The following is a 144,179-nucleotide window of genomic DNA, read 5'->3' as shown; positions in this document are numbered from 1 at the left end:
ATTACAGGTGTTCAAATGCAACATATAGCTGCAGAATAGAAATATTAATACTTTATTCTTAGTATGATTACAGTTCACACAATTCTGCTTCTAAATACTGCAGCAAAATTTAGCCAAAATGTTGAATATTATGATACAGGCAGCAGAATTATATGTACACAACGAATAAGCAATAAAAGAAATATTGATTAAAGATTTTATTGTTTCATTTTTTAATTGGTATTTTAAATTGTCCTATATTTAAATCTATTGTCATTTTGTCAGTTTTGAGCCTGTATTCCAACACTAAGTGTACTGTTGAAATTATTTGTTTATATCTATATATAAAAAACAAATGTATCATGTAAGTATAACATTTTCAGGATTATTATATGGAATGCAATTTTGATATAACCTCCTTTGACATATATTTTGGTTTCATTACAATAGCAGGATTGCTAAAGATGTTTTGTACAGTGCTATATACAGTATAAAACTATTATTAATCTGAACAATGCCATTGCTATTATTACATGTTCAACATTTTCAGCCAGGATAATCTCACCAAATTCCTGGAAATTACTTGAATAAATGATGTCCAAATAAAGTCTTATTATGCTAACTGAAGGGTATCTGTTAAATGCGTAGGATTGCAATTATAATAATTACATTGATGGCACACAGCTCAAAGCCAAACTCATCATATAATGGAGACGATGACAACTCTAGCCGGGAGAAACAACCCATATTAAAAAGTTGGATCCACAGAATGCTATGCAACGTCAAAGATATCATTTCATATTTGAGCTTTCATTCAGCATCTCTCAGTTAATGGGAAACCAGTATGCGATGAAAAAGTTTGAGGGCAGAAAATGTTTAACATCAAACATTAAAAGAGATACATACCCACTTTCAAACAACTCTTGCATTTGTTTTTCTTTTTTAAATACAATAGGGGTGGATGGTGGTGTTGTGGTTGGAGTGGCTGCCTTTGGCTCCAAGTGTTGTTGGTTCAATCCCAGCCTCTGATTGTAGTGTTCTTGAGCAAGGTGCTTGCCCTTCAGTTCCTCCAGTACCTGTGCCTGGGTATCTAGTTGTGGCCCTGTGATGGACTGTTGTGCCCCCCTTGGCCTTGCACCAAATGTCTCTGGGAGAGGCTCCAGCTCACAGTAATTCCACTCAGGACAAGTGGTTACTGAAATTGCTTGGTTAAATATAATAAGGATACAGTCAGAAACATTAAGGACCACCCACAGCATACTCTGAAAGACTCTTTAAAACTACTTTGTTTCTTTAGGTGGCTCGATCCTGTCTTATTTTCCGCATTATCGTCATTTGGTTTAAAAAAGTATATCATTCCACTGCATTCTAATCATCTACAGCTCATTTTGCCTGTTAAAATGAAAAATCATCATCTTCAGGTTTGTCTACCAATGGCACCTTATGAAGTGAAGTGAGGCAATAATATCTTTCTATACATAACTTTATGCAGGGAATGTCTATGGAATGCAAACAGTATTTAGTTCACAATGGTAATAATTAATGTCGTATATTATGATGTGGGGGGTGCGGTGGCGCAGTGGGTTGGACCGCAGTCCTGCTCTCCGGTGGGTCTGGGGTTCAAGTCCCGCTTGGGGTGCCTTGCGGCGGACTGGCGTCCCATCCTGGGTGTGTCCCCTTCCCCCTCCGGCCTTACGCCCTGTGTTACCGGGTAGGCTCCGGTTCCCCGTGACCCCGTAAGGGACAAGCGGTTCTGAAAATGTGTGTGTGTGTGTGTGTGTGTGTGTGTGTGTATTATGATGTGTTATTCTGATACGGTAATATAGGGTTCAATGGCTATGCATCAGACCCATGTTAAAATGATTAAGACAATCTTCAGAGGTGCTTGCAAAACAACATGGAATGAAAAACTATGTAACTCGGATCTTTTCTTTCATACCGAAAGAGCAGGTTACTGATCTGAAGATGCATGTGAATACTAAATTGGAGCTGTTTCTTTTACGAACACTTTCTGCAGGTTGGTGTCTGTCAGCCTACTGACTGCTGTGGAGACGGAAACCGCAATGCAGAGTTAGCGATGCCTGCCAGCTACGAGGGCCTGCAGGAGAAACAGAGCACAGCAAGCTCACCGAATCTAAAACTCATCAGCAAACCAGGCCACCTTGTTCTTTGATTAATTACCACGTTGATCATCTGTAGTGGGCCACGGAGCCTTTGCCCTCCTACCTTTATTTTTCAGGATAAACTTAAGGTACTCTTACAGACTGAAGAAAAAAAAAGAAAAAACTTAGATAGGCCTGGAATCATAAGATGTTTTATTATTTTTTTGAGACCCTCTTTAAGGTATACATTTTCCTAAATGAAGGACTCGATATCTCAGAGTTCATTGGAAGTCGCTTTGGAGAAAAGCTTCTGTGAAATAAATAAAAAAATGGAATGTAAATACATTTTGCATATAATTTAAAAATATAAATAATTTTATGGGTTTAGGCTCAACATTACTGTATGTAGAAATGAAATGGTTACACATTGTATTTGTTGCTAGAGCATATGGAAAACTTCTCTGTGAAATCCATATTGCTACCAACAATAATGTTTTAACAATGTTAGGTGTTTTTATTTAAGGCTCTATCTTTCCACAGAAATAGTAAAAGTTATTATCTCATTGATCCAAATCATTTCAGCATTAGAGTTTAACTGTAAAACTGAAACTGAAGAAAAAAAAGGATTTTGCTTTAAAGAGACCGGTGTAAACGTGGCAAAACTTCCCATCACTATCTTATTTTGGTAAGGCAGGGGATTATAGAAGAACCCTAGTTTCATGCTGGATCCAGTCAAAACAATATGCAGAGCTGATGCATGTTTGTTGTGGTTATGAAACATAAATCTGTTCATCTGTGCATCCCTGGCTAAAAGCAGTGGGAGAGAAGGACTGCTGGGAGCTGGGGGTGTTGTCACAATGGGCCAAGGTGTGATGCCACAGTGCCTCTCTTCTGTCAATGCAGCTGGATTTGTCTCTGTGTGCCTGGGTGAAGCCTTGTTCCATAGCCTGTTTCTCAGTAATCCGGCTGGACTGGATGAGCTTCAGTGCTGCTGTGGAGATAAGTCTCTATATGTATCGAGTGTGTGTTTTCTGGGAGAAGAATATGGCAAATGATAGGCCACTTTGGGATTTCTGGGACCATTGGTTCCCTCTGGACAAAAGGGATGAGACAGAAACACACACAACCTACATACACAACCTACATGCACATCAAGTGGCACAGCAAGTAGTGCTGCTGTGTCACAACACCTGGGTGGTGCAAGAGGACATGGGTTCAATTCCTGTTCAGTCTGTGTGGAGTTTGCATGTTGTCCCTGTGTCTGTGTGGGTTTCCTCCCACAGTCCAAAGACATCCCGTTCAGGTTCACTGGTAGTGTGTGAGTGATGGAGAGAGTGTGTTCCACTGATGTATGAATGAGTGACCCAGTGTAAGTAGTGTATCTAGCAGTGTAAGTCACCTTGGTGAATAAGGTGTGTGGGCTAGTAACACTACATAGTGTCCATTGTAAGTTGCTTTGGAGAAAAGTGTCTACTAAATAAATAAATGTACATCCACAGACTTTAAATTGCATTATTCTAGACCAAAGAGTGGTGCAGTGGGTTTGGCTGGGTCCTGCTCTCTGGTGGGTCTGGGGTTCAAGTCCACCTTGGGGTGCCTTGTGATGGATTGGTGTCCCATCCTGGGTGTGTCACCTCCCCCTTCAGCCTTATGCCTAGCCTAGGCTCTGGTTCACCATGACCCCACATAGGACGAATAGTTTTACTCAATGTGTGTGTGTGTGTCTGGACCAATGGGTAGAGTTGTGGCATGAACTGTTTGAACCTTGCTTCTCTTGTAGTATTCTAAAGCAAGACACTTACCTTGAAGTGGTAGAATGAAAATTACTATATAAATAGGTATACACTTATTCGTGGCTCAAAATTACAACCTTACAAGACTCTAAGTTGCTTTGGAGAAAAACATAAGAAGGATGAATAAATTATAAATATTAAAGCTTTTCATGTGTAAACAAAGCACTTTGAGCTTTCTTCCCAAGTGAAAGCTTACATTTTCATTCACAGAATAATCATATTTACCGTTTTTTTTAACACTTTTTTGTGTACTGAAAGTAATAAAATGTTCTTATAGTCCTTTTTTACTTCAACAGTAAAAACAAGGCATGAATGGTTTTTAAATCCAGCATTCCAAGACACCAGTGGTAGTCCAGAAACATGGGGCTTCATTAAACTGAATATTATTGTAATTATTTTACTGTGTTTTGAATTGCATCCTACATTATAACTTTGTGATTTTGGGACTGGCTACATTAGGAGTACCATGCCTGAACCCATATTTTAAGAGTTATTTTAAAATCTTTTGACACCTTTTTTGGTGGTTTATATTTACATTTATTCATTCAGCAGGTGCTTTTCTCCAAAGCGACATACATCTCAGCGAAGATACAATTTGTGCATTACATTAAGAAAAAGAGACATAGCTGCAGACGTGTGATTCTTAAGTAAACCTAGTTTGTTACTTTCCACTTGATGCACTGATGTTCATCACTTGAGTAGATGCATGGTTATGTTTTGCTTGTGGTATTTTGTAATTGCTGGTCATTCTAGTCATTATGAGGTTGGCTTATCCAAAGTAAATGCTGTAGTGCAAAATCTGTTCTTTTGCCTACTACGTTGTATCCGATTTTTAAAATTTTATGTAATTTCATTTCACTCAGCTGACAGCATCTAGGAAGAAAATGCCTGACATTTATTTGGCTTGTTAACTGTGATTTACATTTACATTTACATTTATTCACTTAGCAGATGCTTTTGTCCAAAGCGACTTACAATGGATACTATGTAGTGTTACTAGCCCACACACCTTACTCACCAAGGTGACTACACTGCTAGATACACTGATTTAATGTATTTCTCTATATAACTTCAAGGACTGTTTTGATTATCCTTTCTATTGCAAAGATTAGCAATTTTTACTGTTTCCTGGATATTCTTGAATATTTTTAATATAATATTTTTAATTTTATTGTTTAGCAAATCAATGCATATGTCATGAAAAATGGATGTAAATTTCAGTATATAATTGACTTTCTTTATTGGATAAAAAAATACATGTGTAATGTATGAGTAACATGAGAAATATCAATTTAATAACATTATTTTAGAGCTATAAAGATAAAGGTAACAGCATTTTCTTAAAGGACTATAGGTTCCTCACACAAAGGTGACCGAAATGGTTTCATTATCATTATCTAGAGAATACAGAGACTGAGCATGTGTTACTGAAAGTGCTTCAGTGTTTACATGTGGTTGTCTCAGCAGAGTCCTGCTTTTAGATGCCATTGTGTGTATGTGAGACAGAGGAGAGGCAAAGACTATCTGCATCTGTTGAAGTCATGCTTCCTTTTGTGTGACTTTACGTGAAATGTAACATGTTGTCAAACTAGATTGAAGCCTTGCCCCCTACCACTGCAGACTTCATCTGGCTCTCCTTGGATGTCACCTCGATTTGTTCTGGCCACTCAATAGGGGACCTGAATGAGCATCCGGTGCCATTCTAAGTCTGCAACGTTGGGGATTTTACAACAAAAGTGGGAAAGAAACAGAGCATGTACTGTGTGCGAGAGACTGGCCAGTAAAACCATTCCCAGATGTGCAGAGTGAGGTCATTAATAAATCAGACTTTGCATGCTGTTGTAAATAATGTTACTTGTTCAATGATTTTTTTTTCTGTCCCTAGTGTTTTTTTTTTTTTTTTTGTGGATAATAAAGTCAGTGTACTATGCATACATATGCATGCATCCTCCATATGAGATAAGAATGAAAGTAAAACTCCCCTCAAAAGTGATCTTCCATCTCACAAGAGAGGGAGGTTCTTAGCTTCTGCCTTGTCTTCTTTTGCGCAACCTATTAATTCCTAATTGCTGAATCTCCACAAAATGTTAAAACATTTACAAACATGTGTCCATACTGTGAAAATCAAGACTTTTAAATGAGGGCTTTTTATTATTGTTTAATATTCTCTCTGGTAATAATGCATTACCGATTTTTAAAGATGAAAATACAGAGTTTTGTTATGGTCATGTAGATGTCTGCCCATTAAATAGAGCTTTTGAGAACAACAAATATTTGTCGTCAGGCTTTCCTCTTTGGCAGTACCTTTTGAATAGATCAGGATGTCTTTATCAGGAAGGTTTTCAATTGCAATGAAAAGTTCAGTAAAGGTAACCTTTTTTACCTTTCTTTTACAACACCATCAGCTATGTTCAGTACTGCAGTAGGTGTTGAGTCTGAGCCTGGGCTTAGTAAAGGTCCCACAACTGTTGAAAACATCTTGCTTGGTATCCCTCCCCAAAGAAAGATCTGTCGTCCAGTAACTTTGACTTCACATATGAAAAACTTTGAAAAGCTGGTCTTAGCATTCCTTAAACCCCTGGTCAAGACTGCAGTAGACACTGAGGCACTGTATGAGAAAGGACAAAGTAGCATCTTTGGTTCATGGTTCATATTCGTGGTACTCTGGTCCTTTGGAGCATGCAGATCAGTGTTGCAAATGTTCTCTCCATCAGTTGTGGCTGATGTGATCTTTTCTGCACTGGAATGCTGGGACAATAGCATTACTACAGGTAGTGCCCACAGGCAAGTTAAAAACCTTTTGATGACTTTTCATAAATGAGTAGTACTGAGCTTTCTCCATGCCATCTCAGTCCACCAAACATCAGCTCACTTCATCCTGCTCTCCCTTGTCTATAAATATGCTTGCTAATTTATTTATTTAGTAGCTTATCTATGTATCTCTTTAATCACTCTGTATACGAACATATGTGTCATGTGTTGTTTCATTCACTGATTTATCAAAGACTGGATTTATTTTATATAAATCATTGCAAAATATCTAAAATGGGATTCTTTGAAACAAAGCTATTCTGTAAATAAAGACATAAATCTAAAGATTAAAAAAAAAAATCTTAATCACTTAATCACTAGATCAGCCCCCTCAATTCAGCAGTTATTAATGTAAATTGTATGTGGAATATCATGAATGGTTAATATATCAAGGGGTAATTTTACTTACCCTTTGCAACATATTAGCTGTTGCATTAACAGATGCACTGCTGTCTAAGCTATATTGAAATGCCAGTTAGAAAGGGAACATTCATTCCATTACAACGCCTGCTAACAATGAATGAAAAAAACCTTCAGAAGCACACTGTCATAGGCAGCCACTTGAACTATGAAGTCTTTTTTGGTTGATGCACTGATACTTTACATCAACAATGATAACCATCAACATTTTTCTTTTTTTGATTTTAATAGCTGATATGATAAAAAAAAAAAAAAAATCTTTTTTTTTCAGCTGAGGTATATTCCACATTAGATTCCAGTCTATGTACGTACATCAGTTTTTATATAATAATATTTTTTTTAATACATTTAATGATGATATTTTTATTTCTGTGCTAAAAAAAAAATCCTCTCTTTCAATCCTTCCTTGTCTCTCTGTCTACAGTCATGGCAGGGCGAAGTTGAAATGCTCCACACATATTGATTTTCCACGTGTACTGTCTGGATTGTAACTGAATTTAGACTGACAACGGAGAAGCTTACCACCTGGGTGGTAATGGTTTGAAAGCAGAGGGTGTGGCTGGAAGCAGTGCAATAACTTCAGGGTCCAAGAGGTTTTAGTAATATTAAAGTAAATCTCAAAGGCTAAAAGACTTACAGATAACAAACACAGCAGGAACTGGTCAAGATAAGTTTTACGCAAAAGGCTGCAGAAAATCCAAACTATAATAATGGCTAAAAGCTGTATATATATACACTCTCATAAACACACAGGTATACATATTTGTGCGATATTTGGAACTGACAAAGACAAATACACATGACAATTCAAGATTATTTTTAATAATAAAACCTTCAAGATTATTCTAATAAACTGAAAAGAAAAAGCTGCTGCTTATCGTGATGTGCTTTGTATTACCTGAAGTATAGAGAAATTCAGACTCAAAATTCAGATTGAAACCCGAGTTTCATAAATGAATATGATCACAAAAAATAGCAAACCCAATAGTTCTGGACATTTTGAAAAAGAACAGGAACACTGTGACTCAGATTTATGTGTGCTTACCACAATTACATGGGGATGGACAAAGTAAAAAAGACATTCTACTGCTACAACATATTAAAGTAATATACACATTCACTTTTGGCTAGTTTTGCTCTAATGTTCCAATTTTTAAGCCAACTGTTTTTCAGCTATTTAACTTTTTATATAACTGCCGAATCTATAAGGGGTTAAAAATTGTCATAATGAAGATGTGTGTGACTTGGAAGATAGTTGATGGAGACTTTTAAATACCTAGGCTGGGATTCCATGAATGAGTCCTTGAAAGATTGTACCATTGAATATGATTTGGCAGCTATACCCTACTTCAAACTGAAGGTGTTATTTCTTAAATTTTGCAAACGTGAACCTAATAAGTAATAACAATAATATAAAAATGTGGCTTTGATGTGCAAAAGAAAACATATATTATTTGTCACTAAATTTAATTGTGCACTGTAAATGCTCATATGTTTACAAACCTAATAGAACTGAGCAAAACTGAACCAGTTATCACAAAGATGGTGCACAAAAAATGTTTTTCATGCAATTCATCATAAGGTGATCCATCTGCGTTATATAAAAACCACTCTCTCAAGATGAAAAAAGCAACTTAACTGCACTAAGCACGACTGTCAACGAGAAAAAGGGAACATAGTATAGACATTCATCTTATTCAGAATGTTAAGCCAGAGGTAATAATCTCAGAATGAATTGATTAGTATTGTTTTTGACTTACCTCTGAACGGGAGGAATGGCTTTGCAACGAAATCCTCCATGGCCCTCACCTGATTGTGAACACCATGTTTTTTTTTTTTTTTTTAAACATCTGCATCTTAATTAAATAAGCTTCCACTCTGGCTTCCCATAAGCAGTGAAAATGTATTATTATCGGAAAATGACAGATCAGAAAGAGGAATAGGAAAGCACATTGCGGTATATTTCTGTTGACTTGGATTGTCCTCCTCACACTGTGCATTTGAGTTTACCAGCTAAAAAGACTGTCACTCTGAAATTAAAGAACCATGCCTGCCACATCTGCCCATGATTTTTGAGGGGCAAGAAAGCTTCCTGCAGGCCACCTGAAGAATATGTCACACACGAAATTCTAGCAATTAAAAAGCAAATAAATACATTTTGTTGGCACACTCAAACTTTCTGACTTCCTGTATGAAATTGCTGAGCACATTTTCACCAGTGATGATCTGTGACTCAAATTTAAAAATGTCACCACTTGGTTCCTCTATTCTAGAAAAAGAGAAAGAAGAGAGGTTGTATAATACACACTGTACATATAGTACTGGTGGATTAGTGTATTTTTAAAGCAACCATTAACTGGATACCATGTGTTGGACAAGAGTGTCATAACAAGACACAAAAGCGATTGAATAGTCTTTTTAGTCCCATACAGTATGCTCAAGAACATACATAATGGCATGAATCATAGAGATACACTATAGAAGGCCACAGAACAATTTGTAAAACTTAAGCGCCATCCTGGCTGTAAAGATGTCAAGTACTATTTTCAAGTATTTCAGAATGACTCAGAGGAAGTTTGTTTTCTACTATTTAGCACCATTTCAACCAAAGGAAGCCTGTGCAGACTCCATTATAATTAGTAAATATTAATGCATTAGAGAAGATTGTGGGTTTTCATTTTCTTGAAATTCTTTAGACTATTTATTGCAACATTGTTTTAATGAATAATACTGTATGCATTCAGTTTCCCAAAAAGCAACTGAGTTCAATGCATTTTGTGAGGGTTATAAAAAATACTGTGTCACTAAATAACAGCTGCACTCAAACACTGACTTTACAAAATAAAAATGAAGCATCTTTATTTTTTTTGTAACTAGATAATTGCGTACCTTCATATCATATTCATCAGATCATATTAATGATGATTATTAATGGTTTGTCCTTATATTGAAGATATATGTAAAATTACAATTTGTTCAATTTCACTTTAACCTTAATCAATAGTCAGATTCATTCTGGAAGAGACTAGCTGACAGAAATAAATAAAAATACTTGGATGATGTGTTCAGAATAAAAAAACTTACACTGACTGACTATATACAAGTATAGTATTTCTTTGTCTAGATGCAAATTGATTAATGAATTATTAATTAATTTTATATGCCTAAATCTCACACACATCGACTGAAACCGCTTGTCCTGAGCAGGGTCGCGAGGAGCCGGAGCCTAAGTTGGCAACACAGGGTGCAAGGCTGTAGGGGGAGGGGACACACCCAGGACAGAACGGCAGTCCGTCGCAAGGCATCCCAAGCGGAACTCAAACCCGAGACCCACCAGAGAGCAGGCACAGGCCAAACCCACTGCACCACCATACCCCCTCTTACATATCTAAATATATTTTGTAAATTTACATTGGTTTCCTTTATGACTGTTAACCTGAGGTCTACATCGATATGTATATGACTTTCAGTTAAAGACAGTAAATTTCTCCAAATTTCCCTTTTTCATTTAAATACTGCATATTCTCTATAGTGCTAAGGACAGTGGTTCACTTTGGTGATAGTCGACTTAGTTTTTCTGTCTATCTATTAGATAGATAGATAGATAGATAGATAGATAGATAGATAGATAGATAGATAGATAGATGGGTCTGCCTCTGGCTTTGGCTCTTGCGAAAGGTAAAAGTCATGCTCTGGCACCGGGAAATCTCACAATCAAATGCAGCTGCAGGCACTTCACCTGATTGGATAGCTTATAAAAGTAAAGTGCCAACAACAGCCTCTGTTGGCTGACCAACTGGAATTTTCTTTTAGCTGTTCTTTGGCTGAATGCGATTCTCCAAAAAATAAACCTTTCTAGGGTTTTTTTATTTTTTATTTTAAGTGCTGTTGCTTCACACAGGGACTATGTGTCCTTTAGATGTGTTTTCCTTCAGGACTCAGACCTACAGGCCCTTCACAACTCAAGGACAATTCACCTTGTATTGAAAGAAATCTTGTATTTTGTGGATATCTTCTCAATGATGTAATGTGAGAAAACAGTGACAAACATTTACTCAGGTTGCCATCAAGTCTGTATTTTTACATATTTATATCTGCATTAGTATCTTTTTTTGTCTGTTTACAAAAGAAGAAAATCTGAATCTTCCATAACACACAGAGGGCAGAGAAATGGTTCATTTGGGAAAATTGTTGTGCGGATTGAAGTTAAGAAATAACTCTCAGTTGTGAGAACTGTTGCTATGATTAGCCATTCAGTGGCACACTGCCTCCTTCATACTTGATCTGTAATATACGCTACAATAAATAGTTCCCATCTTTATGCTTTAGGAGAATACTATGTGCTTTAGTCAAAAAAAAATTCTAAAATTAATTTCTACTGCATCCTAGAATACTATACCCCTCCCTGTAAAAATAACATTGTCATGCATGATACATGCACAGCATGTTTTATTGCATGTTTCTACATCTTTAGGAGGAGTGGCCTTTCTTGAATGCCTTATCAACCAATGAAGGACATTTATTTTCTTTTGTAATGAGATGGTCTCTATGGTAACATGGCGGGTTAAGCGACAGTCTTTTCCCAGCAAGTCACACAGGCACGAAAACACACTGCTGCCAGGTCTTATTGCTGATAATATTTTGAAGTGTATCTTTTCAATTCTGAAAATTACATTTTTCATGGTTTTTCTACGCTGGATCGGGGTTTTATGCTTAATGAGAATGTGTTGCCGAAACTGTTCAAAATGGCCAACATGACCATAATCACACCTGTTAATAATGGTCAGTCTTGCAAACTAAGCGCACCAGTTCCTTCATGTTACTGAACATGCTCACATAGATAGTTGGAGACAGACCTGTGATGTGTCAAGAATGTGAACTACTGACACATATGTTACAGATTGCCCAGTGTCTATATTTTTTATTTTTTTTTTTGTTTTTTTTTTTGGGAACTTTACTTGTAATTTTCTATTTGCAGTTTTCTCATACAGATTGAGAAATCTAAAGGGTGTTGTACTGTGCAAAACACAAAACATGTCCCCATTACCTGTGATCTTCTTTTCAGATTTATTCATTTAGATGACACTTTTCTCCAGAATGATTTATAGTGTTAAGCTACCTACCATAATCTATTTTTACAGCAGGGTAATTTTAACTGGAACAATATACAGTATGGTAAATATGTTGCTCAATGGGACTACAGCAGTAGACAGGATTCAAACTTGCAGCTTTCAGATCTGAAGGCAGCAGTTCTATCAACTACACTACCAACAGCAGCTGGTAGTGTTGGTTAAACCAGCTGACTTTGGACCCAACAGTTGTAGGTCTAAAGAGGTGTAATCCCACCTCTAAATGTAGTATCCTTGAACCAGGTACTCACCCTAAATTGCTCCAAAATTACACAACAGTATAAATAGGTAAGTAATTGTGAGTAGCATAACATTGCAAATTGCTTTGGAGAAAAGTGTCAGCAAAATGAAGAAATGTAAACTGCTCTTGGATAGCTAGGCCTATTAGCTAGACATACTCTGGAAGATAGATTAGATCTATATTTTGCTCAGTGTGATACATTTTCTGACTATTGAAGGGAACCTAGGTGACTATTGGGGTCATGGGGGGAGCAGAGACTTGATTTTTAAATTGCTCTTATTCTTTGTCTTGTATGACACAGATACAGAGTCATTGAAAATGTAACATGGCTTCCCACTAATCATTAAGCAGGGTGCCGATTACAACATGTCTACTGAATTAGTTACCACAAAGATCAGCGCGTTGCAGGAAAATCCATCACTAAATCCACAGCTTCAATTACGCATCCCACTTCAAATTTAAATTGACAGTCTTGAAGCCATACTACTCCAATCAGCCAAACTCCTCCAGACTAAGACAGTGGTCGGTCGACTTGAACCATTGAGCACAGAAGGTTGGTGGGCTTGAATGGGACTCATTATTGCTCCTCTTACAGGCCCTACCACACATATGTCAGCCCCCACAGTGGTTGTGTTCATTATGGAAGGCAGCGGGTGCCTGGTTCTTCCTGGAATTGGCTACACATTGCTTTATAGAAGTCTCCAAATTACAGTTTAAAATCTTTAAGATTTCGGTATAGAAAAACCTTGAGTCTCAATGATAGATGGAGACAATTTTGGCTGAAAAACATATGTGTGCAACTAAAAATAAAAAGGTTTTCTCGAATATTGTGAGCTGCAAATTGCCTTGTTTCTATGTTGGCTAATTGTAGACAGCTGCTAATAGCCAACTGACATGTCAGAAACTGAAGAGACTGATGAAGCAATCAGCTTTTGTTTTCATGGCATATTTATTACAAAGCAAAATTGTTTCTTAACAAGCCTAAAATGAGAAAACTTTAGAGTTCAAAAACATAGTTGATAAATACGTCCATTTAAACAGCTGGGTGACACAACTTTCGTAGAAACATTTTTAAGATAATATAAATATCTGCCGCACATTTGGGTAATTCCTTAATAAAGCATAAGACACATTTTTGAAGTAAGGCAGAACATTACTGAAAAGGCCAAGTATCAGTAGAAACCAAAAATAAGTTTTGAAAGAGTGAGTGAGCACTCTTGTAGTATTTAATATTGGGTTGGGCCTGCCTGACAGTAAATTCAAGCAAGATAAAAGCATCACAAGGAATGCATAGGAAACAAATATTGAAATAGCACTGGGATAAAACATGGATTGACAGTCCCTGCGTTCACTCTTTGACTCATTCTTTGACAACTCTAATTTAAGCTCCATCCTTCAAATTCTTAAAGTTATAGTGTCATATCTGTGTCTTTAATCTGGCAAATGTTTTAAATAATTATTTACAATACATGTGAGAGTGTGAATGGAGCTAAAAGAATTTCTAAAGACTGTGCTTTCATCGAACTTACTTGAATCCATATGTGAAATGTTCTATGAAACTGCTATGAAGAATTCCAAGAAACAGTAGTCCTTGATTTATAAACCTCTGATGTATAAACAAAGCACATGTTGAGATTTTAGGTCCTATGGGATATATCATTTCACATCAGACATCATGTGTTATTTTACTTCCTCTATAGCAAGCTTAAGGGCTACAGTGCTGTTGCTAATTAAAGCAGCACTGGTTTGCTGCTGCCTGAGAATTTGAATTAATATTACAAACTGATATAGACTGTCACAGTAATTAGCAGTTTAGATGCCATATTTTTAAATGTGATATTACTTATTATTCAAAGCCTTTTGCTTATAACTTAAAATCCTAGAGCTAGGATGACTAAAGCAGAGAATAGGAAATCTAAACCATCTCACAACAAAAATGACTGCCTTATTACTGGCACAACATAGCTTCAAGCAATTCACTACCCCTAGAACAGGAATTTTAATGAATTGTGTGCTTTGAATCATCCTAGAGAATCATTTTGCCAAGTGAAGCAAAGTAAAATATGTGAGAATCTCTGGATTCAAAAGATAACTACAAATAAACTCATTGTAAGGTTTTAATGGCTTTGAAAATTCTAATGGTTTTCTTGGTCTAATTCAGAGTACAGTCAGGTATTATGGAACTGGTAAGTATGACACTTGAGCATGTTCCTTACACTGAATATGACACTTGAACCCAGTATTATTGTTTGACTATTCAATCCAGAGACTGCAAAAAAAATGAGTCATTTCACACTAGCAGGTGATTCAGCACTCACTTTCTCCATAGTTTTAATTCAACAAGTTTTGTCAAGGAAAAACTGGTAACATGGGGCAGGAAAGGATTTGTTTATATATAAAATATATTTATTTAGCTAGGGGGTGCGGTGACGCAGTGGGTTGGACCGCAGTCCTGCTCTCCGGTGGGTCTGGGGTTCAAGTCCCGCTTGGGGTGCCTTGTGGTGGACTGGCATCCCATCCTGGGTGTGTCCCCTTCCCCCTCTGGTCTTACGCCCTGTGTTGCCGGGTAGGCTCCGTGACCCCGTAAGGGATGAGCGGTTCTGAAAATATGTGTGTATATTTATTTAGCTACATTTTCTAATTATTTTGTTTCTCTTTTATGGAAAATGTGTTATGGTGTTGCGTGCATGTACGAATAGAGTAGAGTAGAGTAGAATATGAGCAACAAACTAGGGGGTGCAGTGATGCAGCGGGCTTGGCTGAGTTCTGTTCTCTGGTGGCTCTGGGGTTCAAGTCCTGCTTGGGGTGCCTTGTGACAGCCTGGTGCCCCATCCCGGGTGTATCCCCCCCTCCAGCCCTATGCCCTGTGTTGCCAGGTTAGGCTCCGGCTCGCTGCAATCTGCTTGGGACAAGTGGCTTCAGCCAGCGTGTGTGTGTGTGTGTGTGTGTGTGTGTGTGTGAGTGAGTGAGATGAATGAGTGATTTTGCTGTAACGGTATGTTGACAGAAGCAGAGGTAGACAAATTTCTAGCTAGGATGTTTGTATATGCATAAACCTTTTCCAGTGGTGAAGGAGGGTTGTTTTCAGGCACAGAATGTAAATACATTAATGAATATTTGTGCCTATTATCAGTGATTAGTCTGTGACATAACCAGATCAAAATTTAACCTTTTTGGGCATTAGTATCCCAAATGTAAAAAGTCTTGCTTTATTGAGGGTAACCTGTCAACCATGGAGGAAGTTAATGATGCAAAATGGGAGCAGCCCAGAACATACTACATACCCATTTTTGTCCACAGTTTAAATGTGTTGGTTTGAGAAGTATCTAAAAGAATACTGAACAAATTTAACAGAGAGTAACTTAGTGCCCTTATGAAGGACAGGTAGGCTGAGATGGATGCTCAGAGGAAGTGGTGCAGGGTGGAGCAGCCTTTTGATGATGCATCAGGCTCTATTTCAGCTGAGCATCTCAAAGGGAGAGGTGAAGGTGCTGTTCTAGTAGGCAATCATTGAGCCACCCTTGACCATCCTGCAGCTGCATGGTGGGAGGCAGGCCTTCAGGGCTGCCCTTAGGCAAAGTGTGGAACACTGGAGTCTCTTGTAGTTCTGATCCCCTGTCCCATCTCTTGGACCCCTGGTTTCAAAGGTTTGGTCCCTGAACACGAAGCCAAAGTAACAAGTACTGGAGAAATGCCGTACTTCAGAAGGTGCTCTGTGATCTGACTTTTTTATGTCACTGAGTTTTGGGGGCAGCCATTTCAAAAAATGTTCAGTTTTTTTTGTTTTTTTTTTAATGTTTTTTTGGTGGTGGAGTTGGGGGAATTCACTGCTTACACTAAAGTTTTCCCATATGTAGATTATTTACTGTAGCAAATTGCTTTTTTTGTTCATATCAACCTTAACAATAAACTGCTTAATAAAACTTTACTGTACACTGAAACCCTTCCCCTGCCCTGCAATGTCTCAAGTCTTATTGTCGTTACTGAGTACCTGAAGTGGATGTGGTTATTCATGTAAAGTGGGGGCAATTTTGTTAAAGAGAAGCTTCTGTTAATATTTTTCTTACATTGCAGAAAAAATATTACTTGATCAGACTTACTTTTACATATACTAAAGATTGCATTGACTATACATTTTGATGACGCATTGCAAATGTCAAAATTTATTTTCAGAATCACAGACTAGCTCCTACAGTGTCTGCTTTTCTTGAGGCTATGTGTGTTTTTTCCATCAAGGTAAAAAACACATTATGCCCAAAGTGTATTTTTGTGTGTGACATTAGCTTCCAAATGAAAGTCTCTTTCACTGCAACAAGCAAACATATGTCAGCACTCCATTGCATCATATTGTTAATACGTCATGTGAGTAGCTTCAGGGTTTTGGGTTTGAACCAGTCTCAGGCTCTGTCTGTGTGGAGTTTACATAGCAATGTTTTCCACATGATTGCATGGAATTTTCCAGAGTGCTCTGGATTTGTCCAGTAGTTCAAAGGGAATCAGTTCAGTTTGATTTGGTGCCTCTAAATACCCATTAAATTGTGTATTAATATACGTCTGAATACCTCTTAGGATCGGCCTTCCATTTAGAATGCCCTAAGCTTTTATGGATAAGCTCTAAACTACCATGAATATGAGTGAAAAATGTATAACACATAACTGAAAATGAATCTGAAAGGAATGATTCTATGTAATATCATATCCATCTGTATTTTTAAACACTGGAGTTTCTGAAACTTTCACATGTTTTTACTGCATATATAATTTAAGCAGTATAAACAGTATAAACAGAACTATGATACCATATGTTTTTGATATTCAGATCAACTACCTTTTATAGCCTGCTTCATTAACAGATTATGCGTAACCAATCTAGGGTGGATGACATTGAAAGTATATGGTTATTACTACTGCATGCTGTAAGGTTGTAGCAGTAGCATTTAGTACCAGCTGAATAAGGCCATAACCTGTTATGGATATACTGAATCGGACAGTTTTTTCAACTTCAGCATAAATAAGGTGAATACTTGTGTGGTAATGCAAAGACATTTTGAAGTGTGGTTTAAAGAATTATTTTTAGTCAGTCATAACTACAGCTTATAAATTGCTTCTGATTGTTAGAAAAGGACCAGATAAGTCCTAAGTTCGAAAGGGCTTATCTAGACTTACGACAAAGCCTGTCAAGAGCTTGTTCAGGTCATAAAAGAAAGTTCAGACCCTAAAATTCTTATCTCAGTTTTAATATAATTAAAACATTGGGCATTTCTTATTGCCTTGGTTTTGATGTTGTTTTTGCTATTTGGCTTAATAAAAACTATTAGCTGTGTGCTATCTCTATAATGATGTTAAATCAACTTGATGCTATAAGCAACATTTCAGTGGCAGCAAATACAAATGGAATAAAATTAATTCAAAGAACAGATCCTTGTAAGACACCTTATTTAACACTGATAAACTGTTTTCTTTATGCTCTCAAAAAACGTACAAACTGCTCAGCAGTGATAAAAAGGACATAAAAGGTGTTTGCCAGAAAAGGGACTGAAAACCACTACATTTTAGTAAAGTCCTAGGATCTAATTTAGTTGGTATTTGAAGCAATTTCAGAGAGTAGTTTTGGAGGGAACACATTTTATTTCCGAGACAGTTGTCTTTGAAAGTGTCTCCAATACAGTCACATTTGAAAGGTTAGCTTGATTTTACATCTAATAATGAAACAATTCAATGGGTAGTGCTGGTACCTCACAGTACCTGGGCTTTTTCTTTTGGACCCAATTCTGAATCCAGCTTAGGGCATGCAGCATTTGCATGCTCCCCCTGTGTTCACAATCCAAATGCAGGTGCAATAAAAGGGACTGGCAAACTGGTGGGAGTGGCCTGTGTTACCAAGAAAACCACAAGGATGATCAGTATAACCTGAATTCGATTCAACCGCACTTACTCTCACCCTATATGCTATCACTTAGTCAATACCAGGTTTAGTAACAGGTTGTCTACCCCGAAAAATTTTTGTATTTTATCAGATGCTAGCAGGTACAAGAAAAGTGTTCCCTGGAGTTATTAAATATTCAGTTTTACAAAAAAATATATATACAATGACTTACTGAGAAGTGCTAGTAGTCCTACGATGTGTGTGTGTGTCAGAACCATGTGAGGGAACTAAATCTGTTAAATGTGTACCACTATTTGTTATTATGGCATTCTGAGATTATTTTTTTTTAAAAAAAAAAAAAAAAAACTTTGAAACCAATCAATATGCCTGAATCGTACACTTCTTAGCAATATTTTAGAACAGAACTGAACTTCCATAAGGATGCTGCAGTTCAGCAGATCTAAAAGTTGCTGCTATATCTATGTTAAAGCCTTAATGAGAATGGGGAAAAATGGCAGTGGCATTATGTTACTGAATGCATTTTTGTAGCACCATTAAATGGCCTAGCTGGAATATAATGGAGGTCATCAGGAGGAAAAAAATGTTGACCTGATATTTTCAAGCTGTCTCATATTAGAGAGACATAAACACCATAAAAAGCACAGTACAGAGGCAGTCTAAAACAATACTCATTAAAATGCACTGTTAGTTTCAAAAAAATCTCAAGAAATCACAAAAGTATTTGCAGAAAAATGTACTTCAGAAAAGTAAAAAAGCATGAGTCAAAAAACTTTGTTTTTTAATGTCTGAACCATGAGGAATGTGAACAACTTCAATATACTTTTTGTCCGTGAGCTGAACCTAAATCATAGTTGGGTTATGCAGCAATACATTGATCCGTAACATGAAAGCATGTCCACATCAGAATGGCTGAAAAGAAGAAAAATTAAAGTTTTGCAATGGCAGGGTGGCAAGACCCGAAAGGAGCCTCATGCTTGAAAACCTACTAATATTTTTGAATTAAAGGAGGTCTGCAATCAAAACATGACCATTCTGAAGAATAAACAAGAGAACGACATAGCAGAGCAGTGTCTACATCTATCTAAGTGAAACTTAGTTACTATCCACTGATAGGGGTGCAAATGCACTCTGAAGGCACAGATTCCAGTGGACAGTTGGTCATCCAAAACTTAGTTTGAATAGCATTGCAGGTGGGATGTTCAACAGGACACAAATGACCCCAGTCCCTGCTGTGCAGATGTGTGCAGATGATGAATCCGGATACATATCCTACCTGTGAATCAATGGACGAGTAGGAAGGGTGAGTGGGAGGCAGCCTGTCTAACCTCAACTTGGTTGTATATGAAAGTGTGGGTTCTCATTGAAACAGGATGTTGCCTTGAGTGCTGTTACACAGAGCATAAATTTTACAGGAGCAGCTGTATGAATATCATTATGAATGGCAAACATTCCGCAGTCCTTTTTTGCCAGAACTGTTACAATTAAAACATATCATTTTCACACTTCATCCACCTATAAAGTAGTATTTACAGAAGCATTTTAGGTTATGGCCATGGCCAGAGTTGCAGCCCAATGAAGAATTTCAGAGTGTCATCCAAGTACAGACCGGGTAATGAAATACCAAAATTAACTTGCTCTAGCTAAGTTATGCCACTCATATGGCTCAAGTCACTTGAGGTTGTTGGTGGTGACAGTGTATTTTTTCCGTCTGAATTCATTATTGAATAGCACCCGCTTCAATTTGCTTTGTTACATTTTTTAATTTAGGTGACACTCAAATACAATAATAGAAAATAATTTTAATATTCAGAATGACATGCAACAAATAGCATTTTTAATAATAATGCAAAGTTCAGGAATGAATGGAAAAGCTAGAAAGCAACAGAAGAGGGGAAACAAAACCCTTATAAGGAGACCAAAAAAACTCTGCATGTCCAAGGCCAACTGACTAACCACTTCTCATGAGCATGATAATATTAAATTGTTATATTTTTAGGAGTTTTATCTGTGTGAATGAAATGTATATGTATATAGTAACAGCACATGAAGCTCTCAATTTATTTTTGGAACAGAGTAATTCCATAAAAGAGGTCACAAATGTTTGAAAATGTTAAAGTGTTACATCCATACGATTTACAATATGTGTATGAAATCTCTCATTTTAAAGTTCAGCTGGCATTGAGAAGATTTTTGTATTATATCTGACAAGATGTCTGGTTCATAAAAGAACAGGGTTAACCAGAATGTCTTCCTTCTACCTTTCCCACATTGTTCAGTCATCCAAGGTGAGACTAATTGTTTAGAAGTAGGTCTTTATAGTTTGGACAGTTTTGTGACGAGTGGTAGGGAACCGACACAGCAAATGGATTAAGAAAACATGGAGCAAGAAAAGGACTCACTGAGACCTAATATTTTCAGCCTGGCTCCCTAGAGATTGTGACAGCTTCCTAATCTTCCCATAGTGTGACCAGGCATTTCTGTATTGAACTTATCAACAGCTATGAAGTATCGGTGATGAATGAAGAGGTTCGGTGGACAAAGCATGGGAAAAAACCAGAAGGCCACATTTTGCCGTAAATGAAGAAAAATAAAAAGGAGGAAAATAATGACAAAGAAATCAACTACTTTTCTTGTTCTGTTAACAAAGTTAGAAAATATCACAACTCATGAGACTGCATAACCTTTAAACACAAGAAGCAGATCATTACATAAACATGATCTGCCCTTTATTGTCCTTTATTATTATAATGAGAAAGTCCTTGAAATTATATAGAAACACTCAGTCCTGAATAGCACATGGTAGATCGAAGACAATTACTAATAACTTCTTTAATGGAAGTAATAATGTATTTTTTATGAGGGCATTATACTTTAGAGATTATCAAACTATTATTAATTATGGTTACACAGGGCCTATATTCAGATATATTTTATTCTGCCCTCTCTGTTGCTCATTGTCTTTATTTCCGGACACATTGGTTTATTGCTGTTATTTTGCCTGTAATCTCACCAGCTCTATCGGGGAGTGCTGAGTCCTATCATCATGCATGAATGTTCATCTTTCTAACCATAAATCTCAATAAAATTTTTACAATAAAGATTTAAACATTGCACATACCCAATGTCATTGTTATTATAAAGTGGCTTATGTTTAACCCATGCTATTTGTACACCTAATTTAACAGACTCTCATTAGCACCTTAACATTATTTTTTAAAAGTGGTATAATTTCTATTCTTGAACAGAAACTATTCTCTGAATAGAATGTACAGGAACATCTATGGTTATTAACCCAATACATTAAACTTATTTTGAAGAGCAGATATGTATCACAATTACAATTAAAACTAAGAGATAAGAAGCTTAAATGACCAATACATATGCACAAAAACTTCATAAACAAAAAAAAAAGAAAAAAAATCCATGTATGACAGCATCTTGCAGTCTTAGTGCTGAGCTTTTGCTAACATGTGTTCCCAGAGGCCAACAGCTGTGTCTTCACTGCTCTCTATTTCTTTACATTGTAATGATGGGATGTTGAGAGAGACACACCCATGCAGGAATCCAGCCCAAACAGGCATGTCTCAATTATCGTGTTTTTTTTTTTCCAATCCTGCTTTGTGAGGCTTGCAAATCCTGCAAGGGTTTCCAGTTTAACCAAGATAAGCCTCTTGCATGGGAGCATCCTGCCGTTGTGGGAAGAACACCTGCCTTGCCAATCCTCCCATCCCCCTTTTCTGTGGGAGGCTCGAAGAATGCAACACCAAATGTAACAGCCTGTGTTTCACTGGACATAAAAATCATATCATCCTGACAAAGCCACAAAGGAAAGAAAGTGATGCTATCTGAAAATGAATACCTATGACCTCAGCAAAGCTTCTTTTATTCTATTTTGACAGCCAATGAACAGAACAATTCTGCAGATCTATTACAATTATAAGATAATGCCATTATTATACATCTGCAATTATCTTTTGCATGTTGTACAATAATAAGACCATGAAAGAGATTACTCATAAATCTGAAAAAGGGAGAAATTATTACAATTATTACCTGTGGGAAAGTCACCACAATTTGTCCCTTAAAGGAGACATAATATGGATTAGGTGGGACCAGTAATCATTCATGTTTTTTCATGTTATGAGCACACACAAAATTTAGGATTTGATGTAACATTCTTTGTCATGGTTTTAGTTATGTGATTATATAAGTCTTGTCAAGGGCAGTAAGCTGGGTTATGATTTCATGGGGATTTTAAGAAACAGAGTTCCCAAAGAGGGAATCTAGTAATAAAAATAAATTGAAGTAAAAAAAATAAGGAAAAATAATGTTTCTAAAGGACAACCATAGTCTTCAGTTGTGCTCCAAATCTGGCTATATATGCTGAAAGGACAACAGAAATAAATGCAAGAAGAAACCATCCAATGGACCTCCACTTTATAAGACAGAGTGACCTTCATGGTTGGGAGCTGTCCATCAGCACCAGGACTAGGGAAAGAACAATGTAGCTGCTGGTGAAAATTTCCACCACTACTTCAGACATTCATACTGAATGCTGAATACAGCCCAAGACAAAACACGACAAAAGCAACAGTCACAGGGTCAGTTGAGAATGTAAGCCAAGAGTTGTGGTACTGGGAACAAAGAAGTAAACAGATAAAAGAATATACAATTAAAAGCAAGTATTAAAATTACATTACTGTATATTTCCTGACTCCATCCAAGTGATTCCTATTTCATTCTGTATATTGTAAATACATATATAAAATACATATGACAAACTCTGAATAAATATGGTACCACTCCAATAAAGATGAATGAGCAAGCAAAAGATTTCCAAAGGCAAAACATTTTGTTTTACCATCCTAAATTCTGGTTCCTATCCAAGATTGTAGTGTTTTGAGCAGAAGGTATATAGAAATATATAACAAAAACAGTGCACTGATAATGATGGCAGTTACAGTTGAATTTTAGCTCTCTAACTCAGTAATGAACCTGGAGTGAGAAGGCTGGGGTAACGTGTAACAGTCTGGCTCCATTAACTCAAGAATGTGATGATCCAGTTAAGAATAATTCTGGTGATTGAACAGACTCTTGTAGATCAAGTGTTTCTTTATCTTAACAGTGAATGTGCAAAAAATCTTGCCTTTGCCCACCGTCCTGGATGAACTTGTTGAGCTGAAGGCCTGCCCAAAATTATCAGAATTCAAACTGATGTGATTTTCAATCAACAGGCTGAAGTACAAGCAATGACCTTGTGGCTATGGTCTTTCATTGAATATGCATTACAACCTTGAGCAAGGGTTTCTTGAAACACTGCAAGGAAAAAATAAAATTGTAGAACTCAGGGCAATATGTGTGACCACAAAGCTGTTCTTAAACAAATAGCAGGAGCTGGCAGAGCTCTGTAAACTCTTCACAGAGGATGCCTCACTAACCCTCCTAGAGAAACAGAATCAGTACCATCATACTACACATATCCACACAGGTTGCATTGTCTTTCAGATGGATATCCTGCCCTGAGAAGCACAAAAATTAAAAGCTGCTCCAAGCATTTCTGGCAATCTAAGAAATTGACTAGAGTGCCGTAAATGAGTCAATTCAACTTACACACTTTGAAACACATGTGTCGATGCCAAGCATTATTCTACCTCAATGGACTATTTACAGAATTAAGCCCAAGAACTGGGGAGTAATTTTTCTTTTTTTACAAAAAGGAATAAACCAGTAATGTTATGATACTAGCAGAAAGCAGCTTATTATGCCAGCATGCATGATAAAGACATCAGGTACACAGCTAACCCATGATTATTTATATTAGCCCTATTAAATGTAATTTGAAAAGTGCACCATAAAAAGACATCTACAGAATGTCCATTTGGAATTCAAGAAAAGGTGAGCAGTGGACTTTTTATTTTAAATTTTATTTGCTGACTCAGGATGGTCATCCACAGAATACATGTCTTACAGAAACCATAGCCAAAGGCTACAGAGCAATGTGTACTGGAATTCTGTCTATACTTTATACAATATTTAAACATGAAGATAAGACTGAATCTCTCTTAAAAAAGCAAGAAAAATGTGCTCATTGGTTTATTAATCAATTTGCTGAAAAGTAAATGGATAGATAATCATTTATTTAAGGCAGTAACTATTCCTATAATTTGTTTCTGAACTTTGGAACCTCATTTTATGGTTCTGCAGTGTGGATATCTAACAGTCACACAGAAAACACACACTCACACATATCACACATACACATCTCTCTTGGATACAAGGTTTTGGGTTTTAAGGTATTCCTTCTTAAAATAGAAAGTCACTGAACCTTTATTCCCCAGAGGCAATGGCAAAGAGTTAGTGTTCAAACGCTAATTTAAAAGGAAAAAACATTGTTTACTTAACAGATACATTAATCTGAAGTGACTTCTTACGCACGTTGACCCAAACTACAGTAAACTTTCATGTGGCCCTACGGCAAGTACAGTATTATGCCAAAAGCTAGTCATTTCCTCTCAAGAAAAAAAAAATGTTAATACAGGCCTTTCCTTTGCATGCATAGATATATATAAGCATTATAAGTCAAAATACAATGAAATGAAAACCATTCCTTGTCATTTTTACATATTTCCATAGTGTTGAATATATAAGGAATTTGATATTTAAAGCTGTAGCCTGTAGCTGTACAAGTGAGGCATGGTTATAGTGTCATAGAAACAAGATGGAAATATTCCTCCATCTTCCATTATGCAACCAAAACATCCAAAATATATTTGTATTAGGTACAGTAAAAGCAAATAACACACCTTTACATTCATTTAGCTTTTCTTCAAAGCAGCTTACAATGTTAAGGTACCTGCAGTTATTTACTCATTTGTACAGCTGGGTAGTTTCTTTACTCTAGCAATTTATGGTAAGTACGTTGCTCAAGGGTACTACAGCTGGAGGTGAGCTTCAAACCTGCCACCTTGGGGTCTAAAAGCAGGAGCACTAAGCAGTATGCACTGTGCTACCAGCTTCCCCTTTAGACTGTGAAAGGACTTGAGAGACAGCTGGTTCCAGGTTATAGTGAGATGTTGTGGTGTGCCAGGAAGAAGAGGGCTACAATAAGAAGAAAAAGGGGAAAAGAAAAATTATCCTGCTTTGCTGTTAAGTTAGGGCCATCTAGAAAGAAACCATATGAAGCCACTCAAACTCCAGACACACACACACACACACACACACACACACACATACACACACACACAGTCTGAAACCTCTTGTCCCAAGCGGGGTCACAGCGAACCGGAGCCTAACTCGACAACACAGGGAGCAAGGCTGAAGGGGGAGGGGACAGTCCCAGGACGGGCATTCAAATTCCAGGTAGATCATAACCAAAGTTTGCATGCTTTGGCATGAGGTACTATCTACTATGTAATAATAATAATAATAATCATCATCATCATCATCATCATCATTATTGTTGCCATCACGTTTATCATGATTGTCATCATCATCACTTTCCACCATGATACCAAAAAGAAACTGAAAAAATCAAGTTTTCTTCTACTGATATGCAGAGTGCCAGTCATACTCTATTTACAGGTCTGTACCAGAATGTGGGCTCATTGTTCTACCTACACAGAAGCGCACCTGCAGAGGTGGGTATAGTGGGGTGCAGCCTCAATATCACATTTCTCTTAAATTACCCTATAGTTCATAAACAACAGCATTAAGCCACATAGTTTGCAATGAGCAAGAAATAAATTTAGAATAACAGTAAAGACCTCTCTGAAATTTGGACTTCATAAAATGAGCAATGGCATAGTCATAAATTAGGTTTTTTTGTGGTGGACAGCAGGACAATAGAGCGTTTTAATAGCTTGTGAAGCTTATGAAAAATGCATTAGTCTAGTAATGAGTATTGTTTGAACTAATGTTTTAGGTGTTATGTATAATAAGAAAAACAAGAATGACAAGTCATTTTGAAACTATCGAATTTGTGACCAATAACCAAGTTGGCATTAAATTTGCCTGGCAAATTATAAAAAAAAAATGGTGCTTGAATCTAACAATGAATAAGTATTTAAGCATCCTAGCATCACTGAACATCTGTGTTTTTAAAAAAGTGAGTGATAAAGCAAATATCCAACAGACATTCTGTTTGGCAAATACCTTGACACAGAAAACTCAAAGGGAAAAACCTGACCAAGTCTATCTCTAGGATAACACAGCAATGCATCTTTTAAGTCGAATGGCAAGAAATTCCATAGAGTTGACAATACTGTAGCACACTTTGCTCTGGATTCAGATGGAGTGAAGAAGGACGCTCATTGGAACAGCAGCACAGAGACAGAACTATCAACGCAGATATAAGGAAATAATGCTCTCGGTCCGAGGACCTCTTTTCCTCAAGGTCTTGCCCCTCAAGGCAGCCATCCCAGCCTGCTTAAAGCCCCTCAGGTTTTCCTCCTTTTTTTTCACTGGCCAACACATTCACCCCCTTATATTCCCCATGAGTTTCCACAGCGGTTGAACACAATTCCATTTTACCCACAATTCAACCATTTACAATAAACTCATATCCCGCTGAAACTCCTGGTAACGAGGGTCATTACAATACATTCATTTTTCAACAGGGTATATTCACAGTTGCAAGTCTGACATTATAAATGAACAATACAGTTGCATTTTTGAAGAATAGAAATTCCACATCATTTTCCATAATCTAGTTTTTCTGTAAATATGCAAATATGCCCTCATTAATAATAACATTTTTTCATTGTGTTATTTTGAAAAAATGTTTCTTCAATATCCTGGGAAAAAAGTTTCCTCAGCTCGTTGGCACTGAATGAGCCACCCAGTACATCACTAACCAGCCAACCAACCAATGTCAACAACCGCTCGTCCCGAGCAGGGTCACGGCGAGCCGGAGCCTATCAAGGAAACACAGGGTGCAAGGGGGAGGGGAAATACCCAGAACAGGACACCAGTCCATCACCCCAAAAAGGACTCGAACCCCTGTCACACCACACAGCCGGCCATCACTAACCAGCAACCCATAAATTATTTTTCAATCTTGACTACAAACGCCCTCTCCAGCACCATGTTATAAGCATAATAACGACCAAAATGTTTTCGATATATTTAATCAGTAGTTCAATCTAATTAGTGAAAAGTTAGAAAATTTGTTATAGAATAGAAGGATGAAAACTTACTTTAACATATTTTCAGATTTCATGTACACCGAAACTAACATCTTTTAGCAAACAAAGATGACAACATAGGTGTGAAGTGTGGGTGAATATGTAGTCAGTGTACCTTTTAGAGTTAAGATGTGTGTGGAAGCAGTATCCCTTTCAAGGCTGGCTAATCCACGCGTAATCAGACTGCTAATTCCAATGTCAATGAGAGGTAGTGGTGTACTGAAAAAAAACTATCCAGCTCCACTACTAAATTAGGACATTTTTTTCACAGTATCCTGAAGTTATATTCAACAAAATTAGATAAATGTCAAATAAATTCACAGATTTAGTAACATTTTTAATATAAACATCAGCCTCGGGCATTGGTCATAATACACCGGGTGCTGCCTTTTCAGTAAAGGACAATATATAAGAAAAGAAAATAAACTTTAAAAAACTACAGCTTCTCTTTCCTGCTATTGCTGGGCATTTATACTCCTTTTTTCAATACATGTACAATTAGCTTTTTATTTTGATTTATTAGTTTTTTATTGCATTTGTTATTTCTTTTAAGGGTAGATCTCAGGCTGTTGTTAAGCGAGCTGGTTAACATTAAGATGACCGTTGGGTAGCAGGCTGTACTGTATGAATAACTGATATTTTTGATTTTGTTAAAGAGCCATGTTGGCACAGTGTTCAGTGCTGTCTCACAGCTCCTGGGTTGTCTGGGCATAGGTTTGAATCTGGCTCCATGTAGAATTTCCCTGTTCTCCCTATATTTGTGACTGTGTGTGTGTGTGTGTGTGTGTGTGTGTGTGATCAACCACTGCGACCCGTAGTTAGGCAAGAGATTAAATAAAGTCAATGAGTGAGTAAATCAGTGAGTTTTGTCAGTTTCCCTTCAAATTTATTTACTTTTTCTGCTACTACATCTACAATATATCTGAGGCTACAGCATAATATTAGAAGCAAAAATATGTTATGCATGGCAATTTCATTGTACAAAATGTGTAGAAGAAAAAACATAGTTAAATGCTGTAAGGAAAGTAAGAAAAACACAGGAAATAAATCATGCACTACCAGGGACAGTGTTGTAAAAGTGATTGTTTAATATACCCACATTCAGCTATATTGGTTTTTAATGGAGTGTAGATGCCCCATGACAACGTGGAATGGCCATTTGCAAGTCAAATAGAGTGCCTCTGTTGTAAGGTAAGATGTTTTGTTATTTCTTGTCAAACATCATTATAGATGGACATTTAATTTTTTTTTTTTTGTTTCTGTCATTATTTTAATATTGCATTCCGTTGTTAGTTCCCTCTGCCTTCAGGTATGGATCAGTCTACACAATTCTGCTGCCATGGAGTGGCTATCATGCAGCCTCTATCATGAATATTCTGAATGCTACAAGATTTTAAATTTGTTGTTGTTTTACCATTAAATGTTTGAGGTCTGATGGACATTTTATGATACTGAATGACATTGCTGTCAAGTCCTGAACTGTGTTTCTGCTGATGGGGATGACAGCAGGGACTTGAAAAGGGTCCATCTCATGTTTAATATTCAAAGACCCTTTTCAGACATATTTTGTTGTATCACAAATGGCACACTAAAGTTTTATTGTCATAGACAACTTATTTAAAAACACTGAAACTCAATTATTTTAAGGTGGCTGTTTTTAAGAAAATACTTAAAATAAAAATACAAATGTTGTGTGCACTGAAAATTCACATAAGTTTTACATGTACAAAGAAATCATTCAGGTTACAATTCAAGATGATTAGCAGCACATTTCTGAAGTTTCTGGAGCTAAAGCAACATGTGTATTTTCAAAGCTGCATTGGTTTAAGCCATAGACAGAATGAATTATCTAAACTATTTTGAATTCAAGTTGACTGTAGCCCTTTGAAATGGTAGCAGATGTATTCCAGTTCTGAATGGACATTCCTAGCTAAACAAACACCTGCTCCATTTTGTCATAACTTCATTATAGTTGTATTGCCTACCAAGCTTCTGCTTTGGCTCTGCTCAGACAGTTAACTTTCATACTTCAGATTATCTCCAGAATTTGCTCTGCAGGTGGAAAAGCCCTACATGATGTTATGCTTATGCAGAAAAATCAGAACCCCTTTAACCCATATCAAAGTTAATGAGCAGGAATTTCTCATATCACATATGTAAATGGTGTGCCCCTGCCTTTGAATGTTTAATTTCTTCAAATTGCCACTTTAAGGCTTGTCTGCTTTTCTCCCATGGATCTCTGGAAGGAAAGTGGGGCAAGCCTACTGCCTGGGATTTTTCCAAGTTTTAATTTTTGTCCCCAAGCTTGTTCATAAGAACTCATAGACCATAGTAGTCTCAGAGTGATTGCATTGGGTGTTCATTGCTAGGAATAGGTAGGGATCTTTATATGCATCCGGCTGCTTAAAATGAGATTAAATCTCATCCCCATCAGAACCCTGCACAGCTGCTCTACATTCAAACCCAAGGATTCCCAAACTATTTCATGGTGAACCTTTCTTGATGTGAATCTGGCAGTGGATATATCATTCCGCAGAGTATTCACCCCAGCTGTTAGTCTATGGAACACACATCAGACCCTTTTTTAAAAACAATGAAGAATATTTTCTGAGAAGGCTAATTCAAGAACTGTCTGTGTGAGAGTGAAGGAGAATCAGTGCCCAGTTACACAAAACCTGTTCACTTCCAATAGTAACTTTAGGGGCAATAGTTTTCCAAATGGAATCAATATTTTCATGTAAAGAAAATCTGGGGGTAATACAAAATGACTTGACATAAAAATTGTACTGTCAGCATGAAGATGAAATAACATTCATTGCGATATTTGAACAATTAGATGTAGTTAGTATGATTATACAGTTCTCCTGTACATAACTGCACGACTGAGCACACAGAGGGGAAAGGAGCCCTGTCATGTATTTGAACGCTCAGTCCAGTATATCACATATGTGACTTTTTTGTTTTTAATCATTTTGATACAATATGAGTAAAATGTTCTATTTTAATAAATTGTGGTAATTTTGTTGTGTTTTTAGGGCTGTATACTTGCAAAACACAGAAAAATTAAATTTATTTTTTATTTACAGAAAAATGTCTCATAGCAACATAAAAACAGAAACAATGCATCACATATTCTGAAAATCAACTAAGTTATCAGTTAAAACGACTGGCAATTTTTCTAGAAAGTTAGGAAAGTTATACACTTTGGTCTACCCCATACTGCATTTCTAGAGGGACCATCTGGCATGAACTAGAACAACAAAATACCTTTCCTTTTGAGAGGGGGAAATAGCTGTAGTACCATGAGAAATTGGAACAAGCAAAAGTGATATCATATACAAGTATTAAAAGAACTAGACCAAACCTGGAGCATAATAAGAACTGCAGTGAAATTATTCCAACATTATTTTTTTTTTTTTTATTTTGCAAAAATATTCTGTAGACAAAAGGGGTGCGGTGGCGCAGTGGGTTGGACCGCAGTCCTGCTCTCCCGTGGGTCTGGGGTTCGAGTCCTGCTTGGGCTGCCTTGCGACGGACTGGCGTCCCGTCCTGGGTGTGTCCCCTCCCCCTCTGGCCTTACGCCCTGTGTTACCGGGTAGGCTCCGGTTCCCCGTGACCCCGTATGGGACAAGCGGTTCTGAAAATGTGTGTGTGTGTGTGTGTATTCTGTAGACTCTAAAAACATTTAAAAAGTCATTCAGTAAAACCAGATAAAAGCAACAGTGGAAACAGTTATGTCACCTGACAGGAGGAAGACCACCTCTATGTACAAATTTATGAATCTCAAACCTCTAAAATGTAATTCCATTCTTTGAAGCAGCCGGGTCTCTGTTCTCTGTTCTTTTTTCTTCAGTGTTTTTTTAATGCTGGAAAGCAATGTTAGAGAAAAAAAAAAAAAAAACACCAAAACCTGCTTCAGAATAGCAGAATGGCATGTATGTTTTTTAGGCTCCTCCTGAATAAATAGGTTTGTAGGCCCTCATTTCTAACTATTCTCTGAAGTCACGATTTCTTTTTGTATTGTTGCTCATCAGTGAAAGAAATACAAGGAATTTCTATTTTATCTATTTTTCCATCTCTTAATTCCAGAATACTGAGGTCGCTGCAGTTAATAGGTGCATGTACATTGCGTTCATTTCTTTTTTGAGTCAAAACTGAAAAACAAAATACGAATTACGATGCCTTCCTTCATTTTTTTATTTAATATTGAAAGCAGAAAAATTTGAAAAACAGCTTTTTTGTTTTTGAGCACACACACAAAAAGAAGATGACTTGTTTATTGATTTTCTCCTTTTGTTTAAAGATAAAAAGTGTACAAATCCAAATCTCACAATACCAAATACGATGAATGAAACGTACATCTCATCATTGTCTAGCCAGCTAGAACTTCACGGTGCTTTTAAAACCTGTGCTTCATTAGTAATAAGATTCTTTTGAAGAAGCACCTGAAAAATCCTGCCGATTTTCTCAGTGGACGTGTCTTCTTCTCTTACTGTCACTCTTTTGCTGCTTTTGAAAAGCACGTACTGATCCATATTAACTAATATTAATAACTCAGAGCGAAGCCAGCATGTTCGATGAAGCCACTGATGGATTAATTTATTTATTTATTGTATGATCAAAAACAGATCTTTCCCAACATATCGCAAGCTTTAAGCTGTATAACTGGCTTCACGTATCCAAAGTTTATTGTCGATATTCGTCAAATCCACTGGTGTGGGCGTGTACATGAGGCAGTGATCCAGCATATGTTTTGCAGTTTGTTGCTGCTCTCTGCATGGGCATCCAGGGCTGATGGATTATTCACGGTTTCAATTACTTTACATGCGGGTAATGAAATTTACACTTACACTTATTCATTTAGCAGACACTTTTCTCCCAAAGCGACGTACATCTCAGAGAATACAATTTGTGCATTAGCTTAGGAGAAAGAGGGAAATAGATGCAGACATGTGATTCTTTCCACCATATGCACCAATGTTCTTCCCTCGAGTAACTGTATAAAGAATAGACAAATCCTGCTCACCTTCCTACAGTTTTTATTTATTTATTTATTGAGGTACACAAACTTTTACGTACAATACAGGAGTAGCTAGTGGCTGTGTAAAGGTCTATCCGGGCATGATCATAAAGTTATGGTGCATGAACATTTAAACCTTACATGAGCTTAAAAGATCATGGGCGAAGTGAGTCTGGAAGAGACGAGTTTTCAGACCCTTTTTAAATATGGACAGAGTTTCAGCAGTTCTGAGTGAGAGGGGAAGGTTGTTCCACCATAACGGAGCCAGAACTGAGAACCTCTGTGCTTTACCTTTCGTGCGCTGGACCACCAAGTGGGCAGATATAGAAATAACTCAAAGTCAAAAAAGAAGATGGCAAGCAAATATAAATGAGACATTTTTTAAATATTTTACATTTTTAGTGAAATATGGTTTTTAAACATAGTCAATTTATAATTTGTTTTTCATTTTTAGAACAAAAAACGAATGAACGCAACATACACGAACCTTAATAACTCTGTATTGTCCCTTTTGGTGTTTCAAGACATGTTTAAAGAAATAATTTTTTGCAGCTGACAGCTTTAAGAGACTTAAGAGAAATGTAAAGGTATTTTAAGGTGTTTAGTCTAGTGAAGAGGTAATGCCGCACCAACAACGGGTGACATTGTGAATGCAGGAGAATTCAGAGAATTATTTCAAATTATTTTCCTCTAAGGGGGACACGGTGGCACAGCGGGTTTGGCTGGTGCCCACTGTGTGGTGGGTCTGGGGTTGAGCCCTGCTTGGGGTGCCTTGCGGCAGACTGGCGCCCCGTCCTGGGTCCCCTCCCCTCTTTGACGTTGTGCCCCGTGTTGTCAGGTAGACTCTGGCTTGCTATGACCCTGCTTGGGACTAGTGGTTGTAGATGTTGATTGGCTGGTGTGTAGGTGGTTTTAAATTAGTTGAAACATTTGACTATGCATGGAAATCAAGAACTAATAGTTGTAACCTGAAGATGTTTTTTCTTTTTAATGAAAATTACATGATTCTTTTTCTGCCTTACTGTGCTTCTCATGGAAGTGGTGGATGCCTAGGCCCTGGGGGTCAAGGTTCTTGCTTTGAAAACCTCTGCTTTAATCTAATTATATTGAACTTGCAATAATTTTCTCAGCTGTCTTGTCTTTAATTGTTTTCTAGAGGCAAAGACAGTAAATCACAGGGGTCAGTGACCATTAAAGCAACAGATTGTGTACAAAGATCAACCTGCAGCTGTTAAATAATTAATGATCCATTTTGTTAATATATTGATTTTAATGTCCTGTTTTAGTTGTTGGGAGTTTTTTCCACTTTGCGATGAGGTGTAAAATGTGCAAAAAGAGGGAACTCTTGATCTGCGAACATAAAACTGCTGTCATTTACATTTTAACACTACACCTAGAGGTGTCTGGATGCAAAGGAGCCAAAAGAAGGATCTACAAATCGAGTATTGTTTCTGAGGACCAGAAATGCCTCATGGTTGCTTGGAGAAGGATAACACTTTCATGAGACAGCAATAGTAAACTGTCTGCAATGTTTTGTGTTAATAGTATGTTCATTAGAAGCCCCTACAAGCCCTGTGTAATAGTGTAGATTTTAATCGCTACTGTCAGATGGCATAGTGTTAATTCAGACATACTGTAATTATGTGTAAAGGGTCCAAAAAGGCTTATTTTTAAAAGCTGTTTTTTTAATTTTTAATTTATTTTTTCTGTTTTATATTTCATGGTTCTGGGACTGTGGGATGTGTTGGTGCAGTGAGTTTGACCTGGTCCTGCTCTCTGAGGGGTCTGGGGTTTGAGTCCTGCTTGGGGTGCCTTGTGATGGTCTGGTATCCCATCCTGGGTATGCCCCCTCCCCCTCCAGCCTTGTGCCCTTTGCTGCCTGCTTAGGCTCCAGCTCCCTGTGAGCCCGCATGGGACAGCAGTTTCAGATGCTGTGGGACTGTGGAATTGCTCATACTTTATCTGGAAAAGTATTCATCAGATCCATGTCAACCTTGTAAGATTTAAAAGTGGTTTCTTGGCAAAAAAGAAGTGTTATTTATGTTTTTCAGGCATGGTCAAAGAACTGCAGGGGGAATGTGGTAAACCCTAGTGAGTGATGGAGTATAGAAAAACAACAGAATAAATTGAAATGAATTTATTTATTTATTTATTTATTTTCCCTAGAGTGGAAAAAAATATAATTGCCTAATTAGGATACTAATCCTATTTTTCTCTCAACAAGTGGGTTTGCCCCTTAAAGCCAAACTATTATAAAATATTCATGATGTGGACATATTCAAACACAGGACTTCCACTTCTTGTAAAAAAAAAAAAAAAAAAGAAAAAAGTCATTTTAATGACATGACAGTACAAGGATTTGCATTTTTGCTGCACATGGGATTGGTTAGTTCTCAGGAATCGCTTCTGAGACATTCAGGACAGAACACAAAATTGGTTTGGATCCACAAGCCCAGGACAGCTTGTCGCCCCATCTTGGTATGACAGCCAAGTATCTGTTTGGGAACACAGTCAAACACTTTTAAATGGCTTACTGCCCAGCACTGCACAAGGAAAATTAGATTGCACAAATAAGTGTTCAGAAAATTGCTGTGGCCTTAATCTGACCTGAAAAATACTGACCTGGGCAAATGTAAGTCAAAGTCACAAATTTATCCACACATAATAATACTTTATTAGACACCTAAGTAAGTGGATCTATATGCAATTTATTCTCTATGAAAGTGTAAACATTGAACTATTCCACATGGAATAACAAATTTACGCTGGAGCTGTGGTACTTCACTGTGATTCAGTACATGGGTCTTCCCTTTATAATTCTGTTTTCCAAGCTGCAGATGGGAACTGTCTAGTGTTTAACAGAGAACCTCCAAGTAATGGTACATGGAGACAGAGTCAGGGTATGTAATAGGTTATTATTATTATTATTATTATTATTATTATTATTATTATTATTATTATTATGTTAGAATTGATCTTGAAGTAAACTGCAACACAAAGAACTTTTGATTAAAAATCGTTATTTAAAAAATTGTGAAACAGGTTAGTAAAGGTATTTGTTCCAGACCTTTGCTTTTGTTACTTGACGAAAATGGAAATCCAAAACCAAAGCAATATCTGACAGCTTTAGTGGTTCTCACCCTAAATCAGCTGAGGAAGTACCAAGCTTGTTTGGATGTGACTAGGTGATAACTGTTGCATATTTGCTGGAGTAAACTTATGAAAACCCAAATGACATTTCAGAGATGGTGTTTCACAATAAACACAGCAGGTTAGTTATTCTTTAATTTATGGTTTACTGTTTAATTCACAACCGAGAAGCAACATTTTTACATGCTATTAAACCTCAGAGGAACATCATCTTCAATGTTTTATTTTAACCATTAATGTTTTATTTCAGAAAATGTTACTTACCTCTAAGAATGCCAGCTGATAATACAAAATGCATATTTTCATCTGCAAGAAATGAGGCAATCAGAGACAATAATATTCTGTATAAATGTATGATCTCCAAGGGCAACAACCTTTATCTACTTGAATAAATACATTATGGCAAAGAATAAAACGTTAGACTTCTGGAATCATTTAGTAAACTTTTTGTATATATAGTATGATGTCAAACTCATTTCCAGGCAGAGACCCCAGGATCTGTCAGATTGGAATCTCAGCTGATTTGAAAGTATCTCAGTATGCTCCAGAGGAGCTGGTCGTACTTTATTTCCCTACTTACAGACCAGGGAGTGACCCCCAACCAGGTAAATTCTTTGGATTGTGCATACAGTGCATGACAGGACCCTTGTGTTAAGCAAAAATTTACACGGAAAAGAAGAGGTCTGTCTACACTGCTTGTGTCTCCACTGCCTTACTCTGTACCACCTGCTGCTCTGAATAATAAGCTGGAAGAAACAATCACTGTGTAACCTATCACACTTTGATGCTTTATGAAATAGTACATAAGCTCATACAATAATTCTGTACTACGCATTCAATCCATGATAGAATCCTTTTATAAAACTTAATTATACAAGGATACTTATCTTCTTAGACACAAGTTCCCTCGCACATGTGGGTTGTACAATTTTTAGATGTTGGTGTGAAAAGATCAAGTTCACCCTACAGCTAGCCATTGCAGACGGTATCCAGAATATCAGGATCCAGAATAAATATTAATTAGTGGTAGGATTGAGTGAGTGAGTGAGTGAGTGAGTGAGTAATAAGAACTGAAAATAAAAATACATACTTTTGACAAACCCCACCTCAATACCATATGTAATGTTCCTCATATTCATCTCTGAGGAAGACTAGACATGCAGTGTAAATATTGGAGAAAGCCTCTCTTTTCTTTCCATTCTGTCTGAGTTTTGTTGCCAGTTAATAGCGGCAAGCGGAGATGCTGGGCTTTTTTTGCTCTGCAAGACGGTTTCAGAAAAACTGAAAATGTTGGAAAACAGAACTATGAAGACAACGTAATTAAAAAAAAAAAAAAAAAACTGGAAATGTTTAACAATATGCAGCTTGAACATTCATGACTTGATACCAGTGTATAGCACCTCTCTGGAAAAAAATGTGTTTTTTTGTAGTTCTCTTTGGAGAAAAAGATGGTATGGTAAGTCTGAAAAAGAATGATAACTGGTCAGATGGAACTGTATTTGTCATATGGATGTCATAGCAACACTTCCTCTTTTGCCATGTATGGTCACATGGATATCTTTTACAACTAGAGTCTGGACACAAGTCTGATTCCGGTCAGAACTTCTCTGCCAATTCAGTTTTTAACAAGTACAAGAGGATTTAGTTTGCATCAAGCCGCTTTGCATCTGATTTAATCTGACTGCTGTGGCATTTGCCCTCAGCGTTTGCTCGCACATTTAGTTCTTTGTGCTGTATGTTTTACTTTTTCAGTTCTAACACAACGACACATGGTTTTCTCGGAATTAAATCATGTCGAATGAAGTGCAAAAAATATGACATTTTCATGTCATAGTGAAAATGTTAAAGGCAAGTTAAAGGCAAACTTTGTCATTTTCTTCTCTCTCTTTAATCCTCTTCACTCCAGTCGGAGCATAAGGCCTTCACTGCATGTCTCCATCAGTCTCTGTCCTGGGCTGCCCGCTTTGCCTCTTCCCAGGACATCTTGATTTTCTGTTGTTCTGTCTGTAGGGTTCGTTTCCATGTGAGAAGTGACCTACCTCTTCTTCATTTAAACTTTGTCATTTTGAATAGATGAAATGCGTAGGAGTGATTCCCTACAACAAGTGAGTTTCCTGATTCATTGAACAAGGGATTCCTGTCTGCATATCCATCATATATTTCAATGACATGAAATATTATGATAAAATATAGATTCATGTTTTAGATCCTGGTGACAAAATTATAAAAAAACTGTTTCTAAACTGACCGCTCTGTGACTGTTTGATAAAGCAGAACGTTTGGAATTTAACATTTGGCAATTTAAGCAGAGTCAGAAAATTCTATTTATAAGGCAGGGGGCTTTAATTGCATTATCATCATGCAAGGACACTGTCGATCAGTGTCCCTACGACTCCATTCTCCATTTCATTCTACACGGTTCCATTAGTATTTAGTAGATTAATAAAGGTGTCCTTCTTTTCTGAAGTCAAATAATTTCTTTCCCAGGTCAGGGCATGAAGCTGCATTATTGCTTTACTTACAAACCTTGGAATTATTATGCTGTATTGTGGAACCAGGGGAATACATTAAATTTAATATTGACAATCTGGCAGCCTTCCATAAACACAGGAGACAAAAGAGGAAGTAAAGACGACGCAACCTGATGCCTTGCCAGGAGATTCAGGGGTAAAAGGTTGACCCCACCAGACATGAGTGGGTTTAAAGACCATTAATTAGATTTTACTGTCGCCAGGCTGAAACACCACAGCACACATTCCATTCCATTGAGTGTTGCTCTGCTAGTTAAAATTAATTCAGATTATTGCTATTTTTTCCTTGATTCTTTTTCTGTGTTGACATTTTAACTTTTGTTCTGAAATTGTTAGATGTAGCTTTGGTTCTGCAACTTTATAAAATCTTCTAGCTGCTGGGACGGTATATAGCACTTTTACATGAATTACAGGTTCTGAATGGTTCAAATAAAAGCTCAGCTGCATCTGTGTTGAAGACTTGTTGAAGAACAGTTAAAAACACTTGTATAAGCATGGATAAGCTTTGGATAAGCCTGTCTGGTAAAATCTTTCACTTTGAATTTACAGTGTAAAAAATGTATTTCTAATAATGCATACTTGGACTTTCATACTTGGTTGCTGATGTTCAAAACAGGATTATTTTGGATGAAATATGTATTGAAGGATTTCCCAGCATTTGTACTTCCGGCTTTCTGCATCCTTAGTTTATTGACCGAGCAGTAATATTCTGATGATAATTGTAGTTATTATTAAACTCTGAAATCACCAGCCTATATTTGACAAGAGATCAGAATGCTTCCGCACTGTGATGGTACATTTCTGAAGGGCACTGTGGACTTGGTGTGCTCTATACTCCCCTGATTATGTGCACCTCCCTGTTTGGCGCTGAAATGCTTTAGGGTAACTGATTACACTCTGACATGTCAATGTCACCGAGTTGTGACTTTGTGTTGCTGTAAGGGAGCTTTTCCCTCAGACTAAAAGCACCTTTTCAAATGGCAGCTAAAACCTGTCTTCACACTGACTCACTCTCCTCTCACCAGTCTAAACTGAAGAGAAGGTTGTGGGGTTGCATTTTGAAAAGAACATGAACAAAAAACTCAGTTTTCTAAGGTTATATTCAAATGGTGGCATAATTTCTTCTTCTTTTTTTTTTTTACTAACATTTTTAAATTTATAGGAGGCAAGTTTCTGTATCACTGAATACATGATGAAAAATGCTAAAAACTTGCTTACTTGCACAAATAAAAGAAAGAATCATTTGTATCTGGCATATTAGTTTTGAGTAAAAGTCACAGCTTGAGTCCTTTACTACTTTACTACTGTCAGCTGAAATTGTGTCTATAGAATAATTGTGCTGAAAAATCTTTAGCTCTTGCTGAATTTTACAGAACAGGTAGAACAAATAGCTTTTGCATCAGAATTTTCATGTTTTACCTTTATAATGTTCATACCGATCCTTTGCAGAATGAATCTTTTTTTTTTTTTAATATAGATTCCAACCCTTAGCTTTGCTGCAATCAAATTTCAATGCAATGAGATTTCAATGTATCTTTAGCAATAGCACCATCTTGGCCTTCTCCAAAGCAATTAATTCTCTGCTGAAATGATCTAGGCTTCTTTATAAAGGGAATCCATTACTAAAACAGCAAAAAGCTCACAGAGGACAATTTTGTACAGGTTACAGTTAATGGACAGTTGATTTACACTAATAAAACTGAAATGACATGTGGCATATATTATTAAAAGAAGACAGAGTATGAAAGCATATGCAATATCATTTTTGATGTACATTGCCAATAGGTGTGTATTTTTATTATTTTGAAGATTCTGTCTGTGTCCTTAATTTTAATGTCTTATTAGCAGTCTCATTCTAGTCTGCTTAATGAAATCATCAGTATTTCCTTTGCCAGGTTGTGTGCAAGTCAATGATCTTTTCTGATGGATTTAATGAAATCACCACATTGTAATATTAGGCGACCTATTCTGTTGTTTCAGGTGTAAGTCCAATTCTATTCTCAGACCTATACTATCATGGGGGCACTAGCAGGTACTGTAACATAAACAGCAACCATTGTCATTTTCTCTTAGGTCAAGAAGTGGCAGGTCCCTGTGGTTGGTTCTGCCATAGGGCAACACTTTCTTCACATTTTAACAGAGATTATTTTGAGGGGCAGAAGGTGACAACAAAGTTCAAAAGCCGATCTGCTAGTCTTTGCCCGAGCACCGTAATCACATCACAATGATTCTCCACGCCTGCTGGCAGGTTTTTAGGATTATTGCAAAATGTTACATCAACAGGCCGTAATTTATGCAAGGGGGATTTTCAGGGAAAATTGTCAATTCAAAGGAAAGATGGGGCAGCACAATAATCAACATTACTAGTGTGGCCAAAAAAGTTAATTTTGTTAAAAATATAAATATTACTTCTCAGATTTTCCTTTGTTTCTCACTGCCCTGTAGGAGAGGCTAATTTATGATCCTACAGCAGAGGCAAACATCTGGTCTTTGCTGAAGTTTGGAGCTGGCTGGTGTGAAGACAGGTTAAATTATCCATCCTGCTCATCCCCCAGCAGCGCTGAGCTGGTAATTACGTGTCTGCCATGGCACTGCAGATCGCGTGAGCACTTTCTGTAAATAGCCTTGTGCGAGAGAGACATACGCGGGGGGATTTTGGAGAGGGAAGTGGGGAGGGAGACAGGATGAGACAGAGGTGGAGGGCCAGCCAGATGATTGCAGAGGCCATATGCGGATGAACGACACTCGGAACACAACAGCATCTGCTGCAGCAGAGGGCCAGAGCAGATGTTGCTCCATCTTTGATTCACTAATACCAAGGACCTATGAGATGACATCACTGACGAGAAGGCAACTAGGAGATCCTCACTGGCAGTGGATACCCCTCATTTCTTTACATTTTAGTGTAAATGGCATCAGCTTAGGACAAACCGTTGGTGAATGTCTGTGGTGAACACAAGTCACTCCACAGCTGTTTATATTTTCTGTGATCTTTTGCACTCTAGTTGTCAGAAAATGTATAAAGCTGTTTTGCATTTGTTTTTGTTGAAGCACTGCTCTTTCAAATGAAGGGCATTTACAGTAAGCAAAGACAATGAAAATACAATTATAAAAAAATTATTTACTCATTTAGCTGATGTTTTTTCCCAAACCAGTTTAAAGTCATTTACCCATTGAAACAGCTGAATAGCTTTTACTGGAGTAATTGAGAGTGAGCACCTTGCTTAAGGGTACTACAGCAGGAGGTGAGATTTGAATCTGCGACCTTTGAATTCAAAGACAGCAGCACTAAGTGCTATGTCACCAGCTGTCTCAAGACAGTATTTCAGTGCATTGTCTAAGCATGTTCTATGCACAGCAGTCCATGACACCTTGGATGTCGATAGGTTCATTAGTAATATGACATACAGACAGAACATTGTATTGTGACTGACACACATTACAGCTGAAACCAGTTGAGATCCTTGTGAACACCCATATGGGATTTAAAGAGTTAATAATTAAATTGAGAAAAAAAAAAACAAAACACCTTAATGGGGAGAAAACAGCTGCCTTGAGACATTTCTCCTCTGACTCTTTTGGTCCATAGGCTCTATCTCCCTCTAGGCTCAACTTCTCTGCTCAGAAATAACCAGATCCCTCCTGGACCCGAGGTCAAACAGTCACAATCAGCCCCAGGTGACCTCGATTTTCCATGGGTCTTGACTCCTTTTCCTCCATGTAGGCTTGTCACACATTCTTTTCAAACTGTTTCTGTCCCCTAGCGATTTAATTATTTAGCCTGTTAGGCTGGTTTTTCAAAAAGTAATTAATATGTAAATGATATTTCAGGTGTCCTCGAACATAATATATACCAAAGCATTAACGACTACTTGGAAATTTTACACTGTTGCTGTCAATTAACTGATCACGTTAACTTTCATGATGGTATAATGTGTCACTGACATATTTTTCTCCATATTTAGAGGGGGTAGCGTGTTACTACTTTATGAGCTAACCAAAAATTTTACCATTTAAAATTTCCAAAGGGAACCTGCTATTGCATGAGATTTGTCTGACTTCATTGGGACTTTTCCATTTCTTTTTGTCTAGCAGTGTTCCAGCTAAAGCCTTTCAGTGTTGTGTAATGATGTCAACATTACCTTTAGATATTTTACAAACCAGTGCTGCCATTAGTTCCAGACCTGGCCAGTGCCTCTGAGCAGATTCAGTCGGGCTCTGATCCCATCAGTGGGGCATGAGCAGATGTTAGCAGAGGTCTGACTGAGGTAAACCCTCACATTCTGATGTGCCTCCCTTGAGTTACATCCCTGATTTGGAAGGGTCATTGTAACTTTCACACTGCCTCTCACCCCCATACGACACACTGGATCAGGAGGTCCTTGAACCAAGAGCTCCAGATAACTGATCTCAGACTCCCGGCCTTTTTCTAGTGAATGCATACAAAAGGCAAGAAGGAAAAAAAAGTGAAAAATGTATTCAGAGACAAAAGGCATAATTTCACAGTGACTACACACACTGGCTGAAACATCCTGTTCCAAGTCCGGTTGCGGTAAACTGGAGCCTAACCCAGCAACACAGGGTGTAGGGCTGGAAGGGGAGGGGACACACCGATGTGGGATGCTAGGCTGTCACAAGGCACCCCAAGTAGGACTCAAACCCCAGACCTGCCAGAGAGTGGGATCTTGCCCAACCCGCTGCGTCACTGCGCCCCCCAACAGTGACTACACTCAAGGTGAAATAAAGCATTTAGAAACCATATGGTGCAAAGTAATCTCATGTCTGCATTTCCTGCACATGGGGCTTCTACATAATAAGTTCAGAGTACCCATCTGCCTCTCACTGAACAGCTGGTGATGTCTTTATAACTATCACTTTATCGCCATTTTAAGTAATCAACGACTTAAATTCTAAGAGCAGTAAATAAAAATAATCTAATACTTGGGAAGCAGTTCAGGTTCCACTCCTTCCTGACGTGTGCAGCAGTATAGTTTGAAACCCATTCTATCTGCTCTCACGATATAGAAATAAATACGCCGACAAGTCTACCTGCTGTTGTACTCTTAAAGAGATAACCAGACATGAGTAGACATGACTGCACACCTCTTTAGATAAAAGCTATGTGCTAAAGAAAATAAAAGCAAACCATCATCATTTCTAACATGAATGTAATATGAACTGCCACCAATGAAGAAGTGAAGAAATTGTGAGGTAGTTGAAAATCCCCATGGAAAAACTTTCTGCATGTGTGACTTCTGCTTTGATTGCCCTCATTAGCATATGAGACAAAGTATTGCTGAGCAAAGCATAATAAATGATTACAGACCCTCCAAACGAGACAAAAGAGAAATCTAACAAAGCAGATTTTGTCTTAATGTGTATCTTCCAGTAGGGGGTGCGGTGGCGCTGTGGGTTGGACCACAGTCCTGCTCTCCGGTGGGTCTGGGGTTCGAGTCCTGCTTGGGGTGCCTTGTGACGGACTGGCGTCCCGTCCTCGGTGTGTCCTCTCCCCCTCCAGCCTTACGCCCTGAGTTGCCGGGTTAGGCTCCGGTTCCCCGTGACCCCGTATGGGACGAGCGGTTCTGAAAATGTGTGTGTGTGTGTGTGTGTGTGTATCTTCCATGATTTTGGCAGTTAAGGATGCAAGTGATAAGTAAAACAATCCAAATTAGCACAGGACACCCTCAACAAAGAGAGCACAAGACAAAGAAAAACCACAAACCCTGAGGGCAAAAATAGGAAAAAGTGGTATGTTTTCACGTAAGTTCCTGTGTTTCGGTTCTTTGGTTTGTGATGACTGATGGAATTAAGCAATTAGGTGGCCAAAATTTCTGACCTCAACTTTGGCATTGTTTTTTTTTTTTTTTACAAAATTCGGGATAATGTTAAGGCAAATCCATTATTGTTTAAAGGTTTACACTTGATAAAAGAGAAATCCTTTAAATTATGCTCTGCAACCATTATTTCATACTTTTTATCCATTCTCTAATATGCTGGGAATAAAGTGGAGGATATGCAAATTGATTTCTGTGACAAAAGTGAAATAACTCCCTTTTGGCAAATTTCAGTGAGCTATAATGTCTCCAAATAAGAACTGATGGACTTTAAGTGCATCTCTGTTCTTGAAAGATATGATAGCAAAATATGTAAATCTGTGTTACAGGTGAAAGCCTTTCAATTCCATTAACCGAATAGATCTTAGATGCTTGATTCTTCAGTGAATCCCTACACCTGTAAAAATCAATACCTCTTGAGTCTCATAGAGAGTTTAGAACTTTATTAGATAGGATACATTTTCTCAGGATTTTTAATTAAATTTTTTTTTTTTAAACATTAAGTAACAGTCTCAGAGTTTAGTTTTATTTCTCTATATTTTACAGAAAAACTGCATTTGGGGATATCACTAAATTAAATTATATAACCTTGGATAAAGATATAAAAACCATCAATTGAATGACCCAATCAATTGAACCAATATGAATTATGAACTGGGATCTGCTGGGTGGTGCAGCCTGGGGCAGGAGGTGGGATTTGCCAGACAGACGTCCCCCAATGACAGGCCCCTGCCCTTCTTAAAATAATGACAGCCACTTGAGGGGAATCATAAAGGTCTTTAAATCAGCTGGCATGAGGACTTCAGGTAGGGAGCTTTGGAGAGTGAGAAGTGTCCCCTAGACTGGACCCTGCTTTGAGTGGAATTAACTTTTTTTTACATTTACATTTACACTTATTCATTTAGCAGATGCTTTTGTTCAAAGTGACGTACAGCTCAGTAAGAGTACAACTTATGCATTACATTAAGAGAAAGAGACATAGTTGCAGACGTGTGACTCAAGTAAACCTAGTTGGTTGCCTACCATTTGCTGCACCAAGATTCATCGTTCGAGCAGGTGCATAAAAACACAGGATAGACAAATCCTGTTACCCTCCTATCAAAAGTTTTTTTTTTTGTTTTTTTTTTTTTTTTTCTCAATAAGATACACAAGCAAGCAAAAGCACTGCCAGAGTAGTGGCTGAATGAATGCTTTATCTTTATCTTTTTTTGTTGTGCTTTGCCTAATTTTCTATTTGAACAATAAACCCCATTTTTATGTTAGTTTAGTCTGCTTTCCAGCGCCTCTATCAAGATGTGACAACAGTGGTTTGTGAGACAAGAGGACACAGTCTCTGTTTCTACAGTTTACTTCTAACTTTATTGGAACCTAGCCTGGGTGACTTTTCAAGGATGGCATTAGAAATGTAGGCAGAGACCGACTCTTGAAGTCTCCAGTCCTTCTCCACCTCTTGCTCCTGTTGGAAAGAAGTTGTCTTCTGTGGACAGAAGGGACGGGAGTCAGGAGTACTCGTTTGTTAACCATAACTATGTATATGGGTCAGGGCGATTTGATGTTATGTGTTGTTTGCGCAGTTGTGTTGTGTGTATTTGTGCTGCTTTTCTGTATGTACTCCATCTGTTTCTCTGTATGTGTGTGTGAGTGTGTCTTCCATTTCTCTGTGTTTATTTCTGTGTACGCGTTCACCCCCGTGCCACACGCACACATTTGGGTGCTTTCACCCCGCAGCCAGCCATAGTACACAAACAAATAACATAGCGAGAAAAATATTCCTTTTACCTAAATGTTCATATTGTAACGACCCGCGTTACTGATTTAATGTAAATAGTTGCATTGTGGGAAATCTGTAAATAATGTCTGTAACCGCTGGGAAATGGTGGGTTGACTGTGTCTGCCACTGTGTAGAGGAGAGTCTAGGGGCGCTAAGGCAGACTAGGAAGGCTGGCTGTAAGCGCAGGTCCTGGAGGAAAAGGGGTCCTCGGACCGAGAGCATTATTTCCCTTGTGCTGGTGTTCGAATAAACCGTTCGTTATGAACGCTGCTTCCGCGTCCTTCTTCGCCCCATCCAAACCCACGGCGCTGCGCGCCACAATATTACAAGGAGAAAATAAATAAAACCAACTTAACACTATGACATTCTAATGCAGACCACAGTTTACCTAATTCAATATGTATTCTTTTATCGTCACCGTGTTAATTAGCATGGACTTAACAAAAGCAAAGCCATCATAGTAATGTCTCATCTATTCAATTTACTGCATAATATTTAATTAAATTTAAACTTAATTAAATTGGTCCCAAATATATGGGAAAAACATTTTGGACAATAGAGGCTGCTACTTTTCTTGTAGCAAGCTGTTCTTTTTTCCAGTTTATACTCATCAGTGTATTAGTGTGGCAGGTGGGAAAAGAGCACACACACATATAGTATATAATAATCAGAACGCAGCACAGGGCAGCACAGTGGTGCAGTAGGTAGTGCTGCCACTTCCAGCACCAGAGATATTTGGTTTGAATCCAGTTCTGTGCAGAGTTTGTATGTTCTTCCTGTATCTGCAGGAGTTTCCTCCCACAGTACAAAGACTTGCAATTCAGGTTAACTGGCAATACTAAATTACCCAGAGTGGGTGTTTGTGTGTGCATGTATTGCTACCATGTTATGGACTGGTGTCCAGTCAAGGAAGTACCCCCTCCAAGCCTTGCACTCAGTGATTCTGGGACAGGCTTTGGATTGCCACAACCCTGACCAGGAGAAGTGAATGCTATAATAATAATGACAGTGAACAAGAGCACAACACACAGAACACAAGAACAATCTATAGAGCATAACACATTACCATTTGTGGAACATCACATCAACACCTACAGTGCTGGTAACCATGCCACCCTAACAAGTTATCCATGCCATCTTAATAAACACCTAGTTGCAACGACTCCTAGTTAAGTTCCTTATTAGTGACAAGACTGGAGTGAGACAAGACCCAAAACCAATACTCTTCTGATTCCCTTCTCCAGCCCCCAAGCTCCAGAATAAAAACTACTGAATTAAGAAACCCTGAATTGGTGTCCACTTGCCCAGCAAACCAGGCTGTTTTCACAGCCTATGAAACAATTTCTATAGAATTATGGTAACCTTCCATGTCTCCTATTTTACTTGTTTAAGAAGCCAAGTCTTTACTAACATGTCAGTAAAAGTTTATTGTGTTGCTTAACTATATTCTTCCACATCATGGTATTTTTCTGAAGTTTTTATACCCTGTTACATTTTTTTCTCAAATTCTAGCTTAAAAATGTTGCTTCCTAAAAGTATTTCCATCTACAGAACATAATCTGTATTTTTCAAGTGGAAAAATGTGTAACTGAAATAAAAAGATCACATGAGTGAGTAAACAGTGTTGCAGTTACTATTAGGGTTAGATAGGCTTTGGCCTTGTGAACTGTATGCTTCCAATTTAATTTTACTCCTCCTGCTCTAAAAGTCTTGTTCAAGGTTCTTACCTGAATTGACTGAGTAACAATACCCTGCTGTATCAATGGAAAATTGTAAATTTTATTATCTAATGTAAATCACCTTGGACATTGGTGTCAGGTGTTTGCCAAAGAAATACAGACCAGCACAAGAAAAAACCTGAATATTTATAGGTCACATTCAACCCATTTGCACACCTACATGCAGTATCTTTTGAAAACACTATGCATAATCTTTCCAACCATGAATTTTTCCTGTGACATGCAATTTATTAACACAACTATACAAGTGTTTGTACAATCTGGTTATAGTGCTTTTCTTTTGTATATAGTCTGCATTTGGTTCAGAGCTGAGAGCTCAGTCAATGTATAAAGAGGTGCTCTCACAGTGAGAACAGCTCATTGTCTGTGGTCAGTGTTTGTTCATAGTCTGTACTCACATCTCTTTGTGATGTAAGGTGTTCTGACAGAGAACCAGTGTAAGAGTTCCTGTTCACTGTATGTAAGGCAATAGAGGTTCTTGGTTTTGGAAAAAAAAAACAGACCCTTGTGCTTCTGCATTGTGCAAGAGTTCTAAGATCTACCAAATTACTTCATCAGTATAATATAAAACCACAAAGCTACATATTTTAAAAACTATTGTTGTTTAACAACATCCATCTAGAGTGATTACACTAACCATAGTTTGAAAAAGAAAAAGAAAAAAAAAACTGGATCTCCACTTTATTCAGCTATAAACAGACTCATCTGGAGCAGTTGAGACTGTTACTGTTAATATTCCTCAAGAAAAGCTCTAACGTTGTCTTAATGAACTCTTTAAATTAAGCCATAAGTTCAGGTATTCAAGAAATTAAATGTCATAGAATCTCTCATGGACCCTAATGAAGTTTTCATTTGCGAGATCTGAAGTGGTACAGTGCAGATTTTGAGTCTGCTCTCAAAGCTGAGGAATGGAACCTAAACTGCTTCCCCACAGCTATTAGATGATTTTTCATTTTAATTTTTCCTTACAGTTTAAGTTGTTGGTTATAATTATCACTTTATTGCAGATTTAAGTAATGATATCAGTATAGAGGTTTCTTGAACAAGCAAAAGCATTTACAGGCATTAATTAAATATTACGTTTGTCACACTAACATTCCTCAGTGAGGGTGGTGTTGACAAATGAGCACTGGGTCCACTGATAGCAAAATTTGCAGACACCGCAGTATAAAGGCAATGAAAAGTTTTAATGTTATTGTGTAAAGTGCAGGCTATTTACTTGTGCAAACAGACACCATAACACATGGTACAACACAATGTACAGGGCCTGTATAACAACTTGTCTCCTACATCAGTGCCTCAGGGCCACCTTATATGCCACAAGCCCCACTCCTCTTAGACCATTCTATATGTAAAACAAGACTACATATCAACACTATCCAAAGCATAGAATAACATAAAATGCACAATTAAAAAAAAACACCACACTGTCCGAAACCACTTTGTCCTAAGTGGGTCACGGCGAACCGGAGCCCAAATTGGCAACACAGGGCGCAAGGCTGGGGGGTGGAGGGACACACCCAGGAAGGGACACCAGTCCATCGCAAGACACCCCAAGCGGGACCCAAGCCCCAGACCCACCAGAGAGCAGGACCCGGCCAAACCCACTGCACCACTGCACTCCCCCATACTTGCAGAGATTCATTTTACAAATGTAACGCAGCCGAAAACAGATATTATACATAAATATACATAACACACTACCAGTTGCTCTTAACAGTTTCAACATATTTCAGCACCCCTACCATAATGGTATATACCCCAAGGATGGTGGACACTACCCATGATGCACTATAAAGCCACTCCAAAGGGTTTGGTGTAAATAGGAAAATAGATATTTCAATAGAGCACTTTACTAAGGCAGTACAGGTTAAGTACCGTAAAGTACTACTGCAAGAATAATACTGCATGGCCTCTGCAATACATCTAAAATTTGAACAGATAACGAATACAGTTCGGGAAAAGATTATCATTGCTTTATCTATGTACAATATGATCTTTCCTAACAGTTTCTGGGTCATTGCTAAAGATTCTGTTTAGTGGCTCTGTAATGAGTTAAGTTTGTACAACCTAATTAACAGAACATATCTGACCAGATTTAATCTGATCACAAAATATCTTCCATATGAACAATACACCTAAGGCTTTTTTTAGTTGTCATCCTGATTCATCCAGATTTACTCCACATTAATTTATCTTTGTTTCCTTTAGAAGACAGAGTGCAACATCAGTCACCTTTTTTATGCATTTTAATATGCAAAAAGATAGATAAATAAATAGTGAAAGTATATAGATTTATATGTGGTACTAATGTTTCAGTATGACTTAATAAAACTAGCAGCTAAGAGTTTACATTTTCACATCTTCAGTTGTTCCTAATAAATCTTTCTCATTGACTTTTGTCAACCACTTTCCTGGTCAGGGTAGTCCAGAGATTATCCCAGAATCAAAGGGCACAAGGCTGGCAAGGGGTATACCCTAGATAGGGCATTAGTCCATTGCAGGGTAGTCTCACATTCACACACTAGGGGCAGCTAAGTGTCACCAGTACACCTCAACTATATGCTTTTGTCTGTGAGAGGAAACCCATGTTACCAAAGGGAGAACATGAAAACTCCACACTGACTGAGCCAGATTCAAACCTATACTGGAACAGTCCAGGCACTCTGAGGTGGTGGTAGATGGCATTGCTACCGGCTGCACAACTGTACTGCCCAAAAAGTTGATAACACACACACTCTTTGTACAATATTATTTTACCTTTAGTTAGGGTGCTGACATAATGTTCTCTTTATTCATTCCAATAGTTCATATAAATCATCAGTAATGTTTTCCAAACTTCTTAATGTTAGGACCTGTACAATTATATCAACATGCCGTGCAGAAGTCATGCTTCAGTGCTCCTGTGTTGTGGGTTTGGATTCATCTCTGTCTGTACAAAGTGTGAGTTATTTGTTTTGTATGGTTTTCTCCTATAGTCCAAAGACATGTGCTTCAGACAACTTGTTCTATCTAAAAATTGCCGCTTGTATTTATTGTCAACACCTTTTAATGAGCTGGTATCCAGTCCAAGGTATACGTGAGGCTTGCACCCTTGTTTTCCTGGGTTTGGATCTGGACAGGAGATAAACATCTATTTTATTTGCAACTGAAAGGAGAAAATTAAGTACAAATACAAATAAAACAGTTTAATAGAAATAATGTAAATTTTTAACTGTCATTCTTTAGAGTGTGGCTCTGCTTAACAAAGTGAGAGTGCGTTCGTGGTTGGCAAAACAGTGGGTGGAAAGGGATAATTATTGCATTAACTGTTGACTGTATTATGAAGATATGTACAGCAGTTTGTGACCAGTTGTGAGTGGTTGACTGTATATCTTGCAAAGTATGGAAAGAAATCTGTTTACATTCTTTGATTTTTTTGTCATTGCACATAAGACTTACTCTTCACTAGCATCAACAGACTGTCAATGAGCTTCAGTGCCAGGGGTCTGTGATTATGAAAACATATTCAAGCTTATCATACATTATGTATTAAATTGATATTATTATCCTCTTGACCAGCTTCTCATGCTGCCATACAGTTGTAGGCAGCATTCCAAATGCCTTTTCTATCCTTTTCTGCATATACTGAGTGACAATTTGCCAGAAGATACAAATTTATGGTTTTCTGCCTATGGCATTTTGGGAGGGGCACGCATGTAGTGCAGGATAATATGAACTATAATTTAATTATCTATTAGAATACATATCAACAGCACGATAACCTACGGTATATTCTTGAAAGATGATACTAAGTATTGGTGAATTAATGTACACAATGTTAATTTGTGTGATCTATGTTGCGTGTCTTAAACTGACATTAAAAAAGCTGGCACAGAGCAAGCACTATAAACTTCTTTTGCTTATTTTGTCTTGCCCTGTCTGTGTAAGCCATTCAGTGATTTCAATTAATTTACTGACCAGGAAGCACCAGTTGGTAGCAGGACAGGTATAGCTTTATGAAAGATGCTGCTTTTATCATAGGGATTTAGTGTCCTTAACCAGGACTAAACTGAGGGAATAACTTAATGATAGGGGTCTCGGGAGTTAGAACAAGAAAGGAAAAACACACACAGATCATGACAGTCAATGGTGTAAACAACCAGTCATACATTTCCCAGATAGCCTCACTACGGCATTTCTAATTCGTATCTTTCCACATTGTCTCATTATATTTTATTCTGCTTTTCTGTATTTGCAGTTTGCTCACCTCTTGATATCTAAATGTTTTTTGTCGCTTGTCATTATTTAAGATAATCATGGAGATCTGAAAAAGTAATATCAGGGAAAATGATTAGTCAGTCAGGTGACTCAATGTAGAGTGCTTTTGGATTCTATCTATAGGCCTTCACTTTTTCACATGGGTTTCTTCCAGATATTCAAACTTTCTCAGAATCCTCTACTTTACTACTTTAAAATTAAATTAATTGCAGTGGATATGAATGTTTTGTGGGGCATAGTGGTGTGCCAGGTTTGGCCGGTGCCCAGTTGCATGGCTGGTCTGAGGTTCGAGCCTTACTTGGGGTTCCTTGCGCTGGACTGGCGTCCCGTCCTGGGTGTATCCCCTCCCCCTTCAGCTTTACATCCTGTGTTGCCAGGTAAGGTAAGCAGTTGTTGACAATGGAATGGGATGGATGTATGTTTTGTACATAATGATCCTGTGACTGACTGGAATGATGTCTAGTGAGTACCCTGTGCTTTCTCAACTCCATATCCCCACAACAAATACTGCATGTGTGGTAATCCCAAATAATCAAACAGAAAACTCATGTTTGGGGGAGGCCTCAATTTTCTTTTAATTTTTTAACCCCATGTTTGTTTATGCATAGTTAATATTTTTCTGTTTTGCCTGAAATAGCTACATTACATACATTACATTTACATTTATTCATTAAGCAGACACTTCTCTCCAAAGCAACGTACATCTCATTGCTACCAAGTTTGTTTGCGAATGAAGTTTCAGAGATCAGTTAGTTGTGTGAGATGCATTAGTGTGCACAAGGAAAAAGGAGTGCAAGGGCCTGCCTGTGGAGTTCTCCGCTATGTTAACCACAGCTGTGCAGAGCTCTTGCAAAACAAATTACACCCGGCTCCACCCCCATGAAATCAAAAGCTGAGCATGCTAATTAGTATGATTTCAGTCTTATATAGATGCATGTTTGTAAATGTAACAGTAAACTAAGGTAAAGTAGATATTCTTTTTGGATCTGGAATTCAGAGTGAAGCTTACACAGAAACGAGATGGAAAAACTAGAGAGCCTGACTGAAAGAACTTACTGAAATATACTAATTATCATGGTACTGATTACTATTTTCTCTTGAGCCTCTTTAGTCTTCTAATGCATGATTTTATAAAGAGGAACCATAAGGTTAATTTTATTGCAAAATAAGCAATGATCTTTTCATCTGTTGTGTAAAAGCACATTTTAATGTCAAAGTTAAACATAAAACAAAGCATTTTATTAATCGTTCCTATTACTTAAAAAAAATTTATAGAAACTACTTCATGGTAACGCAGCCAGTAGTGCTGCTGTCTCGCAGTGCCTGGGTGATGCAAGTGGATGTGGGTTCAATGCCCACTCAGTTTGTGTGGAGTTTACATGTTCTCCCTGTGACTATGTTGGGTTTTCTTCAGGTGCTCTTGTTTCCTCCCACAGTCCAAAGACATGCTTTTCAGATTCTCTCATAGTGTGTGAATGACCCAGAGAGAGTGTGTTCCGCTAATGTATGGATGAGTGACCCATTGTAAGTAGTGTATCTAGCAGCGTAAGTCTCCTTGGTGAATAAGGTGTGTGGGCTGATAACACTACATAGAGTTGATTGAAAGTTGCTTTGGAGAAACATGTCTGCTAAATAAATGTAGCTTTCAGCAATAAATGCTTAAATTGATGTTAAAGATGTGGCTGTTTACATGGTAGCGGTGTCCATATCAGTAAGGTTAGGGACAGCAAGCTCGCTCCAAAAGATGTTTACTGCAAAGAACTAGGAAAGTATCCCTACAAACTTAGCACAAAGGAGTAAAAACATTTTAAACAAATGCTCACAACTTCAAGCCAATACAAAGTGACAATAAGTCCTATGCTCTCTGTCAGAACTTCTCCAGCTGCCCTAAATTCTTTAGCTTGATTGCCTTAATCATGATGGGGGTGTGGTGGTGCAGTGGGTTGGACTGCAGTCCTGCTGTCCGGTGGGTCTGGGGTTCGAGTCCCGCTTGGGGTACCTTGCGATGGCCTGGTGTCCTGTCCTGGGTGTGTCCCCTCCCCCTCTGGCCTTATGCCCTGTGTTGCCAGGTAGGCTCTGGTTCCCTGCAACCCTATATGGGATAAGTGGTTCTGAGAATGTGTGTGTGTGTTTGTCTTAATCAGCTGCTTGCCTTCCTTATGTAAAACTTCCTGTGGGGAGCTATCAATTTGCCCTGCCTCATGCCACAGCTCCCCCTCCTGCCAGATCAAAATTTCTCCAAGTAAATCATGTATTGAGTAGTAATTAAGTATTGCCATTGTGTGCTAGAACATCCTCCATATCCTAAAGCAATTTTAAAACTTGCATCCTACTGAGCACTGAACACGTCTGTATGTAGGAAAGTATGGCACGAAAGCCCAACTGTATTTCTCATCTCTGAAAAGAGGTTCTCCCGTGCGAAATCAATTAAATGTGCACATAAACAATTTTGGCTTACTTCAAAAGAAATAGCAAATTTGTCAGAGTATATGCAGCGCAGGGTGTTGGACATCCAAATGTTGCCAAAGAAGGATGACAGAGACATGGATTCAGCAAGGACCTGCTCTGAAAAGAGAAAAACTTAAATTAAAAATGCTGTTTGACAGTAAGGGAAAAACTGTCACTCATGCATACCCCTGCTTACATGCAGCAAGACTGAGGCCTAATAATGCCAAGAAAGATAAGTCCTCCCAGAAACCCCTCAGCAATACTTAATGTAAGATTTTGAAGTAAGATATTTAATGGAAGACCAATTCTGAATTGGTGTTTTTGTTTAATATAGAGGTCCAGCCAGTGCCCGCTGTGTGTTGGGTCTGGGGTTCGAGCCCTGCTCGGGTGCCTTGCAACAGACTGGTATCCCATCCAGGGTGTGTCCCCTCCCCCCCCCCTTGGCCTTGTGACCTGTGTTTCCAGGTAAGGCTCCGGGTCACTGCGATCCCCCTTGGGACAAGCAGTTGTTGATGATGGATGGATGGATTTCCAACGGTTATGTATGCTAAATTTAAGGTCACTCCTAGATTTGAGATATTTAAAATATGAACTGGAAATTTCTGTTGAAAGTAACTGTGCCATTAAAAAAAAACACTACATTTTCTAACTTCCATTAAAAGGAATTTTTTCTTAAGGACAAGTAAAATGCTGAATTTTTATTGTCTGGCTTGCCACAATCATGATTTTCGACTGGGTTAGACCTCATTGACACCGCACTATGTGACATGCCGAAGCATGTCCAGTTTGGAATTTAATCTGATGTCTCTGGAAGGCTGTTTTTAGAGGCAAAGATACAAAAGATTTTTTGAAAAAAAAACCCTTTCATGGAGCAGCATAATAAAGTATTTAAAAAGTTTTGGGTAAAAACACTCACACACACACACACGTGCGCGCGCGCACATATTTTGGGGGCAAAACACAAAAGAACACCTATTTTTAGACTAAAAAGCTCCAACTGAATGGACAAATAGTGGATGTCTGCTTTTCCTCTCTCAGCCCTACGGTGCTCCTTTTTACAGTCTGGTTGTTAGCACCTGAGCACGGCTGGTCTAATGCGCCCACACTAAGAGGTGTCAGCTTGAAGCCCACAGCCTCCGGTTCGGAGAGTAAACTGGCGACAGCACGTCCCGTGGACAGAGAGCCCGCTTTAGCACTCCCTGGGGTACGAGAAGAGGAGGTGCTTTAGTCTCCTCTATTGCCCTTTTGCTGAGAAGGAGACAGTGGTACTGCAGAACTTTTTTAAATAGCCGATAAACGCATCATCCCTTGTTAAAATTTTGTCTCCCCCTATAGGCAGAACAGCCGAGGCAGTAACTGCACTGGGGACAGGGGCTGTTACAGCGCCCTCTGTAGGCTGTGAGCTGGTGGCAGGAAATTCTGATCCCCTTGCAGGCTAGGAAGCAGAAGAAACACCCTGTGCTGTAAAGAAAACCAGTGGCAAAACCTCTGCATAGGCACCTGAAACATTTATTTAGCACAGGAGATTTGGCCCAGCTGGTCAAACATTTCAATGGCCTTTCAGTGCAGACTTTTTTTTTTCCCATTCAGTAGCTGAAATATTCAGTCTGAAAAAAGGAGCTAGGACACTAAGTTTCGCCAAACCGGTGAAGTTTCATACCCTCAGACATAGCAAATGAAAGCTATTATTAGAATTCCAAGCAGAGCAAACGTGAAGACATTAGTCTGTTTCCAGCATCTTTGGTGCACGGCTACCTATTTGTTTGATCATTTAAAGGCAACTTCTGCTTCCGGATCACATTATTTTTTTGTGGATTTTAAGGGTGTTGCAGTACTGCATATTTTGCACATCTATCCTTTGATGTCTTCACATTGTGTGGGTGTTTGTACATCAGGTGTGGCCCTTGCTTGCCAGCCCAGCTGAAGATGAACAACAGTGTTAAGTAGATAAACAGAAAAGGGGACCCGAGGCTTTAGTTTGTTTATTCAGGCAACAGGGCCCCCGCACACCCCTGTATCTTCATTTTGAAGCACGGACATCGCATCCGATTGCCCTGCAGATCACTCACACTTCTGAGATTCAATTAGCTTTGCGAGAGGAGCTGCCCTTGGGATCCAGGTTCTCTCTGTCTTAATTAGTACTCAAATCAAATCGGAAAACCACGTTGTGTTTACCCACTTGGAAGGACTTAACTGTTACAGCTCCTGAACATACTTCACAGATGTTAGATGAAGTAGAGCCAGAGAAAGAATTTCTTTTTTTTTTTTTCTGCTTGCACAGAACCAAACAGCAAATTAATCGAATTAAGAGAACAGACACCGTACCATAATAGTACACAATCCCCGAACATGGACCATGAACAAAAGTCATCTGTAGATGGCAGCTATGGTGAAAGGGAAAATCAGATAAATCACTAAATCTTTTTTAACCCAACATTCTCTAGATACCTGTTAGTTAGCATCATCAGTAACATGTAATTTCTCACCTACTTCATCATGGGGCAATAAAAACAGTAAAAAAAATGTGCACACAATTGATTTTGGTAACATATAAAGCAGTGTTTAAATAACAAGGTCAGATCCCATAGATAAAATGTTTGTCATATATTGTGTATCCAACCAACCGTTAATTTGAAACATTTTTGAAGGATGAGATTCATATGTTCATAAATACCAAAAACCAAAGTACATTAAAAACATTTTGTTTTGTGCAGAATACTAATACTTTCAACTGCACTTAAACTGTTTAAGATTAGGAAATATTATCGCTTTGAATTGCCGCTGTAGAATATACAGAATACATGTGTTCTGGCAGGGTCTCTTCCCTTATAAGTTCAAAGCACTGACAGCAAAATCATCAGACATGATACCTTAAACGTCAACTTCTATGTCCGTATTTTTGGAACATTTATTTGTGTATCCGTTTATCTGTGCATGTATACATGTAGTTATTTATTTATACTACTTTTATCTTTCCATAAAACATTCTACCAGAATTTGACTTTCTTATAACTTGCTTTCCATTAAATACTGTGTAATGTAAATGTTCCAGTGATGCACTGGCTAAATTTAACCTCTAATAATTCTTTGGTTAGTTACATTTCTTATCCAAAGCATTTTCCAGAATTTGTCCCATTTATACACCATGGTATTTTTACTGTATCAGTCCTGGGTAATAAACAGACTTCTACAACACCTGGGTGGATTGGGGCTTGAAACCATGACCTTCTTTGTCTATTAGCTGCTTTTAATACATTCTGTCTTTAGTCACAGTGTTTAGTATGTGCCTGTGTTGCAATCCCTTATTTTTTAAATGTTTAGGTCCATTTTGGGAAAAAACGCTAGCACTAGCACCACCACAGGAAAGCAGCTTTGCTACAGCCTTGGAAATTCATTTGTTTACTTGGAAACAAAACATTAATCACCCATTTGACAAATGTGAGTTGTTTTGCCATATTCAACAAACAATCTCTTTCATGTCTGAAGAAAACAAATTTTTTTCTTGATCACCACCACTTCTTGTTGTAATTGCAGTACAGAAACGTTCCATTTTACACACCCAGTTTTAAGTCAATGCTAGTCAAAGTACTAAAAAGCAGATTTTAACAAGATATCAGTTAACACAGGATTTATAAAGATGAGATCATTTTAAAGAATGAGATCAGTTGTGGCTTTTTAAAAAAATTATTTATTTTCCCAGGACACACCTAAAGATTCAGCTGATTCTCATTTCGGCCAACACTGTCATTAAAAGGGACTTGTTTTCAACAAATAGGCAGAGTGAATTTTTATTTTGCATAATTACTGTATTTGCAGACATAGCCACACACAGGTAAAATGCTGTGTTTTGCATCCTCAGGTGTAGTTACTGTGCTTGGTCAAAAATTGTATTTAACAGCCTTTTAGCAGAGCCTATAACTTAATTCAATATCCATTAAACAAAACATATTGCGAAGCTCTATTTTCAGCAGAGAGCTTTTGGATTCAGTATACTTCTCACCATGCGTGACAGGAAAAATATTGATATTTGCTCTTTTCATGTGTATTAACAAAACTGCAGTTTGGGGAGAAAAAACAACATAATAAAAGTTGCTTTATATATTTATGCACGTGGTACTTTAGAAATTGTTATACTGTGATTTGCATTTCCCTTGCTCAAGTAATCTGATAAATAAACTATTACTAGTATAATTATGTTTTTTATACAGTAATCTCTATTCTGCTGCTGAGGAAATTAAATTGCTTTTTGTTTTGCTAGTACCAAAATAATTGCTGTACAGTTAGAAGACTAGGACTCGCTTCCTTAAAGCAGTATTGTTAATAATACTTTCTTCACATAATTGATCTGTTCAATTTTTTTCCCTGCTGTGTGAATTTCTGTTTGCCTATATTAATTCTAATGCTTTTCAGAATATATAGGAATACCTGCAATATCTGGCTCTTTCTAATACAAGTTGTGCTGTTGATACTCATCCTGTTGGGTTTTAAGACCCTTCTTGAATGCAGGGAAAAATTCAGAAATTCTGAGGAAGGGAGGGATTTTTTTTTTTAATTACATTAGGCCTAAAACCCAGAAACATTTGAATTTAGTCTCCTCTTGTGAGGGGACCTTACATGCAAGAAGAAGTGGAGTATAATGCACATACTGGACTATAGGGAAAGATCAGGTCCTGTAAATAACAGGGTGCAGATCCTTTGACCATGTTTTAAGCCATAACTACGGTATTGAACTTGATACCGACAGCAAGCGGAGGCCGATGGAGAGAAATGGGAATGTTTTGGCAAGTCAAAAGTGACTCGTACCCTGGCTTATGGATCAGAGACTTGATAACAGAAACTGGAATATCAAAGGGAAGGGAGTTACAGTAGTGGACAAGGAGCTGGGTTCAGTGTGGTTTGTAGGACAGGCAGATTCTTCAGAAGCTGTAGAAGAAGTATCTGCAAGATTGTACAGTGGGCTGGAAGAAGTAGAGACTTGAGTTAGCTTTTTGACTGATGATGTGGATGAGATAAACAAGTTGCCCAGTTTGATAGAGCACTCTCCACAGGTGGATGAAACACCAGGGAAATGGAAGATGTCAGGCTTAGAGAGGTTGAAATCCAGATGGTGATCGATCATTCAGGCAGTGATGTCGGAGGGACATAATACAGTGCAAGAAGGTACACAGTGTTGGGTGAGGGAAAAGAGAGGAAGATATGTGTCATCTGCATAATGGAAAAGAAGGTCGCACTGAACATTTTCAGAATTTTTATGCTCATCCCAATACTTCAAAATAATCAAGACATTATTCAGCCTTTTTGTTTATTTAGAAATAGTCATAGTCGTATGTATTATTCCAAAGGGTACAAATTTTACAATAACAAGCAGGACAGTAGTTAGGTTACGATACAATACAGCTTTAATCCCAAAAGGCAATGGGAAAGGATACAGTATCATACATACAGTACTGTTTTACAACATAGTGAGAAAACATAATGACAGATAGTGAAATCATTCTGAGGTAAATATCACATTTATACAGGCATTTAAGAGTAAATAAACAAATAAAAATTAAAAATAATAAAGAGAATCCAATAACTCTTTGACAATGAGGTCACTATTTCAGGAGCTAGAGCTCATTCTAGTGTCTCAATGGCTGTTGGCAGGTATGACCACAAGTGGGGCCCTTTGGAACTAGACCAGTCTGTTGCTAAAGGAGCACCTGTGTTTAGCCAGGATAGAGTGCAGAGCGTGAGAGTCATTGTCCATGAATGCTGTGAGTTTTAGTGTCCTCTATAATACTTCCTCCAAATAGTCCATCCTACTCTGCAGGAGTGAAACAGCTGTCCTGATTAGTTTGTAGTTTCTTGACATCACTTGTAGAAAAACAATTTCCTTGTAATTTGAAGGATGCTACATTGAACCCAGTCCTTGCACTGTATTCTTGATCTAAACACTAACATTGAATATCTCCAGTAAGAATACCATGCATATGTATAAAATGCAGTATATATTTTCAATTAATCAATGAATTAATGAATTTCCAATGCATTGTCTTAAGCTACATTAATGAATGCTTTAATTTTAGTAAGTATTCTGTTTTTAGTTCTAGTGGAGGTTTTAGTAACACAATTTCAATAGTAAAGTTGCATTTAAAATAATTGGAAACTTCTGAATTCCTTAGGTAAGATTTTAAATTTTATGTGATTCTAGCTGAGCAAATTAATCAATTTAACAGATTGATCAAGACAAATTGAGAGATAAGCTGGAAAAGAAGCCACTTCACACCAGTGATCACCAATACCAGGGTAGTATTTGATTTAACAATATATTACCTTCCATAACCTCTACAGGGTTTTTTTTTTCAGCAACAGTTAGAATGGTACATCATCTTTTGTCAAGCTTATAAGAATTTTAACAAAAGGCAAAATCAAACAGCTTTCTGTTTGAAAACATTGTGTTGCCCAGGTACATTAATGTTTAGAAGTATCTCGATTATTGTTTGAAAGAGCTTTTAGACTTTTGGTCCCTGGTTGAAAAAAAATTGCAATCAAATGCAATGTTTAAAAACAAACAAATTCTATCAAATGGAACAGCAAATATTCTCATTAAAAAAAATCATGCTCTATCTGGGTAAAAGAATATGACACATTTCGTAGCCAAATCTTCTTACTTGTGGTCTGTGCAATAGCTTTTTTAATTGCGGTTGCATCATGCAGTTTTTACCCTGTACCTAACCAAGGACTTCAAGGTAACAAACAAGAGCAGATGTCTTTATAATCACATCATATCTGCTCCATCTCTCACAGTTAACAACATTAGAGTAAGCCTCACAACAGAAACACTGCACCCACAGAAAAAAATCCTTATTAAAGCCAATTAGTGTGTGAACATAAACCCTGGACTAATGCCACTGTATGGAAATCATTCTTTCGATTAGATGAAAACCCACCTATGAGCGGAGGTCGAACACTGAGCCAACACATGACAGGAACTAATCCCTGCGCATTAACCAAACGGAGCAGAGAGTTTGAGCATACATCCAGACGTGTGCCCGTGTTTCATCTGCAGCACACTGCCCCCGCGCCTTTCATTTTCTCTCGACCTTCCTAAGTCTGTCAGGTTCTTGCCAAGTTCTGAGAAATGCACTCCATCAGATCTATCTTCACCACTCCACCAGAGGCTAATGCCATTTATTATGCATGTGACTACCATTTTGCACTATTTTTCTTTTGGAGTAATTTACATGCAAACCATCTATCTGGTTTCTCATTGTGCACAAGATAGGGCCTCATAAAATGTAATCAGAAATGTAGTCATACTCTAAGGGAAAGTATTATAAACTTTCTATGTACATTATATTTCTCTGATTGATCAATATTTACACACCACATTCTGTATGTCTAATGTATATTCAAAATACTTATAATGAACAACAGACCTAAGTCGTAGCAGAAAACGTCTTAGTTCCATAACACTAACACTTTTAGCATTGACTTAGACAGGGCCACTTTACCACTTGGCAGACCTTTGGTTTTACAGCTTGTGTAAGTTGTATATTTAACATGCAATAATGAAGCAGTGAATATCTTTTGATTGAATGTTTTATGTGCAGTTTATATGGTCATAGATTATTTTCTCATTCAGTTTAGTGTTAATTGTAATGCTGGCATGGTAAATGCAGTAGCAAATTATTGTTTTGCTACCTTAACTGCTGCCTTTCCCAAAGTAACTTTCAATTTTATCCACTTGTTCTGGGGCCATTCAGGCTAAGTACCTTGCTCAAGTGTACTACAGCAGGGCCTCCTGCTGTGACTCAAACCAGGAGTCTCAAAGTTATATGGTGAGACAAGCCACGGTATATTTGGTCTGAGAGGTGGCAGATGGTGACTTTGTTATTATTCTTACAACATTCCAACCAAAATACATATAGGGAAAATTGACTGCTCTATTGGGTAAAAATTAACTGAAGTACGGCTTAGTAATGAGAAAATAAAAATCTCTTTTGTAATCACATCTAAAACTGGAAAACTACCCAAATCATCCATCACAACTCCTGCTGTCCAAAACTTAAAGACATTAAATAGATGGCAAGGACTTAATCATATCTGTATTAAAGGCCACTTGGACAGCTTTCATCTTTCTAATTTGTGAGTGCTAAAATTCAACCAAAAATATTGTTAGCACTCCGTAGGCAGAGATAATTTGGTTTCATTAGAGCAATGTTATTTACTGGATCTTATGAAATATGATGAATGAGTTGCAGTTTAATTACTCAACTTTAAAAGTTAGATATCATGCTAAGAAACATATTTATTTATTTCTTTATTTAGATTTATTACTGTGTGGAAACACATGTCCACTGAATTAATTATGGAGACATAATTGTATGTATTTATTATACCTGGTCTAACTGAAAAATGATTACATTCAGAGATATGGGAGGCATATCGCTTGAATAAACAGTACATAGACACACTGATAGATGTTGCCCTAATTCAGGAAAAACATACCTGTCAGAGAGTACCTTACTGTGACTGCTTTGATCACACTAACTCAAAGCAAGTATCAGAGCCCGGAGGTAGGACAGGATGTTTTTCCAGGGATTGAATTCAGACATGTACAGGTGAGAACAATAAAGAACATACCTGAGAGCTATTGCACTGTCAATATCTGAGATGCCAGGTGAGTTCCATAGCGGGCCAAAATATTGTGTCTGGGAGTCAGCTGACTCAACTATATGCAGCAGACCTGACTTCTGTAGTACTAAAATTAAGTTGTGTTAACAAACTATATTGTCTATGCATCATGCTTTGCATGGAAAGTGCTTACATTTTATACATTTTTTTGTGATTTTGTATGTTTGTTGAAGCTTAGATGCTTTCAATCTTTCCTAAACCATACACTCTGCATTTTGACCTTCACCTTCAGGTAAACAATGTATTGGTGCTGCATCCCTTGTTTGTCTGTTATCAGGCTGTTTTTCATGTACCTTTGGATTGTTGTGTTACCCAGTCATGCTTTGTCAATCACAATCACAAGGGATTTAACTTCCAAATGTTTCTCATACTAGATAGTATACACCTTTATCTCAGTAGTACTTAGATAAGCCTAGAATAAACAATGAAAAGTCTGGATATTAGATGCTTCTTAATAAGGGATACAGTTGTACAGACTACCATTCCCTTTGAGATACCTGCCGGTTCTTAATCATAACAGTATTTGCTGCCCTGAGTGTTTAATGAACCAATTCATATTTTTTTCATAATATTATGAATCCATTAATAATGCATTTTCCTCATTAAATTATCTTGAATGATCTTTATGAATTTGTGTTTTGGGGTGTACCACCAAAACATGTTTGTACTCCCTTATCTAAATTAACAGCAAATTAACCTCATTAGCAAATAAGTCAGATACAATAAAATGTTACATTAAAGAGCATTATGAAGGATTATTAAAAAGTGGATTTGGTTCACTAAGGGAGGAATATAATTCTTTTAATGTTCCTAGTCATTAATTCATAATTATTCCATATGACATGGCTAATACGAGAAGATCATGCATAATTGCTAAAGTAAGGCTCACTGGCATATTAGTTATGTCTCACTGTGACAATGATGTGAAGCCTTTATTTTTTCTAAATTTTATTCAGTTTTGTGTTCTTGAAGTTATGGTTTACGTGTCCATGTAGGTGGCTATATAAAACAACTACACATTGCACTATGCAACAGTCACCAACAAAATACAATAATTCCAAAATTTGGAGTTGTAGACAGAGTGTCTCCACATGGAACTGAATAAAACCATTCTGGGATAGTATAGTACAAAGAGAATTCTAGTAATGTCGAATGATTGTCCTGTTATTCACCGAGATTTGGTTATCTATAGGGGAATGCAATAATGATAATGTGTGTATTGGGATGTTTGCTGTGAACTGTAATGCAAATATTGAACTTATTCAGTGGAACAGCAATAAAATTGCACAAAATACACCCTAACTGTGATCTCTATGTAGAGATGGTCAAATAAATCAGAGATGGTTGAAAAAATCCAGGTTCCTTAACAGTACTGTATTTTTTCTAAACACACACTCACACATATACCAAGCAATGGAAACAAGAGTGAGCAGGGTTATATAGTCCACCAGCTGTGATAAGGGAAATCCTATCTTGCCCTGGCATATCAAAGGCACACAAAATAGGTTCTTCGGGGACCCTTTGTTGCTCCTTATCTATAAGCAAACGGTTCTTTAGCACAATTGAATAGCAATTCTTCCTCTCTGAAGGCATTACAGGGGCAACATACAGAAAGGAACAAAGCATCATATGGCAGGAAAATGCTTTAGGGGATTCAGTCTTGTGGCAAGTGAGTGGCTTCCTCAGAAATTGCTTTCTTTCTATTTCCTGTAACTTGAGTTGTGATGTATGTGCTGCAGTGAATGTATTATCTAGCTTATGCATGAACAACTATAGAAGTCAGACTTGTACAACTCAATGCAATTGATGTTCCTTCATTTTTTATCCATAACCGCTTGCCTAATGCAAGGTCATGACGAACCAGAGTCTTTTTTTGAATCATTAGGCACTGGCCAAGTAGGGTACACACTGAACAGGAAGCAAGTCCATAACACGGTAATCACTCTGTTACCAATTCACCTGAAACACCTTTGGACTATGAGAGGAAACTGTAGCAAAAACAGACTCCAGACTGAACAGGGATTCAATCGCGGATACTGAGGCATGGTGTTGTTCTTTAGGCACCGTGAGGAACCCATGCTACTCAGTATGCCACCTTGCTGCTGTGTGCAATATACACATTATTTTAATTAACTCTAATGTGAGTCTTTTAAAACCAGGGAGGCATCCTTAATTGTCTGCTGAACCTGTGTAACTCGTAAGTTAGTATTAATATGTCCCATTTAAGTAATAAAGAAATTTGTTTGTTCGTTCGTTCATTCAGTCATTCGTTCGTTCGTTCATTCATTCATTCTTTCATTGTCAGTAACCAACATGCAATTCCAGATCCTGGAATGCTAGGCAGGGTACATCCTAGATGGGATGGCAGTCCATTACAGTAATACATAAAGTGGCATTATCTGTAATACTGAAACATTTTGAAAATGTTTTTAACTCATATGACTGATCTCATCAGTCATAATGAGTAATCTATGTATACCTTTGAACCACATGAGTAACATTGCATTTAGCTGATATTCTTCTCCAAAGTAGCTTACAATATTGAGATAATTACAATTATTTAACCATTTGTACAGCTTGGTAATGTTACTGGAATAATTTACACCTTACGGTGGGATTTAAACCTGCAGCCTTTTGGGTTCAGAAGAAGTAGCACTAACCACTATGCGACCAGCTGCCCCATTAGATTTTCAATAGTCATTGTGGGGTTCATGCAAAGTTTTCATCCTCAAACATTTTGACATATTGTCTCCCCTAGTTTGTTTTTCATTTGCTGTTCTGTGATCATGACAAAATCTTGCATTACTCTCCTTTCAGAAATGCATTGCAGGAACCACTGAACTTAGAAAGACAAATGAACATTGTCTGAGATAAAGACAGGATTGATGAAAATGAATGACTGTCTGCTGTAGTTACAAGTGCAGCTCATCAGAAAGGAAATAATCTTTGTTTAGAAACTCTTTGGATATGTAGTCTGTTATACTGTAGTTGTCTCTCACTGGAACTGTTCATTTGTTATCCTAAAGCAGAAGCAGGAATTATTAAGTGTCATTAAGGGAGTTAATGTGCCATTCTCCCCAAAGCAAACAGACTTAATTTTTCATTAGTGATGTGTCAACATTTTGCTTTAAAAGAGGTCGTGTGTGACAGTGTAAACTTGAATAAAAGTTAAACAGAATAGTGCTGTACTGCAACAGAAAAAGTAACTTATTCCAAGATCCTCCTGTAAGATATGTGAACACAATATTTTAAGTCACTCTGGTTAAAAGAATTATCTTAAGAATATGAGTGGGAACAATGGAAATTTGTCAATTTTCACATTTCTTCATTTTTTTAATATTGTTCATTACTGTCCATTGATTGATGTATGGTAGTGTGTACAATAATAATAATAGTAATGATGATAACACGACAGTAAATAAAGCAGATATGTATCCAGAAAAATAGTTAGGAGAATAGCTCACTAAATTTGCATTACTCTGACCCAAATATGAGGTCTAACATGATTACAAAATACCACAATATAAATCCTGATGCTGGGGTGAGATACCAGTCATGTTTTCATTCATTATAAAAAGGTGGGAGGTGATTACAGATGCATTAAAAAAACAATGAACATGGCAACATCAGCATGAATATTGTAATTGGCTATTTCTATTACCAACATCCACTTCTGCATCCACTTGTTATACAGATACAGAGTTACATAGGGACAAGACATAGCAATGGCAATGAATTATAATTATATTTTTCTATTATATTTAACCACAGTATCTATTCTTGAACTTCACTATAATCAAAAATGTTTTCAGCAGAGTGTATGTAAGGCTCCAGTGGCATAAAATTTTAGCATTTAATCAATGGCTTATAAATAAAGAGGCTCAGAAAAACATGTGCTGGAGAGGTCTTGAGAGGTCAACATTGCATATGTCCATGGCCTTCATGAATTTACAATGATCATGTTATTTGTTATGCAACTAAGTTCTGACTAAGGATTTGGGTTAAGAACTCCACAAAAAGGCACAGCAATGTTTACAACCCCACACTGAACCCATGTTCCTCTGGTTTCCAAAGAAATGTACACTTAAAAAGGCATCACAAAAGGAACTGTCAAAGATATCAGAGAAAATAAAGGCCACAATCAGAGTATTATGCTTTTTTCATAATCTCTCATTTTTTTTTCTTCAGTTGCAAGACTCATTTAACTGATTATTTCACTGTTTCTGTGAAACAGACACCTTCGAGATCAAGGTTCAAGCATAAAATGTATGGTTAAAGTGGTGAAGAAGTATCTGACAATGAAAGCTGAAACCCTTCAGTAAGGCTTTAAGGCAAACCCATTCTCACCAAGGTCCTTTATCTCATTTTGTGAGATTGGGTCACAGCCACAGGACCATGTGAAGCCCATGCTTTCACTTCCTTCTAAATGGTTCACAAAAGAGCAGAAAGATTGTGATCCACCAGCAGCGCTACACTCCATTCCCCACAGAGGCAGAAATTGGCAAATGAGGAATAATGAGCTTTAGAAATATCTAAAGGTCACTGATTTCAAAAGTTCTAGCTACCATCCTGAAGTAATCCTCAATACTGCAGAGGTGGCTGAGAGAGAGAGTGCAACGTGAAAAAGGCACATTCACATTAATGCCGTGAGACTTAAAAAACTGGAAGCGTACCTCATCAAAATTATTTAAGTTCTGGATTGACAGAATGTGTAGCCATCAGACATGAGGAATAAAGTGTTGTGGGTGTAGCATTATTACCAATATGCCCTTAGAGTTGTGAAGGTAAGTGACAGTCAAATTAATCAGAACATCTTTAGGCATCTTAATGAAGGTGGCTTACTTTCAAAAGTACAGAACTTGGAAAGCTGCTAGAATTCCATGAAAGAAATATCGGAGCGAGAACTGGAAATGCCTAGACTCGAGTGTTTAAGGTGACAATGTAGCATCACACTGTTGCTCCTACTGTACCCCTATTACTCATTTATTCTGTTGTTTTATTGAGTTGGCTGATTGCTCCCTTGGATGGAGCTATCTGCGGATTTCAAAAGGCATTTCAATGTTTCTTGACTGTAATCTGGCTTGATTCTACTTACACAAATTCCCCATATAATGTTTTGATCCTGTAGCAAGTCTTTTGGGGTTACACCTGAGTAGCTGTTTCATACAGATAGACATTAAACAAAGTCCTTAAAGTCATTAAACAAAACATTATACATATGGTACAATGTTAATCTTGAATAAATTAAGTCCTTAAATTTCGATATAAGAGCTATTAGGACTCTGCCACTGAACTCGAGTCCTTTTTAGCAGAGACCATTTAAACATTTATACTTCTGTCTCCATCCCTATTAAGTGGATTATTATTTTTTCCTTTTAAATTTATATTGCTCTACTTGAGTTTAAATTAAGGAAAAAAAAAACAAGGACTTGACACTGTTCACTTAGTAGAATGAAGCTAGTGTACCTCTGATCATAACCACACCTTGTTCACTTAGTCTATGCAGGTGTACTTCACAGTACTGTAAATGCAATACTAAGTGCTTACACTACTCACACACACACACACACACACACACACACACACACACACACACACACACACATTTTCAGAACCGCTTGTCCCATACGGGGTCACGGGGAACCGGAGCCTACCCGGCAACTCAGGGCGTAAGGCTGGAGAGGGAGGGGACACACCCAGGACGGGACGCCAGTCCGTCGCAAGGCACCCCAAGCGGGACTTGAACCCCAGACCCACCGGAGAGCAGGACTGTGGTCCAACCCACTGCGCCACCGCGCCCCCTGCTTACACTACTCATACAGTGTAATTATACATTGTGTGCTCATTGTTCTTGAGCAGTGAAACAAAACGCTAAATTACTGGAGAAACAGCAAAGGGCATTGCTGTCACACTGAGGGTGTTTCACAAGAGGTCAACAGAATGCATAGTTTTTAAAAACTCCATGCATTGTAAGTATTGGAATTTTAGATTTTGTCACGCCCTCCACCTCAGTGCAATGAGGCGCACGTGTTCATCAGAGGATGAACATATAAAAGGAAAGCGCGGAGCAAACACAATCGCAGAACTTTGTTCAGCCTTGCCTCTCACTTGCACTTCTTGTTACCGATCTCCTGACCTCCCTGTTTCCTCGCCCTGCTCCTCGGTTATGACATCCTGGTTTGCCACGACTTCTCACCTGTTCTCCTAGACAACGACTTTCGGATTTGCCCTTCGGATTCTGTTCACAGATCGGTGACCCTTTTGCCTGTTTCCCTGACCATGTCTATTGGATCGCCCCTTCACTTCCTGTGCTCCGCACTTGGGTCCAACGCATCCACGCCGGGGGGGACATCATGACAGATTTGGTCATGGTGCACATTGAAAAGTTTAATACATTACCATAAAATGAGCTTTTCACCAAGGGTGATCTCAGCAGTAAAAGTCAATAACTCAAGCATGATGTCTTAAGTAGCAACTTGTGGAATCAATTTTGAAAGGACATAATGGGGTAGAAGTCCATAGAAGAAAAAATTTGGTGTGAAAGTGCAGTATATTGTCACTCCTTCTTCCAAGCATTGTTTTACCTTCAGTTAATCCTATCCTTTCTAACACAGCACACGCATCACGTTAAAAGCAAAGCCATCTCACAGCAACTTCAGAAGTACGGCAGACCATGGCCCATAGCATGCATGAGGTATGCTGTTCATGGATGCATTCGGCATCTTCCCGAGGCATTGCTATTTAGCAGTGACCTAACTAATAAGGTTAAGTGCTCTGACAGGGTGCAGTGATATTAATCACGTTTGAAAGAGACAGGGTACCAAGGGAGCCGGATAAACGAAATGAGTGACGGCTTCTTTCCAACTGCGCACAACTATTAACCAGCCTCTGCACTTTCATTCTTCTCTTGCCCTTTGCTAATTGAAAACCCACAGAAGGGCAAGTGCCTCAGTTTGCTACCATGTTCACTTGACATGCACTTCTGTAAAGCTAATCTTGACATTTTATTGACCAAGTTCAAAGTTAATGCTTTGTTCTTTGGTCATTCAAGACCTTTTTTTTTTTTGGAAATGCTTTCAGCAGTGGTCCTTTTTGGGTTGGATCACAAAGCTATTTCTTTTGCACTAATGAATATGCGAAAGGTGCCTCACACCAAGGTATTTTTCTGCTACACTAAGGAAGGCTAAGGTGTTCTCCTGTGGTGTGACCCATTCTGTCTCTAATCATCTCTCTCATTCCTGTTTCTGTACAGGTGGCCTGTTGTGACACTCCCCATGTCCCACCCCCACTTCCTGAATTTATACTTTGAACAAATTAGATTTTATACTAAACTCAAGTTAGGTCAGTGTGATAAAGCAAGTTTCTGTTGAACTTCTGCATTTTATTTTAATGTATAATGCAGTGCCTTTAACACCCAATTATGCAAAACTAATTAAAACAAAAAGCAGAAATACTAAAATAAGAACAAAGGCACCACTAGCCTTTTGACATATTAGCCTAAAAAAGAAACGAAATTCAATTTTTCTTCAGTTTTAAAGGGGCTACATACTAAAATGCACAAACATCCGTGTCATTAACTTGAGCATGTTTAAAGAGAGAACACCTCATCTTTCTCTAAGTATATAATGCTATAGTTTTTATTTTTGATTCTGCCAGATTCATCTTTCCCATGTTCCTCATGCATATAGCACTGAAACTTATCCAGCAAGGACTTTGCTTCCTTAATTTTCTGTCTCATCCCACATATGCATCAGTCTGTCAGCTGTGCTCTGACTCTTAAGGCTTGACTGAAACTAATAAATAAAATTCTGATTATCTGTGTTATTTCTTTGAAACAGTTTTATCCACTTATTTAGTGATTTATTTATTGGATCACCTTACTTTTAATACTTTGGTCAAGGATAGTACAGAAATACCTTTCCTGGTATATGAACGAGCATTTATAGGATACAAGTTTATGCTATGCTATCAAGTTTAGCAAATATTTTAAATTGGCATGACAGCAATGCATTAATCAAAAACAGATAAAAATTTAAAATATACACACACATTTTCTGAACTGCGTGTCCCATACGGGGTCACGGAGACTACCCGGCAACACAGGGCGTAAGGCTGGAGGGGGAGGGGACACACCCAGGACGGGACGCCAGTCCATCACAAGGCATCCCAAGCAGGACTTGAACCCCAGACCCACTGGAGAGCAGGACCTGGTCCACCCCACTGTGCCACCACACCCCCTAGAATATACCAGTATGTAATTTAATGCAGAGTTACTACATGTAATAGTAGATAACCATATGAATAACCACATACAGATGTGATCATGTTAAACAGGCAGTGTAACCTTAGTATTTCAGTGCTCAAATTGAGCTTAACGAGAGAGAAAGGAATAAACCTGGAAGCAGACAAGATGTGATCTTTGGCAAAATCAGATATTCTAAGGATCTGATCTATGATTAGACTAAAGTGGCTGAAGAGTTTGATTAGCTTTGAGTAAGACAGCGTTGTTTCTCTTGCAGATATTAAGGTTATTGATGCCACTATGGTGTTTTTCAGGGTATCTATTTTGGGAATATTTGGTTTACGTGCAATTAACTGCGTGTAAAGTTATATGATTGGTGATGTATGTGTCCAAAGGGGTGGATGACTTCATCTGCATATTAATTAAACCATGAAGAAAGATAAAGATAATGAATATGATGAATATGGCAAAAAGAGAACACCAACCTATATGGAAGCCCTGTAGACAAGACACAGTACAGAATAAAACGTTTTCCATAATGGGAGATATGTATCAGGCCAGCTCAGCTTCAAGTAGTGTATGTGGCTCCATGTTTGTCAAGGCAATATTATGTGCGACATTGTGAAATGCCACACATAGGTGAAAAAGAAAGGATAAAGTGATGAATGACCACACAGAGTTTAATGAGAGAATAATGGTCTACATCACACAAAACAAAATTTAACTTCGTATTTATTTTCATCCATTATTCTCTGGAGATCATCCTCTAAACCACTGTAGCATTTTAACTCACTGATTTTACCTGTGTCATCAGTTAAGAGTCTGGGAGTAACACTCAACTGAAATCTCTGCCATTATGCAGTCCTGCAGACAAGTCTTGCATAACCTGGGCAGGATCTGCTCTTATTTCACATTTGTCGACATTAACAATTATTTATTTAGCTGATGCTTTTCTCCAAAGTAAGATACATCTCACAGGAAAACACAAGTGCATTACTTCAACAGAAAGAGAGACTTAGATGCAGATGTGTGATTCTAAAACATAGATAATTTGTTACATTTCACCATATGAACCAATGTACATCACACGAGTGACTTTACTGGCAGAAGGTTTATATCGCAATTCCTGATTACACATTCCATTTACACATTACATGAAATGAATAGCTCATGGGAGATGTGAGTCTGGAAGAGATGAGTTTTAAGACCCTTCTTAAATGTAGATGGAGAATCAGCAGTTCTGAGTGAGAGAGGAAGTCCTTCCGCCACAACAACTCTACACGGCTTCTGGTCCAGGTCATGGTGATATCCTATTTGGACTCCTGCATCTTATTTTAATGTATAATACAGTACCTGTAACACCCAATTATGCAAAGGTAATTAAAACAAAAACAGAAATACTAAAGAATAAAGGTATCATTAACTTTTTGACAATAGCCTAAAAAAGAAATTAAATTAAATTTTTAAAGGGGCTGCGTATTAAATGTAAGCACATCTCTGCATCATTAGCTTGAGCTTATTAAAAGAGAAAACAGGACTACAGCTCCTGTCTGGCTTTCTGGTCTCCTTTATGAAACCTCTTCAACTGATAAAGAATGCTGCTGCACCAGTTGTTTGACTTACCAAACTGTTTCCATGTCTCTCCCTGTTTATCTCTTCATTGGCTGTATGTAGCTGCCCATATAAAGTTCAAAACTCTGATTACAGCCTACAAGACCAATGGATCAGCTCCCCAAAACCTACTAGACCCGAAAACTTGTTACTTTTAAGGCAGACTGCTATTCTCCTCCACCTCTATCTGCTTGGTGTTCCTATGCACAAAAAGTCCAAAATCATAAAGCCCAAAAGTCTCTGTTTCCAGCTTTAATGTCATGGAATGATCTCTCCCTCCCTGGAACACAATAAAAGCATATATTGACCAGTTAATCTGAGATATAATAGTGGCGTAAGTCAAAGTTGGGGGGTGTGGTGGCGGGGAGGGTTCGACCGGTGCCTCACTCCGTAGCAGGGCTGGGGTTTGAGTCCTGTGTTTGCCTCCCCCAACATGCAGAGGAAGGACCTGGCAACCCACCTCTGTTCCTCCCTTGTCTCGCCTTGAGGGCCATACGAGTGGTTGCTATGGGTCAGGTTTGACTTGGCACCTTGCATGCATACAGGTCAAGGTTATTTGTTCATTGTATCACTCTGTAATAAAACAAAGACCCCAAAACTTCTGTGGTCTAATCAAGTTGACATACTTTAAATTCATTAAATCGATTTGCACTTGACATGCAGAGAAAAACAAAAGAGAAAAGAATTCAAAATTAAGAGCACAACAGCATGTCTTCGCAGTCCTACTGTTGTGGAAAGTCTTACTCTGCTATGCATGCAACATGCTTGCTTTTGTACTGTATAACATCACTCTTCCAAATCCTTCTAACTCTACATTTCTGAAACTCATACTGAATGTAGTATTTAGCAAGTGTGCAAATACAGTGATGCATACATAAAACACAGCTCATTGAAAACAATTTTTAATAGTCTATGGAGAAAACCAGATGATTTACAATTACAAGTTTGCTTCATCTAAGCATCTCCTTTTAGATTACTTCTGAATTACAAGCAAATGTAATTTCTATTGTAAAAATCCATAACAAGCTATCAAATGAAACAAGAAGTGCTTCAAGAGAACAGAAATTTAAATTCAAAATGTGCACAAAGTGCCACCGGCTCCTTCTGCGCATGTGAGTTGTCAGATAGATGTGCCAGTTCGCAAGCATCCCTCTGAAAGCAAAAAAGTTTTAAAGACAGTGCAAAAAGTTGAAAAGCTAAAGCAAAATGTAAAAAGTGAAATCTTGAAATCTCACAAATTCATATAATTCTCTCAAAAGGCATTTTCATTATGAATGAAATGTGAAATACGTGATTCCATTTACTATTCTTTTATTGGAAACACTACTTGCAAATAAATCAGATATATATCAGTGCAGTCAAAGGCTACAAATGTTTTATCAGACCATAGTTGCCAGTGTCATGTTTTATGCTTTTGTGTGCTGTGAATGAAACATCTTTGCTAGCAAGACCCATAGACTCCACAAGCCTGTGAAGAAAGCAGATTCTGTCAGGGGTCTGACCCCCGACTCAGTGGAGGCAGTGGCAAAAGCCAGGATGAAGAGGAAGTTAATCTCCGTTGTGAGGAACAATTCCCATCGCCTTCACAAAGTGATCATCACAAACTCCTTTTAGTTACTGGATTGTTTATTTATGGTACAAAAACAGGCACTTTTGGGGGTCTTTCTTATCAGCCATCTTCCTTCATAATGCTATTCAGGAGTCTGATAGCTCCTTTTTTTATTTTTATTTGTCTCTGGCGGTATAACTTTGTTATGTGTTCTGTCATTTTGTGTCATGTTGAGCTTTTATGTGTGCATTTCCCTGCAGGTATAAATGAAGTATTCTCCTATCCTACCCTAACCCTATCCTGTCCTGTCCCTATTATAGGAATTGCCAGATTACTTAGTTTTCAACCTAACATGAAACCCACATGAACAGAGAGAAAATGTGCAAATTCCGCACAGACCTCAGACTGAGACAGATCTTAACCCCTGTTTGAATCCACAGGCTAGAAACTGTGAGATGCTAAGAAAAACAGAATGAAACAACAAAATAAGGTAAAGAATCATAAATAATGAACTGGGTTATGTTTAAGTGCTTTTAAGTGAAGGGTCTTAATACTGGATTTAAAGATGTAAGTAGCAGTAACATTTTAAACTTGGCTTTGAATGAGATTTTCTATGTGCTTTAGATTATACATGTTTTAAACATAAGACAGGAATGTTACATATTTGGTGTAAAAAATGAGTAAAGCTTTTGTGGTACAAGAACATATTGTAATGACCCGCGTTACTGTTCTGAGAGGGAAGTGTGCTCATTGTTAATTGGTTAGCATTCGGTGATGTATGGGAATATAAGGGGGTGACTGCATCTGCCAGGGAGAAAGAAGAGAGAGCCTGGGGGCACTAAGCAGGCTGGGAAACCTGGCGAGACGCGTGGGTCCTTGAGGAAACGGTTCCTCGGACCGAGAGTATTATTTTCCTGTGCGTCAGTGTTCAAATAAAACATTTGAAATGAACGCTGCCTTTGCATCCTTCTTCGAACCATCCAAACCCACGATGCTGCGCGTCACAATATTGTCTATTTACCCCCATTAAACTGGTGGCAATGAAAAGTTATTTTTATAAGAATTTACTTTAGAAGCAGATCTTCAGGAATACATTACAGTTATTATGAGAGGGAAAGCTGTGCATTGTTTGTCATCATATGTAAAGCAGTAAGTTGACATTCTGGTCAAAGAAAACAAACTTCAACAATGTTTTTTTACTACTACAAGTATGTTTACAGTCTCATGTTTCATTGGAGAGTACTTAGTGCTGAAGCGGAACTTATAAAGAAAGATAACATCATCAAAACATGCATACTCCATCATAGAGTACACCCACCATTCGTGGCTCAGCATTTGTGGATTTTAAAGTAAATGATTCACACAAGCAATGACATCATGGCTTCCCAGGTTACACTGGTCTGAAATGTGACAAATTCATTCATCTCCTGTGCTATATTAGTGTCCCCAATAAATAAACAGAGAAATGTACGCATAGGCCAGATGTTTTTGGATGAGCATCTCCTTAGAGACGAGGCACCACTGTAGTGCAGTGGGTAGGACTGCCACCCTGCAGCACCTGAGCTGTTCAAAAGTAGGTTTAAATCCGTCTCAGTCTGTGTTGAGTTTGCATGTTCAAACTGTCTCCACAGTCCAAATACATGAAATTCACCTGAAGTAGCCACTCTGAAGTTCCCTTAGCATTTGAATGTGTGCACGTCTGGCTACCCTGCGTCGGATTGGCATAATGTCCAGGTTGCTCCCCCTCCTTTAGCCTTGAGCCTATTGATTTAAGGAAAGGCTCTGGACCACTGCAACCCTCATCAGGACAAGCATTATAAAAAGTGAGTGAGTTTCTCCTTCAAGACCATCAACGCAAAATGTCCAAAATACACTTAACAAAAAAGCACCGAATCACTTCAGTGAATTCATAGGAATGCCTTATTTGCTATCTCACACAGAAACTCTAAAGTGAATTGTAAATTTTCAAGGTGACTGAAAAAGTCAACTTTCCAATCACATGTTTTGCATGCTGACATATCAGTAGGGTTTGGAAAACGTAATTCATTTGGACAGACGAAAGCTTAGACATTTGGAGTTCAGTCTGAGGAATACAGTAGAGAAGACAGCCTTTTTATGAAAGTTATCTCTTTCCATCAAACCTAAGTGAAGAGACTGGAAATGCAACTTCAGCCAAAATCTCAGATTAACTTTCTCAGTTTTAGCACAGCTCAGCTCAACTTTGCAAAACTGAGGGAAAAAAATTAAGAGTGCAAATTGAGGTACAGAAGTCAAGAGAGTACATTTAAATTAAACTGGAGGCAAGACTTGCCTGGCATGTTAATGAGCCAATTCTCTTGGATTAATAAATGGAGTAATTGCTTGACCTTTTCATTTCTCCAGTGCTCCTTTAATCAACAATCAGCTAATTACAAAATGCAGAGATCAAGAAGTACAGTTTCTAAACATTCATGAGTTCAAACGGTATTTACATGATGGAAAAATTACATGCAATGTATTGTGCATATGGTTATAACATACAAATATCCATTTTGCAAGAGTTCTTTTACTGAAGAAGCCATGATGGAATATATCAGTCATTAGGCAAATATATTAGGCCAATGAAACTCATTCTGATTCTGATTCTGCTTAAGAGTCACATGTCTGCAGCCATGTCGCTTTCTCTTAACGTAATGCACAAATTGTATTTTTGCTGAGATGTACGTCGCTTTGGAGAAAATTGTCTGCTAAATGAAAAAATGTAAATGTGTAAATGATTCTGATTCTAAACATTGGGGTTTCAACAGATGAGTGGACCTTCGTAAAATGGTTTTTGTGTTTTTTTTTCTGTTCTAATGTTCATTTTGTAGACTTTTCTAAATTTGAACTGAAAGGTTTGTGCCTTCTCTGAGTCTTTTCCTGTTTTTATTGATTGAATGTGGACAAAAGAGCTAAGAGCCCTAACTCCTATCTCACTGTGGTCACCCCCTAACACCCACCAAACTCAGAATGTCACAATTACAAAAATCTTCATAAAAGGCTTGTAAATCTGATGAACAGCAGTTGTATAATATTTAAAACTGTGTGTGAACTTACATGAAAATTTAATGTAACAAATGATTCATACAAATCAGAATAAAATTTTGAAGAAGCTTATGTGAGAACTTGAGTAAATCAAAGTTATAGATGGCAGACATGAGTTTCGGATAAAACTCTCCGAAGGTATATAAGATTAAAGATATTTGCAGAGTTATTCTCATGACACTTCATAGTTATAGTTTTTTTAATCATTCCACCTATAATTACTATCTTTGCTAACCTTGCACAAATAATTCAGCATCAAGTTTTCTCCTGATCCACGCTGTACAATGGAGAGTCAAACTCATTTCATATGCATGCCGAATCTGAATCATGGCATTTGTAGTGGGCCAGTTTTGTACATCAAATATATATAGCAAAAGCGACAAGCAGAGCGGGAAATCACTATTCACAGGTATTGGAAATTATTAAAGCTATGTCCACCTGCAGTCTTGTAGTGCAGTGTACTGACACAATATTTTTCCTAACTTGGGGTTAGGGTTCCTTTGTTAGTCCCTATGTTTGCAGCCAAACCTTGAGAAAGAAATCTTGAAATCATTCACTTAAAAATTTACTGACAGGGAAGTGTCTGGGTCAGCAGAGAAATCAATGTTATATAATTAAATAATTCACCACTCAACTTGATGGATCAGTATGTTTAACACCCCCTCTGTAGAATGTGAGATATAAAAGATAATTCAGAAATATTTATTTTGCATTTCTTGTGGTCAAACTGTAAATAAAACCAATTCAAAAGCTTTCCACTACCACTGCCATCTAAAGTCCCTTACCACCAAGACTATAATAATCACTCTATGAATAATGTATTTACAGACAATCATTACAAATTTGTTTTGACTGTTCATACTAAACTGGTAATAAAACATTCTTGCTTTATAACAAACTCTCTACTTTATCTCATGGTTTTTTCATTCTCGTATTCCAGATTTCTTGACATGTTTGGCCCTTAAGTCTATCAACCTTAAACTGGAGCTCACAGCATTCAACTGGGGCACAAACATAATTGAACAATCAATATTCATTTATATGTGAACATGTTCAGATATGGGAATTGGGCTCTGTCAGCTCTCACACACAAGAGTGATCCTGCTCCCTGTTGCCGCCAAGGTCCCTCATTGTCCTCGTTGTCCCCGAACTTCACTCAGATCACTTGCACATGGCATCTTGTCTGCTGAGGATTTCCGTGCAAATTGTTCTACCCCCATTTTAACAATGTCTCCACCTCAGCAATGACAGTCTCTTCGTAAATCAAAGCAATCAGAGGGAGATATGGGAGACGGCTTGAGGCAAATCCCCCAGTCTCAGTATATCTGCAGCTTCAGAAAACTAGCCTGCACTCATTCCTTGTTGTCTGCTGTATACCTTCAGACACCAAAGACTCCTCCAGAATACATAAGCCATATGCTTTCCTGCAATTAAATCCGTTGCTGTCATATTGTCATTTTGCCTTGTCTGGTGGCTTTACGCATGCTGAAACGAGCTACAGAAGGAAAAAAGGTTACCAAAAACATGCAAACATTGTTATTTCTAAAAAAGATAAACAGAAGTTGACTTGCTTATGTAGCCTTAAATGTCAAATTTAATCTCTCACCAGTATAATGAATGTGGTCAAACGTAAACAAAACAGCAACAAAATAAAACAGAGCAGTCGCAATGTATGACTGGGCACCTCTGACTCTGCAGTAAATTAATTTTGTGAGTATTAACTCCATTTGCACAGGTATCCATTCAGCAATGCCATAAATTACTAACATAAACAAAGCAGAAAATACATACTGTAGACATATCTACTTTGACACAGTTCTGAAAAAAGTTATTGTCCTTTGTCTTTATTTACAGATGGAGAACACAAGGGCAATGTATGTGGACCATCTACCTTTTTCAAAACAAAATGTTATGAATAACCAGCTAAAAATCCGTTTGTTTTTTTTTTCATTATTTTTAAATGTTTCCTCACATTTTCTTTAATATTTCTTTATCTTCTATTTTTCCTAACTGACCAGTGGCAATTTATGTAAATAAATTCGACTTGGATAGTTTAGATGTGTTTTGTGGTGACCATTTCATATCACCAGTTATGCTAAAAATTAACAGTGCCTAATCTAACTTCAAGCTGTGTAATGTAAGTGCACAAATGCCATATGTTTGAAACTGGGGCCATCTTAATAACCATATCAATTTTTTTTTCATAATCGATATAAAGGCAAAACAGTGTCATGTATATTCATCACTATTCCAGCTTCTATTATTACTATTGCTTTTGTTAAAATCAAACAAATCCCGTATTGTTTTTGTTCTGAGGCACAACAGCAAATAACACACACACTTTCTGAACCGCTTGTCCCATACGGGGTTGCGGGGAGCCAGAGCCTACCCGGCAACACAGGGCATAAGGCCGGAGGGGGAGGGGATACACCCAGGATGGGACGCCAGTCCGTCGCAAGGCACCCCAAGCGGGACTCGAACCCCAGACCCACCAGAGAGCAGGACCCAGTCCAACCCACTGCGCCACAGCACCCCCCACAACAAATAACAAATAAATATAATTATAAGCTGTTATTATGTTTCTACTTGAAAGTAATTTAGTATGAAGGGCCTTTCTGAAATATCTGTCAAAAATGTTATCTGCAGATATGTTTGCCGTATTTTATTTTTCAAAGCAATATTAGCTATGTTTCTCCATTTTTATTGCAGGCCAGGCGTTCTTAAGCTTGAGCCCATGGATGGACTTCAGGGAGGTTAAAGAACTTCAGGTTTGCTTTGAGAATAATACAGCTTTACTCAAAAAAAGTTAAAAACAAAATAAAAACATTGTGCTATTACTATCGATGACATAATACTACATGAAGGAAATCAATTTTCAGTGCAGTAATTGAGTCCAATATTTTCTCTCTGTTTATTTATGGACATTTTTCTAAGAGGGGTTCTTAAAGGGTCCGAGACCTGAAAAAGGCTGAGAAACTCTAATATAGATCAATTTAACATGAAAATGAATGAGTCCAATGCCTTTCAGGTTACAATCCTGTCCAGCAGACGACAAACATGTGCATTCCTGTCCCTCCCTCAGCCAACCCCCTGAAGCCTGAGGATCACAGGGAAACTCCACCAAAGTCTGCAGGAGGAGGACATATGGAAACACTGTAGGGAAAATGAGAAGCAGAGCGGCAGGGCTGCCGTCTGTGCACCCCATTGGCTGCTTGATTCCCCCCCTCTGCACTGTGTCCCACTGGTCACTGCGTGCTTTTCTGATTCCCCCTCTGCCTGCACCTTCCATCTGCCAGTGTGTTTCCATCATGGAGTCCATGCAAGGGTTCCTGCTCTTCACCTGCCTGTGCACTGGTGTCATTTTGGGGGCCATGGACTCCTGCTATGATGAGCTGGGCTCACCCAGCCGTTGCATGCCCCGCTTTGAGAACGCAGCCTTCGGCAGGGCCGTCGAGGCCTCCAACACATGTGGATTGCCTCCAGAGGACTACTGCGCTCAAACGGGCTCTGCGCGTTCTTGCCGTCGCTGCGATGCTGCCAACCCCCTGCTGCATCACAACGTCACCTACCTGACCGACTTCCACATTGATGAGGAACCCACCTGGTGGCAGAGCCAGTCCATGTTCCATGGTGTGCAGTACCCCCAGTCTGTCAACCTGACCCTTCGCCTAGGTAAGCCTCTCCACCTCTTACAGTACATGACACTCATATCTATGCTATTTACCAACATTTATTCACTCTGTAACAAATATGAAAAGGTAATCTTGCTAAATCACCAGCGTTCCTGTCATGGATTTGCATGTGTTTACACATCATATAAAATGATGTGGTAGTCAAAGACAGCAGAGGCGTATCACAAAGCTTCCCCTGCCATGACTTCGTGATTACGCTTTAACAGATTTTGCATAGTTTAGCTTGACTGGCTGTCTGTCTCAAAAGTAGTCGCATAGTGCGAAAAAGTTAACATCTACAAAATAATTAATGCTTTAAAAAAAATCTCCATTGCAAAACGGAATCTGAAAGGAAGACATTCCTCAGCGTGAAACAGCTGTCGTCTCAAATGTGCCTTTGTGTTATTTAATACTTTTGTACTTATATGCAAAACCACATCAGTCCCAAATGTACCATAGTTTTATTCTTCAAATGACTGCTGGAATCTTCCGCTGAGGACTATGCGGGGAGGTGTTAATGAATACAGAAAAAATATAACAATCTTACACATGACTGTGGTGAAGCAAATTTTTCAGAGCCAGCTTATATCTGGGATTGCAGAAAGGAAGGAACAGCACTGTAAATAAGTTTATTTCTACAGTCTCATTGGACAAAGCCTAACTTCATCTAGTTAGTCAGTACAGCGATATTTGAAGCGTATCAGTATAAAAACCAAATTTCCCATTTCAAGGATATTATGTTTTGAAGTATGTACGATAATTATATACAGAAATATTTCAGCCGAGAGTACCATGAGAACTGTTGCTCCAACAGTGTATATTACAGAATGAATTATTTTTCAAAGCTTTTGTCATTCCTGAAGCAACTGCGATGCTATATAAAGAGAATTTTGCTTAATTAGTCATCAGTTAGGAGAAGCCACTCAGGTAAAACAGCTGAAATGTTTTGGGTAGAAATGCCTTTTTCTGACTTGAATCCTGGTGTACCACTGTGCTTTCAGTCATCAACTAGAGTGAGTGCAGATGTTATTTATGCATAACGGGAATACATTTAATGTTAGGTTCACACAGTGGAAAACTAAATGGCTACAAACCTAACAAGTGATATATAGTGCGAAAACACTGACAGTATAAAGTTCATATTAGTCAGGCAGTGATGCTCCCAATCCTAACTGTAATTTAAATAGCTTGAATTTAGTGGAAAAAAAAGATAAATTTCAGATATTTTTTCCTGCTCCTGTGCCTCTTTAATGGCATCCAACAGACTTTCATACATAGAGTTTCAAGTCTTCTCAGCACCCAGCTGTGCCATCTGCAGGTCTCCTTTCGAACCTTGTTTTCATCTCGTTCCAAGCAAAACAACCCTAGCTAGAGCAGATACATATGCACAGAGATGCTGGGATAGACAGCCACCAGGTCAGGAATGTGTTGGGCAAACAAACAAAATACATGGAAGGAAATAAACGGTGGGCGGTCTGGCCGAAGCAAATTAGGGTCAGGTTTTTCCCAGACAAACGCAAAAGAGCAATCTGCATCTGGTTTCCATTCCTCAAAGTTAAATGAAAGGACTTCCTGTCTGGGATGAAAGAGGTGAGGGAAAATGTTGTTGGAGTCACATAGAAAGAAAGCAAGCAGCCGGGTGCAGCAACACAAGTTTGTAATGATCTGCTTTGTGCTGGCGCTAAAATCGCCTTCAGTTGTTTCTGTACATGATCCTTTCTGTTAATAAATAATAATTCCATTGTGTCGCAGTCAGCCCCTAACCCAATTACTTTGATCAGTTTATACATGTTGGTATTTTACATTAAGGCACAGGTGGGCCTTTATTGGGGCTTGAGCTGGCAACCTTCAGGGTACGAGTGTGCTTAACCACTGAGCTACGTGCTGCGCTCACCGTGTGAAATCATTGCACTCTAATGAAAACGTAATTTTGGAAATTATATCGCTGTGCTGCAGCATGGAGTCTGAAGTCGTTAGGAGTCGTTACAAGATTTTCAGAGTAATGATCCTCCCTGGGAGGGCAAGGAAGTATACAGTAAGTGTGCTAGTAAGTACAAGAAGTAAAAGTGCCGCTTATTATGAGACGCCTTTGCCAGAGAACGGTTTGCACAAACATGTCCCAAAGTCAAATGTCACCTTCCTGTTAATGTTTCAATAATATTGTGATTACATGTTGAGTCTCTGCATCTCCTTGAAGGAAAAAAAAAAGCAAAAACAAAAACAGAACAGACAGCTGTAACTTCCTGTGTAGTCTGGAGACCTTATAAAAGACGTCTGGTGTACCATTTAAACCAGTGCACATGTTCTGTGGTGCCTTCTGCCCCAGAATTTGTTCTTTGAATTCTGTTGCCTGATCTGTGTTAATGTCTCATTATACATTCAGGATCAAGATATTGTGTTGCATTTTTCCTCTTATGAGAAATAGTTATACACTGAGAAATAGAGCTACACTAATGGAATGGAATGAAATAACAAGCTCTGTACTGGGTCCCCTCCCCATCTGGCCTTACGCCCTCTGTTGCTGGGTAGGCTCCGGTTCCCCGTGACCCCGTATGGGACAAGCGGTTCTGAAAATGTGTGTGTGTGTGTGTGTGTGCAATGAATTGAAGAACTGACAATTGTGGTTTAAAGAAAGAAAGGTTTTAGATGAGGAAGGTTCATCTTGATCCACAGTAAAACTGAGGATGTAACCAGTCAATATGACTTATATGTGTAAACTAATTAAAATGTGTTTAGCTAGAGGATAAACTTTCTATTTATTTTAGCTTCTGTTTCAGTTGCATTCAGACAGCTGATCTCATAAGGAGATTAAGTGATGCAGAGAGAAATTAATTTTACTAGAAGAAATGCCCATTGATGTGTAAGGACATAATACTACCAGAACTGATCCGTGCTTCTATGCTGTAAAAAAAAAATATTGCTGGTGAATGTGTGCTGAATATTACATTTCACTGCTAGAAAGTTTTATTTCAACAGCAGAATAACATAAAAAACTAACAAAATAATAAAAGTTAGTTAAATAAATAAATAAATAAATAAATAAATGCTTTTGGTTCAGGGCAGCACAATGGCATAGCACGTAGTGCTGATTCCTCACACCTCCTGGGCAGTGGGTTCAAATCTGGCTTAGTTTTTACACAGTTTGTATGTTTTCCCTGCATTCACATGGGATTCATCCAATTGCTTATATTTCATCACACACCCCACACACCTGTGTTCAGGTCAACTGGTAACTCTACATTTCCCTCAGTGTATGTGTACATGTGGCCCGTACTGGTACCCCATCCAGGTGTATGATGCATCACAGTTTACTCTGCCTGGATACGCAACAGATCACCATGACTATTCATTTGACAAAAAGTTATTGACTGACAGATGGGCTGATACTTTCAGTTTGCTTAAAGTATGAGCTCATGATGTCACAGTGGTGAAATAAAGCAGTATTTAGCCAGTCAACAGAGCGATGAAGACTGTATTCTTAAAATCAATGAGGAATCAGATGCCCTTACATCAATTCCACACACAAAGACCCTTTCCCTGATTCAAATCTGTCATGCCTTGGACCACACCTCAATACATCGCACCTGGCAGGAGTCAGCGGGACAGAGTATAAAGGAAGCCACACCACCACTCGCAGGTTGCGGAATCTCATTGAGACAACCGTCCCCTCTGTGTTCGCAACGAGCCGGTTCACCTTGCTTGACCCTCACCCCGTGTTCCTGCCATGTCTCCTTAGCCCTGATTCCTCATCTCCATGTCCTGACTCCCTCATCTAAGACCTTCACTTTATATTTCGACATCGGATCGTCCCTTAGAACACTGTTCGTGCCTCAATCCTTTGACCCACGCCTGTCCCAAACCACGATTCTTGCCTTGTCGCAGGACAATTAACAAAAGGTCCCGCACTTGGGTCCTGCCTCCTGTCCTCGTGTCTGTGACACAACCCAACACTGTACAAAAGAGAAACAGGAAAAAGGGTTATCCAGAGAGCTATCTTTCAGCAGCAGAATTCACAAATGTTATAAAGGTTATCTGACCACTCTTTGGAAGCAGTCGTTAAGATGTGTAAATAGAGCACGGACATGTGAAATGTTAATGATCTAAAAATCTAAAGCAAGGTCAACACAGTCTATAGTGTGAGTGTAGTGGGTTCAAGTTCAGGGTGACAAACTCCTGTTGCTCTCTGGCACAGTCTTCCAGTCCAGCATAGACTAAACATCCACCTTTGAATATGACAAATGTGTAAGTGTCAGGGTTTAAACTAAACATGTATCAAAGGCTTAATGTGAGTTGCTTCTGAGTTAACAAGAATTCTGTCAGAAGAATGTTGTATTGGTCAGTTCAAAAAGAAATGTTAAAAAGTTAGAGTACAAATAATGCTATTAATTAGCAGCTGTAACATGACCACTCAGTTAGTGTAAATGCAGAAAGTGTGCTGTGCATCAGATGATGGTCATGGACAATGTGAAATTACCATGCAATTTAACTGGGAATCCTAGCATTTGCCACCATTGTTTTTGACTCATATATTTATATTCATTGCGCTGATTTAAATGTCATAAAAATTTCCACATTGGCAAACCTTTGATTAGAATGGCATTTTTCATATGGCTTACATTTTAGAAAAGTAAAAAGATTATTTGTTAATCTTTTTCATAGGGTTTCATAAGCTGTAAAATCCAGGATGGAAAATGTTTCAAAGCCTGTGAGCTTTTGAGTATCACTTCAAATAGAGAGTGTTATACATACCCTATGCATTACAGTAATATAAGGTAGACAAGATTAAAACTGAAATCTATTAATCCTCATAAACAGTTAAAAGTAAAATGAAATTTCTTATCCTGAGAAACAGTAAAAACAAATACGTAATATGCATTCTACATTAAAGTACAAAAACTCAGGCATAAATATGTATTGAGTTGTCAAGGAATAAACATACCACACACTATCCCTTACAAAACGTATTACATATTCTCATTTGGAGCAGTATGACAATGCTATGTTCTTAAAATACCATGTTAATCCTCAAAAATTTTAAAGCGGCTCGTATCTATTAAATATAGCTAGGATGTTTGTTAAATATGTACACATTAGTCTTTTGGTTCCTACGAAACATCCAGAGGAAAGAGTTTTCCAGAATAAATGTCACAGTCCTCATATAGGAGGAAATGCGTTCGCTAAAAGCTCGGAATGCTCTTAGGGACACATTTACTCTGATTTCAGAAGGAAGAAAGCAGGCGTTTAAGTACAATCTGAGTACAAAAAGGGGGAACTGTGCCAGAATTACCAGTCCCTTACTGAACATACACCCCCGGGTGGAAGAACACCACCAACGCCTTCCTGAACATCCATCTAGTGTTGGAAATTTACCACCAGTGCCTTCTAAAGGATGTCTGAGGTTGGAAATGCACTACCGGTACCTTTCTGGACACTCGTTTGAAGTTGTAGAAGCGCCGTTAATGACTTACAAAACCCCCTGGGTGTAAAAACACTAAGAACATCTTCCTGAACACTTTGTGGAAGTTGGAAATCCACTACCAGCGCCTTAGTGAACACCTACCCCGGTTGGAAAATGTCAAACGAAACCCCAATAGGAAAGGTGTAGCATATGACTTGAGGCAGAAAGGAAAAGAGAGCAGTAGGGGTTTTCTCTGATAAGTGACAGATGTTGAAAACATGGGGAGAGATCTAATAGCTTGAGGTAACTCATGACTGTGGAATACTGACAAGTGGCACTTCACTGTCAAAATTATACTTAGTTCTTTGAAGATTTAACAAATTTAAAATACCTCTTTGTAGCTCTTTTAGTTTATTTACTAAGCCAGGTATAAATGTGCTCATTTATGAAATTAGGCGATGAGCATCACAGATGTTTCTTAATTATTTTTAATAGTCTAAATGAGTTGAGTTCATCTACAAAAAGTTGTAGAAAAACAGCAAACATGTTTGGAAAAGTCAGTGAGAATCTTATGTTTAAATGGAGAGGTCATTTTTAATTTGTCTTTGAGAAAATTTCCTTTTATAAAAAGGAATATAATATACATTTAAGCTATCAGAAACAAAAATATCCAAATGTTTTACTGAAGGGGGTGCGGTGGCGCAGTGGGTTGGACCACAGTCCTGCTGTCCGGTGGGTCTGGGGTTCAAGTCCCGCTTGGGGTGCCTTGCGACGGACTGGCGTCCCGTCCTGGGTGTGTCCCCTCCCCCTCCGGCCTTACGCCCCTGTGTTCCCGGGTAGGCTCCGGTTCCCCGTGACCCCGTATGGGACAAGCGGTTCTGAAAATGTGTGTGTGTGTGTGTGTGTGTGTGTTTTACTGATAGTACAATTTAATCATTCTGTAGTAGAGTTCAGAGTGATCTGAAGCTTTCAATATTCCATTTGCAGGAGACTGACTCCAAGTAAATTAATACTTGCTTTTAACTTAGATTTGGACCTCATGAATTACATATTAGCTTACTTGAAATTCTTAAAGTAGCTGGTATTATCCCTTTGACTCTTTATCTGTCTCCTTCCAGTCTCTCTGTACTTAATTGGAATACTTTGTTAATGTGGCCCAGGAAAATATCAACAATGGAATTAAATGTTTAATTCCGTGACCTGTACACTTCTGCATCAGGAAAGTGGATTTTTTTAATTACAGAGTTTATTTATTTTGTTGTGGTTACCTTGTGGCTATGGTGCTGTCTTCGGAATGCAATTAAAACAAAATTTGAGTCCTGTTAACAGACAACTTTTTCTGTAGGAAAGCACTTAAGAGAACTGAGAATAGTTGCTCCAATGTTCAATGCTTCACTCCCAAATTTTTCACCTGTTCCAGACCAATAGTTTTTATTATTATTATTATTATTATTATTATTATTATTATTATTAGTGGTAGTAGTAGTAGCAGCAGAAGTAATTTTGTTATGACTGCTCCAGCAAATTCCAAGAGAAAGTCTATGTTGGCCCTATGCAGCCGGAGCCCATTCAGAAATCACTGGTCACAAGTCTGGTGGGGTACACCCCGGATGGAGCAGCAGTCCACTGCAGGGTAGCCACACACAGACACACTCCCTCACCCATTCACACACTATGGGCAATTTGGTGCCACCAGTCCACCTTTACTGCATGTCTTTTGACTTTGGAAGGAAACCGGAGCACCTGGAGGGGACTCAGTGTAGCATAAACATTAAAAAGCTGGTAAGATCAGGTTTGAAAGAAATCAAGTACAGAACTCACTAGTAATCTCTATAATATATATGCAAACATGAAGGCTGCGAAGAGGACATGAAAAAAGGATCATGTCCTGAAGGAATAAGACAAAAAACGTGATGCATTAATTAATGGTCAAGACATTCCAAGCATACTTTTAACAAGCTGGATCACTGCCTTGTACAAAAGGTGTTGTGTAGCTGAGAAATCTCTCATCGCCAGGGTGCCCTGATATTACTTTGCAGTAACCGTAGAAATTACAGGAAATCCTGTTTTACTCTAGCCCTCAGTATAATCTTTCCATGTGAAAGGTGGTGTGATGGCCATTTCCATATTGAAAGATCTCCTTTAAGGGTATGTCCTCATTTTGTCCTGTTTAGTTAAACTCTCCTAGAAACATCAGCAGTTTCCCATTTTCTGCCCTCTATAAACAAGATGGACACATGACTTAGTTTTGCAAATAAATCTTCGGAGATGATGGCTTTTAAAGCCGTTTGACTCTGCTTCAATAGTTCTACATTCAGAGCATTCTTTCTGACCGCTAGAAATGTGACTAAGGCAATTATTGCGTCTGGTGTTCCAGACCTAATTTTCTCTTTGTGGTCTCAGGGTTTTGGCAACAACAACAAAACCTCTTAAGATTATCTTTCACTTTCACACCAATATTTGCCCTACGCTTATTCACCATGAGTCAGTGTGAACCTTGTCCCTTTTTGATGTTTGTTTCTTAGAGATGGCACTTGAAAGCTATGGTCACGTTGACAAGTCAGCTGTGTGTGAGCTGAGGAACTTTGCCCGCTTTATGCCAGTTTTCATTCCCACGCTACACTTTGTAGTTATATTCTGTCACTGTCTCCCCACCAAGAGTTAGATGTAAACAAAATGAATTGTATCTGCTTGTTGTAATTATGTGCATCTGCATCGCCTGCAGGGAAGGCTTTTGAAATTACATATATCCGGCTCAAGTTCCACACCAGCCGCCCAGAAAGCTTTGCCATCTATAAGCGAACCTATAAGGAGGGGCCCTGGCTCCCCTACCAGTACTACAGCGCCTCCTGCTGGAAGACGTTCGGAAAAGACCCTAAAGGCTTCCTGCAGCCAGGCCATGACGAAAGGACAGCGCTGTGCACAGATGAGTTCAGCGACATCTCCCCTTTGACGGGCGGGAACGTGGCTTTCTCCACACTGGAGGGGAGGCCTAGCGCCTATAACTTTGACCAGAGCCCAGTCCTTCAGGTGAGACAGACAACATGTGTATGCGCTGCGTTCCTGGTAAATGCATGTGTGCTGCATTGCAGCAGTAAAGACAGTAAGATGAGTTACAAAGTGTTGTACTTTCAGTAGATTCTCAGTTTTCATCCTGCAAAATATGGTTGAAGACCAATCAAACTGTGCAAAGGGAAAGTAATACAAAGCCTACTGATGTCCTAAGACATTTTAATATGATGAGCAGCACAAGATAACCGTCTACTGAAAATTGATGGTTCATTTCATTAAATAATTTTTTTAATTCATGTTTTTCTTTTTTGCTGCCAATTTATTCCACAGGGTGGGAGGGTGTGGTGGCACAGTGGGTTTTGCCTGGTCCTGCTCTCTGGTGGGTCTGGGGTTTGAGTCCTGCTAGGGGTGCCCTGTGATGGACTGTCATCCAGCCCTGAGTGTGTCCCCTCCCCCTCCAGCTTTGCGCCCTGTGTTGCTGGGTTAGGCTCCAGTTCACTGCAACCCTGCTTCGGACCAGCAGTTTGTGTGTGTTTGTGTGTTATTCTGCACGAAGCAGAAGAGTGTCTTTTGTCTTGTTAAAAAGACCACACTTGCCACAGCTGTTTTTATCTACGACCCTGTATGTTGCTCTACCTACTGAAAGCATTCATCGCCATGCTATGTGCTTTGAAAAAACCAACTCATAGCAGCTCAAATGCATGCAAATCTTGGGTGCAGAGCTCAATAAAGACACATCTCAGGAAATTCTCTCCGGGGGGTCAAAAAATTGGATTAGGTGTGAGGGTTTTTTCAAGAAAAGTGAACATTGTGTTGTGATGCCATTGAGGGGGAACATAAAGCACATTGAAGAGCCAGTTGCAAAAGAAAAAAAAAAGTTGGATTTTAGCTTCCACTGAAATTCCACTCCGTTTGCTGCTCATAGCGCTTTGGATGGGATTATGGAGTTTAACAATAGCCACTTAAATTGCAGTCAGAAACCTGGCACCTTTTTCATCTAAGAGGAACCCTCCTACAGAACCATCCCATTGCCCATCTTGAAATGGTAGGAATTCACATTTGGGAAGGAGATTACCGTGGGCTGAATAAACTGCAGATACCATTTTTCCAGTACTACAGCATTGCTTTTATTCTTTTGCTTAGCTTCCCATGTCCTCAGCTTGTTGTATAAGAAACCAACTACAGAGAGATATTAATATTTATATTTCATAACATGACTTGCTTGGTGTTATTGCTTTTTGCCCAGAAAACGCTGTTTGTAATTGTCTGAAACTTTGTACTCCGAACACTTTGTCGTTTAGCTCTGCTGGATTGGAAAGAGAGTCACTTGATGTAGGGCTGGTGCACCAGGTGTTCTGAAGATCAAGCATTTAGTTCACTTTCAGGAAGCTGTGACTACTCACACTGGATTTTAATAAGCAGAAGGCAAATGTAAAGAGAGACAAACTGTGCCTTTAACTTTTAGTTATAGTGCCGTATGCAAGTTTTAATATCCCAACATCATTGCCTGGGGCTAAATTATATCTACAAATGTTGTTCTGCAGATTATGTGGTACAGTTATTGATAATGTTTGAGCAGAATGAGCAACTGCACCCCTTTTTTAAACCAAAAACAAAGAACAAATGAAAAATACAATTTCCATTTTTAGCCCAACAATATAGACCCCACTCTAAAACTTTGACTCTAAAACATATCATGAGATGTTGGGCTCAGGTCAGTAATAATCTGCTGAAGTCAGTCCTTGAGTGGACAACAATGAAAAGTAACGCATCGGACTTCTTTAAGACTGACATATTCATAACACTGTGACCAGACTGGGGCAAATGCCGTTCAGACAAAGTCAACTCATAATGAACATCATGTGATATTTAGGGTAAGGGAGGGTAGGGAACTGGTTTCCCCTGTTCTGCATAGGTCCTTGCAGTGTGGGAAAGAACCCATGGGGGGAACGTGCAAACTCCTCACAGGCTAAGCCAGATTCAAACCCTTGAATATATATATGATCTAATATATATATGAATGTCTTGGTGGTTCAGTAGGCAATGCTGGTGTCTCATAGCTTTGGGCAATAGATATATATATATATATTATAAGATAATCCTTGTTAATTAAACTTCAGCCTCACTATTAGTGGTGCACTTTGAGAACTCATGATATTTACTGTATCTAATTGCAACCTGCTACCTTGTCCCTAAGCAGGGAATTTTTTTTCAATAAAACAAAGCATCAAATGTATATCTAGTCATGGAAATTGTAAACATGTCAACAGTGCACATGGACCAAAAGATTTTTTAATGAAGAAAGATTTGAGTTAATATATTCTCTTCTTTAATTATCATCTTGATGCAATTATGACTTCATAAATTCTTAAACAATAATTTTAAAAATCAAGTCTAAGACTTAAGCTCCATGCAGGATGATAAAATAGATTGCCTTTTTGAGTGTGTCCACTACATAAAACCACATTAATTCATGTCGTTATCTGTATTTTTAATTTACAGTAGATATATTAATAACCCGGTATATGTAGACTGTACATCCGTTTTTGTTTAAAAGAGGGTGTCATTCCAGCAAACATGTTCAATAGCGATAAAGTATGTTATGTTTCCCTTTGAAGTACTTTAATACTTCAAAGGGTTTTTTGGTAGTTTGTAAAACATTTTTTTTTTTTAAATCCAGAGATGATGACAGCCATTTTATGAATTCAAATTGAATTTGTTCAGTCATCCGTTAAAATGGTTTTGCTCTCTCTTATTTTAGGTGAAGCACGAAAGCTGTGTGCTAAATTAGAACTCTAGGACTGAATGAAAATGAGGGAAACTGGGGGCATGATGTACTTTAACAATCGCATTAATACGTTGTAATAACAGTCTTCTTTCTTGCCGGAGTCTTGCTTTGGGCGTGTGTCTGAGACAGAATGCTGGCACTGAGAGAAGTGGATGTGGGCCACGTCTTTGTCACTGTAGAGATACCTACATGACGGTACATGGACCCGGACCCAGACTCGGTTCAAAGAAAGAAAAGAAAATGCATGACGCAGAACCGTTCGCTGATATTGGGAGTTTCTGGGAATCATTATAGTGTCTTTGCTAGTTCACCAGACTGAGTACCATAACTAGATTTTGTAAGAAAAAATAAGTACAGAATCACTGGATTTTGGCCTGTATCATCTAGCATGTGATTGCATCTCATCTCCCAAAGAGAAATGAAAAGCCAAAAACCTTGATCATAATAACCTTGCTGCTATTTGTGATATTAATTAATTTCACCATCATTCTGTTCTTGTTATTTTTTATGTTTCACTGTCTTGAAAATGTAATCTATGGAGGGCACAAAGTGGGACTAAAGACAAAAGATAAAGAAGACAGTCAGAGAAATATAAATTAAACTATTACAGACTTGCTTGTACACCTTTGTGATAATAGCCAAAGACTATGCCAATAATTTTTAAAAGACCATTTTTCTATGCCTGTAACAAAGGTTATGTGGCACATGACATGGCGCTTACCATTTGTTTCCCGCATTTCTGAGCTGCAGTTACATACTGGTGGGTGGAAATGCAATTACGTGCTGATCTAATTGGGGAACTAGCACCCAGAAAGCCACAGCACCTTCAAAAAAGTCATTAACAAGACACTTGGACAACAGCAAAAATAACAGGCTGAGGGCCACAACACCACGACCCCCAGGTTTTTTATAATGGCACTACACTAAATTATTTATTGTATGCTTTGCTTTAGTTTTCATTGAGGGATTTAAAATCATATTTTACAGTTTGTTACATGACAGACATGTTAGAGTCTGGCATCCATTTTACAGTTAAATTTGTTTCTCCATGGGTCTTCATCATGTTTCTAAATATGGGTAAGATTATAATGACATGGTCTGAGTTACATAAGTGAAAGAATGGAAAGATTGTGCACTGGTGTAATTTTTCCTAAATGTTTGCAAACAAAAATTTTACCAAGTGAAATTTTATATGTAATTTTTGTGGTGTGTACCATGGTCTGAAGTCTAAAAAAGAATATTTATAACTGTGATATTTTAGCTTACATTTTCAAATGCTTTTTTGAAGTAGATTTTTTTTTTGTGGTGTAAACAAATCAGCTTTTCAATTATCATCTCTGTAATGCTTTCTGGACCCTTTTGTGGTATCAAAGACTGAAATATTTCCTGATGTTCAATTAAGACGTGAGATTTTGCTTGAATACCATTTAATTTCACTAAGCGGATTAAATTCCCAGCAAACTAACTTCATTAAATTACATTAATTAACTAATGTAGCATCACTACACCATGCAGGAAAAAGAATCACCAGTCCTGGCTTGCGCCATAAACTGAATGAATTTAGTGTTATTAATGTTACTGTGGAAAACAGTCTTATCTTGAGCTTGCAGTGTTGTCAGTTCAGGCATGAATTACAGTTAAAACCAGCCATTGTGAGTTACCACAACCGCATGTTTTTATCATCCTGTAACTATGTTGCTTATCATTAATAATGCATTTCCAGCTGATGTTTTTACCCACCTGAGCTGTATATGTTTCGCTACAGTATTTAAACCAAAGTATTTCCTCTCACATTGAGATCCTCTCCTACGATTTGCAAGCATCCAGGCATCCTTCAAGTTAGTGCTTAATTTCCCCAAACTGCTCTCTGACTGAGCGGTTGATTATTTCACTGCCAATAGCTGTTGAATAGATTTAATAAGAATCAAAGACAAAATTTCAATGGTTTATAGCAATTTTTTAAATGAAAAACCGATAATCACAAGGGCTATCGATGTTGTAATTAAAGAGAATCTCATGTTGTACACAATACAAATACACAAAAAGAAAGAAAATGGACCATCTGAAAGCTAGCTATTTCTAGTACAGGCCTACATTCTACAAATAATGTTAATTATAAAGCACATGTCCTTGTTCTTCTGACTCACAGCTGTCACACAGTCTCTTAATGACCAGTATCTATGATGGGTATTACATCATGGCTACAGCGAACCATTAAAATATGTCTATAAATAAAGACACTTTGTATATTGTGTTCCTGAGAAAAGCTCATTTCAAGTTCAGATGCGAATATAAAAATCCAGGAAATAAAATGAATCATAAATAACACAATGTTTGCCTGCTTGAATTAATAAATATAGTGTAGTGTGATACATGCACAATAATCTGCCAATTTAATCTGCCAGAAACTTTGCTCCTAAATGTTACATGCAGTCTACTTTATGTCCATTGACTTCTTTGAGTAAAGTTGTTTCACAGAATGTAGATCAAGTCATTCAATACGACAGCAAAACCTAAACAGACTCCTTATCATCAATGAGACATTTCAAGGATGAGATGGGAATTATCCTTCGTCTGTGTTGTCATATAGCTGCCAGAAGCGCAGCGGTGTTCTTGATAAATATTCAGCGGGAGATGGCAGCGTGATCATTCTGTCTATAACCTTTCATTACCAGCTGCTGAAGCGCTCCTATCTGATTTGTAAGGGACAGATTACTGATCACAGGGCTGGAGCCATAATAGTGTTCATGAATCTGGAGATGATGACAGCACTGAATCCTGCACAGAAAGACCAATAAAAATCCTCCACAAGGTACGCTGCATTCATCCATCATTATGATTCACATGGAGGGTTTTTAAATGACGAGCAAACAAGGCACAAGTTCACACGTCAACAGTACCCTACTGGCCACATGATACCCTGACCTTGCTGAGCGGAACAAAAGTTATCAACTCCCCCCACCTCCATACCTATGCATCCGTCGATATCATGTCCTCAGCATACTTTTGAGCCTAAATGCCCTCCTCAGTCAAGTGTGTTCTGAAAAATTACATGAAGAATGACTGCAGTGAACAGCCACACCGGGTGCACTGTGCTGTTGAAACCCCATTAGTGGAGCTTGCGGTGCAATGGCAAGGAGGCTGCTAATAAAAAAGTCCAAACTTGCTCTAGAAGCCAGATCCCCTTGGCCTTACTGTGGCATTATGTAGAAGGGGAGGACTAGTGCTCAGAATATATAAGGAGTATGCCAATTCTATACAGTATACGAGAGAGAGGCACCTGGTAGAAAAATGGAAAGAGAAGAACTAGTTTGCTACTGACATAATGTTGTCCTTTTCCAGAGGTTTTGAAAGATTTTAACCCGATTTATTTGCAAAGATTATATATTGAACATCATATGGCTGTACTCATAGTGTTATACTGCATATTAGCAAACTGTGAATACTCTTAAAGGTATAAGGCTTGTAAATACAAATAGGAGTGGCATTACCCACATATACTCCATATTCCAACATTCCCTCCTTAGTCCAATTCATACCCTCAACCACATGCATGGTGTCCAGGATGGCAAGTGGTCTCACACTTATATGTATTTCATACATCCTGCTTAAGGATATTCAATTAAATTTATTTTCATAATAAATGTGTCCAGAGTGACACTGAGTGCTGAACAGTGTTGCTATAAATGATCCAAAATTAATTATAACAGATATAGTTAACAACAGAGTAATGTAGGTGGTCAAAGAGGACAGGAAAACAAAAAAATTCCCAATGTGCAGAAAAAGGAGAAAAATAGACCTCCGGGGATCCAAGCCCACTCCTCTTGATCATTGTATTGTGGAGACAGAGAACTTCAGTGGAGATTTCTAATAAAAAAAAGACCAGTGTGTCTGTCAAGGCACAGTTATACACTGTGGAAGCTAAAAATTTGTTGTCCAGGCCCAAGGTTGCTCCTCCTGTCAGTCAGATTTTACACTTGTCAGCTTCCTACAGTGAAGCACATCAAGCATTAGTGATAGGATATTTTAGGATGGGGGTGCGGTGGCGCAGTGGGTTGGACCACAGTCCTGCTCTCCAGTGGGTCTGGGGTTTGAGTCCTGCTTGGGGTGCCTTGCGGCAGACTGGCGTCCTGTCCTGCGTGTGTCCCCTTCCCCCTCCGGCCTTATGCCCTGTGTTGCCGGGTAGGCTCCGGTTCCCCGTGACCCTGTCTGGGACAAGTGGTTCTGAAAGTGTGTGTGTGTGTGTGTGTGTGTGTGTATTTTAGGATCTCTACCAATGCAATGTATCTTTAGTACAGGAATTGTCCCTTTCTACTTACTCACAATTTTGTATAGTGTGTGGCTCACTTACACAGGGTGGTTAAATGTCTGGCCATCCCTGATGCCAAAGGAACATGAGGGAACGCATCTCTTAACATGGCCAAAGGACACTAATTAGTTAGGGGATGGTGTCATGGTACATAAAACATGCCATGTATTTCCATCACAACCTGTCCCTTATGGTTTGGCTTGCAAAACAAAACATTATTTGACTTGCTATGAAAAAATAAGAGTAAATTATCCCATTGTTTGCTCCAGCACTTCTGTTGAGTAGATTTGTACAAATGCTGAGTACATTTGTTAAGAGTTTTTTTTTATGAGACACTGTTTGTATTTTTCCTTGCCACTGCATTCAGCTTGACCCTAACTTTCAGCCTCTGTCTCATTTACATTCTCTGTCCATGTTTGCTTTTTCTTTTTCACCCTTTTCTGTGTACTTTCCTGCGCTCACTCTCCTAAATTAAAGTTGGGGACACATTGTTGACTTGACCTGTGTCTCTGTGAACAGCACTTTCCTGAGCTTCCCCACTCACAGCTCTCCCTGTCTCCCTTCTTCTTCCTCCGCTGCCCCAGGAGTGGGTGACGGCCACGGACATCCTCATCTCGCTGAACAGACTGAACACCTTCGGCGATGAATTCTTCAAGGACGCCAACGTCCTTCGGTCCTACTACTATGCCATCTCGGATTTTTCAGTGGGTGGCAGGTAAAAGACAAAAGGCAGAGTTTGTCTCTGTTGCCTGTCCTCCAGTTTGTGGAAAGTAAACAATTGTGTCCTTCAAGACTGAGGTCACTCTTGTTATATTGCTGGAGTTAATAACTAGGCAAAGCAACCAAATAAACTAAGGCAATGAGTTTTTCACAATCAGGCAAATATTTCCCCAAATGTTCTGTTTTATTCACGTTCTTTCTTATATGTATCTCATAGTTCCTTATTAAATCATGTGTCACTTCAAGGACACATCACAGATGGTATAAATTATTATACTTTTTTTTTTGCTTCCAACATCCATCCTGTTTACACTGCAAACAGGCTAATTTAATGAACTTTTGTCTGACCAACAGATTTCAAGACTGATGCATAATGTATGCTGTGCTTCAGCCAAGTTCTTTGCAAACTGAAGGAACCAAAGATATAATCCTATTCTAAAATGTATTCCTACCAAGAAATGTGTTGATTAGCATGTGAGCTTCTTTTTATTCTGCATGGTTTCTGCTGTGCCAAAACCTTTCATCCAGCCCTGGTAGAAAACACCACCTTGTCTCCCAAAGTAGCCTGAAGGAAAAAGATCCTTCTCTTAGCGTTTGGGGGTTGCACCTGCGGCATTGGAGAGATAGAGTTATGGCAGAAATATTAGGTGAACAAGGGATTCGTTTACAGAGCAAAAAACCCAGGCGGAGAGGAGCACTCACACACTATAAATAACCGTGTCATCAAAGTTGCCAGGTTAATTATGCTCATCACAACCTCGCACTGTTTACTGGAAAAATGTGATTTCCGCTTTGTGCAGTGGGCCGCAACAGACTCTCAAAAAATACACCAGTCCCGGTTCAGGAGGGCCGCTGCATGCGCAGGTTTTCAATCCACTTGAGCGCTTAAGAACTTGAGTGATCTAATTATTTCCCTAATTGAGCTATAATGCAGCAAGCTCTCTCGGTACCGAGGATTTTAATTGTCAAAAGAGGCATGGAAAACTTACATCCCCCCCCAGATCAGGACTAGAGTTCCCTACAGTAGGAGATGCGGGACTGGTGATGAAGGGATGGCCAGAGGAAGACAGCAAATGATGGTACCTTTCTGTGTGCTGGTCCAGGTGCAAGTGCAATGGGCACGCAAGTGAATGTATGCAGGACCAGCATGGTGAGCTAGTCTGCGCTTGTCAACACCACACAACCGGTTCCGACTGCCAAGCGTGTCAACCCTTCTACCAAGATAGGCCATGGGCGCGTGCTACTGCTGAGTCGGCCAACGAGTGCGTGAGTACGTTTTCCGGCATCCCTCTGCAGGGTCAGGCAGAAGCCATGAGCAGCACTTTGTTCAGTAACCTAGAGTCCAGAGGTAAACACGTGGCACCTGACCTTACTTCCTAACAGCAGCAATGACTACTCTCCCATTGTATGTGTATACTGGTTTAAAAACCTCAACCACTGTGATTTTTTTTGTACTTTAAACTTTTTTTCATTTCTTTTAGTCTAATTTTCATTTGAACAAACAGATAATGATTTTTAACTTAATTATTATGTTTTTTAACAATAGTACTCATTTTCATAAAAAGAAGCACAGTTGATGTAGCCAAATTCTTTTCTTCTGATTCACACATCACTAAACATCACATAACTCAAGCTGACTTTTTAAAAGGTTGTTACTTGGTCGAAAAGGGGATAAAAGATGACTGTTTAATGAAACGAAAATTTTTGATAAATAAATTGCAATTGTGATAAATCAAGAAGTGTGCATAAAATAATAGAAAATAAGATGTGCTATGTATTTGCTTATGTCACCAACAGTCAGAGTTAATGGATAATAAAAAGAGTGTATTCATTTGGAAAATTGAGATGAAACAGCTATATTCAAATAAATTCCACAGAAATCACAGGAAAATTAAAATATTCTAAATAAATCACAGTACATCACAAAAGTGGTTTACTGGAGAATTATAATATTTTACAGAATTTTTGTCTTGAATGTCTTTCTCTCTTCTATACTTTTAACTGCAGAATCTATAGTTTTTAAACCTAGTATTTACTGTAAAGAATTTGGGTATAAAGAGGCTTTGTTTTCTCTCAGAGGTGTTGTGACTATCTGTCACTAAAATAAGGGGGCGCCTTATAATTAATCTGTGAATCACACCTTAATTGCCATGATGGGACACACCTTAATTACATAGTACACTTATTAAGATGGAAATTGAAGAGAAGAAAAACATTGCTCATGCACTGAGAAAGATCATAGGTTTCCACAAAGATTATAGTTTTGTTTCTGACCATGATTTGTCTCATTTTTTTCTAGTGGATCTGAAAAAAATTCTCTCTAAAATGCAACTTGTGATACTCTGTCAGAGTTTCACCCATTCTGAAGAGATACATCATCAAGGTTTAAAATGAATAGCTTAACAGATGCATCGAGTAATTTACAATTGCCACACTGACTAAAAGAATATATTTCAGAAGGTATTTGTGTGTGGGGGTGCGGTGGCGCAGTGGGTTGGACCGCAGTCCTGCTCTCCGGTGGGTCTGGGGTTCAAGTCCTGCTTGGGGTGCCTTGTGGTGGACTGGCATCCCGTCCTGGGTGTGTCCCCTTCCCCCTCCGGCCTTACGCCCTGTGTTGCCGGGTTGGCTCCGTGACCCCGTAAGGGACAAGCGGTTCTGAAAATGTGTGTGTGTGTGTGTGTGTGTGTGTATTTGTGCGTTTAACCTCATGTTAGAAACCCAGAAACAGAATGGGTTTCTATCTTGAGGCTAAATGCACAAATACCTCAACTGTTTAAGATAATAACAATAATAGAATTTTTTAATAATATAATTTTTAGGAAAAAATCAAGAAATATATTTAACTGATTTATCCTAATGTGGCAAATTTCAAATTTTTAATAACTGCATACTGCTGCTGCATATATATAATGACAAGCAATGTGTATAGTAACTATACATGATTGTACTATGCATGGTTATGAAATTTTATTTTGACAGGTGTGTGGATTTGTTTGTTGTGCATAATATTAAACATGGGAGTATGAGGGAAAGACGGGGTGTGGTGGCACAGCGGGTTTGGCCGGGTCCTGCTCTCTGGTGGGTCTTGGGTTTAAGTCCCTCTGGGGTGCCTTGTGATGGATTGGTGTCCTGTCCTGGGTGTGTCCCTTCCCCCAGCCTTGCATGCTGCGCTGCCGGGTTAGGCTCCGGCTCACCCCAACCCCGCTCGGGACAACTGGTTTCAGTCAATGTGTGGGAGTATGAGGGGAAAAAAATGAGATTTGGAAATTGGTAAAATCAGGAAGTGGTGTTCTGTGTTAATGGTTTTATGTTCAAATCTATTAAGGAACAAGCTGTTTTAATTACTGCAGCTCCCTGAATTAAACAGATGGTTTCTTGAGCAGAAAATCTGAAAGAGGGAAAAAATTAATACGCGTAATCCCTGTAGCCAATAAAAAAGTAATTTCATTGCCTTGCGGTACTGTCCTTTTGATTTGTGGAGCACTAGATGGAAAATTGTTCCATATGTCATCTTTGTCAAGCAAGGTAAGTGCAGGTATCTTCCATGTTCTGGGCGAAGAAACTGTCTAACCTTTGTCCCAATGTTGTTTAGTGAGAGCAGGGTCAACATTTTGGCTTAGATTAGCACCTGTTGACAGCAGGCTAATCATTATTATTTCACAGCTTAGCCTTTATCCAAAGAGCTTGGCACAATTTGAACACCGTGATATTTTACTGGAGCATTTCAGGTTAAGAACACCACTCCGGAGACCCATAGCTGTCAATCTCCTGTGACAAGAAGGGACAGCATTTATGTTACATGTCTGTATCTCCAGCCATTCCGCTAAATACATGTTATCTTTAAACTGACACAGTCCCATTATTTGAGCATCTGTGTGTTCCACTATTTTAATTCCCCTGCCTAAGAAACGAAACAGGACTCCTAAGTCACTCTCTCAAGAGCTGTGAAACAGGTTACTTATAGAAAATGAACACCTCCACCCCTGCTGATGTGAAAAGGACATTCACAGTCAAATTACAATAGAGTACAAGACCAGAAACAATTTGCTCTCCAGTAGGGAGCACACTCTCGGGTTAAGTCAGATCCAGAGCAAAGCTTGAATAGTGATATGAAGTACCATTTCTCAAGCACTGTGGGTCACCGGGGAGCTAGTGCGCACAGCATGCTCTGTATGAATGGGGCTGGAGGTTGTCTTTAGTGCCATACATCTGTGAGCGAAAAGGCATGACAACTCAAAATCCCTCATGGCAATGATTAAATCAGCATTTGAGCATGATGTAACTTTAAACCCATTTTGATATTTGTCATTGGAAGCAATCCAAAGCCTTTTGTCAAGAACAAAAAACAGTTCTTTCACCAGTCATGCCTTACTCTTCATGATTACATTGTGTGAAGCGTAACTTCTGCAGGCCTTTACTTGCAATCTGTTGCCTCCTACCCTTCCTGCTCCCACAGTGTGTAACTGCAGTGGTCGGGCAGATGCGTGTGAGTTCGACTCAGAGCTGTATCGCAGCACAGGCAGTGGGGGGCACTGTGTGGGATGCCGGGACCACACCGATGGGCCACACTGCGAGCGCTGCCTGGAGAACTTCTACCGCAGTTCACCACAAGATGCCTGCCAGCCTTGCAATTGCAATGCACTTGGTGCGTAGTTGATGTTTCCCTCCCAATGTCTAGCAGATGATGTTCATTTGCTCACTGGCTAAAGACTTTTACTCAGAGTCAGTTCTAAACAGTTCGTATGTTTGGCCCAACCTGTGCTCTGCAGAACCAACGGAGCTTCTTCAACATGCCAGTTCCGAAATTCCTTTGAAATCAAGGTGTCTAAAAAACATCAAGCCTAGAACTCTGCACAGAAACCAAATGGTTTGTAATGTATTGCATTAATGGCAATGTAAGTTAGTCTACATAGTAAAAAAATGGAAAAATAAAGAAACACAAGTCTGCGGCTATACAGGAAACAAATATTTGGAACTGCGACTGATTATCCTACAGCCAAAGAATAGAAGTATTCTGCTGAGAATAACTTTTTACGTGTAGTGTCAGTGCATGAGCCATGGCACACAGGTAAAAAAAAAAAAAAAAAAAAAAAAGTACAAAATGCATCCTTTGAAATACTGCGGAGGAGACCATGATTGGCTGATTACTGTTCCTTGCAGAAAGTGCATCAATTTATTGGTTGCCAGGAGCCGCTAATTCACACCACACACGCTTTGAATGGCAATATAATTCATGTAATAATGCTGATGAAAGCATATGCTGGATTACTCGTGGTTCCTTTCAAGGCTGAGATATTTTGGCCTGTTTGGATTCTTAGGAAGTATGGCTTGCTCTGGGGGATACTTTTTGCACCCTTTTATCAATTTTCAAAAGCACCCCCGCTCCCCATGGCCCAACTCCAGCTAACCTTGTGTAGTACTGTTACAGTGATATAGTTTGCCATGCCTTTGAAACGCCAGTGGACAACGCCCATCTAACAAACATATCTTCTTTCCCTTCCTTCACGCTCTTGCCACCCAGGATCACTAAGCCTGCAGTGTGCGGATGATGGACAGTGTCACTGTAGGCAGACCGTCACAGGGAAGAAGTGCGACAGCTGCAGACCTGGATTCCACACACTGGGAGCCACCGGCTGCAGGTGAGAACAACAGCCCCACCTACACTCGACAGCCACCGCCCTTTAAAGGGAGTCCACAAGACATACTGTTTGAATCATAAAACACTTGGGTGTGATGCATTGTCACTCTGTGTGTTCAATGAATGGAGAAATCAGCATTCCCAATAGCGATCAGACTTTGTGATTCATTCGTACATTTGTACCAGTACATGCTGTAGTACACCAACCGGCTCTTCGCAGTAATGAAATCTGTCAGAAATTAATTTGGAAATGTGAAACTGGTACTCAAAACACTGCATTTATTTCCTTGGCTCTTACAAACAAGCCATCTTGATGATAACCTGCGATTGCAAAAGCAGGCATAGTAAGCATGAATGCTTTGTAATTTGTTGCACATGGAAAAATACACTGCTTGCCTGTGAGCTCATTTGAATCGGGGTGTAAATTACTCAATCTAGTGGAGCAGAATGCACAGGGGGCAAGTTTGGAGAGCTGAATGGTTTTTAATTGCACTCGCCTTAAAACATTGATCGTGCGTTGCAATTCTGTGGAAATGCAGTCAGTCGATGAAGCGGGATCAAATGCAGCTGTAGTGAAAGAGCAAAAAGAATAGGGAGTCGGCAGTAAGAAGTGTAATTCCCTCTGGCTCCACTAGCCCTTTTGTAAGGGTGTCAGCCTGTAATTCACAGCTCTCCCTGGAGATATCTTCTGCCTTGTTTGACCTCCGAGGGCACCTGGAAGAGGCACGTGGAACAAACACACTTGTTTGTCTCCTGAGCATTTGTGTGCGTATACATTTTTTGCCAACGTTGTGAGGACATTTTTGAGGAACATGTGACCACGAGAAAATTGATGAAAAACAGATTTTGTGGGCAAACCCCATGCATGTTAAACGTCTTTTTAAAGTCACGTTTTTTTACTGTGTGTGTTGGAATGGACATAGGATTCAATTTTTACATTATGGAGAATCAATGCGAAGTCCTCATAGTCTGAGTGTGTGTGTCTGTATACAGTATATACTTTTGTGTCTGCATATATTTGTACATTCGTGTGTATGTAAGCGTATGTGTTTCTGTGCAGTTGAATGCATGTGGCAGAAAGAGTGGTGTCCCACAGGCATTCCATGACAAACACTGAACCTTGAGCCGCAGGATTCCTGATTTACCTTCAATTCACTATTTGGAGCAAGGTTGTGCTTAGTTGATTATACTGGATGTGCCTGTTGGTGTGTTCATGATCTTTGTTATTTCATTCTAATGCACCTCCTGTAATCGGTATGTTATTAACCTGTAAGTTGCTTTCAACAGAAGCATCAGCTTGTTGAATAAATTTCAATGTCAATGCAGGGCATGTGAGTGCCACACTGCGGGCAGCATGGGCGTCTGCTCCCCCCTAGACGGACAGTGTCATTGCAGAGTCAACGTAGAAGGACATGCCTGCGACAGGTGACCACGAAAATAATCCTGAAACTGCACTCACCTGTCCTCACCTTTACATGCAATTGGTGGATTGACCTGATCCAAAAGCGTATGGAGTGAAAGCAGCACCACATTCCTCACATCTAAGCTTTTTCCCAGATTCTGTTCCTGATGACATCTGTTTTGTCCAGGTGCAAGCCGGGCTTCTTTAACTTGGCTGCTGACAACCAAAAAGGCTGCGAGAGCTGCTTCTGCTTCGGACATTCTGTGGCGTGTACCTCTGATCCCAGATATGTGGCAATCAACATCACTTCGGAGTTCATAGATGGTACACATTCAAGCATTTCAGTCAAACTTATCAAGGGCTACTATCAAAACAAAACTAAAACAACTCAGAGGAGAAGCATGAATATGCAAAACAGCATTACATTGTCAGACTGCTTAATATCTGGGTCATGTGTGAAACAATAATACTCTAAGTATAAGGTGCACCATGTTTTGGCAAACATCTCTCAGCCAGCGTTTCATTCATTTGCCTAGGGAGCTGTTCATCTCATTCTATATTGAACAAGGATTTCCATGCAAATCCATTTTAATCCCCATTCTCCTGTTGTACCCTTGAGCAGGGTACATGCTTTGAATGGACTTCAGATGTAGGGCAGCTGGTAGCATAGTGCTTAGAACTGCTGCCCTTGGTCCCCAAGGTCATAGGTTTGAGTCTTACCTCCAGCTATAGTACACTAAAGTGTTCCAGTAACATTAACCAGCTGTATAAATGGGTAAATAGATGTACCTTAACACTGTAAGCTGCTTTTGAGAAAAGCATCATTCAAATGAATGTAATGCCCCAGTACAGAAAAAAATTTCCCAGTGTTAAAGATTTGAAAATAGCTTTTAGTAACGAAACATTGTAATTCACTGTGGAAAACAGAGTAAGCTAAATGAATTGGTATTAATACTAATTTCATATTATAACACCTATTAAAATTTACTTAACCATCTAATCATGAGTAAATTGACCTATAATTTTGTAGTATACATTGTTATTTTAAATTATCTTGTTTCATTTACACATTTCAGATTACTGTTATGTCTTTGTTGACCTTTTTATAAAGGCTAGTGTATGAAAGTCTGCAACTTATTATTGCATCTTCTTACACTTGTGTCAATATTGCAGGAAAAGAAGAGGCTGCATAATGCATATAAAGTTTCAATGGAATTGCAAAGCTAATCTACACTCTCCTGCTCACAGACCCTGATGGATGGACAGGAGAGTTCCAGGAGGGGCGGAAATCTCCTCTTATCTGGAAGGAAGGGGAAGTATATCTGCTGCCCCATGCAGATGATGACATTGGTTTCTACAAAGCACCTCGTAAGTTCGTTTTTTCTGTGTTCTGGAAAAATTCCATTTCAGTTTAATCTACTGTAGAAATTAGAAATGAAGCAGATACGGCTGTTAAAACAGTCATACACAAAATAAACCATCTTTAAAGAATAAAAACATTATAAACAGAGATCCCCTATAAAAGCTTTTGATTATGGAAAAACTATGTATTTATTTTAAATATTATTATTATGGTTGATTGTTCACATTTCTTAATCTTTGACATATTAATTATTGTGTTGCTGAAGTGGGTTCTATATTTCTAAATCTCTCTGGTTCCAAGGGATATGAAATATGAAATGTGTAGTTTAATTTAATTAGAACATCTCAGTGTAATTCCCTTAATGGAAAGCATTCAGTCACAACAAAGTAATATTAACATGGTGTTAAAAATGCATTGAATTTCGTGCATTATATACTCATCCTGACAGCAGTGTTACATCATCTATTAAACTGGAAATAATTGTATGTTCTTGGATGAAATCTTAATTATTTATATTTATTATTATTTAATTATTTACTTAATATAGCGTAATATTCTGAAACCATTCTTGGGAAAATCTCTTATCTCTTTCAAAGTGAATGTATAATGTAAAGCATCAAGTTCCTCCTTGTGCTTTTTGCACGGACAAATTAAATTCAGGGGGCTTTTTTGGCACAGTCTGCCTTGTATTAAATAAACCACTGTGGAAAAGGTCCCCTGTGTCTCAAGACACCTGTTATTAAATGCAGTGAAGGACCTAGTCGCAGAGAACGATGAATGTGGAACTGGAAAAAAAATGTGATTTTGTGAAAACTGATGAGTGAACGGCAAAAAAAGATGAAGTAGACATTTTTGGGAGGGGGGACACAAAAAAGAATGAAACTCACATCTTCTTAAATGAGGAAATCCATTTCATTTCCACCACTTACAGGGGCACAAATCTGACAGCCGGAGAAATATTCACAGAAAGTGTTTATGTATTTGAATTCCAATGGTTAACTGAGCTGAGAGAGTCATATTTTTACCACTTTACATTCTGAATATGCCACAAAGAAATTTAAGGACACCATTTAAGACCTGCAGTTACGCATTTTGCTTTTTTAAGTCTAATCCATTAGTGCTTTTACACTGGCCACCAATCCCCGATTAGTGGTTGCTTCATAGTCTGATGAATGGTGTCCCCTTATCTCACCCTTACAGCACTTGTTTGTTTTGTTTGTTATAGAATAAATTGAAAAGATATTTTATTCCAGCATTCTGTTTAATGATCTCATTTCTGTTTCCGCTGTATTCTATACTATAATCCTGCGTTTGCATTTGCTACAATGGGAAATAATTGAGTGACAATGCACAAGTGAAGGCAGAAGTGTTTCTCATCTTTGGACATTACTGTCTATTTCTCCTTACAAGGATTAGATTTTTCACCATGTTTGTTGCAAGAACAGGACATGAACATCAAAGTGTGAGTTTCTGTGGACGTCAGCCTGCAACACTGTGCAATACAGAAAATTCTAGTTCGTGGTAAAATGTTCAGAACTGTTTTTCTACTATGGGTAAACTTTAGCTTGTGTAATTTGTGTCTGCTTCCCTATCTTCTGCATGCTGGAAGAAAGTAGGAGGAGGGGAGGATGGCAAAGGCCCTGTGTTACACTGTGGCAAGTGCGCCTGACAGCCACAGCAGTTGCTGCTGTTGGCATGGCGACACGGGTGGGCTTTGATGTTGCACCCGATTTTGTTGTTTGGAGAATCGGGGAAATGAAAAGGGCAACTGCTTAGGCAGATAAATTGAAATAACTTAATTAACAGGCAAATGAGGATTGCACTCTCCTGCTATCTCTTCCTCTCTCTCTTGCTAGAAAAGCACACATTTTTGAAAGAAACTCAGGGAAAAATGTATCTGTTGCAGGCCACAAAGCAGAAGAAAGGTGAGAAAACAGCAAATGTCAACCAAGATTAGGAGCCTGTGTAAATCAAATAATCCACCTTATAGGGAATAACAAGGAAGCAGTGGTTAGTTCCATCATGTACGTTGAGAGCCTGGGGGGTGCGGTGGCGCAGTGGGTTGGACCACAGTCCTGCTCTCCGGTGGGTCTGGGGATCACGTCCTGCTTGGGGTGCCTTGCGATGGACTGGCGTCCCGTCCTGGGTGTGTCCCCTCCCCCTCCGGCCTTACGCCCTCTGTCGCCGGGTAGGCTCCGGTTCCCCGCGACCCCCTATGGGACAAGCGGTTCTGAAAATGTGTGTGTGTGTCTGTGTGTGTGTTGAGAGCCTCTTTCTGTGGACTTTCAGCTGCAGGATCACTGAAGGAAATAGTAGGTAACACCAGTGTATGTCACACACGGATGACGCAGGTAGGTGAGGGGTTGGATCCAAGTGCGAATTTTATTGAGAAGAATCAGGGCTTTGGTTTTGTGAGCGGGGATGTGACTAAATGCCGTGGTTAAGGTCTTGGTAGGGGGCAAAGTCAAACTCCTTCACTATTCTTATGGACAAGTCCGAAAACCAGGTGGAGGAACAGAGTGCTGGTCAAAGCCGGTGTAGCAGGAGCAGGGGCAATCACAAACGCTGGTTAGGCAGCTGTCTCTATGAGATTCCACAACTCGAGTGGGGATGGTACCTCCTTTATACCTCCCCTTAATGCCATGCAGGTGTGCTTGTCTGATCTTGCCTCAAAATAGCATCAGCGCACGTATGTGTATGCTGTTTAAATGGGCGAATGACTGTAGGGAATTTACTGTGGTATATCTAGCATTGTAAGGCACTTTGGATAAAGGTGTCAATTAAATACTATATAATAATCATTGTCATTTTAGGGGACAAGCACCTGCTCAATGAATCGATTTAACTGTAACAGTTAGTGAGATTTAACCCTGGAAAGAAAAATCTTTCTCACCTTTTCACACACACACACTGACTGAAATTGCTTGTCCCAAGCAGGGTCACAGCAAACCGGAGCACAACGCACAAGGCCTGAGGGGGAGGGGACACACCCTGGACGGGACGCCAGTCTGCCACAAGGCACCCCAAGCAGGACTTGAACCCCAACCAAACCCGCTGCACCACCTCACCCCCCACACTTGCTGAGCCCTACCTGCTTTATCTCAATCTGGACCTAGCACTCAGAGTTTTTATTTATGGATTTGGGATTAGAGGATGTCAGTTACAAGAATTCTGTGTTCAATATAGAAAAAGGGTCCAGACTGTTCCCCATATTTGTGCTACCTCAAAAGAGGTATTTTTAAGCAGTAAACATGAACCAGGAAGAAATCCAGGCTGAAAAGGCCAAGAAATACATTTGGAATTAGCTTTTTTCTTTTTTTTTCCTGAAGCAGTAAGTAGTAGTGCACTCTGTTTTTTTTTCTTTTTTATTTTAAGTTTTGTGCGAATCAGATTAAGAACATTGTGGAGTTTTCAATTATGGACCTATTCGTCCACTCAAGCGATGCTCTACTGTTTTTATTGATCCACCAAGCTCTGATGTTAGGCATGGCTCTAGAGGAGATAGAGAGGGGTATTGCTGCACTTGAGCCCTCCTCTGCTGAATTAGTTAAGGTTTGTAAAATACAAAGATCATGTTTTCACACTAAACCTGCTTATAAAACAAGATTTTTTTTAATACAAGCAGTGAAAAGCACTAAGAGTACTGCCTTTTTTGTGAGGTATCCTTTATTTAGTGTAGTTAGTAATTTTCTCTATAGATATAAAAATATAATTTTCTCTATAGATATAAAACACCAGTTATTGTAAGTCAGAATAGAACAAGTAACTTTTTAAGAGAAATCTTATGGGATACAGTTCCATAACTATTAGCAGTGATTAAGTCTAATGGTCTATGCTACCATCCCAAGAGTAAACACAATATAATTTTAAAATGAAAAAGGTTACCACAGGATATAGTAGGATATTTCCATTTACATTTTTACCATAGGATATTTCCATTGTAATTGGCCTGATTTAGAAACTAAGGAACAGAATTCAATCTGAAATTTTGAAAATTTAAATGATGTGTGTTGTCATTCACACACACACACACTTTCAGAACCGCTTGTCCCATACGGGGTCACGGGGAACCGGAGCCTACCCGGCAACACAGGGCGTAAGGCTGGAGAGAGGTAGGGGACACACCCAGGACGGGACGCCAGTCCGTCACAAGGCACCCCAAGCGGGACTTGAACCCCAGACCCACCAGAGAGCAGGACTGCAGTCCAACCCACTGCGCCACCGCACCCCTCCTGTTGTCATTCAGTGCCTTCTAAATGTGGTTAAATGTCACCCATCATGCTGTCAAAGCAAGTCATTTGTGTTTAACAAAATAATCAGGGTTTATATTTCATCAATATTTCAGTTAAAGAAATTTGTCCTGGAGCAAATGTTTCACTTTCTCGTTGTTGGGCCGACAGAAGACCCTGATGCTCAAAAGGTTAGAAATAACCACAGTCTAGAATAAGACTGTCAGTCTTGTTTAAACTTTTTGGAACATGTTTATATTGATGGTTATTTGCAGTTCTGCTCTTCATTCCAGAGTGCAGGTTGTATGTTAAAAAACATAAAAACACAGCCTACAGACATTCAATGCAACTGAGTCCAACGAAGGACTATAAATAAATATATTCTGTTACTGAAGTCACAATCAGTTTGAGGCTTACGGTCACATAATACCCACACGAAGAAAGCATATCTATTGCTACTCTGCAAGGATTTCACCAAATGTTTGATTTCCCTGAGAAGCATTAGCAAACAGCTTAGATGCTGATTTACCTTTTATCACAGTAATTAATGTCTGCCATATATAAGGCTGTTTTCCCAAAACTTTTATTGTTTACTGGATGAGGCTAATGAGACCATACAAATTTTGAAGCTTGGGAAGCTGCGGGAGTGAACCTGAAAAGAGTGGGTTGAAGCCAGTGAATTTTTTTCATTAAATGACAGCAAACCCAAGGAACATTTCATGCAACATAATTTAATGATGCCACCATCCTCATTTTATCCTATACCAGGTCACTCTCTTTAGTTCTAACTGTTGCTTTGCAAATTTAAAAACAAATAAAATATAATTTGATTTAAAGCATACACAAACATATAAGCTATTTGATTTTATCTTTATCCTTACTAATGCTGGTATCATGCTACTAATGATATCTGTTTCTGCTTTTTGTTACTAGTTTTATAATAAGATTCTCAATCCGACTTGGTGGAAAGGATATAATATAGAAAGTAATTTTAAAAAAATTGAACTAAAGGCAGGAAAGGAGTAATGAGAGAGGAGAGTAGCACTAGAGAGGCATTTATAACCATAGACTATACAATTAAATGAAAAGATACGTAAATAACTCGGTACTGAACTTAAAAAAAAGACTGATTCAGAAATATGCATCACATGAACTAATCACTGTACTCATGTAATTAATTGAAATTATAGTACAGAAATGTATAAATATAAGAAATGTAAATTCATTCACACAAGTTTTTAACATTGCAAAGTATTCCACTGCTAATAAAACTTATTGGAACTCCTTACATTTTCTGACTTGAAATATTGGAGTCATTCAGTAAACAAGATAACACAGATCATTTCATCATAAGGTCAACCGAACAAAAACCAGCACCGGCAGGGATCCCTTGGGTCAGGACTGAGAAACACCATGCTGTAGTGCATGTGCTGACATGGACATTCCACTGGGAAAGCAGTTCAGTTGACTGTGGGTTCAGCCCATGGCAGTTTCATCGTACTAAAAACGTCAAAGTTCTTGTATTCACAAAAATATATATGTAATATATATTACAAATAAACATTTAGTGTATACCACAGCACTTATCCTCAGCTTCCCCGTTTCATCGTGACACATGTGGTGTCATGTTTACAGGGAAGGAAGGCATGGCAGTTTTTTCATGAAGGATAAGACAAAAGCCACAGCCTGCACTTGAGGCTGTGTACCAGCAGGAGGAACTTCTGTTGACTAAGGCCCTAGGCCATCGGCAGCGCTCAAGAGACGCTGCAACAATTAAAGTTGAAAACGGGGTTGTTTCTCATTTTATTTTTTTAATTATGCTCTGTGCTGTGTGTTTGCAACTAGGAAAAGCGTTTTTTCCCTCTTGAGCTAATGTTCTCTGACATGATGTTGTCACAAGTGAAATTACCCCCAGGAGCAACAAGAATAGAGGAGAAATAGCTTTTGAAACTTTGGGTCTTAGTGTTATGGGAAACGCTGCTATTCCATACCTCCGACCAAGTGTCTGTAGTGATGAATAGTTGATTTGTAGCTTGTAGAGATGAAGAAGCAGCTCAGGATGTGACAGTCTCTGGAGTGCCAAGAAAATGCTTTTCACTACTGCTCAATACCTTGAATTTTTAATTGTTTCCATTGGAAAGTGTCTTTAAACTTTTAAAGGGACGTGATCATCCGCAGAGAAGAAATCAGGGCTGCAGTTCCCTTTCTCTGTCGCTCCACCTTTGCTCGGGTGCACAATAGTACAAAGAGCAACCAATTATAGAGAAAGACACAACTGTTCAGTTTTTATTCTTTTTGTTGATACTTTTCTCCATCTTATAATGTTAGGTTTGTATACTAAACTACTTCAGATTATTTACTCATGTATACAGCTGGGTAATTTTTACTGGAGCAATTGACAGTAAACATCTTGCTCAAGTTTCGTTGGATTTGGAAAGAGGTGCAACTATGCTGCTTTGTGTGCACCCCTTTAAACAAAATAAAATGAATTTGTAATATGTGTTTTATTGATTATTTTCTCTTTGTTTTGCCTGTCCTTATTTCAGAGAAGTTCCTGGGGAACCAGTTGCAGAGCTATGGGCGGCCACTAATATTTGAGTTTGTAGCTGAGGATCATGAGCTTCTGCCGAAACAAGTCACTGTTGTTCTCGAAGGGTCTGGCATGTCTGTCTCAGCAGAACTTCAATCTGAGCCAGGACTTTCACGCCCGCACTTCACTGAGCAATCCTTTTTTCTCAGGTGAGAATCTTCCCACCAAGGCTTCCTGCCAGGTATAGGAGAAGCTCACCTTTTTCTTACATGGACCCTTATGTGGGCAGGTGTTGAAATATCAGATATTTAAATGAGGTTGATTACATACATTTTCAGTCATTTTGTATTTTTTATAAAAAGTTCACATTTACAAAATAACATAATATGCATTAAAATCTCCATTAACTGAGAACTGGCACAGGGCATGTTCTGTAGGTGGCCTGTAACATGCAAACCTGCTTCGCATCCTGCTTCCACTTTGTGTCAGCTCACAGGTGTCACAGTGCTTCATATTACTGTTTCACCCTCCAAGCTTTTCATTCTCAGCCAGCTTGTTTTAAATATGTCAGCGGTAAGGTTTTCAAAGGCAGTAATACATTTGCAATAAATCGTTCGCTCAGTCTTCAGAGGTGATATATTTTGGGTAGGTGGCATCCTGTTCTGCTTGTGGGTCTTGGGTTAATCTTGGCAAGATGTTGTCTGAATGATTTAAGTCTTCCCGGAGACCTTCAATGTACCATCCGTCAATCTCATTTGTTCACATTCCTGTAAATGACAGACAGACAAGAAATTTTACAACTGTGCATAAATGCAGGTTGTGATGATATACAACCACATTTTTGGCCTTTATGCTTTGGATTCATTTTGTTGGAATGGGTGTTCTCTGGGCTCCTGAAATACAAGGCTGCTGCCCTTTTGTGTCTTATGCTGCTCATTTTGTTATAGTGCAATAGGGATTTTGTAACTCATGGCTATTGAAATTGTTTAAATATTAAAGGCCAAAAAGGGACAAAAAATATAGAAGTCATTTGTCCTTTTTTTCTATCTTTTTGCATACTGGGAGTCAGATGCCAAGGTTTGGCAGAGCAGGAGAGTATATGTTCAGGTGGCAAGTGACACAGCAAGTCCCCCCAGTCCTTTGGAGAAGGAACTTTGAATCTGCTCTAAATAGCAGTTCTTGCTTGGAGTGGTGTCATCATAGCCAGACTCCGGGGAGAGGAGATTTGCAGAGATTTACATATTGCCCCAGAACACGACAGGAAAACACGGACTCTGTCAGTGTTTCCCTTGGCTCAGCTTTTGAAACAATGAGCATCTGCTTCCTGCCTGGTGTCCATCACACAGTACCCACCCCCCACTCCCACCATTACTTTGACGGCTCATAATTGGCAGGTGCTGTCTGTACTGCTATGAAAGAAGGGTCAGAGATCTGGACTGTTACCCACTATCACCCAGATGACTTTGCCTGGAGAAAGTAACTTTGTGTGTGTGTGTGTGTGTATGTGTGTGTGTGTGTGTGTGTGTGTGTGTGTGTGCGTGTGTGTGTGTGTGCGCGTGCGTGCGTGTATGCAGCAGCAACTGTCACTTACTAAGGTGGCATTTTATTCTGCTCATACTAGCGACAGCACAGTAAAAAAAATACGTACACTAGCAGCAGGTATTTCAGACACCCTGTCATGAAATTTGTTGGGAAAATATAAATAAACATGAAAAGCACCTACACCTTGTAGCAAGGCTCCTCATTGACAGGATCTCTAATTAATGTGAGTCACGGGGAATACATTAACCTGGATAAGTGGAGTTGTGCTCCTTCCCAGTCCTGAAATAACATTACCCCCATATCTGTCAGTCAGGAACGGATAGGAGGTTTCCAAAATGACATGAGGTGCTTCCTCTTAAGGACCCTACCAAATATCCCCTGAAAATATAAAATGTTTTAAATGGGCGGGTTGATTTCTTAATATCCAGGTAAGCATATGGAAGTGGGCCAGTGGGTTCCTTGGCCATGTAGTGGAAGTGATCTGCGTGCGGGGGGTGACTCCAGCCCGATGGTTGTGGTGCGCTTACTGCTAGTCTATGATGTGATGGGTGCGCAGAGAAGATTAGCCCTCCGCCAGTGTCCCACGCTCCCACTTCCTCTGTCAGAGTGCTTGACACATGCATTTAATGAAAGACTCTCTCCCTCCCTTTGGCAGGATGTAAAAGGGTACTTAAATTCCACCTTTTACGACAGTCCCCTCAGAACTTAGACTATTTGGTGAACATACATGTTTTTAACTGTATTTTTTGTTGTTGCTTTTCCAGCAAATACCGTAGACTTTATCAGTCTATCCCTGTCTGGTTGTAAAGTGTTTTATCTGATGTTTGGTGGCTCCAGGCTCCATGAAGACGAGGACAAACTGAGGCCACCGTTGTCTGCGCCAGAACTCCGGCACCTTTTGTACAACCTCAGTGCACTCAAGATCAGCAACGCTGGGGGACTTAACTGTGAGTGCGGGCACATGAACATGCTCTCACGATTGGCTGAATGCTCACTCTTTTCAACTTCCCAGTTTTTGATACATCTGTGGGGCTTTATCTGTCTACCTTCCTATTTGTGTGCTTGGGTGTCATTTTTTTCCTGCTGTCAAGGTACAACTTCCCTCTCTGTAGACCTTTCTGTATCTTCAGATGAACAGAAACAGCATTGCTTACATTTACTTTTTTGAGCTCTGTTTCTGACTCTGTCAACGGATCTTTAACATTTAAAAGGGAGGCACTGGGTAAATCAGGACGTTTGAAAAGGCACTTTAGCATTCCGATGCTCAGACAGCTGATTGAGTCTGTTTGCTTATTTTCTGGGAGGAAAAGTTAAAACGAGGGGTTTTTGTTTGGTGAAGGCAGGCAGTAATTTCAGTTAGCGTTCATCACAGGCCATGCCTGCTTTCCGAGCATCATGTTATCATGATGAGAGCACTTAAGATTTGTGCGTTGAGAGACAAAGGAGAGCTCCCCTGTGATTCAAAAGCTCCGTCTCATTTTCGCTTCTCAGACGTGACCTCCGCAAAGAACCTCCTATCCAGGTATATAACTTTGCAGACAGCCCTTCGAAAACAGCACTCAGGTAATTGGCTGCAGGAATTATGCTGAGACAGAGGATGCAAAGAGAAGAGTAAAGGGAAAGAGAAGGACTTTGCCTGAATGTTTGATGTCTTTGTCCTCAAATTTCAGGATAAAAAGCTTCCCACATCTGCTTCCTGATGTACCCACACAAACAAAGCAAAATATGTGCACCATTACACATACAGAAGTAATGAATAATGTAAGTAATGAATGCTGTACTAGGCCCCTACAGCTCCACTCCTCGACTCATGGCCAAGGTTCGATCCCTGCAATGAAGGAAACCTTAGAAAGAGCTCTAGCCTTTTCAGTTGTCATTTTCCATCAGGGCCAGCAATCTCCCTTTCCTTCTGTGAGTCACCATTGGACTACTTGCTGAAGATTACCTGGAAATAACTAAAAGTAGTTATATTTTTTTTGTCATGCACACAGAGTACCTCCCTACCCTTGCTAAAAAGTTTCTTAAGGCAAATAAATTCCATTCAAGACCTCTATCTGTAGCCACAGATCATGAATATTCATCGACAGACAGACATGGAATGTATTTTTGACTGCAGACCAGCACTGACAGTGAACAGAATCACAACCAATAACTACCAGTCATACTGCTTGTCACCCAACAGCCTCAAGGTGTGACAAATTATAGGTACAATTTCAGGTGTCATGTGCCATGATACATTCCACCACAGGATAAAGTTTTTGGTATGCTCAGAATGAGACAGATCATCTCTTAAGATGAAATATCCATACTGTAGTTAGTCACAGAGAATATTGTCTTTCACAGCACTTCTATAATCTATATTGTAAACAGGTTTTCTCCATTTTAAAACAAAATAAAACAAAAGAGGTATCATAACCAAGATGCTACTGTCCTACCTTTGGGTGCAAAGGCAGTAGCGCGAACCACTATTCTACCTGCTTTCCATCTCTAAATTTACACTTCGATCTCATAAAATGCGCAATATATTGATAATATAATGGCAGTAAGAAATTAAACGTAAGTTACAGTGCATAGTTTTCTACAGTACACTGTTTCTCCATTTGATTCTCATTTGCAGAATATTTCAGAATGTTTTTGTCTAAGCACTTGACAGTAGCCATTGGAATACTGGAGCACACCAATATCTCAAGTTTTAAAAATGGCAAATTCATACATAATCCTGTTCTTTAAATTTAAAGTGTTTCTGTCCTAGAACTGAGATATCTGGGGATACTGAATACCAGCATTCAGGTGGTGATTCGTGTCTGATGTCTGTTTTGCGGTGTTGAAAGAGGTGAAATCAATTGGTCTTCCATGACAGGTATAAACTCCCCAGTACTGAATAAGAGTTGACAGTCAGCCCTTTTTAGTTAGTTTGTAGTAAATAATCATTAAGTGATAAGCACAATATGAACTATAGTTACCTATCCCTTATCATGCACTTGCAACATGGTGTCCTTAGCACTGGGTCAAATTTAAACAAAGTCGAGTCCTTTTGAAATATTTTATTCCCCAAGGACGTTATTTTTTCAGTGTTTGTTTGGCTACAGAATGTTCTTCAGGCAATTTCTGAAGAATAAATTCACAGGCTGAATGTGACAGATTTTCATCCACTTTATTTTTAAGTACTAACATGCAAAGGTCTAGGAAAACTGTTTATTTCAACAGAGATTATATCAAGGGTAATGCATAATATCAATTCTGAATCTCTGGAAAATGTTTAAGCCGTGCATTGCAACCAACAATTGCATGTTAATGTGAAGGAAATGCTAGAGGACTTATGGAAAATAAAGTCTAGAGGAGAAGTATTATTAAAACATGTTTGGACTTCAAATTGTTTAAGGGCATTTGGGAAACTGACAAAAAAAAAAAACAAAATAATCAGCATTTTATCATCATCATCATCATCATTTTAGAAATTAGGTTCATAAACCATCAAAAACCAAATTACAAGGCAATAAAACAAGTAATAAAGACAGAAGGCCTTGTAAGAATTTGATTGTCTTAACTGATGATGAGTGGTATTCTTCTAGAAGTGCTGCGGCAGTTTTGATGTAAATTGCTGAACATCACTATCTATCTTGTGTGTTTAATTTCAACTGGACAAAAACAGGACAGTCATCTTTGGGTAAAATTTATTACCCCCCATTTATTGAGCATTTCAGGGAAATCGGGAAAGATACCAATGACGAATTGATTTGCTTGGAGGTTGTTGCAGTAGAAATTACTGTAAAAAGCATACGTAAAATAACTGCTGTAATTGCAGATGTGAGAAATGTTAAAATATTGCAAAGGTTGCATGTAGGATCATGCTGATGAGATTCGGAAACATATTTAAAAATTTTATGCCATGTTCAAACTCCACGCCCTTCACCCTGGTCAGCTGCATTCCTCTAATTAAAACTAAGTGTGACATTTACTCTAATCTTATTGCGACACCATAACTTTCGTCCACAGCCTCTGGCATTTCCACCAACCACTTAATAATTGTGTCTCAGCCACAACCAACAGTACACTTGGTAACATTAACTCTTGTTTACTTTAAAAGGTTGGTTGCTCAACTCTTTGTGTAGTTTTACATTGAAATCTAATTTTGGGTCTATTTGGCCTTTGAAAGGTAGTTATATGCAAGAATATTCCAAAATCCACTTGGATTTAAACACTCAGTCCTAAATTGAAGGGAGCAGTCCATAAGTATAGACCTAAGGACATCAAGGATCTGCAGAAGTTCAGCAGGAAGGAATTGCCCAAGATCCTACTCTACGTTGTTAAAAATTAAATGGAAAGGTTTTCTGCTGTTATCTATGCCAGAGGGCTACAGTAAGTACTAGAAACAGGGGATCCAATTTTTTTCAGTCTATATTTTTGAAGAAAAACACTTTATAATTCATTCATGAATATTTGTTATGAAAAAATAGGATTTTAAGAAACCTGAAGTCCGTGAGCATTATTGTTGTGTTTAATTTACTTTGAAAACACTGGGCATTGCACAAATGTTTCCTTCCATACTCTGTACTTTATGGTCTAGTACATTCAGCTGAGAAGGTATAATTTTGTATCCCATATAATATAAGCTAACATTCTTATTATTATTATTATTATTATTATTATTAATCACCACTCTGACCACTTTAATTAGGAATGTTTTCACTTACTTTGATTTGATAGTAAGTCCAAAGTCTTAAATTGTCTTTTGGTTTGTGTTGCAGGATTATGTTTTTACATTTTTCTTGAGCCAGCTGTAAAAGTATTGATATTTTATAAACTTGGGTATGTCTTGACTTAGTTGCCTTGCCCTTAACCTGGTATCCATCCCAATTACAGTGTCCTGCTAGTGAGAGCATCATTATTTCCAGTATTGTTACAACTATTATTCTGCAAGGCAGAACACGTTCCCAGCAACTTTTATAAAAGAAGAAAATAGCAAATAATAATATAGTCAAGTTTTTGAGAGCTTTTTGACTGTTGTATAAAGTTTAAGAAGTTCAGTGTTTAATGTTCACACTAGCATATGGGTGAGATAAGTGATCTCTGCTGGTTTTTGCTCCAGGTGAGATCTTGCTTAATTAATTTTTACTGACCTGTTTACCGAACAAATCAAAAACTGGATTGTGGTAAATGGAACATGCTCGAACATGCCTTGCTAGGAGTTTTCAGCTGCGTCAGACTAGGTTTGCATTGCTTTGGTCTAGTGAAATGAGGTCTTGTTTAGATACGTGCCCTGGTGAGCTTCCTTTGTCACAGGTCCCTTATGGGCAATGACTTGTATCTGGCAGGCAAGCAGCAGGCTGCCCTTTGTGCAGGTACAAGGACACACCCACATCACGATCATTATCAGTTTGCAGCTCCAATCCAGGGTGCGTTACTTTGCTGTTACTCAATGTCGATGTCCCCCCTTCCCCCATTGATTCATTTAGTAATTTTCCGAAAGGTGATCCAAGTGAAATGGGGGTGGAAGAATGAACTGTCCATCAGGCGCATCAACGTGCCCGATGGACGGCTCATTCCTCCACCCCCTTTTCACTTCGGAACACCTTTTGAATGTATTATAATGCGACAGACATGTGCTATGCAGGAACTGCGCAGCTCTCCAATAAAGCCACAGGCAGAGGCAGTCAGCAGTGTTACTAGTCCTTGGGGTTCATAAGAGGAAGTCCAAATGTGGTGGAGTTGGAAATTGTGTGACCCGCCAAGTTGGTTATTCCCATCTTTGTGAAATAGCTAAAAAAACGCCCCACGGGCCCCCTCTCAACCACCATCTGAACAGGCTTCTCTGGCCCCGGTCTTGCTATTGATGCACGTGCTACTTTTCAGCCATCTTGTAATTACTGCAGAGAACTGTTCTCTGAAGTTCAACTATGCCTGACTATGACCAAAGCTACCACATTGCCAGTGACTTCTGTCTCTCTATGTGTAGATACATCCCAGCTCTCCAGGGTCAGCCTGGTCTCTGCAAGACCCATGTCCACCCTCTCACTCACTGACTTGCCCTCTGCTCCTTGGGTTGAGCAATGCACCTGCCCCCTGGGATTTGAGGGGCAATTCTGTGAGCGCTGCGCCCCCGGGTACAAGAGGGAGGTCCCGAACGGAGGACCCTTCGCCCGGTGTGTACCCTGTACCTGCAACCAGCACGGAGAATGCCACCCGGAGACAGGTAAACAAGCTCTCAAGCCCCACTCTTCATAGTTGTCATTGACTCTTCTTCAGAACTAATGATGATGATTTGCCCCCTAATCTCCCTTTCCTCTTCACCCTATTTGCTCATCTAAATTTTGCAAAGCAGAGGTTTACCTTCCTACTTTGTTCTCCTCTGTGTATCAAAAACATCTCAGCATAAGATTGATTGTGAAATGATGAATTTGTTTGGGGGGGATGAAACAGCAAATGATTCTAAAAGAGAAATGAAATGTGGCAGTGGTACTTCTGTTGTCACACGCCAGATTTAAGACCCATTTAACAGACAGCCTTGAGCCACTGTTTGTTTACTTCATCCATGCAAAGGCCAGAACAGGGCTAGGGTGTACTCGGGTGGTGTGTGGCAGATGAGCGATTGTGTCTCATTAGTTCTAATCCTCTTAATTGGCCTTTTGCTAATTGATGTAAGACGGGGACTTTATTAAAAAGCCTTATCTTTCTAGACTGTTCTGAGAACTTTCCCTCCTCACTATTGAGGCTTTCAGCATTTCTGTAGGCTGCCCGCTTCCTGTCTGGCAATCATTCGAAACCTCAACCTCGTCATCAGCTCCCATTTTTAAACCTTGCAAATTGTTTGTTATTTTCTCAAAACCTTTTTATTTGATTCAGATAAAAACAGTTCAGACTAAGCCACATTATAAATGCATGACAAATTGCATGAGACTTCAAATGTACATCTAAAAAACACATTCATTTTCTAGTCCACCTTAATAGGCCACTCCACTTGCCCCTTTAACTATACAATGCCGCCTCCCTCATTACATCTCTCTGGAGCATGGAGAGGACCATTAAAACTAAATCCATTAAAACTAAACATGCTGCTGATTCAAAGATTTCTGTGTTTGTCAACATGTTGTTCCCTGATTTGCAGCAGTTTTTTTGCACTGAGCTGAAAAACACACTTCCATTCCATATTGCTCTTTGAGTGGCTGTCCATTTACCCACAGAGGGGAAACTTGCATTTGTTTACTGTACCATGTCTCGCTCTTCTCAATATGGAACTAGACATTAGAAATGTTTGCTTCCATCCAAAAAAATCGGTAGTTCTGGGGCCAATGGTTCTGGCACTTTTTCACGCTTAATCTCTCATAAGCCTTTGAAAAAAGAGTTTGGAACAAAAAATGTAATCACCTAACTCCTGTAGTTCTCAAAGTGCATCCGTAGCCCTAATCTAGGCCATCATCATCTTTTTTTAAGACTAGACCACCAGTGGTTTCACCCTGGTTGCTAGCCAGATGTATGGCACAGAGAGCTGTGAACTTTCAAGACACCTCGCTGAATCCAGCTGACCCACGTAGCTTTCGTTGTCTAAAAGGAGAAAGGCATGACAATGGAAGTTGTTTAATCTTTACGAGGTACAGATATATTCCATAGAAAATTTAGGCCTTCCATTAAAAGTGCTCCAAAGAAGCAGTGTTGGTATTTCATTTGTTTCTGTCATAATATTAAAATGCCGCAATATGACGGTCCAGGCATCTGTTATATCTGCTTCTGCTTAATCCACTGTGAAAAACAGCAGGTTCACTGTGTGGTGGGCAGATCCAAAAATGACCAATGCATGAACAGAAACGGGTTCAGGCAAACTGAAAAATGCCAAATAAACAACTTACGGCCTGAGAGATTACAAAAGGGTAGAAAAGTAAGCATGAATGATGGGTGGTGAGTTCGGTGATTTATTTATTCAGCCCGTTTCATTTCAGAGGAAGAAACAGCTCATTTAGTCTGCAAAACAACTATCTATTTTGTTTAAAAGTTCTCCTGAAACTTTTACAGGTTTCGTGTTTCTTCCAATTTTTGTATCATTATCTAGCTCTAATGTAATTACTTAAGGAAGTTTCCATCTATTTTAAACAAGGCTGCAATTATCTTTTTCATGTACATTTCTGTAATGCAGTTACATACGCAGCATGTAAGTACATCACCGAAACTTAATTGGAAATTTGCATTAATTTCATGCACTCGTGTAATGGATCTCCATATTCTGCTGTACATTCTCAGCTGCGTTTGAAATAGGAATTGAGGTTGTACGGTTACGTGGGCAGGCGGATGCAGTGGCTCTTCATAATCGTGATTTATTAATGCTCACCATCTTGTGTCACTTCTATTTATTGTAGTGGGACACGGCAGATTGCAAATGTTAATATTTGCTGTGGTTCCAGCAAACTCCTTAGTGATCGGCGCTGTGCTCCAGGGCTAATGAAGTCTACCATATGTCCTTCACATGCACATATTCACTGGGTGTGTTCATTTAAAGGACACCATCCATTAAATTGGGAAGAAAAATGGGTTTTGCTTTAGCTTCAACTTCATAGGCCAGGGTGGGAGGGGGTGTTAATAAACAACCAAATGAATAAGCTAATCCTCCATGAAAAAAATTCAAACCATAAAAGTAAGCATAACATGTCTCCTCTGTTTTCTGCATCCGCTCTCTGCCATTTCGGAAGACAGCAAAAGCATAGTGTTTAAAGTCTTTGTCTTGTCACTGGCGAGACCCAGCTTTGAATCCTGCTCTTGTGGTCATACTCGAGCAAGGTACCTACTCTGAAGTGATAGAGTAAAAATTATCCAGCTGTATAAATGAGCAATTAATTGTAAGCAGTTCGGTGTACAAACCTAATGCTGTAAATTGCTTTAGAGGAATGTGCCAGCTAAACGCACAAAATAAATATTGGTCTTCCGTTTCCAAGGCAAAATTTACTTTTGCTCCAGTCTTAAAATGATACAGCAGTACACTATGCAAACATTACTGGTGTAGCGATAACCTTATGAACATCAGTCTCCGATGAGCAATAGTCGTGGTTTCTATTTAATGTGATGCTGCCACCAAGAACCTTCTGTTTCATCCTTCAGTTGACACATGGTCACCATATGTTCTAGATGAGGGGTCTTCGAGTGTATACGTAGCAGCAGGGGTCGGACCGGATCTTCGCAGTAGTGAGGGGTACCCCTCGTCTCTGCTCTTTGATTTAGGTCAACAATTAGTAAAGATGCCTTCAGGGCTGGTTTTTTGGCGGAGGCGGAGAGACAAAACTCCTTGTCTCTTTCTCTTGAATGTTTTCATAGCAAAGCAAACATTTTCACATTTAGTATGTTCCCTCAGAGAGGAGGCTTCAAAGCAACTCTTACAGAAATGTTGTCGATACAGCATCTCACACATGCAGATGCGGGAACACGGGAGATTTGTAGAAACAGTAGTAATTCTTATAGGTACATCAGCAAGGGTAATATCTTGCAGTTTCAAATATTGTATATCATCCCTTAAGACCTTTCTCCAATATTATATCTTAGTTTGGAGGTATTCCTGGAGGGTAATACAATTGAGCTTGTTTCATTTTACCTCAAAGCAGCTGCCCCCCCTCCTTGCATCCCCCCAGCTGGTATTCTGTGCACATCCATCGGTACATGACTACACTTTACAAGCGTTGTGAAATGTTACCATGTTGTTTTTGTTCCTGCTAAGAAAACTGTGAATGAAAAATTGTCAAAGAATTGTCAGAACATCATGCAAATCCACCCATTTTCAGTCACTGCTCACCCTCAGGGTCATGGAGGCATCGTGAAAAGTAATTTTTAAATTAATTCTACAGTATCTATTAATCTAAATCTATACACTATCTATTAATTAGACACTCTGCACAATGTCATTGTATTAGCTGCCTCCTGATGCTGTCCTGTTTCACACTGTAATGCATTAAAATGGAACAGCATGTTTGCTATAAGTCTGACTGAATCTGTGAAAACAGAAGGAGTGTTTGGAATGTGATCCTGCAATCTAATTGTCGCAAAAATCTGTTTATGTCTCCATGGTGTGTGGGGATTTGTATGTTCTGCACTGCTGCTTATTTACTGAAGATGTGTCTGTACTATAGTACCGATGAATGTATAGCAGGGAGAGTCTATGAATCACCTTGCTTTGAGAATTCTCTGAGAACATTTGCACACATGTTCTGCTTTAAAGCAGTAGGGTAAGCAACTTCAGCACTGTGCAAAGAAACGAAACAGAAACCCGTATCAGATGACAACTAAAGTTAGCCCCTGGTACTTTTAGTCCAGCTTTCTTAAAAGGCCTCTTTTAAAACTCGACTAGTTGTGAACACATGTATGCAATATTTGGAAACAAGGGGGACTCAGGTAAAAGCCCTGTGTCACTGAAACCAGCACATTTGCAAAGCACGATCCAATGAACACATCATTGTTGTATGGAAATGACTGCAATTAGTTTTCCACCAGTTTCTGTAAAAGAATAACACCCTAAGAGATAAACAGAGGAAATGAACAGGTTTAGACTGGAGGGCATTTCATTTCCTCCTGAACTTGCTTTTTGTAAGATAGAGATCTTTCGCTTGGTGTATTAACATAGCTTAAAATGGTCTCTTTTTTAAGTTACGTTCTCCTTGGACATCCCCGGATAAAATAAAACCAGATTTGACAAATAAATAAACAGAAAGCACCAAAAAAAGCTCAAAAAGGAGTATTTTAGTATTATCACTTCAGTCTTAATTGTAAAATGCTGCCTATTATTCAATATTGTTGTACTGTATTTATATTGGGGGCACAGTGGTGCAGTGGGTTGGACTGGGTCCTCCTGTCTAGTGGGTCTGGGGTTCGAGTCCTGCTTGGGGTGCCTTGTGGTGGACTGGTGTCCTGTCCTGGGTGTGTTCCCTCCCCCTCTGGCCCTATGCCCTGAGTTGCTGGGTAGGCTCTGTTCTCTGTGACCCTGTATGGGACAAGTGGTTCTGAAGGTGTGTGTGTGTGTGTGTGTGTGTGCAATGTAAAATCCAAAGAGACATACAATGTAACACATAGATAACTCAACTCACATTACTCAAGTAGCTATTTATAGTGACATTCAAAGTACAATTTCAGGTAACAATAGTAGATGGTATTTGACTCTTTCATTTGAGTAGCTATTCTGGTAATTAAAGGATAGCTTTCAGTCATTGCAAGATTATTTGAAAATATGGGTTCTCTTCTGAATTTTTTTGAACCCCCCACAGTTTTTTTGTGAAGCTGAATTTAACACACGAAGCATCCGATTCAGGAGCATCTTAAGCACACTCAGCCAACCACTGTCTAGATGGACCTCAGTTGGGAGAAATATTTCATTCTTTTTTTTAATGGTTTGTTATTGACTGTGATGTCACATACAAAATATTTAGCTATTGTGGCACACAGCACTCTGGGTTCAGATGGGGCAAAGAAAAATGCACAGGCACACAGTTAAATAATGCTCTCAGTCTGAGGACCCCTTTTCCTCAATTGAGGACCTCTTTTCCTCAAGCCTACCTACTTAGCACCTCCCAGGCTTTCTCCCCTTCCCACTGGCAAACACGGCCACCCCCTTATTTTCCCCATAAATCACCCTAATGGCCGAACACCAAATTCACAGTTTTTCCCCACATTTCAACTATTTACAATAGAGCCATTTCCTGCCCAAACCCTGGGTAACGCGGGTCGTTACCTTATGCTTGGCAGAATCATTTTTTTAAAAAATCAGACAGCATGTAGTGCAGCAGTTAGACCCATTGCCTTAAAATCCACAGCAGGGTAAAGTTTATTACATTACAAGTGTCTCTCAAAGTTACTGTATGAAATGCATTCATCTGAGTCATGCACAAAGTTAAAAAACATCAAGGTTTTATTTAATTAGTTTTTTCCCTATGCGTTTGTGTGCTTGAAATTCATGTCAATGCACATATAGCACAGAGATCTTATTAACCTTTCCTGGTAACAAAGCCCATCTTTTTTCGGCAGAAATGAGAACAATGCATAGGATTAAATAGCTTCATCGGAGGACTAATGAAACACAATGTCCTTCAGAGCACATTTGGTGAACATTTTGAAATGGCCCTGGTTATTCTCCTTTCATAATGTTAGTGGCGGTCAGTGCTCCAGCAAAATTCTCCCCTCTTCCCAAGGTTTTTTACCAGCATTGCATTGTTATTTATAAAACATGCAAAGAGAACATAATTCATTGAATTAATGTTTAACTTAAAATGTTTAAGTTACAGAGCTCAGTTTCAAAGTCAAAGGCAACTGAAATATGCTGCGTATATTTTTCTGTTGCAATGATCAACATGATATAGGCTGTTTTATAATATCTTACAACATAAAGAAAACCCTTCACTTTCCGAGTCTCTGCGAATAGGTTCTTCTCTCATTTTTCCAAGGTGTTTACATTATAATCAGTGTTTTAGCTCTTGAATCAGTTGTTCTTCATACACGCTGTAAAAGTAGAGTAGGAACACAGTGAAGGCCAAGAACACATCTCCACCTGGTGGACACTAGACACAATACAGATTAAGCCTTCAACTAGTCACCTCAGTGTCACGTCCTCACAGATTCCCTCCCCCGTGTGCCTGGTTTAATCAAACCCAAGGTCACAATTATGCTCTCCAGCACTGCCCTGAGTCTCCCTTTTCGCAAACATCAAGGTGATCTCATAGAATATCAGGCCATTCTCTTCCTCTTGAGCGCTTCCACTTTGTGCCTCGTCTCTTCTCCTTTCAGGGGAATGCCAGTGTAGAGACTTCACCACCGGACCCACGTGTGAGCGCTGCTTGGATGGTTACTATGGCAACGCCTTGGTGGGCGGCCCTGGAGTTTGCCAGCCTTGTCCCTGTCCGGGGCAGACGGCCTGTGCTCAGGTGCCTCAGACAGGGGAGGTGGTCTGCACCAACTGCCCAGGTGGTCAAAGGGGTGAGCATATTTACTGACCTGCAGCACTGCTGATGCACAGGTGCAAATGAAATTGCACCATGTTGCAATTCCACATAAGAATCTTATAAGTGAGGATCTGCGGAGCCCTGACTGTAAACCAGAAAGTAGACTGCAGTTTATCTGTATGATAGTCTTTTACATGATTTTTTTTCTCCTAAAAGGTCATAATGCTAGCGATATATATATATATTTGCATTATTTTAATCATTTAACCTGTTGTCCCTGTCATAACAATATTAGCTAAGGCTACTTGTGCACTAGCACCTTTGTCAAATGAGCATTCTGATGATTCAGCTCCTTTCCTCTCAGGGAACAGGTGCGAAATGTGTGATGACGGCTTCTATGGAGACCCCCTGGGGAGGCACGGCTTGATACGACCCTGCACGCCCTGCAACTGCAATGGCAACGCAGACCCCAATGCAGTGGGCGTGTGCGACCACCTGAGCGGGCGCTGCCTCAAGTGTCTGTACCAAACTGAGGGGGACCGCTGTGAGCGCTGCCGGCAGGGTTACTACGGCGATGCCTTGGGCCGCAGCTCGGGCAACAGTTGCAAACGTGGGTGTCTAACACATCAACAGCAGATTCAAAGTGTTGCTCCTGCATGCCATTTTACCATGGTCAGGGTGCGGAAGGGCGCAGGGGTCATCAAGTTGTTATAACCACTTGGCAGGTGCAATAAGAATCATGATGGGACTTTCAAAGGGAAATAAGAAGTGGCGGCTTGTTCGTGCGAATGTGCTGCGGGGGCCGTCGTTTAGGTCTCAGCATGTCTCTTTAAGGGGGAGGAATAGATAGAACATGAAGGAGAGGATTTAAAAGGTGTTCCTTTCTCAAGTGAACGTTCCTCTCTGAAAGAGCACGCCGTTGTCGCAAACTTCCTTTCACAGAAGGCTGGGGTGCTCACTTCTGATTCCTGAATGAGGCAGTGCAAGCAGGTTTCTTTATATAAGAACACAAAAACAAGTTTTACTTTGCAGTAGCGAGCCGAAAATGTACTTCTGAGGTTTGACGAAGACGATATAAAATGGTTGTGGTTTTCAGTCTGACTAAACAATGATCTGCTTAGATTACGTAGCATAGATTCCATGACAAGGGCTGAAAGAAAATCCTAGATATGCTGTTGCCAGCAGAAGCAAAAACTGGGTGCCTCTGCATCTTTAAACACACTAGACACACACACTGAGTGTAAAGTTGCACAGGGAATACCTGTAGCATTGATTGTCTCAGTCTACCTCACTGTTTCCCCATATCTTTCTATACTGTATGTGTTATGTAGTCATTAATAATTTTGAACCCCCTCAACCTTTAACCCAGTGGTTCCTGGGATAGGCTACAGACCACTGCAACCCCGATCAGGACAAGCAGTTAATGAAAATGGATGGATATTTGTTGTGGTTCGATCCTGAACCCATCTCTCTCTAAAATGGAGGTGTGATGGAGGGGGCTAAAGAGCTGCTTTCCTCCCGCAGCGCCAAGGGGTTATTATTTTATCTTGTGACACCAGTGCACCGATCCTGAGGGCTGGAAGTGTCGACACGCTCCAGTAGCCTCTCAGGTAGATGGAGCGTGACATACAGTCCAAACAGCGAAGAACAGCAGCGTACTTGGACGGAACCTTTGTCTTGGCAGGTCTCTGCACTTCCACCCTGCTTTGGCAAAGGCAAAGCAGTACAGATCACCTGTAGCATGATAAAGGCCCAAGAGCTGAGGAGATTTCAGTTTTGTGTATAGAGTGTGACAAAAATCTGTTGCTGTTGTATCACCCAGCCTGTAGCTGCAGTCCGGATGGTACCGCTGGTTCCCCAGAAGGCTGCCACCCATTGACAGGCCAGTGCCAATGCCTGGGTCATGTGACCGGGCGGGATTGTTCATACTGTGCGGCTGGCTACTTCAACCTCAGGCCAGGCCTCGGGTGCGAGAGGTGAGTTTTAGTAAGTGGTATGGATTCAAGTCAAAAAAGAAATGGGTGGAAGGAAAGTCAAGTCTAGTCTTTGAATGTATTCATTTACTGGTGCTTCTTGGGACATATATGTGTATAGGGACAATTGGTAGCGTTGGGGTTAGAGCTGCTTCCTTTTGACCCAAAGGTCGCAGGTTGGAATTCCACCCCTTTGCTGTTGTAACTTGCTCAGTGGTAATTTGGATGAAAGCATCAGCTAAGTCAATAAATGTATGTTTAGATATAGATGGTGTGACCTGAAAGTTGAACTGTGTTTGCTCTCTGGCGGGTCTGGGGTTTGAGTCCCGTATGGGGTGTCTTGCGACGAATTGGCGTCCTGTCCTGGGTGTGTCTCCTCCCCCTCCGGCCTTACACCCTGTGTTGCCGGGTTAGGCTCTGGCTCGCCACAACCCCTGCTTGGGACAAGCAGTTTCAGTCAATGTGTGTGTGTGTGATATATATATAATTTCAAAGTTTTTATCCATGTCATGAGTTCCTTTACTTTCCTTCTTCACCAGTTCCCCAGTACAACTTTGTGGTCTGTTTTAAATTTTCAAATTCCCATAGAATGAAGGACTACCCAGGTAGCCATAATCCTGTTCAAATGCCCTCTGATGTATGCAGTGATAACCATGCTGGTTGACATTGCCATGGGCTTGGTAATTACCACCAACTCTGTCACCAACAGCAGCTCCAGACTTTGACTCACTCCTCCTTGCTGGACAGGGGGAACCAGCACAACACATGCATTCACACTCATGCACTATGCTTCATATGTATAACAAACACTCCATAACATCAACTTCTACACCTCAAACATTCATTTTCTCTCTTTTTTTTTGTTTTTTTTTTTTTGTTTTTTGAAACAGGTGTACTTAAGCTTTTGATTGTATACAGCTTTTGAAGGCATTCTGTCTAGATTGCTTTTTTATACTGATGAATCACCTGAACTGGTCCCCTCTGGTGTTCGCCCTCAGGTGTAAGTGTAGCCCCACTGGCTCTTCATCTACCGCATGCCACCCAATCACAGGCCAGTGCGTGTGTCGCCCAGGGGTGCAGGGAGTGTCATGTGACTCCTGTCGTACAGGTTTCTATGGACTCTCCACACGTGGCTGCATAGGTACAATCTCAATTCCTATTTTTATGTGTGGTGGGGCAGCAGGTAGCAAAGAAGTTAAGGAAATAGACTGCTGGTACAAGTCCTGTGAGGATTTACTGTTATCCTTGCCTTAAGGATGTATCCAAATGCCTAATTTTTTTCTTTTTTTTTTAATTTCCCAACCCCCAACCACATTAGCATGTAACTGCGACCCCATGGGGTCAGTCACCATGCAGTGCCATCAGAATGGGACCTGCCCCTGTCGGGAGGGTTTTACAGGCTACAAGTGTGACAAATGTGAGCTCAACTACTTCCACAATCGGGCTACGCACCAGTGTGAGGAGTGTCCCGTGTGCTATGGGCTCGTCAAGGATCAGGTGAGAACACCATCTTGGGGCCTTCTATACCAAAGGCCACTTATTGTTACTGTTATTTCGTTATTGTTATTTCTTTGTCTGACCACAAATTCTTTGTCAGAAGATCTATAAAATTGCTTGTTATAAAGATGAGGAGGGTCACAGTGGATGCAGGCAAAGAAGAAAGGAAAAACCTTTCTGTTCCAACCAATGATCTCCAGCTCCTTTTGGGGGATTGCCAGGTATTCTCAGGCCAGCTGAACAATATAATTTCTCCAGAAGGTAATGGGTCTGCCCTGGGGTCACCTCCCAATGGGATGTGCCCAGTATAACTCCCATGGGATTCTGCCAGTGGCATTCTTAAAACATGCCCAAACCACCTGGTTCTTCTCAGCTGTGACTCTGTTTCAAAGCTCTTCTGGATCGCTGAGCTCCTCACCTTGTCTCTGAGAGTGAGCCCAGCAATCCTGCATAGAAACTTCATTTCAGCTACTTGTATCTGCAATCTCATTCTTTCAGTCATTTCCTAGAGCTCATAGCCACAGGTAAGGATGAAAACCTAGATTGAGCGGTAAACCCAGAGCTTTGTCCGAAAATTAAGCCCACGCTTCACTACCACAGATCAATACAGTGCCCGCAGGACTGCTGATGCTGCACCGATCCATCTTTCAATCTTCCATTCCCTTCTTCTATTGTCAGCGTCCAGTTCATCTAGGTCCATGCCACTCATGCCTGCCCCCCTGACTGGCATTGCACCCAACCCCCACTCTTCATCTCACAGTTGGTGAGGCCACCATGATTGCTCCACACTGCTATTTTGGGGTGAGCTCATCCAGGTTGTGTAGATCTGGTCACCAAGTGGTTGCCAGCAAATACAACCCTCAGACCCTCAGTCTCCATGGTTAAAAATGAAGCTGCAATCAAGAAAAGATACTGTAGCTGAACCTTTCTAGAGACTTGAACCAGCAACCCTACAAGCAAGAGCTTGTATGCTTATCACACATACTACCTGCTGAGAGCATTCAGGTTTCTGTGTAGGCACAGCCCCATGAGAGCCAGGCGCATACTCTCATAGCCCAAGTGTTTCTGTGTAATTAGAGATTCTGATTTTCTGAACATTAGTGCTACACTATCATGGGAGATGGGGTAAACAATTACGCCCAGGTGTTTCTGTTTAAGTGCAAAAAAGCCAGTTTCATCAAACATTAGCACTTCAGACCCATGAGAGGGTTGGTAAACACTTGAAGCACGGTTTTCCTGGTGCTATGTCTGATATCGATATCATGTATGACACTTGGCTAAGTGTCTCACATTTCCTTACTGTTATCATTTAGTTTTATTACTGACTCGTAATGGCCATCATTACCAGTTTGATGGCGTGCTGCAGTGATAAAAGTGGTTTGGATGAGCATTTGTTTTAGATTTTACCAATTCTTTCCACCTATTAATCAAAACTTTTGCCAGTCATTCCTAATAGCAAGTTTTTGCAGGAATTGTGAGATAGATTACAGAGGAGCTCACTGTCGATGCCAAGTTCATAATTTGTTCACTTCCTGTTATAAATATTCTGAAAACCTGTGATTTGAATTGCTTGGTCTTCTCAAATTTCGAAGGTCTTACTGAATTAAAATAATGCTTAACATACCAGCACCCTGTATCCTAATTAATAATCCATCCATCTATCATCAGTAGCGACTTGGTCAACGGGGGTCAAAGTGGTGCAGCATCTATCCTGGAAATACAGGGCATGAAGCAGGGTACACCCAAGCCAGGACACCAGTCCATCAACAGAGCAGTTCTGCATAATTATTCACTCACACATACATTCAGTAAAGGCCATTTAGAGTCACCAATTCACCTGCAATAGGTTTTTGGACTACGGGAGGTGCTCTACACAAGCATGGGAGAGCACACTGACACTCAGACTGGACAAGATTTGAACCCATATCCAAACCCGGAAAATGTGAGGCACAGGTATTACCCTTGTTGCCACTGTGTCATCAAATTATTAATGTATAGTAATCCCTCAAATTATGACGTCTCTTTAGTGGATGCATTTATCATTGTTAACTGCAGGTTTACACACAAAAATGTATTTTGTCAAATCACATTGGGTTAAATGGGTACAACAGCAGGGCCTCCTTTGCAGAACTGGAACCCACCAGTGGCAAGGTGGGAAAGGTCATAAGCTCAGATCCTTAAGAGCTCCTCATGTCCCTGTCTGTGAGGGTCCATCATTGATACAGGTACCACACATGATCTTTCTCGGTAGGCAAAAAAGCTGCAGGTGAGGCTGCAGGATCTGGAGAGGTTTCTGGCACTCTACGACTGCAGAAAGTGGCGCAGTGGTCATCATCAGACTCTGCAAGGGGAGGACACCCTGCCCAACACGCTCATGGATCTGCTGGCCATTCAAGGTGGGACTCCTATCCTGGCCACCAAATTCAGCATCCCCAGATCAGTAGGTCGTTTCCTCCAGGTTGCCACGTCAAACCTGTCAACAATTACCCTGTCGGGTGTATTCCTGATGTGCATCTGTGATCTTCTGACAGAGCCTGAAGGTGTCACAATGCTTCAGCATGTCAGTGCCTTACCCTTTATGTATACACCAGAAGGCTTCATGTTTATATGTCTAATGCATGTCCTTTGTAGGCATTCTGTCACATTGTTTCAGCATGTTAACGTGACGCTCTGCGCTTGTATATTATACAAGTTTTTCCGATTCATTTCACATTCAGTTACAAGAACAAGGCTCATCAGTTCAAAATGCCTGTAATCAGTGAAAATTATTTTGAAAATTTTAATTCTGTTTTGTTTGCTTTCCTGCATCGAAGGGAAACACAGGTAATCCCAAATATTAAGCATAAACATTTCTTGTTGTACTGTAAACTCTTTTCTGCCAAAAACACAAAGTTACTGCACTGACAAGTGAAAAATACAGAAAAATTGTCATCATTTGTGACACTTCACAATGTCCTCAGTTGCAGAGCCCATAGAAATCCTGATGTACCAATGTGTTACACGTGAGTTTATCTGCAAGTCAACCGCGTCAGTAATATTGTCAACCTGGAGCTATTTTGTTTTTACCCTCTCTTCTTTCTTCACAGATGCAAAAAATGCCTTTGTCAATCAGTTCATGCAACTGGAAACATCAGCACATGTTGTGGGGGCCCAGCTGCACAGGTTTGCCGCTGCGATGAACTGCAGCCTCACCGACGAGGGAGAAGAGGGGGTGAGGCAGAGCAGGCTGTGCAGGGCTCTCACAGGGCCCGCCATGGCAATTGATGGAGCGCTGGTACAATTGAGACAGGCCACCGCAACGCTGGATGGCCTGGTAAGGCGTGCCAGGACCTGAAAACCTCAGATATAACAGTCTGTAATCGGTGTGAACAGAGATAACTGACTCGGCTGTAACTGAACCGTGGTATCTACAGTGTGAGGCAGGCAGATATAAGTGCTTCCCGTTCTTGTAGTCAGAGCTGCCCTTGTTTGAATTCAGGTTTATTATTGATTTCATTCAAGCATGTATCCTATCTATGACATGGGTTTTGAAGCACCCCTGAGAGTTCACACGGGCATGAATAACAGCTGAACAAACCAGCGTTGCAGCATAAATTAAATAGAACCTCAGTCTGGTCAACAGCCATTTCTCAGATAACAAAAGTCAATCAATATCTGCAATTTTATGTCTTATAATGGATAAATTAGAAAGTGCTATATCTTCACCTAGGGAAATCTGTTTATATGGGGGTTATGGAAATGATATACTTTAATGTTCAGGCAGTAAGACAGTGTTATAAATATATTATACATGATGTTGTGCATGCTAGGGTATGACTGGTCTGGGAAGTAATTAAGCCTGAAGCAGCAATGAGTGAACTTGCAGTTTTCATTCAAGAACCTAGGCCAAAAACGTGAATATAAATAAAGTTTTAGTATGGGGCATGGCACAGCTGGGTAGTATCCTCATAGCACCTGGGTTTGGATGTGGGATTAAATCTGGGCCATTCTGTGTGGAGTTTGTGTCTTCTCCCTATGTTTGTTTGTTTGTTCCTCTGGGTGCTCTGGTTTCCTCCCACAATCAAAAGACATATTGTATGTTTCAAGTGACCTGGTGGCTCTAAATTGCCCATAGTGTGTGTATGTGTGAGTGAATGTGTGTCATCGCCCTGTGATGAACTGGCATTCAATCTGGGGTGTACCCTCCCTCAGGTTATATGCTTCCAAGACAGGGTCTGAACCACGACAGTCCGGCACTTGATAAGAAGGTGTTGATAATGAATGAATTATTTAATTTATCAGCAACTGACCATGAATTGCATTGGGAAAAAGACATACTTTTTTAAAATGCAGAACTAATGAAATAGCTATGTTAACTTTTTAAGTCGGGCAAGTTTCTTCATAAGAATACACTGTATTATATGGCCTTGTGATTTACCCCCATCATCTTACTATTAATCATCTAACTATTATTAAAATGCAGCTATTGAAATAACTTCTGACTTTTCATGCCAGCTGTGTTACGCATGCACAAAGATACTTCGATGTTCAATGAATGGTTCATATCAGAGGTACAGTAGTGTTTTTCCATGTTTCCACATGAGCCACATTTCAACAGGTGTTCAAACTGCCTTTGTAGTTTAAACTGAGCTGAGGTCTTCATCTCTGACCCTGAAGCAACACAATATCAGTTGGTTTACTGAACCATTTCCACCCTTTTCAATGGTGTTCTGGCACTGTGAGCGGGTATAGATCTGTAAAAGGTGTCAGTCTATAACCTTCTGGAGCTACTGCAAGTGTTTCTACAGCCCTGTTAATAAAACAGTCAACATTTTAAGGTTCTCAATCTTTTTGAGTTTCTCCACCAATAAACAATCTAATCAAAATCTTTGTTTTCAAGGTCATTCCTTTTGAAGTTCAGAAAGGGCCAAACCGGTGGACTGCACTAGTGAATGAGTCACGTGTCCTGGAAAAGGGGTATGAGCGCCAGTGTCCTTTAAAATCCAGATATGTCAGTATTGAAAATTAATAAAAGTTAGGAACACATTGCTATAAATAGAACATAACTGTCACCTAATTAATTCATGATCTAAAGTACAAGTCACTTTTCCCTAATATCTTCACGCACTTTTTTTGCAGTGAAAGTATCCGTCTGCCTCTGTAATCATCTCCACCCCATCTTCTGTTTTGTGTCTTTCAGTCATACAGAAGTTGCAGAGTACATAGAGTTGGTAGCCAAAAGAGCCCTGATCACATCAAACCAGACCTATAGCATTTTAACAGTTCTCTTAGAGGATGACTCAACGGAGCAGTTCATCGGGAACTTGACGCAGCAGTGAGTATAAAAGCACACCAGGCAACACAATTCATTCTGCAAGCAGTTCATTCCTGCAGAGCAGCTTTTGTGTCCCACCAGTTATAGACAAGAACACTTCTCACTTACATGTCTGTAGATCATGGCCAACTGTACGAAGTGTTGGGCAGTGAAAACACATTAGATGTCATTAAAAGAATGCTTAGCAAGTTGCTCAGTAACTTTAAGTATTCTGTATAATGCAAACAGAAGTAAATGAGTTCAATTAAACTTGCATTTAATGATAATTAAGATTAAAAACAAGGAACAACCACTTTCTTTTATTCTCTATACTCCACACTTTACAGTCTGTCTTAAAACGAAAATTCATGGCACTACACTAGGGTTCTGAGCACATGGAAACAGTCCATACTCATTTCATTTTCCATTAATATACATCTAATTTGCTTGAGTTTTGATGTTTCCATAATAACATTCCGAATAGTTGGCACAAGAGCCCGTAACAGTGTCCAGAATGAATCTGAAATGCCTTTCTAATAAATGGCTTTAGATCAACAACATGTTGCAGTCCAACCTGTGAACAATTAAATGTGTTTATTTGCATATGTGCTGCCTTGTTACCACACCAACTCATCTCACTGCATGTGAGGTTGATGACATAGAAAATTGCCTTTATGCCATCATGTGACTGAGCACCAAAATTGGTGCACTGTTTCCATCGGTTCTCAATCCACATTCCGTTGTGCAGCAGCGCCTGATGCAAAGACACTTAGGGATGCAGCCCTTATCTCTTCACGACCATCTGGTGCCTACAGGTTCTATATTTCCTGCTTTATTAAAAAATGATTCCACATTAAATCATTAGAACATTCTGGAGTGGAGATTTTTGTAACTAAATCCCCAGTCACTAAAGAGACTTTGGGACTTAAATAATTCCAGCCTGTTTTGTGCATGTTTTGCTTTGATATTGTATTGCGCTGCACTCTGGATTCAAATGGGGCGAAGAAGGACGCAAGGAACACCGTTCATTGCAAATGTTTATTGGAACACCAGCACACAGCAAGTGCTGGAGGCATGAAAACAAGGAAATAATGCTTTTGGTCTGAGGACCCCTTTTCCTTCAGTACCTGTACTTCAAACCAGTCTTCCCAACCTACTTAGCTCCTCTTGTTCTCGCACTGGCCAACAGACACTTATCCCATTATATTCCCCATGAGTCCCCACAGCGGTTGAACAACCATTTCACATTTTACCCACATTTCTCAACTATTTACAATGAACCAGTTTTCCCTCTCAAACATGATACTCTCCTCTACAGTGGGTTGTTACAATATGTTCTGGAAAATTTGAATGTATTGAAATTCAAAGAAGTTTTTTTTCTTATTATTATTAAAAGTACGGTTAGTTGAGGCTGCTTTTTTATTGTTAAGAGCAGCAATGACTTCTCCTGGGCTGTAAGTTTATACATGGGATCGAATCCGATACAGTCCATGTGGAGTTTGTATGTTCACCCCACATTCATGCAGGTTTCCTCCATGCGCTAATGTTTCCTCTCACGGGTGAAAAATGTGTATGGATTAGTAATTCTAAATTACTCTGTGCTTCACTTCACCTCCTGTGCTTCTGAGAGGCTTCAGACCACTATGACTCTGGATGGATGAATGGCCGAACGGATGTATTTTGAAACCTAACTTAAACCAGGCATACAGCACTGTTACTTCTCATCTCCGGCATCTTCTGTACAGATTTATAAATTAATGGCGTCGAAATCACCAAATAATGACTTTTCTTCTGTTGCTGATGAGGTAACAGTGCATTAGTCCAGGTAAATAAGCAATTTCACTGTTAAAGAGTCTAATAAGATGAGCTGCTGCTGTTAATCATCTTCTCCCAGACTTCTAGAAATGCGCCAAGCTAAAGAAAACCTGACGGCACAGGTGAATGTGACGCTGTTGGAGGCCAGGGCTGCCAGTGACTCTACGCAGGCCGAGGCAGCCGAGACAGCAGACGCTCTGTCCAACCTTACCTCTTCCCTGCTGCTGATGAAGTCTGAGCTCGAGAGAGCCCCGGGCCAGCCAAAGGTTAGCAGGAAAGGGAACATTTAGTTAATCCTCACGCATCTCAAATGATGCACAGACAGTTTGAAAGCTTCCTCTGAGGAATAAATATCAGGTGTTTGAGCTAATGGCAGGTGTAGGGGTTAATGGCCATGAGCATGTTCCCCATTAGACACCAGCTAAAGACTGTCATTTGGACAGGGGGGTAAGTGGAGCAGATCAGGCAACCTGGGGCAGTATATGAAGCTGGAATTGCGAAGGCATGGAGGTGAAAAAACCAAGCCTGAGTCGGTTCCCATTTTTCCTCACCTACCTTTTGCTCGTATGATGTAGGGAAATTGGATACAAGTGACTGCAGTGTGTGACCACTTTAACCATCATTATTCCCATTTCAGAAAGTGGAATGGTCTTTCTACGCACCATTAACTTACTGAAAATGCTTTAAGACCGATGTGAGTGATGAAAGTGGATTTCTTTCTTTCACTTTTTTCTTTTATTTCAGGTAGTAGACCTGGCTAATAGAACTCAGGAGCTGGACTTGCTGGTCCAGACCAAGGATGAACTGGTGAGCACAGTGCGTGGAGAGCTTGAGTCTCGTGTAAAGAGCACGAGGGAGCAGGTGAAGACCATGCAGGAGTATAACCAGGTAACCTATGTGTGGCTCTGTTATCGGTTTGTTTTGCTAAATTGTAGTACAGATTTTTTTTCATACAATTACTTTTCCAACCAATGCAGAGTGGAATTTTTCACATTCATGGGTCTCCTGGCAGGTCATGAGACTCAAACCATTATGCTTCTTAACAAGTTCCTAGCCTTCCCCATGCTGCCCTGTTGTTTCTAGAATTTACATCTCCTGCTGGCTCACATAAATTCAGAGGCATTAATAGCACAGACACAGGTATACACACACACAGAGATTGCAGTGAGCTCTGTGTGGAAACGCTGCACTCGACAGTTTGAGCAGTGTCCTCGCTAGACGCATGTAAATCCCTTCACGACAAGTGTTTGCGCAGTTGTGAGACAGATCAGCTTTTTATGTGCAATCTGAAGATCATTCAAGATGTTTCCCAAGTGTAATAGCCAAACATTACAGTTTATCCAACAGCACAAAGTCAACATCGTGTCACATAGAAATGTTTTATTCCTACGCTGTCCTACTGATGCAGCTGTGTGCTCTTTGCTGCAGAAGTGGGCTCTAAATGCAGAATTTTACTTCCAGTGCTGAAACACCTAGCAGGGACAGCCAGAGAAGATCTGAACCGCCATCAGTTTATTTCGGGGACTTTTACTTTATTTGAGCTTCCTTTAGAGTTTTTCGGTTTACCTGCTACAGATGTAAAAGTGTCTTCATTTCTGCCTACTTCTTGCCCTGCGTGCTGTTGGCACCTGTGAACTGCACCGAGGAAACGTGGTGCCAAAAGCGCCATAAAAACATGTTGCATACTGAAATGGGCACGTTCAACTGAGCTCCTTCCTGAGTGCTTTCCTCCATCTGCTCACTGTGAAAGCTGACAGCCCGCGCTGAAGAGGCAAGGGTCGCCGCCCTGTCTGCTGTCATCCAGGGAAAAGAGACGGAGTCTGAAGCCTTCACCCTTCTGAGAAACTTGGAAGGTGAAATGTTGCCCCCTGCCCCTTGCAATTTGAACCGCTTGGAGTGTTTCCACTATGCTACTGAATGCGGTGTAACAAATAGAATACAGATCTCTATGAACTGTATGTAATGCCACATAGATAGAATTCAATTTCTCAGACTTACAGTATGACCTTCAAATGTGAGCAGTAGTATATTTAGTAGACTTTTGTCCTGCTGTGCATCAGGTAATGGCGGTGCCTCACAGTTGCTGGGCTGTGGGTTTAGACTAGGTTCAAATTAGGATCAGTCTATACCAGGTTTAAATGTTCCGCTTGTGTTCATTTGGGTTTCCTTCCTTCCTTTGACAGACAGGAGAACTGTTGACTCTAAATTGTCTGTTGTGAGTGAATGAATGTGTGCACTGCTGCCCTGTGATACACTGCCTTGGCCAGGATGTACCCTGTCTCATACTCTGTCTTTCCAGGATAGGTTCTGAATCACCACAACCCTGCCCTGGACAAGTGGTTAATGATGGATGGATGGATGGATGGATGGATGGATGGATGGATGGATGGATGGATGGAGTAACTGAGCACATTTATTACCAACTATCATAAGATATTTATCTTTCTCCAAGTCATTTCAGTAATTGTCTTATGGTTCAGAGAAAAAAAAATGAGTTAATGTCCCATTTGCATCTGAAATATCAGGTGAACTGAAATAATACCCACATTATTATTCAATAATGTAGTTAAGAGCTTCAGATAAGAAGGATGTGAAGAACAAGAGCTGTTTGACTTTATTCTGTTTCTTTACCTCTGAAATGCTGTGTACCTGAAGAACATGTCCACCTGTCTCCTGTGACAACAGAGATGGATCCATATAGGTCATTGTGAAATTAAGAATAACACAACCAGAATCATTTAGGGTTTTTTAGTGGTGGAATCTTTTTTTCCCTCTATTCAGACATGCAGAAAACATGGCCCCAAATAATGGGCCAGACTCAGGACTCTTCGTCGAAAGAGACAGTGGTGGAGCAAGAGATCCTAACAGATGCAAGGAAAAAGACAGCCCAGGCTAAGAAGTCACTTGCACCAGTGCTTGACAACTCTACGCTCTCCAACTCCACAGCTGCTGATGCAGAGCAGGCTGCCAGTGTTGTTTCCCAGGTGAGTCTTAGCATCTTCATCACTACATGGCATTTCACAGGCTACTGGGGCTTGGGTGTGAGGGCCAAAAGGTATCAGTCGCTCTCCAGATGTGGAAGGTCGCTTAGCCCTTCCCTTGCCCTTGGTGCCACTTGCTGTTTTTATTCCTGTTATTTAATACTCTGTTTCTGCTCTTATCTTGTTTTATTGAAATTAACGTGGTTTGCTTTGAGCACAGGCGGCAAAGGGCATCCTCTCACAGGTGAAGAAGGCAAAGAGCACGTCCGTGAGGCTGAGCTCTTCCATCGACGCAGCTGTCCGGCAGCTGGAGGAGCAGGAGCACAGAGCCGCACAGATGCGCACAGAGGACACTGCCACTGACGTAAGCCACACACACACACACACACACACACGCACACTGTCTGAAACGGCTTGTCCTGAGCAGGGTCGCAGTGAACCCGGAAACACAGGGCGCAAGGCTGGAGCGGGAGGGGACACACCCAGGGCGGGACGCCAGTCTGCCCCAAGGCACCCCAAACAGGACTCGAACCCCCTGACCCACCTACACAGACACAAACACACTAATAATAGAGATCAAGAGGTGTCAGCAAATTCGGTACCACAGTGTACGAGATTATCTGCAGAGAAAAAAATGTATTTGTACGAGATGATAATCCCTTTTCCTTGGTTATTAAAACTATGTTTCATTGTCTTGCCAGTGCTTTTATGCAAAGCAGCTTATAATTTCCCCTTTTTGAACAGCTGAGTGACTCAATGGAGTAATTCCTCCAAGGTACCTTACTCAAGGGGTATGGTAGCAGAGCCTGTCCTAGGATATGAATCAGAAGCCTTTAAGTTAAAGCTCTGTCTTTTGCCGTGTAAAGTGAAAATGCACTTATTATGTCTTACTGCATCGTGACCAGGTGGTATGAAGTATGATAACCTCCTATGTCAGATAACGTTCCAAAACATTAAGCAAAACATGTCTCAGTCTTATAGTTTATAAATGTTTACCTCAAACGGGCACGTGCATGAATAATCACGTTCACTTAACATACATCAATAACACTGGACATCATTCATTTGGTGTAATCATTTAATTGATTTTTGTACTGTTGGTAGCAGCAGAAATATCTGGAGGGAATTCTTGACGTCCAGACCGTACAGTTATGGAAATACAACACACCTTCAAGAAAACTCCTGATTATATCATATTTCACTGTGAATTGTGTTGTATTTGGTTTGCCTTTACCGTTATTGAATTTTCAGCACAAGGGTTTTGGAGAGAAAAAGCAAGAATATGACCGTACCCATCACCTTGTCTGTTTTATCTGTGGCTTGCTTCCATCACTTCATCTGAGTAACAGAAGTAAATCATATCAGCATTAAATAAAGCATGGAAAGCAAAATACTGTATATTTAAATAAGCTTAAACAAGTTTTTTTCCACTGTTTGAGTTTGAATGTGGCCTGGAGATATCGAGCATGATAACCACCTATGTGAGATAACTTCCAAAAACCACCTGACAATGTTCCTGACATTTGGCAGCATATTTACTGAAGTTTGCTGGTAAATCTCTGCAGTACATAAGTGCGGTTCCAGAACACTTCTCATAGTTGCGGGAAGGTAACAGAAGGGGTAGGGACAGCTGTGGACAGCTCTGGATAGCTGAGAGCAAGCATTGAAACTAGCAGATCTGAGAAGAAACACTGAAAAGCACAAGTGCAATGCTGGTCACTTTTATTTATTGATGGTGAAGAGACCACAGTGTGACCATCTGTGAAGTTGGCCCTTTGTGCTGTTTCTGATTCCATTGTCAGATGGAAGATTCTGTCGGCAGCATGAGGGAGACCATCGAAGGGGCGAAAGTCCAGCTGGAGTCTTATGCAAAAATGCTTTCCGATCTGCTGGGGAAAATCGGTGAGAAAATCATGCAACGCTTGAAAGGTTCAAAAGCAGTTCATTTCTTTGCGTTTCGTGGTATCTTTCTCACACGATCGATGCGAGTTACTGAGACGTTGGTGTGATTGAGATTCATAAAATTGCTGTAAAAGGTTTTTGCATTTCTCTCCTATTCAGCACACTAGAATCTAGAGGTGAGAGGCCATTTCTAAAAGAACTGTATCCAACTATTTCTGCTTATTTCTGATGAAATCGAGCCCATCTCTTGTGACCCCATACAAACAGAAGAGAATGACGCTGTTGAGAGGTTCCAGCTCATCCTCAATGAGACGGCGACTCGCCTGGGGATCCTGCGGCATAACATGGACAGCCCGGCACTGGGTCGGAAGCTGCAGGCGCTGCGAGACGCCGCCCGGGACCAGCAGGCCGAGCTTGAGCGCGTGGAGCAGAGCATTCTGGAAGTCTCCAAGGAGAAGCACAGCCTGCAGGACATTGTCCGCCACCTCCCGCAGGGGTGCACCCAGCCATCGAAGGCTGGCAAGCTGTGAGCCCCTCCGCTTTTTAGGACACCACCCCCCCCACCCGCTGAGCGCACTCAGCCGCCTTGTCCACAGCTTTATCCTTTGCTGGTGCTAAGCAAGAGCAGATCCATTGAGAAGGAAAGGTCCTTTCAGGACTCAACTTCCAGCCGTACTGGGACAGAGAGCTTCCGGACACACACAAGCCTAGCAGTCCCAGCCTGTACTCCCCTTATAATAGGGCTCCTGTTCACTTCTGGTCAACCCTCATGGAACACAAGGAACATATGAGATACAAGGGACGCATAGAACACAAGGGACCCACATTTGCAAGGAGCTTCATAGGAGGCTCCTTATTTCCTCCTGTATTCTTTGCCAGCATTATACAGAAGTTTATCAGAGCCAATGTAATTATTTTAATTCTATAAAGCATGAAACTTTTAAGACATCAAGTCAAGTTTGAACAATGGGGTTGTGATAAGGATTTACTGAAAATCGAGCTGCTTGTAATGACGGCAGTCTTAATTGAAAACGAGTCCTGTGCCTCCCTTCCTTATTCCAACAGCAGGGACATGTATGTTTCTCATTTCCTACTCATTTATTCGCTTGCCTTTTGATTAAAAGTAACTAACGCTGCTACGGAACGCACCGGAAATGTTTAATAGAACATTAACACTGCCAGATTAATAAACGCTGTCGAAATGCTGTCAGTCTTTTCATTCTGCCATAAATTAGACCTGCCCAAATGTGACCTTTTTTTCTTGGTAGTTCTATTGTGTCAATGAGCCTCTCATCTAATTACTTACTCATAACTAAGGTAAAACAGAAATCCTCAACAAGGGGGTGTTTGTAAGATTTCATGTTCGAAATAATGTGCGTGTTAATCGTTGTTTGGTTCTAGACTGAGAATTTGCATCGCCTGTGAATTACCACCTTTTACCACACAGTGGTGCCGTTAAACACCAGTGACAGAAGTTACCCAAGGTTTCGGCACTGTTTAACATTGGGACTGCATTTATACTGCAGGAAATGCAGGAAAGTGTTGAAATCCAGTGAAATTCAACCTTTTCGCCTCCATTTAGAACATGCCTGCCTCTTTCATCAAGGGGATAATGTACACAGGCCTGCTTAAAGTGGTTTCAGTTACATGTAGTGAGACTTTTATTGTAGTTCAGGTTTCTGTGAGTTCACAATGTCGGCAGAGAAACGTTGAATAATCAAGTGGCCTGTTTTTCGTTAAAAAAAAAACACTTATGTAAATGTAACATCTATTGCA

At 39.4% G+C, this 144,179-nt stretch overlaps 1 protein-coding gene across 2 annotated transcripts; it reads left to right on the top strand.

Annotated features, from left to right (window-relative positions):
- The first annotated feature begins 80,722 nt into the window (after positions 1–80,722).
- On the top strand, positions 80,723–142,963 carry lamc3 (laminin, gamma 3). Of its 2 annotated transcripts, XM_018740431.2 has the most exons (28): positions 80,723–81,113; positions 89,236–89,540; positions 97,204–97,334; positions 98,443–98,609; positions 101,796–101,984; positions 102,861–102,978; positions 104,304–104,402; positions 104,567–104,703; positions 105,628–105,747; positions 112,518–112,710; positions 114,881–114,990; positions 120,000–120,236; positions 126,788–126,976; positions 127,307–127,552; positions 128,765–128,918; positions 129,914–130,056; positions 130,234–130,412; positions 132,664–132,808; positions 133,499–133,725; positions 135,292–135,368; positions 135,592–135,726; positions 137,600–137,786; positions 138,265–138,408; positions 139,271–139,373; positions 140,302–140,504; positions 140,722–140,865; positions 142,304–142,403; positions 142,671–142,963. In XM_018740431.2, exons 1-28 carry the CDS (start codon positions 80,750–80,752, stop codon positions 142,931–142,933), a joined length of 4,809 nt encoding a protein of 1,602 aa, XP_018595947.2. In that variant the 5' UTR covers positions 80,723–80,749; the 3' UTR covers positions 142,934–142,963. The 2 variants fall into 2 exon arrangements, with proteins under 2 accessions (XP_018595947.2, XP_029108968.1); XM_029253135.1 differs by lacking the exons at positions 139,271–139,373; positions 140,722–140,865; positions 142,304–142,403; positions 142,671–142,963 and having other exon boundaries at positions 140,302–140,410.
- Positions 142,964–144,179: the final 1,216 nt, after the last annotated feature.

Source organism: Scleropages formosus, chromosome 6, assembly GCF_900964775.1.
Source record: "Scleropages formosus chromosome 6, fSclFor1.1, whole genome shotgun sequence".
NCBI classification, from domain to species: Eukaryota; Metazoa; Chordata; class Actinopteri; order Osteoglossiformes; family Osteoglossidae; genus Scleropages; species Scleropages formosus.
This window is presented reverse-complemented; position numbering and strand designations above follow the sequence as displayed.

What these genes read in the sequence shown, in the direction of transcription:
- lamc3 (XM_018740431.2), top strand. Translation starts at nt 80,750, where the DNA reads ATGGAGTCCATGCAAGGGTTCCTGCTCTTCACCTGCCTGTGCACTGGT. An exon ending in GATTTTTCAGTGGGTGGCAG is followed by an intron (nt 97,335 to 98,442) that starts GTAAAAGACAAA and finishes GTGCTGGTCCAG; the next exon opens with GTGCAAGTGCAATGGGCACG. An exon ending in CTGCCAGTGTTGTTTCCCAG is followed by an intron (nt 140,505 to 140,721) that starts GTGAGTCTTAGC and finishes CTTTGAGCACAG; the next exon opens with GCGGCAAAGGGCATCCTCTC.